This window comes from Leucopleurus acutus (genome assembly GCF_964270905.1).
Source record: "Leucopleurus acutus genome assembly, chromosome: 2".
Lineage (NCBI taxonomy): Eukaryota > Metazoa > Chordata > Mammalia > Artiodactyla > Delphinidae > Leucopleurus > Leucopleurus acutus.
In genome coordinates, this window is record NC_139143.1 from 64227635 (window position 1) to 64371813 (window position 144179).

Below are 144179 nucleotides of genomic sequence, written 5' to 3' on the forward strand. Positions count from 1 at the left end.
AATTGGACATCACAGGTAATATTTCTGAGAAGGAAGCAATGAGCAAACTGACCTGCAGCAAATAGACAACATAAATAACAAGATTTTATTCCTCAAGAGGTCACATTAGGGAAGAGGTGCAAAACAGCTTCCAGTAGGGGTTACTTGATGGGGTTCAGAAAACATTACTCTGAAACATGGTGCCTTGACATCATTGAATATTGGAAGCTAGAAAAAATAGAGACCTGACAGGTGCAGGGAGAATTCTGAATGTCCCCTTCTCCCCTGAAGCAGCCCTTTCTATACCTGCAGGAAAAAAGGATTCTTATTTCCAAAGATGGAGGGATGCTAAGAGGAATCCAGAGGAACATGTCTTGCTAAGTTTCCCAGTTTACTACCTTTAGCTCATATCCCTTTGTTCTATCATGTTTTTCCATGACTTCCCACTCTTCATCAAACCTAGTATAGAAACACTCAGGCTTAACTATTTCTTCAGGTTTTTATTTCCCTACAAAGGCTCCAGAGTCATGTAAAACTTACATTAAATAAATATGTATGACTTTTCTCCTGTTAATCTGTCTTTGTCAGTTTAATTTTCAGGCCCAGCCAAGGAACCTAATACTTTTTCCTCCCCTGCACTTAAGTGGAGACACTCCTGCAGCAGTTCATAAACATGCAATTAAAAATAATTTTTTCCCCTTACTGCAGGGCCATAATGACTCCAGGAAGAGAAAGGAAGTCTGTTCCCTAGTACCTGAACTCCTTACGTGCATTCTCTCACAGCTAGCAGGGACACAGAACATGGTGACAAAGCCTCCTTGAGAGCAGAACCCACAGATACTTTCTACCTTTCCTCTGGGTCAGGGATATATGTATTCCACTAGATTCTGCCCATCCAGAATCCTAGATTAAAAGTGGCAAGGCATCCTAGCTGTTGATCTGGCTAAAGGCTAATGCTGGGGCCCAGGTCATGGCTGCTCTGGGCCTGAATCTTGTATGAGGCACAGAGGTGTAGAAGGGAGACGTAGTTCACTGATGCACAGCTGCACTCACTCAATCCCCTCCAAGCTTTCTCTGTCACATTACAGTGTGCTCATTAAAATATGCAGTTGTCCGGCCACTACCCTGTTTAAAATCCTTCAATGATTCCTTCATTACCTTCAAAGTAAAACCCAAATCTGTTATAGAAGATTGTTCATGATCTCAGCCAATGGTTACTTCCCCACTCCAACCATTCAAAACATTTTGGTTTCCCATGACTATATTTCATTGTTCCCAGTGTCTGGTCAGAGTAGACCATGCCCTGCGTCTCCCAAGCTGAATCAATGAATTCTCTGCCCAGGGACTTTTGGGCTTGAGGGGAGAGAGAGACAGAGAGAGAGAGGAGGAGGAGAGAGAGAGAGAGAGAAGGAGAGAGAGAGAGGGAAAGATCAGTCAGACCATCTCTGGTAGTAAAAGTTGCAAGAGGTCAAACTCAAGTGTTGGCTGGTGACCATGTTTTACCCCAATGTGGAGAAGACCACTCAGCAATGAGAGAAGATGAGATCCATGTGCAGAGAAATGTGAAAGAGACTGAAAGGGAGTCCTGGCAGCATTGAGTACCCAGCTCCAGCTGGGTTTCATTACATTGTTGACCTGGCTAACTCCTTATCCTTAAGAGTTGTGTGTGAGACATTTCACAAAAATAAGGACATGAGTTTCTGGTCTCTAGTGAGGGTGCCATAAAAAACGTGCCATGTGGAGCACTTTCTTCAGTTAGGTCTGCTTGGAATAGCATTTGCCTGAAGGACTGAAGACATCCAGTTATTTCTAGATTGCCCTTGACTCAAAAACATGCCTGAAGAAAATTTTTTAACATTTTTTTTTTATTTCTTGAGACATTTATTTACTTTGTAAAAAAAACATTTTGAGGCTAGTTCTTCTCAGCGACTAAGACAAGATCCTGAGCTTTATGAAAATACCTGGTATTTGAAAAAGGTAACATGTTGGAGCATTCAATGGAAAAAAACTTCCCCCTAGGTACAAGTCCAGGCTAGCGATGTTTGGAATGCAAGAAAGAATCTAAGGAATTAAATTAGAACTCATTATTATCTGCAGAGCATGTCTTTTAGGCTTTGGGATTGAGCAAGTTTGTGCTGTTTGAAGTTGAGATGTGGAAACATGCACCCAAGAAATTTCCCTTTTGCTGTTAGCACAAGTCAATACCTGGGAAGCTGGTCGAGAAGAGGTGCAGTGAGGTGTGCCCTGTGATGACTCCTTCCTTTTCATTCACAAGAACCTGGCTCTGCTCTCCCCACCTCAGGGCAGGAGGTGACTGAAGAGTCTGTACAAGGCTAGCAAAGTCAGGCAGAAAGTCCATGATGTCGCTCCACACACTGCAGCTGAGAAGGGAACCACTAGTTCAGTAAAACCAAACCTGAGAGAGAAGTGGGCAAAGGGAGAGGAGAGGAGCGGGGCGCTGGATCAGTGTAATAGGATGTTCATAGCTGGGTCTTCAAACTGGAGTCCCCCCTGAACCTACAGGTACACCAGAGATTAAGGAGAACATGCTGGGTTGTCCTTTCTGGACTTTCTCTATTAAAAAGAAAAAAAAAAAATCCTTCTCAGACTTTACATAACAAGGAACCCAAAAAAAGGGAAGGGGGTAGGTTTGGTACTTGCAAAGCCTCCTTTAATTAGGCACAAGTCAGTGTTCCACTGGCATATTTTGCACGATTTCAAGAAGAATCATTATTCCAAGTCCTCAGGGTGGTAGAATTACCTTGGCACCAAACCCCAGGGGTCTACTCCAAGCCCCTGCATCTCTCCAGGAGCAGGAACCCAGCCTGGATCTCCTGGTATTAGGGAGGCAGGACCTTATGGGACCACTAAAGAATCCGGCAGTTGGGGGAATAAAGGCGGGTCAACACAGGTTTGAGGGTGGGACAGGGCTCTGATGCGTGAAAGGAGGAGTCTGGATACGTTTCTGAGCCCAAGCCTCCCGCCTTTGCCTGGCTAACCCAGCAAGTAGCTGCAGCTCCTCAGGAGTGTGCCAAGTGAAAGAAGCAGATATTTGGTTTCACTTTTTAAAGTAATCACAACTTCGAGAAACTGGCAGAGGTAAGATCCCTCCAGGGCTTCTGCTTTGATGATGCAATTGGGGCTGGGAGGGAGCAGCTGTGATGCAAATAGCTTGGGCCAGCCCAGGAGGAATCTCTGGTGGGTGGAACAGTCTTTTGGTTAGGAAAAAAAGTGGCATCCTTGCCCAGTGGGAGGAAGAGGCAGCTCAGACTTGCTTTCTTGAATCTACCCACTGAATGGAGACACAGCTGCAAGGGATGAAATCCACGTTCCTGATCAGTCTGCTCCTCTGATTTTAAGGAGTAGATCCCCCCCCCCCCCCGCCTCTATGGAAGGGTCTTTTAACCACCTTTAGCAAAGGATAAAATAACTTGTTCTTCTCAGGACAGAAAATTGATCCTCCAGATCTGTGCCAGCACCTTTATTTCACACAGCTGATTTGTGACCCACCTGGAAAATCAGGAAGCTGCAGCTCACAGGAGGCTCACCGTTAAAGAAAGTAGAAGGCAGCCCAGGCTAAACAAATGCCAGCCCTTAAACTGCTTGTGCAGGAATTGAAGAACAGACTTCCTCAGGGGGTTATTCTGTCCTTCTGTGTCAAAACAGAACTGCTGACTTCAGCGAAAAAGACACATGCTTTGCAAGATCATTTCCAGTACTGATGACAGAGTTACGTTGCTCCGCAGGGCCTCATACTTTCGTTTACTTAATTTATAAATCACACCCTGCCTTCTTCTCCCTCAAAAAAAAAAAAAAAAAAAAACTGTGGTAGCATATTACAAAAGCAAAATGAGCATCATGTGATCACAATAGAAACAAGGTAAGACAGGTAGAGGGACATGTTTGGTTAGAAAATATGCCAAAAGGAAAATCAATATTATTTCCGTGAATTGTGCATTCAAGTTGCCAAAAGAAAGCAGTCAAAGGAATAGCCAAGTAGCAAAAGAAAGAAGGAAGGAAGGTGTATGATCAAGCCACTCAAGATGGCTGTTCTCTTGCTCTCTGCACCAACCCCCCCGGGACCAGTGCCTGCTTCACCTATACCCTACTTAGAATGGCTGACCTTCATTACGTACTTGCCCCAGACCCCAGCTAGTGATTGTTCTAATCAAAGGGGTGGGGCATGCCCCTCTGCTAGTTTCCCTGGTAACTGAAGAGCCAACCGGATTTCAATTCCCACTATAATTGGCAATCTTCCCTTCCTCCTAGGAGGGAAGCCTGCCGCCATGTCCTGCTGGCCGCTGTGGGAAGTCGCTCCAGGACCTTGCTTCAAACGTGTAAGCTCCCCCATCCATGAAACCGTTGATGTCTCTGTTGCTGACTCTGGGCTTTCTTCCGTCTTCAAGTTGGGCAAGTGCAGGCTTTGTAGGCATGCCGACTGCAGCCCAACAGGAGGAAAGAGGGAAGGGAGGAACCAACATTTACTGGATACCTCGCTCTTCTATCCTTGTGCTGGGCACTTATCTTATTTCCTCCAGTTCTTAGCACAGCCCTAGGAGAGATACTGTTTCCTCTATTTTACAAGCGAGGACAGAGAGATTAAATACATCAGTTCAGGATTGCAGGACTAGTAGATGGGATTAGGATACAGCTTTTTTTTTTTTTTTTCCTGTGGTACGCGGGCCTCTCACTGCTGTGGCCTCCCCCGCCGCGGAGCACAGGCTCCGGACGCGCAGGCCCAGCGGCCATGACCCACGGGCCCAGCCGCTCTGCGGCACGAGGGATCCACCCGGACCGGGGCAGGAACCCACGTCCCCCGCATCGGCAGGCGGACTCTCAACCACTGCGCCACCAGGGAAGCCCCGGATACAGCTTTTTTTTCCATGCTCAGTGAGGATCCGGGAAGACAGTGAGGCCCAGTGCTTAAAGAGTATGTTCTAAAGAACCAGCCACCTGGGTTCAAGTCCTGGCACCATCAAGTACTACCTGTGTGCCTTCCGACACATTCTTTAACCTCTTCCTGCCCCGTCTCTGAAATGGGGATAAAGAGGATTGCATGAGAAAATCTATAAAGCAAGTACTAGTATTTGGAATATAGTTAATGCTCGAAAACGGGTAGGAGTGGGTGGGGTACTGCGTTTTGTTTTGTTTTTATTTATTTAAAAATTTTTTTATTATATTTTTTTAGTTCCTGGATTTCTGCCTTAGTTTATTCAGACTCCTCTAACAGAAAACTATAGACTGGGTGGCTTATAAACATCAGAAATTTATTTCTTACACTTTTGGAGGCTGGGAAGTTCAAGATTGAGGCACTGGCAGATTCCATGTTTGGTGTGGACTTCTGGTTCACAGACAGCTGTTTTCTCACTGTGTCTTCGCATGGTAGAAGGGGTGAGGGAGCTCTTTGGGGGTCTCTTTTATTAGGGCACTAATTCCATTCATGAGGGCTTCACTCTCATGACCTAATCACCTCCCAAAGTCCTCACCTCCTAATACCATCACATTGAAGCTTAGGATTTCAACATGTGAATTTTAAGGGGACACAAATCAGTCTATAGCAATATCTCTTTAAAAATAAGTTTGAAACAGTGTCTGACTTACATTCCTCTACCGTAATTATCCCTACATTTATGACTGCATACTCTAACACCTCTTACTCATAAGGATTATTGATAATACTTTCTATAGAGAGAATAGAAAGATAATTCAATCTTTTATGGCTGATCAAAAAAAAATTTTTTTTTGGTTTCTGTTTTGCCTAGATACTTTTTTTAATATGGATGTTACTTTTTAGAGCAGTTTTAGGTTCACGGCATGCTTGAAAGGAGATTTCTATATATTCCTATATTCTCTCTACCCCCACCTATGCGTAGCCTCCCCCATTATTAACAACGCCCTCTAGAGTGATACATTTGTTATAATTGATGAATTTGCATTGAGACATCATAATCACCCCCATTCTCTTGACAGTATCTTTCACAGAGCAGAAAATTTTAATTTTAATGAAGTCCAGTTTATCAATTCATTCCTGGATCATGCCTTTGGTGTGGTATCTAAAAAGTTATCACCAAACCTGAGGTCATTTCTGCTGTGTTTTCTCCTATGTTATCTTCTAGGAGTTTTATAGTTTTTCCTTTTGCATTTAGATCTGTGGTCCATTTTGAGTTAACTTTTGTGAAGGGTGTAATGTATGTGTTTAGATTCTTTGGTTTTTTGGCATGTGATGTCGAGATGTTCCAGCACCATTTGCTGAAAAGACTATCTTTGCTCCATTGTACTGCCTTTGCCTTTGTCAGAAATCAGTTGACTATATTATGTGGGTCTATTTCTGCGTTCTCTATTATGTTCCATTGATCTATTTATCTATTCTTTTACCAATACAAAATTAGTTTTTTACTAATAGAAGCTGGGAAATTTTCTTTCATCTTCACCACTTGCTATTAAATGCCACAGCTATAACTTCTTGCCCTAAGATAAAGCCTAAGAGAACTCCAGGCCTGAGATCTCGAAGGACGTCTCCTCAATAGCTGACAGCTGCTGCCTCAGCAGGTGGTCTGAATTGGTCAAGTTTTTCAGCTCCCAGTTTCCCGTCTCCGCTGGATGAATTTTCAGGGTATGAGAAGACCGTGAAGCCTGAATCATAGTGGCTCACAAAACAACATCTCATTCAGATTCTTCTCCTTGGGGTCAATGATAGAGTTCAGATGCCTGACAAGGGCCATAAGGGGCAGGTTGTTCCTGGGGCCAGGTGCATGTGTAGTAGTACTGGCAGCCCATGGGCCACATGCTAGCCTTTCCTTGGCTGCCCCCTTCCCTGGTAAGGAGCTGGCAGGTCCAAGTGGATATGCCTACATGGAGCCTGTGGACTATACCATATTTACCTGCTTCCAGGCTTACTTGCTTGGGCTTTTCCCTGGGCCAGTCGTCTAGTGAGTGAACCACGCTTGTGTTGTGCCCTTCTTTAGGCCTCCGAGTTATCAGGGCAGCAGTTTACATCAAGGATGGAAAGGGTAGGGAGTGGGGAGTGCTGTGGACATACCTTGGATGTGTAAGTTAAGGTGTGAGATCCCTCAGTGTGTAGGAAGGAGCCAAGGGCTGGAAGAGCAAGGGTAGGGGTGCAGCAATCTTCCACACCAAGTTTGAAGAGGCCAAGAATTCTGAATTTGTACCTGGCCTTCCAGATCATTATGAAGGCATATTTGTCAGAGTAATAGGACAGGACATATTTTATTTAACAGTTTGATACTTGATTTTAACTTTCACATAGCTAGGTATATGGTATGAGGAAGACCATTTGTACTCTTTCCCATGGCTCCACAAATTTTGGGGGTGGACCTGTTGGTGAGTGATAGACATGGGACCACAATTCAGTATTCTGGGTTCCTGTGTTAAAGTCCTTTCAACTCTTTTAATGAGCTTGGCTCGTCCTTACTAAAAACAACTGGTTTGTTGTTTCCTAGATTTCCTCTGGTTTTATCCTGCTGGTCAAGTGTAAAATCTGATGGTGAATCAGAGAAAGTATAGTTACCCTAAATTAAGTTAAAATGCAGCTTGCTTTGGGCACCCACTCTCCCCTGACTCTTCTCTTCCCAGGCACATTACCTTGTGCTGTGGCCCATGAGCTCACCCTCTTTCTCCCTCTTTCTGTAAAATTCATCCAAGGGATGACCCAAGCCTAGGCCCAAGGGCTAGCCACAGAATTGCTATTTGTAGGGATAGAGACAGAGCTTGGACAGGCAGGCTGGGGTACTCACATGTGTTCATGGCTCATCACATTACAGAACAGATCCAGAGGTGGAAAGGGGAAGCAGACTGTGGGCTGGGGGTCCAGGGACCAGCTCTGTCATGCTAACCACGTTCAAGAACAGAACTCTGAGCAGAATGTGAAAATTTGGAATTTGAACTTGGTTTTCCAAACTATTATAATCCATGTAAGATGATATAAAATATTTAATTTAACAGCCTCTTACTTTGACTTAAAACTTTCAAATATGTAGAATGTGGTACATAAGTCTTGATTTATTTTTTCACACCTGGACTAGAAACTGTTAGGAGTAGACATCTGCTTAGAAGGATTTTCTCCCTGTAGGCTATGCTTCTCTTCTTTCTGGATAAAGGCCTGGTGATTTCCATCCTAAAGTCTACTGTCAGAGGTGGATAGAGACTTTCAAACCTGACCACTGGCTGACCTTTACTTTCTTGCTGGTTTAAGCTAAAGGGGTCTTAAATAGATTTTCAAATTGGACCTCAGCTTGTATCTGACCTTCCATGTTTTCTTAGGTCCTTCCTGAAGTTTTCCCCTATCCTGGGTGTGTTGAGAATTAGCAGAGGATAAAGTCCTCTGTACTCCACCCTCTCTTTTTTCCACTCCAACCTCAAAAACACATGCACAGAGCCACACAATATTCTTGTAAAAACTGGGGCTCCTTGTTCTCATCACTGAGGTTTTCTGGAGCTTCCTTCCTTCTCTTACTGCTCTAGGGCATTTTCCACTCAAAACCATTGACTTAAAAGAAAAAAAAAAAAAACACCCTTGATAAAAAAGAAAAGGGAAGGGTTCTTGTCAGAACATGGGAAACAAAATTCTGAAAATAACTCAGATTCTCCTACAGACATGATGCAAGTGTTATTAAGTTGAGGAACTGTTGACACCAATGACATGATTGCTGATCCTTTGCTCTTTTTCTCATTCTTTCCCATCAGTATTTCCTGAAATCTGGGTTCTGGGCAGTGACCCTTGAATGCAACCTTGTAAACAAGCACCCACAATGCTTACAGGAAAATCTTAGAGCTATGGCCCCCTTTAAACTTTTATTTAAATATATTTTAAATACAAAATTTAAATATACTAAATATGTAAGTGTATATTTAAATATATTAATAAATATAAATATATATATATATATATTTTTTTTTTTTTTGCGGTACGCGGGCCTCTCACTGTTGTGGCCTCTCCCGTTGCGGAGCACAGGCTCTGGACGCGCAGGCTCAGCGGCCATGGCTCACTGGCCTAGCCGCTCTGCAGCATGTGGGATCTTCCCGGACTGGGACACAAACCCGTGTCCCCTGCATCGGCAGGTGGACTCTCAACCACTGCGCCACCAGGGGAGCCCTAAATATATTTTTATAATATAAAATAATATAATTAAAATTATATTTTTATAGAGATAGATACCAACTGGGGGCTTATTTACTATAAATACCTCTTTAAATTTTCCTGGTATGGGGCTTCCCTGGTGGCGCAGTGGTTAAGAATCCGCCTGCCAATGCAGGGGATATGGGTTTGAGCCCTGGTCTGGGAAGATCCCACGTGCCACGGAGCAACTAAGCCCATGCACCACAACTACTGAGCCTGCACTCTAGAGCCCTTGAGCCACAACTACTGAGCCCACGTGCCACAACTACTGAAGCCCGCATGCCTAGAGCCTGTGCTCCGTAACAAGAGAAGTCACCACAATGAGAAGCCCTCTCACCACAACAAAGAGTAGCTCCCACTCGCTGCAGTTAGAGAAAGCCTGCGCGCCGCCAAAAATAATAAATAAATAAAATAAAAAGAAATTTCCTGGTATGGTGAAAGGGATTTAATGAGATAGAGATGGGATAAATGCAATCAGGAGAAAAATAAAAATTTAGGAACTAACCAGATGATAAAATTGGACACAACTCAATAGGTTTTAGGAGGCCAAAGACATTAAGATAATTCATTGGTCCATTCATTTATTCAACTAATATTTCTATTTTTGGTGCATTCATTTATTCAACTAATATTTCTATTTTCCTTCTTCTACTCTAACAAAAAGGATTAAAGCAGCTAAATTGTATTTATTGTGACTGGCAAGGACTGTGTACACTATTCTGGAAAATATAAGATTGTGACACAGCTGTTCAGAAGTTCAAAGCTGTTAGGAAAGGAAAACATGTATCTGAGAAAGTGAAAACAATATAAGACTTTATCAGAGATACTGGCCCTGAGTTTTATCTCATTTCCATTCCATATGTTATGTTATGACCAGAGTTAGCTTTCTAAAATGAAAATCTCATTGCATAAATCTGCCTAAAACCATTTGTGGGTTCTCGTTATTTATTGGAGAAAGTTGAAGTGCCTTAGCATTGTGTACAAAGTGTCCATGACCTTGTTCCTGGCTACCTTTCTGGACTCATCTCCAGTCACCACCTCTCCTCCCTGTGTGTAGAATGGGAGCTTCCAGAGAGCCATGACTATATCTTACTTATCTTTGACCTCCCAGTGTCATAGTGGAGGCTTCATGAGCACTTTATTTTTAATTAACAGAGCCTTTTCTATCCATGAATCTTTTCTCTAAACTACTTTATGGTGGAATTTAACACATACAGAAAACTTCATAAAACAAATGAACACAAGTGTAATTACCACTTCACTCAAAAACTAGAACATTGCTGGCTCACCAGAAGTCGTCTTCATGCCCTTTCCTAATCACATCCCCTTTTCTCTCCCCAAAGATAACCACTCACCCCACCTATTCTCCTGTTCTCAGCTCAAGCCCACAATCCCCACAGCCCACCTCACTTCTGGGATATTCTCCTGAGCTCATACAGACCTCTGATAACTTCCTTTGTCTCTGATCTTTAAAGCACCTATTTTCTTTAGCATTCATTTGGCACCTAGTCACCTATAGCATCTCTTTATAAAGTTACATTTATGGTATTCTTCTTGTATTGTTTATATTATTTTGCCTTCACTGTAGGTATCTTTATCTGTTCAAATACTTTTTGATGTCCACATTCTATATTGCTATTGTCTATGTTTTACGTTTATAGTTAAATATTCATTAAGTATCTATAATGAGATCTTATTGACAGACATATCAAAGCGTGTAAGAGACAGATTTACTCAACGCGATAAAGAGAAAGAGCCAAGTATAGTCTACACAGAGACACACAGAGAGAGAAAGAGAGAGCAAGATATTGTTCTGATGTAGTGCACATAAGTATTCAAGAGTTTCACACACTGAAAATCATAATTTCTCTCTCCCCTATTATTCATTTCCTCAAACCAGAGCAAGTGTTAGGAAATCCAGATACGCTTCAGATATAATCTTCAAACAGATTAAGGTTTTGAGTAAAGAAGACATTTAGGATCAAGCAGTACCTGTCCTCTTTAGCATTTTACTTGAGAGGAAACATTGCCAGAACATGGGCCACACTATTGGTTGAACTCCTGACGTGGATACTCCAGGAAGGATTCCACATTGTCAGGGAAACTGGAAGAGATGACACTGAAAATCCTTTCCTACCTTATGATGGCATAGATGAATGAAAGCCATTGCCAATCTAAATATAATGATTAAGTCTGTAGTTTTACTTAGAAATTAAGTTGGTGCTGAAAGCTCAGATCTAAGACATGGGATTGTGATTCAGCTAGCTCCCAGATTCCACCCACTAAATATGGTTAACACTTTTAGTCAACCTATATCCATCATTTCAACTCTTGGGTGGAATAATAAATGTTAAACATGTGAACGTGAATTATCTTTCCTTGCTTTTCACATACTGTCAGTGACCACCCCTCCGTGTCACCTATACTTTTCTTGCAGAATTTTACTCATTCTTTGAGATTCAAATAAAACATATCATCCCATATGAAATCTACCTTGATTTCTCATGAAAGTTAGGGCTTTGTCTATTCTGCTTAACAACACTTTTTTTCCTTAAAATACTCAACACATTGTATTTCAGTGTATTTATCTGCCCCACAGAATTATAAGCTCCTCAACTTTAAGGGCTGGGTTTTATTTAGTACTAGACCTGTGGTAGGTGCTCAATAATTTGAGTGAACAAAAAGTACAGAGTAGTAAAATTTGAGACACAGAATCAAAAGTAATAAATACCCAGTGCCAGAATTAATATCTTCTGTTTTCCAGTTACTAGATTAGGTACTGAGAAAAGGCAAATAAAACAGAACAGGCATCCGGAAGCTCACAGTCCAGTAGGGAAAGAAGAGAAGTAAGTGAACACATGAAATATTGTAGGAGGGAGGAAGATGGAGGTGGGTAGGGTGCAGTGGGAGCCCAGAGAACTGGTGTTTGACTCAAGAGGGGGAGTAGGAGACAGATGTGCAAGCTGATTTACTAAGGACAGGCAGCCCGTCGTATGGAGAAGGGGAAGAGGTAGGGGGCGTTCAAGGCAGGGGAACTTGAAGCATTGGAGTCCTCTTATGACCTTACATGGAGATTCCTAGCAGTGAGAACAAGCACAGAAATTTGCTTCTGTCTGGTTGACCATAGCCCTAGCACTTCTGTGGGGTGTACCAGAGAGGAAAAGAGAAAGGAGAGGAGAGCATACTTCTTCTGTCTGACTGGGAAAAAGTAAAAAGATGCAATTGGATCACATGTGAACTTGTACTATACTTAGATGTACAAAGAAAATTAGCTTCTTTATTTTCTAGTAAATGGCTGATCTTCTTTACAGTCTCCTCACATCCCCTTGGGAGGGGAAGGCAGAGAGTTTCAACTTCCTATTTCTTGCATCACAGGCTATACTAGTTTGAACAGTGTATTTTCAGTGACTCAGTCTCTTTTGGATAAATGCTTTTCAGATTTCCTCTCCCCATCTCTACTCCTGCCTCCATCCCTTGCTTTTTTTCCAAGGACAACCTCATGGCAACACAGAAGACAAATGATTGGAACTCATGTAGCATTCTCTAGAATCTTATTGGTCTCTTCTGGGTCCTGCCATGAGGCAGCCACTCAGCCTTTCAGGTACAGCTGGTTTTATTTGATGTTTTGGAGGATATGCAAGCATCTGTGACTAGAACTCACAGTCTAGGGCATTTATATGGTATTTTAAATGTGGCAACCACTTCATTCAGACCCTGGGTCTTAGCCAGTAAGCTGCTCCAATCAGCACCTCAACATCTGGTCACATTTTTGAGTACCATGTATGGGCCTTGGGAAAGAAGGAGAGATACTTTAAGACAGTCTTTCTGGGCACCCTCCTTCAGGATCTTCAGGCATGTGCATCTGGATCTTTCCATTGGGTCCCTTTCCTTGGGGTTCATCCTGAGTGGGGGAAATGAAGAAATGAAAGATCTTTCCATAGTACTTAGTCAACTCTCTTTTCTTTCCCATAATCCACCAGGATAGAAGGGGCAATTGATCTACTTCTCCTTCCTGGCATAGACTTCTCTTACATAATATTCTCCTGTTTCCTTCTTAATAGAAGAGAAGTACTTCCATATTGTGGGAGAAACTATAATTTGAAAAGAAACTCTAAACTCTGAGTTGGCCAGGTCTGACCCTTGATGGAGTACAAATGGACATTGATTTAACACCCACACATATTATTCTAATTACACAGGCACAGCCAGTATAAAAAAGTAACACTTAAAGTAAGTGTTGTGGAATGGCAGAGCGAGATGGTGAAACTCCTTTCTCACAAAAACAGAAAATACAGGCAAAACAACTAAAATCATTTCACGACTTCAGAAATTAACCAAAACCACAGAACAAATTGAAAATTGTCTATGCAAGAGAAACTAAACTTCTGTAAGGTAGCAGTATCTATGTCATTTTAACATGGGCTATTCCCATCCCCCTTTCATCTCCAGCCAGGTAGTGGGGTAGTCATGACAAGCCAGCAGTCTTGCAGCCAATGGAGAGGGATGACCAATTCTGGAACTTGATTAAAATACCCAACTGTATAGTACCATTGATATTTTGTCTGTATTTGCAGCTACCTGGAAAATTTTCATACCCAGGGTGTTGGGGCTATTTGTTTTGACTCAGAGCTAGCTCAACAACAACTAAAAGCTCTATCCCCAGGATATTACCTGAAATAATAGTAATCTGCTGGCAACATCATAGCGGTTGGTCTAAGGCTGTGATTTCAGTTGAGGCAAAAAAGAGTATGACCAAAAAATTTAAAGGAAGTCCTGGAGCTAGGTAACTAGAACTAAGGAACTTCAGAAAGCCCTGACATATTTCTGAGGATCTAGAAGGCAGTGTGTGTGTGTGCAGGACTTGACCTGAAAAGGAGAAGGCTTCAGCCATTCCAGTCCACATTTAGCTGACATTGACATTGCACAAGCAAGAAGTGAAAGCTAAGACTGCTTCATAAATTGCCTGAAATTTGAAGGCATGCCTTCGCACACAGATCCCTTTGGCAAAGGGTGAAAGACATGTAGACAAAGCATTTAAGGAAATCTTCCTATAGATCATTGGCTGGCCACAAGAATGACCCCTAGGAACTCAGATTAAAAATAAAAACAAGAACTTTAAAAAAAGCCTAGGAGAGAACTCATTGGCCACATATTTCAGAATACCGACAACAATAAGAAACTTTGGAGAGGAGGGTGATCTGATACCATAGTTGTTATATTATTCAATATACTATCTAAAGTATCCAAGTTCAAAAGAATTATGACACATGCAGAGGAAAATAAAAATATGACACATACGTGGATAAAAACAAAGGGAGCCAAAGAAAATGTCCCTGAGGGGGAACTGATAGTGAACTTAGTAGCCAAAGAATTTAAACCAACTATTATAAATATGTTGAAATAACAAAAGAATTAAAGGAAAGCATGACAATGATATCTTACCAATTAGACAATATAAATAAAAAGAAAAATAATCAAAATAAACCTCAGACCTTCTGGAGTTGAGAAGTACAATCACAAAAATAAGAAAAGTTTAGTAGAGGTGTTAAAAACAAATCTGAGCTTGCAGAAGAAAGAATGTCAACTTGAAGATAGGTGAATTGAAATTATCCAGTCCTAGGAATAGGAAAAAAAAAAAAAGAATGAAGACAAATGAACAGCACCTTAGAGACCTGTGCATACAATCAAGCATATGAACATACGCAAAATGAATGTCTCAGGAGGAGAGAAGAGATAAGGGGGCAGAAAGAATATTTGAAGAAATAATGGCCCCAAACTTCCAAAATTTGATGAAAAGCATTATTCTACACATCCTAGAAGCTCAGTGAACTGTAAGATAAACTCTAAATGATCTACACAAAGACTCACCATAATGAAACTTTAGAAAGCCAAAGACAAGAAGACAATATTGAAAGCAGCAAGAGAGGTGACTCATCACATACAAAGGATCCTCATTAGAAACCATAGAGGTCAGAAGATGAGATGAGATGACATAGTCAAAATACTGAAAGAAATGGACTGTCAACCAAGAATTCTATATCCAGCAAAACTATCCTTCAAAAATGAAGGAGAAATTAAGATATTCCCAGGTAAACAAACTCTGAGACAATTTGTCACTAGCAGAGTTATTTAATAAGAAGTACTAAAGGAAGCCCTTCAGGCTGAAATAAAAGGACACTAGATGGTAACTCAAACCCATACAAAGAAATAAAGAGCACTGGAAAAGGTAAATACATAGCTAAATATAAAAGACAATATAAACATATTTTTGTTTCTAACTGTTTTATTCTTTTGTATGATTTAAAGGCAAATACAGGGACTTCCCTGGTGATACAGTGGTTAAGAATCTGCCTGCCAATGCAGGGGACATGGGTTTGAGCCATGGTCTGGGAAGATCCCACATGCTTCAGAGCAACTAAGCCTGTGTGCCACCACTACTGAGCCTGAGCTCTAGAGTCTGTGAGCCACAACTACTGAGCCTTTGCCACAACTGCTGAAGCCTGTGCACCTAGAGCCTGTGCTCTGCAACAAGAGAAGCCACTGCAATGAGAAGCCCATGCACCGCAAAGAAGAGTAGCCCCCACTCGCTGCAACTAGAGAAAGCCCACGTGCAGCAATGAAGACCCGATGCAGGCAAAAATAAATAAATAAATTTAAAAGACCAGGAATAAATTTAACAAAGGAAGTACAAGAAGTACAAGACTTGTACACAGAACACTACAAAACACTGTCAAAAAAAACGATTTAAGTAAATGGAAGGACATCCTATGTTCATGCATTGGCAGAGTTAGTAGTGTTATAATGGCAATACTCTTTGTATTGATCCACAGATTCATTACAATTCCTGTAAAAATTCCAGATTCCCCTTTGCAGAAATTGGCAAGCTGATACTAACATTTTATGGAAATAAAAGGGATATATTGCCAAAAGAACCTTGGAAGAAAAGAACAAAATTGGAAAACTCATACTTCCCTATTTCAAAACTTACTACAAAGTTACAGTAATCAAGATAGTGTAGTACTGGAATAAGAATAGAAATATAGGTCAATAGAATATAAGTGAGAGTCCAGATATTAACTCTTATATTTATGGTCAGTTGATTTTTAATAAGGGTGCCAAAATAATTCAATGGGAAAATATAATCTTATCAATAAATGGTACTGGGATATCTGAATATTCACATGGAAAAGTATTAAGTTTGACCCCTACCTCACATTGTATACAAAAATGAACTCAGAATGGATCATAGACTTAAATATGAGCTAAAACTATAAAGCTTACAGAAGAAAACTTAGGAGTAATTCTGTGACCTTGGGTTAGACAACAGTTTCTTAGATATGACACCAAAAGTACAAGTGACAAAAGAACAAAGAGGATAAATGGGATTTCATTAAAATTAAAACATTTACTTCAAAGGACACTATCAAGAGAATGAAGACAACCCACAGACTGAAAGAAAATATTTGTAAATTATATCTCTGCTAAAGGATTTGTATCCAGAAAAAAAAAAATATATATATATATATATATATTTTTTTTTTTTTGCTGTACGTGGGCCTCTCACTGTTGTGGCCTCTCCCGTTGTGGAGCACAGGCTCCGGACGCACAGGCTCAGCGGCCATGGCTCACGGGCTCAGCCGCTCCACGGCACGTGGGATCTTCCCGGACCGGGGCCCAAACCCGTGCCCCCTGCATCAGCAGGGGTGACTCTCAACCACTGCACCACCAGGGAAGCCCCAGAATATATTTTTAATAAACCTTACAACTCAATAATAAAAAGACAAGCCAATTAAAAAAGAGCACAGAATTTGGATAGACATTTCTTCAATAAAAATATACTAATAGCCAACAAGAATATGAAAAGATGCTTGACATTATTAGTCATTAGGTAAATGTCAATCAAAGCTGTAATCACTTCATACCCACTAGGATGGTGAAATAAAAAAACAAACAATAACAAGTATTAACAAGGATATGGAGAAATTAGAACCCTCATATATTGCTTACAGGAATGTAAAATGTTGCACCCACTTTGGAAAACAATTTGGTAGTTCCTCACATTATTAATCAGAGTTACAATACAAGCCAGCAGTTTTATTCTTAGGTATATATCCAAGAGAAATGAAGACATATGTCCTCACAAAAATGCGTTCATGAATGCTCATAATAGCCAAAAAGTGGAAACAACTCAAATGTTCATCAGCTGATGAATGGATAAACAAAGGTGGTATATCCATACAGTGTAATACATTCAGCCAGAAAAAGAAATGAAGTATTGATACATGTTATAAAGTAGATGAACCTTGAATAAACACTAAGTGAAAGAGGTAATCACAAAAGACCAGATATTGTATGATACCGTTTATGTGATGTCAACCTATAAAAAACAAGAATCCAGTTCAAGAGGTTAAATGTTGATTTGGGATCAAAGAACTGCAGTTTGGGGTATACAGATTTAGGTAGAAATCCAAATAGTATCCTGATTACAGGAGAGGGAGGGGCTCAGGGTTTTAAAGGGGAAAAGAGAGGAAGATAAGTTGTTTTTAAAAAGGGTTAATTGGTGCAAGATGAGGTAATTGATCAAGTGAAGTCTTCATTGGTAAAAGATGAGGTAAAGCTAGATATGTACTTTATTAATTGGTCAGGTAAAGTGGGCATGAGGTAAAAGTTCACTTTTATCAGTCCTTTCAAGGATATTCTTGTTCTTGCTCATTTCTTGGCACATTGGTGGTTTGACCTAGTTCAGAGTTTCAGAAAATAGGATGTACAAGGCAGGTGTTCTGGAGTGTCTACTCTGGTGTGGTAGGATGAAAATGTTGTAAAACGAGATTTGGGAGGTGGTTGCAAAATTCTGTGAATATACTAAAAACCGCAGCGCTGCATACTTTAAATGAGTGAATTTTATGGTGTGTGACTTACATATCAATAAAGTTATTTTTTAAAAAAGAGAGATATAGGGGTGCCACAAAAAATGTTACAGGTTTTGTGGGGGGAGGCATGAAATCTCAAGCTCATCATCTCAGAGAGCATGGCTCTGTTAACCAGGTGTTTCGGGAAAGTCACTAATAGACTAGGTGAGTTCCCTTGCTAATATCTATTTAGAAGCCTAGATTTATTCAGATTTTATATTTCCAAGCACTAATTTTAAACTTAAACTAAATCTTATGGCCTACAGGTGACATTTCATATGTCAAAGTACTTTTACACTTGTCATTTTATTTGGCCAGAAAGACAAATATTATTAATGGTTAAGAAATTTTTAATTTCTTCTCCATAAAAATATTTTATAAGAATTATAACAAAGAGGCACAAATAATTGATTTAAGAGGCCTTTCAATAGCATTTTTCTAAATGTGTGCAGAGGAACACCAGCTTTGCTAAGTGTTTTGGGGAAAAAAAGACATCAACAGCCAAAAATGTTTGGACATCTATGTACAACATTCTTTTCTTGGAAATTGAATGGGCATGAGGTAATTAAAGGCTCTGAAAAGTTATTCACACTCACTCAACAAATATTCATTCAATGCCTCCTAAGTGTCAGGCACTGTTCTTGGCACTGGGGACACAACAGAGAACAAAGACACAATTCTTCATCTGATGGGGTTTGCATTTTAATGTTGTACAGAAAAAAATCTATTTTAATTTAGTATTTTTAATTAAGTTTTTCTCAACTTATTTGATCACAGAATAATTTTTTTCAAGAAATATCCATTAACATTCTGTGGAATACATTTTGTTAAATAGGGGTCTGCATTTATATATACCAACCTTCTAATAGAAATGCTATAAGACAGTCAGGGGGGAAAAGCAGCATATGCAAGCATCCTGAATTGTACACAAACTGTGGTTTTAGTCCTTGGTGTTATCAAAAGGTAATGGGAATTAAACCTTTATCCTTAAGGAGTATGACAGGATGGCCTGATTAAAAGTGAGGATGGGAAAGAAAACAAAAGAGATGAGCAATTAAAATATTTGTAAACATATTTTAGGTGACCCAGTTTCCAGATCTTTTCAATTATGAACAAGTTGAGAAAACCAAATGCAATTAATTAGGGTACTATAGAGGAGGAGGGACATGTGTATGAAATTAAGATATCATCTGAGAAATCTGAGTGTAAGGAATTGTAAATTTCCTACTGGGAAACTACTGGGAAATTTAACTACTGGGAAATTATAAAGGAATTACAAATCCCCTCTTAAGAAATGTATTCAAGTGACAGTAAACTACTAGAAATTCAAGTACAACAGTAGGTTGGACTGGATAAAACTAAGGCTAGAGCAAATTTTGGAGATAAAAAAATTATCCTCAAAGGCAATATTAAAAGTCATAACTTTACTATTAATTCCTATTAAAAAATCTTCTTTACACTTACATTCTTTTCTCTAATAAATTTCAGTTTTGCATAAGTGGAATCAATAAGTATGTAGCCTTTTGTGTCTTTATTTCAATGAGCATAATATTTTCAAGGTTCATCCATATTTTAGCACATATTGGAATTTCATCCCTTTTTAAGGCTGAATAATATTCCATTGTGCATATATACCTATCCATGCATCTGCTGATGGACATTTGAGTTGTTTCCGTTTTCTGGCCATTGTGAATAATGCTGCCATGAAAACTGGTGTACAAGTATCTGTTTGAATACCTGCTTTCAATTCTTTGGGGTATATATCTAGAAGTAGAATTGTTGGATAATCTGGTAATTCTGTGGTTAACTTTTTGAGGAACTGCCAAACTGTTTTCCACAGCAGCTGCACCATTTTACATTCTCAAGGAACAAGGGTTCCAACTCCTCCACATCCTTGCTGTATGATCAGGCCATCCAAGATGGCTATTCTCTTGCTCTCTGTACATCCCCTGCTCAACCAGTGCCTACTTCATTTACATGCTGCTCACCTGACTAACCTTCCTACATACTTGCCCCAGACCCCAGCTAATGATTGGTTTAACTTTAGGTACCAGGATAGCTTATCAAAGAGGTTGTGAGGGGCATGCCCCTCTGCTGGTTTCTCTGGTAACCAGTGAACCAATCTGATGTCAATTCACCCTATAACTGGTAACCTCCCCCTGCCCCTGAGAGCAAAGACTGCTGCCATGTTCTGTCCCTGCCACCTGCCACACACAGTGGGGTGTTGCTCCAGGACCTTGCTTCAGACATGTAAGCTCCATCTATCCATTAAACCATTAATGTCTCTTTTGCTAACTCTGAGCTCTTTCTTCGGTCACAAGGATGGGCAAGTACAGGGCTTGTAGGGCTGTGGGATGCATCCAAACACTTGCCAATACTTTTTATTCTCCTCCCCCTTTGTTGGATAATAGGTATCCTAATGGGTGTGTAGTGGTACCTCATTGTTTTGATTTACATTTCCCTAATGGCTAGTGATGTTGAATGTCTTTTCATGTGCGTATTGGCCATTTGTATATCCTCTTTGGAGAAATGTCCATTTAAGTCCTTTGCCCATTTTTGGATTGGGTGGTTTGTTTTTTGCTGTTAGACCATAGGAATTCTTTATATATTCTGAATATTGATCCTTTATTAGATATATACTCTGCAGATATTTTCTCCTATGCCATGGGTTACCTTTTCACTTAATTGACAGCATCCTTTGAAACAGAACAGTTTATAATTTTGATGAAGACCAGTTTATCTTTTTTTTTTTTCTTTCTTGTCTGGGCTTTTGGTGTCATATCCAAGAAATCACTGCTAAATTCAGTGTCAAGAAGATTTTCCCCTATGTTTTTTTCTAAGGGTTTTATTTCTTATGTTTAGGTGTTTGATTCATTTGAGTTAATTTTTGTACATGTTATAAGGTAAGAATCCAACTTCCTTGTTTTGCATGTGGATATCTAACTTGCCTAGCACCATTCATTGAAAATGCTGTCCTTTTCCCATTGAATGGTCTTGGCAACCTTGTTAAAATTCAAAAGACTGTGCAAAGGTTTATTTTTGGACTCTCTATTTTGTTCCATTTGTCTACATTTCTGTCCTTATGCTAGTACCATACAATTTTGATGATTATTCTTTTGCAGTACGTTTTGAAATCAGGGAATATGTGTTCTTCAACTTTGTTCTTTATTTTCAAAATTGTTTTGGTTATTCTGAGTCCCTTGAGATTCCATATTAATTTTAAGATGGGTTTTTCTCTTCCTGAAAAAGCACCATTGGGATTTTGATAGGGATTGCATTGAATCTGTAGGTCATTTTGAGTAGTATTGTCATTAAGAAAGTAGTATTGTCATTAAGAAAATTAAGTCTTCTAATTCATAAACATGGGATGTCTTTCCATTTGTGTATTCTTTAACTTCTTTCAGTAATGTTTTATAGTATTTAATGTACAAATCTTTTGCCTCCTTAGTTAAATTCATTTGTAGATTTTTTAAAAAATTTTGATGCTATTGTAAATGGAACTGTTAATTTCCTTTTTGGGTTATTCATTATTAGTGTATAAAATTATAACTGATTTTTGTGTGTCGAATTTGAATCCTGGAGCTTTCCTGAATTTATTTATTAGCTCTAACAGTTATGTGTGTGTGTGTGTGTGTCTTTAGAATTTTCTATATGTAAGATAGTCTCATCTTTGAACAGAGATAATTTAACTTCTTCCTTTCAAATTTGGATGCCTTTTATTTTTTTTTCCTTGCCTCATTGTCTCATTGCCTTTAATCACTATCAAATACCTCCTTCATCCAAAGCCTTCTAAGGGTATTCTGGATTATATTTCTCTATCTCCTTTTTCTTCTTCACAGGCCTTTCCTTTGTTGCCTCAGATATAGCTGCTCAAAAATCTTTAACTTCAAAATTCTAAAATGCTTTAACAAAACAAAAAGGAGCTGCCTTATCTTTTCAGGAGGTGTTAAGACCACCTTCTGTGGGTCCAGATTGAAATCAGTCATTTCTATTCTGGAATGAGTCTCAGAGTAAATTTCCCTTATTCAAATATTCCCTCTTATCTCAGAGTGCCAAATGTGATGGCTTGAGTCCTATATTTGAAATCAGTCCTATATTTGAAATTTGAAATCAGAATCTGGGTTTATGTCCCCATTCCTTCTCTTACTAGTTTTGGGTGAAGTGGAGAAGTCTCTTACTCTGAATGTTGGCAGCTGTAAAAGTTAGGTGCTAATAATATCTGCTTTACCTTATAATATTTGGAGAATCAAATAGAATATGTATCTAAATCTAATAGAATATGTAGCTCATTCTGTAAGCTCTTAAAGTGCCATCCAAATATATATTATTATTGTAAGTAAAACTGTAAAGTACTATATCTAAGTAAAACATTATCATTTGTTCCTTTATTTATTCTACAAAATTTACCAAACTTCTGTTATGTTCTATGAGGGAGAAGAAGGAAGTTTCTCGAAAGGAAATCAGACAAGTCTCTTTCTCTGGAGGGCTCATACTTTAATAAGAGAGAGAATGTGCATAGACAATTCCAGTTCAGCATGACAAATGGTATAGTAATGGTGTGAACAACGGGTACATTAGAATAACTGGTTCTTTTGGGAGGTGTTTGGGAAAGCTTCACAGGTTGTGTTTTGAGATGAGTCTGGGAAAATATTGGTGGGCTCACCATGGACAAAGGAGAGGACCCCTAGAGTTCTATAGAGAACACAGCTATCTTAAAAATGAAGTGATAGTTGTTCCTTTGCTTGAGATTAGAGCTCCTGACACTCCAAGAAAGGAAGCACGGAGGAAGCAGCAGGGAAAGCAAACTTTCAACAGACTCACTTTCAACCCCAAAAGCCTCTTTGATGGTAACCCTTCAAATTTCTTTTTTAGCCTCTATGTGAGTTTAAGTTTCTCTCAAACAGTTTGTCATTTAATAAGATAAAGGTACACCTGTAGGGTGAAGCAACACCTTTACTGTCATGAAAAAAAAAAAAAACAGTAACAATGATGATAAAACGTAATCAGAAGGTCACAGGGTGGAGAAAAAACCATTTTCACAAATTCAGGCCATAACTCCATTTGAATGGTTTTGAACTTGCTCCTGAACCCCAGGTCTTGGAACTATCATCTAACAACATTGCACTGACCTGTAGCACTTCCCCTGCCCAAAGAAAAGCATTCTCAACTGACAAACTATCTGAGTAGTTAACTAATTCCACAGGGGTTAGAATGCAGGGATCCCAGCAGCTAGATCAGGGTTTCTTTGAAAAAAATTTCCCTATTACTAGGGACCTATTACATTGTGGAGCACTCCAAGAAAAACAAAGCCAAGAAGTTTTAATCACCGACTTTCTTTAAGCAGAGAGTCCCTGATCGACAGTAGACTTCAAAAAGATGGGACACCTAATATTTTGTTGTATCTCCAGTACCTAGCACATAAAAGGGTGACAATAAATATGTGTTGTGGTCAACCGAATGGTGCAGAGGATCCTCCTTCACCAAAAAACATCAAACTAGAAGTGAAATTCTGGGTCTGAATTGTTAATAGAAAAACTTCAGCTCTTGCCTCTTTCTCACACCCTTCAGAGAAAAATTTATGGCCTGGAAAGGAAAGATGGGAGCAAGTAGGGTTGCCCCTTGGCCTCTCTTCTAGTTCCACAGCATTTTTGTTTCTTCTCCCAGACTGCGGTACACCCACATACTCTCCTGCTTGTATAGTGACTAAAATTTCTTTCCGATGGTCTCTTTTCTGGTCTCAGCTTTTGGTCAGTGTTCCACAGCTACCACCTGAAGAGTTAATAAAAAGCAGGGGAGGGTGCGTTTCTTAAGTCTTGACCAGTCTCCATTCTTTTTCCGCAATAGGCTTTTCCTTCATCATATTCCAAGAAACACAGTCTCTGCAAAGTATTGCATGAAAGGATTCCAAGTTATAATCAAAGATAGGTCACAGTCACAGTCATATGACACAGCTAGTTTGGCTCTATCATGAGGAATCTTGTTTTCTTTCCTTCCCTGACTTTCCTGCTGGGTCAACAAGCAGCCTCTCCCCTCAGCCCTTCCACTCTCAATTAACACATTGTTCTTTCCATGCTTCCCCACAGTGTAGGAAACCCAATTCTGAAATGCCCTCCTATTTAGGCACAGCACTGCCTTGGAGTCATATTCTTGCCTGGTCCATCTGTTAGTCACATTTCTTTTCAGAGATTCTCAGTTACATTAGCATATTTGAAATATTTAAGACCCTACATTTCCATTTTTTTAAATACATCTTTATGGAGTATAATTGCTTTACAATGTTGTGTTAGTTTCTGCTGTATAACAAAGTGAATCAGCTATACATATACATATATCCACATATCCCCTCCCTCTTGAGCCTCCCTCCACCCTCCCTATCCCACCCCTCTAGGTCTTCACAAAGCACCGAGCTGATTCCCTGTGCTATGCAGCAGCTTCCCACTAGCTACCTGTTTTACATTTGGTAGTGTATATATGTCAGTGCTACTCTCTCACTACGTCCCAGCTTCCCTTCCCCACACCCATGTCCTCAAGTCCATTCTCAACGTCTGCATCTTTATTCCTGCCCTACCACTAGGTTCATCAGTACCATTTTTCTAGATTCCATATATATGAGTTAACATACAGTATTTGTTTTTTTTCTTTCTGACTTACTTCACTCTGTATGACAGACTCTAGGTCCATCCACCTCACTACAAATAACTCAATTTCATTCCTTTTTATGGCTGAGTAATATTCCATTGTATATATGTGCCACATCTTCTTTATCCATTCATCTGTCGATGGACATTTAAGTTGTTTCCATGTCCTGACTATTGTAAACAGTGCTGCAGTGAATGGTACATGTATCTTTGTGGATTATGGTTTTCTCAGGGTATACGCCCAGTAGTGGGATTGCTGGGTCATATGGTAGTTCTATTTTTGGTTTTTAAAGGAATCTCCATACATTCTCCATAGTGGCTGTAACAATTTACATTCCCACCAGCAGTGCAAGAGTGTTCCCTTTTCTCCACACCGTCTCCAGCATTTATTGTTTGTAGATTTTTTTGATGATGCCCATTCTAACTGGTGTGAGGTGATACCTCACTGTGGATTTGATTTGCATTTCTCTAATGATTAGTGATGTTGAGCATCTTTTCATGTGTTTGTTGGCCATCTGTATGTCTTCGGAGAAATGTCTATTTAGGTTTTCCACCCATTTTTTTTAAACACATTTTTTTAAATTGACAGACTTTATTTTTTAGAGAAGTTTTAGGTTTACCGGAAAATTGAGCAGAAAATACACAGAAGTCATGTGCATTTTAAAAATCTTCCGTTGTTCTCAACAGCAATGCTGGTCTACTGCAAGATACTCTATCATATCAACAAGTGGATGTACATTGTAAGCAATACTTCTTGAAGGGATCAATATATTAAAGAAGAAACATTAACTTAATGTATACATACAGATTCTCCATGTTGCAAATAATATACTTATATATTTAAATATATATTATACAAAGAGCTCATAAGTTGATAACTGGAATAATACCTCAATAACTAGCTAAAGTTTATAAAAGTTTTAATGAGAAGCTAGATTTAATAGAGTAACATTTAATTTTAAACTGGTTAATTTATCAAAATGAAAATGAAAAAAAGTAGGTTTTGTCCATTAAATAAGTTATGATAACTGGTACACATGACTTCGTAGGAATTGGACCCTGACCCTTAATGCTGTTAGCTGGATTTTGCTTTAAACTGGAAAATGCTGCAATCAAATCCTGGTGCTACCACTGGCCTGACTATAAGAATACCACCATCTGAAATCCCTGCTGCTCTGCTTCAGTCCACTAGCTTAGACTTAGATAATGTCGGCAGAACAAATGAAGTGAGTCTGCCATACCCTCTTCAACTATGATTTGGTTTGCTCAGTACTCTCCTTAGTGCCCACCCTGTAATGAAATGAATTCCCATGTGCTCTCCCTCCCCATTTCTGACTTTCTTCCCTCTATACCAAGGTCCTATTATTCCTATGAGTAAAGTACATATGGGTTATAACAATATCCAACATTTATGAGGAAATATTCCACCCATTTTTTGATTGGGTTGTTTGTTTTTTTGATATTGAGTTGCATGAGCTGTTTGTATATTTTGGAGATTAATCCCTTGTCAGTTGATTCATTTGCAAATATTTTCTCCCATTCTGAGTGTGGTCTTTTTGTCTTGTTTATGGTTTCCTTTGCTGTGCAAAAATTTTTAAGTTTCATTAGGTCCCATTTGTTTATTTTTGTTTTTATTTCCATTTTTTTAGGAGGTAGATCAAAAAGGATCTTGCTGTGATTTATGTCATAGAGTGTTCTGCCTTGTTTTCCTCTAAGAGTTTTGTAGAGTCTGGCCTTACATTTAGGTCTTTAATTCATTTTGAGTTTCTTTTTGTGTATGGTGTTAGGAAGAGTTCTAATTTCATTCTTTTACATGTAGCTGTCCAGTTCTCCCAGCACCACTTATTGAAGAGGCTGTCTTTTCTCCATTGTATATTCTTGCCTCCTTTATCAAAGATAAGGTGACCATATGTGCATGGGTTTATCTCTGGGCTTTCTATCCTGTTCCATTGATCTATATTTCTGTTTTTGTGCCAGTGCCATACTATCTTGATTACTGTAGTTTTGTAGTATAGTCTGAAGTCAGGGAGCGTGATTCTTCCAGCTCCGTTTTTCTTTCTCAAGATTGCTTTGGCTATACGGGGTCTTTTGTGTTTCCATACAAATTGTAAAATTTTGTGTTCTAGTTCTGAGGAAAATGCCATTAGTAATTTGATAGGGATTGCATTGAATCTGTAGATTGCTTTGGGTAGTATAGTTATTTTCACAATGTTGATTCTTCTAATCCAAGAACATGGTATATCTCTCCATCTGTTTGTGTCATCTTTGATTTGCTTCATCAGTGTCTTATAGTTTTCTGCATACGGGTCTTTTCCCTCCTTAGGTAGGTTTATTCCTAGGTATTTTATTTTTTTTGTTGCAGTGATAAATGGGCGTGTTTCCTTAATTTCTCTTTCAGATTTTTCATCATTAGTGTATAGGAATGCAAGAGATTTCTGTGCATTAATTTTGTGCACTGCTACTTTGCCAAATTCATTGATTAGCTCTAGTAGTTTTCTGGTGGCATCTGTAGGATTTTTTATGTATAGTATCATGTCATGTGCAAACAGTGATGGTTTTACTTCTTCTTTTCTGATTTGGATTCCTTTAATTTCTTTTTCTTCTCTGATTGATGTGAGAGAAGAGAAGTCCACACACCACAACTAGAGAGAAACCCGCATGCTGCAACAAAGACCCAACATAGCCCCCCCCCCAAGTAACTAGATAAATAAAATAAATATTAAAAAGAATTTGCAGCAGAGTTTTACTAAAAGTTTGGGAATTAATGAAAGGAGTCTGTATATAACAGCTTAGTGCAGGTATCAACTTAACCGAATGTTAGATGTGGTCTCAAAAGTCCATCAGTTGATTTTTGAAGGCCCAGGGAATGCTTAGCTCCAATTTGCAGCCAGATGCTCTACTCTCTTGCTTTTTCAAAATATTTTGTGTAGAGTGGCAGTCTCTAAACCCTAAAATCCTGTTGGGTTTCCTATGAAGTGCAATTTGGCTCTCTGTGTTAGCTCTCTCCTCAAAGAGACCTAACAATTTGGGGTGGTAGATGGGTGGACAGAGAGCATGCTTCACAGCCAAGAGATTTCAAAACATTTTCTTTGAGAAAAGCTACCTCACCTATTATGAATTGTACCACTGCCCTAGTATATTAAGGTTGCTGCAGTCAATTCTTGTTTTATATAGATGGTGCTTCTTTCCATATAGTTCCAGAGGAAGAATACAAAGTGCAGTTGGAACACATAGGATGGGCATCTAACCTAGATTATAGGGGTCTTGGAGGAGATGACCAGCAGAGGTAATAACTCTATACTGACATCTTGAGGATAAGTAAGAATGAGCCAGGTGAAGGGGATGGAAAGAATGTTAAAAGTGTTAAAAATGTTAAAAGTGTTCCAAGCCAAACGGCCTAACCCAAAGCCCAGGGGTGAAAGAATACCCATAAAAAAAAAAATCCAAAGTTAGTTTTGTGTTATTAGAAATTAAAGATTGTTAAAGAAAGTGGTAAGAGATGAGGAAAAGTAAGCAAAGTCTTGGCAGTCAGACTAAGAAATCAGAATTTATCTGAAGGCAGTGAAGATACATAAAAAGTTTTATGGTAGGACTATCATAATTGAAGTTTCTTCCCTCCCTCTCTCTCTCTCCCTTCCTCCCTCCTTCTCTTCCTCCTTCCCTCTTTTCTCTCCTTTTCTTCCTTCCCCCCTCTCTCTTTCTTTTATCTTTATGGGAGATCTTGGTGGCTGCAGTGTAGAGAATAAATTGCCAGAAAGAAAGACTGGAGGTTACTGCTGTAGTAATTTGAGTAATGACTGTGGGGCCAAAGAAAAGTGGGATGGATTCAAGAGTTATTCAGGATGTGAATGGAGAGGTGGGAGGCAGTGAGGAAGAAAGAGGCGTAAAGAATTGGCTACTAAATGGATTGGGTGTGGAGTGATTAATTCACTAGGGTAAAGAATCCAAAAGGAAGGAAATAGTTGAATGGACATCTAATGAATTCAATCTTGGACATACTGATTAATAAGATTTCCAAATGCAGATGACCAGCAGGAAGTTGGATATGTGTATTTGGAGCTCCAGTGATATCTGTCTTGAGACACAGAGTTGGGATTCATCATCAAGTAGGTGGTAATTGATGCCCCTGGAGATAAGATAACCTACTTAGAGTGGCCACAAGAGAAGAGAAAAGGACCATAGACCAAATGTCAATGAATGCCAATATTTTAGGGTTGGGCTAGGAAAGAGGAGCACACCATAAATACTAAAGAAGATGAAACAGAGAGATGGGAAGTAGGACAGAGAAGCCAGAGTAAGAGTGTTTAAAGAAGGAGAAAGTAGTCAGTCATGTCAAAGCTCAGAGACATGTCTGGAAATGGTGCTCTTGTGAGTTGTTTCCCCAATTTGATTACAAACTTCTTATGCCATTGTTGAGTGTGAAATTTATGCTCAAGAAATACTTCTTGACTGACAGCACACATCCCTTTCCCCCTCCCCAAATATGTCAAGTCTCTGCTTTTCTTGTCTTTTTCTGTTGAAGTATAGTTGACTTACAATATTTTATTAGTTTCAGCTGTTCAATAGTTATTTGATTTCTTATAGAATATACTTCATACAAAGTTATTATAAAATATTGACTATATTCCCTGTGCTGTACATTACATCTTGGTAACTTATTTATTTTATACTTCTTAATCCCATTCACCTATTTTGCTCTTCCCCCCACCCTTTCCCCTCTGGTGACCACTAGTTTGTTCTCTGTATCTGTTAGTCTGTTTTTGTTTTGTTATATTTGTTCATTTAGTTTTTAGATTCCACATATAAGTGAAAGCATACAGTATTTGTCTTTCTCTGCCTGACTTATTTCACTAAGCATAATACCCTTCAGCTCCACCCATGTTGTTGCAAATGGCAAAATTTCATTCTTTTTTTATGGTTGATCAATATTGTGTATGTATACATCTTCTTTATCCATTGACTGTCAGTGGATACTTAGGTGTTCCCATATCTTGGCTACTGTAAATAATTTTGCTGTGAACATGGGAGTGTGTATATCTTTTTGAATTAGTATTTTCAGAGTACTAAATCAAGAAAATTTTCTTAAATCAAGAAAATAATCCCTTTCACAATCAAATCAAAAAGAATAAAATACTTAGAAATAAATTTAATTGAGGGGGTGAAAGACCTGTACTCTGAAGATTATGACATTGATGAAGGAAATTGAAGACCGTACAAATAAATGGAAAGATATCCCACATTCATGGATTGGAAGAATTAATATTGTTGAAATGTCCATAGAACTAAAGCAATCTACAGAGGTAATGCAATCCCTTTCAAAATACCCATGATGTTTTTCACAGAACTAAAGCAAATAATCTTAAAATTTGTATGGAAGCACAGACGACCCCAAATAGCCAAAGCAATGTTGAGAAAAAAGAACAAAGCTGAAGGTATTGTAATCCCTTTCTTCAAACTATACTACAAAGCTACAGTAATCAAAACAGTATGTTAGTGACACAAAAACAGACACATAGATCAATGGAACAGGATAGAATGCCCAGAAATAAACCCATACACTTATGGTCAGTTAATCTACAACAAAGGAGGCAAGAATATACAATGAGGAAAAGATAGTCTCTTCAATAAGTGGTGCTGGGAAAACTGAACAGCTACATGCAAAAGAATGAGATTAGAACACTTTCTCACACCATAGACAAAAATAAACTCCAAATGAATTAAAGACCTAAATTTAAGACTGAAAGCCATAAAACTCCTAGAAGAAAACACAGGAGGAACATTCTTTGTCATAAATCATAGCAATATTTTTTGGGGATCTGTTTTCCAAAGGCAAAGAAAACAAAAGCAAAAATAAACAAATGGGATCCAGTGAAACTTAAAAGCTTTTGCACAGTGAAGGAAACCATCAGCAAAACAAAAAGACAACTTACTGAATGGGAGAAGATATTTGTAAATGATTTGTCTGATTAGAAGTTAATATCCACAACATATAAAGAACTCATATAACTCAATATCAAAAAACCCAAACAATCTGATAAAAATATGGGCAGAGGACCTGAATAGGCTTTTCCAAAGAAGATATACAGATAGCCAACAATCACATGAAAAGATGCTCAACCTCACTAGTCTTGAGGGGAATGCAAATGAAAACCATGAGATATCACCTCACACCTGTCAGAATGACTATCGTCAAAAAGATAAGAAATAACAAGTATTGGTGAGGATGTGGAGAAAAGCAAACCCTCATGCACTTCTGGTAGGAAGGTAAATTGGTGCAGCCACTATGGAAAACAGTATGGGAGTGCCTCAAAAAATTAAAAATAGAACTACCATATGGTCCAGTAATTTCACTCTTGGGTATTTATCCAAAGAAAATGAAAACACTAATTTGAACCAGTTCATGCTTTCCTGATAGTACCTTATTTTCCTTTGTGAAGAAAAACTGGTGACTCTCAATGAAAACTTTGGAAAATCTAAGGCTGAGTCCTTTGTATAGATAAATATGGCAGCAATTAATTTCTTGGTATGCCATCTCATCACATGGGAAATAATATGTGCTTTATTTAGAAGAGTGACTTTTCTCCTCACTTTCTCTTTTACTGCCTTCTATGGTGCCTGGTTGAACCTCTTATTCTCTAAGGCAATTAAACACTTAAATAATTCATTCCTTGTTAATAAATATAGGAAATGGGTCACTGGTATGTGATGTAAGGAGTAGATACTTTAGGGTGTATACTGCAAAGAGTGTCTGGTGTCACATAATTTGCTAGAGCTGGTACTAAGGATTAATGAATGCTTAATTTTTGTGGCCCACAGAGCAGTTTCCACGTGCACTCAGTAGTACTGTGAATCAGCTGACTTCAACAAGTCTTGTCGCAGTTCTGGAAATTGGGTATCCCATCAACCACTCAGAAAGGAAAAATATTTCTTATAGTTAAAAACAGGAATAAAAAAAGCTTTCACTTCCTTCAATTAGTGTGAAACGTATTTGCTCAGGCTTGTGAGTGCTTGGAAATTGTCTACTTCTTTTTTTTTTTTTTTCCCATTTAAGCTAGTTTTGATTCAGGAAAACATTTAAAAGCCAACAAGAAAGTCTGTGGCTTTGGCAGTCATACTTAAGCTTCCCAACAAGAGGAAATAAATCCTAGCTGGCTGGGTTTTCTAAAGGGTGATAGCTGTGATACAATATTAAATTAGCTCAAAGTCTAGCTTGAAAAAGATATAGTCCATTTGCTTTCAAGATGTTCTGAGAAATCCAATCTTGTACAAAAGTTAGAGATGGTCACTAGACTACATTACAATATATTTGTTTGCTTACCTCATTGTCCTTCAGATGTAAGAAGATGAATAAAATACAATTCTCCCCTTTTTATATTTCTCGCTCCCCACTGAGTCATATCTATATACAAAATGACCTAATACAGTTTGTCAGCAGAGAGTAGGCCTTCTAATTTTCTGGATTTTATCAAAGTGTAGGTTCTTTCATTCTTTTCCTGAGAACTAACTCACCTGGATCCCATTATCAACTTCAACAGAATGACTTTCATCTGACATTTTATACATTATTTTTCTGCCTTTATAAAGAGCCATTTTGTACATTTGGACAGCATTTTAAAGTCATTTGGACAGCATTTTAAAGTTTTATGTAAAACCATAGTAGAAGATATCATCAGGTATTATCTACATGTGACTCATAGAGATACATAGGTCCAGGAAATACTTCTTTTCTTTTTTGTGTTTTACATATGATTTGGTGTATTAAATACAAGAAAATAAAAACTTCATCACTTACCACATTAAAAAAATATATTTATTCATTTATTTAATTTTTGGCTGCATTGGGTCTTCGCTGCTGCATGCAGGTTTTCTCTAGTTGCTGAGAGCGGGGACTACTCTTCGTTGCGGTGCGTAGGCCTCTCACTGTGGTAACCTCTCACTGCAGAGCATGGGCTCCAGGCATGTGGACTTCAATAGTTGCGGCTCACAGGCTCTAGAGTGCAGGCTCGGTAGTTGTGGCTCACGGGCTTAGTTGTTCCATGGCTTGTGGGATCTTCCCGGACCAGGGCTGGAACCCATGTCCTCTGCATTGGCAGGCGGATTCTCAACCACTGCACCACCAGGGAAGCCCCATCACTTACCACATTTGATTCCCTTTTGCAATAGCTGTCAGAATTTAGAGCCAAACATATTTCTCAATATCGTAAGCTAATTGGTCCTCCATCTGATAACACACATCATTTTCTGTTTGGTGTCTTAATGACTCCTGTACTGGAAATAGGATGGCCTGTCCACAGTCATACCGGGGTTCAAATTTCAGCTCTGCTTCTTGCTACTTATATGAAGCCACATTTGACTTCTATGTGCCTCAGTTTCCTTATGTGTAAAATAGATAAACGTATCCTTGTTTCATCAAGTTATTTGTGAGAATTAAATAAAAATCTGTGTTTTAGCCTTCAAGATTAGTTTATTTCTTTAAGATGGACTACCTTGAATTTTTATTCTTAAATACTTTGCTAACTTTAAACCTGTTCATGGTGGGGTGCTGACTCGAAAGAGCAAGAGCATCTTTGTAGCTAGAGCTTAAAGGCCCTTCATACAGAGGAAGAAGAAAGACTGTGGTAAGCCAGAAAGTTGTTTACAGTTTTCTGAATAATTTGAAAATTAAGCTTTCTTTGTACTTATTTGTAGCAGAACATGGTTTTAGAACCTGTTCAACATACAGTTTCAAGAAGCCACTACCAACTGATTGGAGTTAGAATGAGAGAACTAAATTCACTTGGCATACCTATGCTGTCACTTAAAAACCTTGGCATGTCTTTATGAATTTTTCTTCTAGAATAAGACAGTAATTCATGTGTCTTCTTCGATACTTTCTCATCTGATTTACACTATAATTATAGAAGTAATTTTCTTTTTTTGATTCATTATTTTTTAAATTGTTATTTACATGCAGAGACATTTTCATGAGATAAATATTAGCAGCAGAAACTGAAGATGTTATGAATTTTCAGGATTTGGGACCACTCAGTTCAATGTATTTGTTTTAATACAATCAAAAAATGTGTGAGGATAGCAGTAATTAAATTTCAATACATTCTTCCATTATACTAGGTTTTTTAAAATTATTTTTTTAAATTTTTATACAGCAGGTTCTTATTAGTCATCAAATTTATACATATCTGTGTATACATGGCAATCCCAATCTCCCAATTCATCCCACCACCACCCCCGACCCCTGGCCACTTTCCCCCCTTGGTGAGCATACGTTTGTTCTCTACATCTGTGTCTCTATTTCTGCCCTGAAAACCAGTTCATCTGTACCATTTTTCTAGGCTCCACATACATGCATTAATATACAATATTTGTTTTTCTCTTTCTGACTTACTTCGCTCTGGATGACAGTCTCCAGATCCATCCACATCTTTACAAATGAACCAATTTTGTATCTCTTTATGGCTGAGTAATATTCCATTGTATATATGTACCACATCTTCTTTATCCATTCGTCTGTCGATGGGCATTTAGGTTGCTTCCATGACCTGGCTATTGTAAATAGTGCTGCAATGAACATTCGGGTGCATGTGTCTTTTTGAATTATGGTTTTCTCTGGGTATATGCCCAGTAGTGGGATTGCTGGATTATATGGTAATTCTACTTTTAGTTTTTTAAGGAACCTCCATACTGTTCTCCATAGTGGCTATATCAATTGACATTCCCACCAAGAGTGCAAGAGGGTTCCCTTTTGTCCACAGCCTCTCCAGCGTTTGTTGTTTGTAGATTTTCTGATGATGCCCATTCTGACTGGTGTGAGGTGATACCTCATTGTAGTTTTGATTTGCATTTCTCTAATAATTAGTGATGTTGAGCAGCTTTTCAAGTGCTTCTTGGCCATCTGTATGTCTTCTTTGGAGAAATGGCTATGTAGGTCTTCTGCCCATTTTTGGATTGGGTTGTTTGTTTTTTTAATATTCAGCTGTATGAGCTGTTTATATATTTTGGAGATTAATCCTTTGTCCATGGATTCGTTTGCAAATATTTTCTTCCATTCTGAGGGTTGTCTTTTCGTCTTGTTTATGGTTTCCTTTGCTGTGCAAAAGCTTTGAAGTTTCATTAGGTCCCATTTGTTTATTTTTGATTTTATTTCCATTACTCTAGGAGGTGGATCAAGAAAGATCTTGCTGTGATTTATGTCAAAGAGTGTTCTTCCTATGTTTTCCTCTAAGAGTTTTATAGTGTCCAGTCTTACATTTAGGTCTCTAATGCGTTTTGAGTTTATTTTTATATATGGTTTTGGGGAGTGTTCTAATTTCATTCTTTTACATGTAGCTGTACAGTTTTCCCAGCACCAATTATTGAAGAGACTGTCTTTTCTCCATTATATATCCTTGCCTCCTTTGTCATAGATTAGTTGATCAAGGGTGCGTGAGTTTATCTCTGGGCTTTCTATCTTGTTCCATTGATCTATGTTTCTGTTTTGTGCCAGTACCATACTTTCTTGATTATTGTAGCTTTATAGTGTAGTCTGAAGTCAAGGAGTCTGTTTCCTCCAGCTCCGTTTTTTCCCCTCAAGACTGCTTTGGCTACTCAGGGTCTTTTGTGTCTCCATACAAATTTTAAGCTTTTTTGTTCTAGTTCCATAAAAAATGCCATTGGTAATTTGATCGGGATTGCACTGAATCTGTAGATTGATTTGGGTAATATAGTCATTTTCACAATATTGATTCTTCCAATCAAAGAAAATGGTATATCTCTCCATCTGCTCATATCATCTTTAGTTTCTTTCATCAGTGTCTTATAGTTTTCTGCATACAGGTCTTTTGTCTCCCTAGGTAGGTTTATTCCTAGGTATTTTATTGTTTTGCAATGGTAAATGGGCATGTTTCCTTAATTTCTCTTTCAGATTTTTCATCATTAGTGTATAGGAATGTAAGAGATTTCTGTGCATTAATTTTGTATCCTGCTACTTTACCAAATTCATTGATTAGCTCTAGTATTTTTCTGGTAGCATCTTTAGGATTCTCTATGTATAGTATCATGTCATCTGCAAACAGTGACAGTTTTACTTCTTCTTTTCCAATTTGTATTCCTTTTATGTCTTTTTCTTCTCTGATTGCCATGGCTAGGACTTCCAAAACTATGTTGAATAATAGTGGCCAGAGTGGACAACCTTGTCTTGTTCCTGATTTTAGTGGAAATGCTTTCAGTTTTTCACCATTGAGAATGATGTTTGCTGTGGGTTTGTCGTATATGGCCTTTATTATGTTGAGGTAGGTTCCCTCTATGCCCAGTTTCTGGAGAGTTTTTATCAGGAATGCGTGTTGACTTCTGTGAAAAGCTTTTTCTGCATCTATTGAGATGACCATATGGTTTTTATTCTTCAATTTGTCAATATGGTGTATCACATTGATTGATTTGCGTATATTGAAGAATCCTTGCATTCCTGGGGTAAATCCGAATTGGTCATGGTGTATGAGGCTTTTAATATGTTGTTAGATTCTGTTTGCTAGTATATTGTTGAGGATTTTTGCATCTATATTCATCAGTGATATTGGTCTATAGTTTTCTTTTTTTGTAGTATCTTTGTCTGGTTTTGGTATCAGGGTGATGGTAGCCTCATAGAATGAGTTTGGGAGTGTTCTTTCCTCTGCAATTTTTTGGAAGAGTTTGAGAAGGATGGGTGTTAATTCTTCTCTAAATGTTTGATAGAATTCACCTGTGAAGCCATCTGGTCCTGGACTTCTGTTTGTTGGAAGATTTTTAATCACAGTTTCAATTACATTGCTTGTGATTGGTCTGCTCATATTTTCTATTTCTTCCTGGTTCAGTCTTGGAAAGTTATACCTTTCTAAGAATTTGTCCATTTCTTCCAGGTTGTCCATTTTATTGGCATAGAATTGCTTGTAGTAGTCTCTTAGGATGCTTTGTATTTCTGCGGTGTCTGTTGTAACTTCTCCTTTTTCATTTCTAATTTTATTGATTTGAGTCCTCTCCCTCTTTTTCTTGATGAGTCTGGCTAATGGTTTATCAATTTTGTTTATCTTGTCAAAGAACCAGCTTTTAGTTTTATTGATCTTTGCTAGTGTTTTCTTTGTTTCTATTTCATTTATTTCTGCTCTGATCTTTATGATTTCTTTCCTTCTGCTAACTTTGGGTTTTGTTTATTCTTCTATCTCTAGTTTCTTTAGGTGTAAGGTTAGATTGTTTATTTGAGATTTTTCTTGTTTCTTGAGGTAGGCTTGTATAGCTATAAACTTTACTCTTAGAACTGCTTTTGCTGCATCCCACAGGTTATGGATCATCGTGTTTTCATTGTCATTTGTCTCTAGGTATTTTTTGATTTCCTCTCTGATTTCTTCAGTGATCTCTTGGTTATTTAGTAACGTATTGTTTAGCCTCCATGTGTTTGTGTTTTTTACGTTTTTTTCCGTGTAATTCATTTCTAATCTCATAGCATTGTGGTCAGAAAAGATGCTTGATACGTTTTCAATTTTCTTAAATTTACTGAGGCTTGATTTGTGACCCAAGATGTGATCTATTCTGGAGAATGTTCTGTGCGCACTTGAGAAGAAAGTGTAATCTGTTTTTGGATGGAATGTTATATAAATATCAATTAAGTCCGTCTTGTTTAATGTCTCATTTAAAGCTTGTGTTTCCTTATTTATTTTCATTTTGGATGACCTGTCCATTGGTGTAAGTGAGGTGTTAAAGTACCCCACTATTATTGTGTTACTGTCGATTTCCTCTTTTATGGCTGTTAGCATTTGCCTTATGTGTTAAGGTGCTACTATGTTGGGTGTGTATATATTTATAATTGTTATATCTTCTTCTTGGATTGATCCCCTGATCATTATGTAGTGTCCTTCTTTGTCTCCTGTAATAGTATTTGTTTTAAAGTCTATTTTGTCTGATATGAGAATTGCTACTCCAGCTTTCTTTTGATTTCCATTTGCATGGAATATCTTTTTCCATCCCCTCACTTTCAGTGTGAATGTGTCCCTAGTTCTGAAGTGGGTCTCTTGTAGACAGCGTATATATGGGTCTTGTTTTTGTCTCTGTTCAGCACACCTGTGTCTTTTGGTTGGAGCATTGAATCTATTCACGTTTAGGGTAATCATCAATATGTAGTTTCCTGTTACCATTTTCTTAATTATTTTGGGTTTGTTTTTGTAGGTCCTTTTCTTGTGTTTCCCACTTAGAGAAGTTCCTTTAGCATTTGCTGTAGAACTGGTTTGGTGGTGCTGAATTCTCAGCTTTTGCTTGTTTGTAAAGCTTTTGATTTCTCCGTCAAATCTGAATGAGATCCTTGCTGGGTAGAGTAATCTTGGTTGTAGGTTCTTCCGTTTCATCACTTTAAGTATATCATGCCACTTCCTTCTGGCTTGTAGAGTTTCTGCTAAGAAATCAGCTGTTAACCTTATGGGAGTTCCCTTGTATGTTATTTGTCTTTTTTCCCTTGCTGCTTTTAATAATTTTTCTTTGTGTTTAATTTTTGCCAATTTGATTACTATGTATCTCAGCATGTTTCTCCTTGGGTTTATCCTGTATGTGACTTTCTGCACTTCCTGGACTTGGGTGTTAACTCTGCACTTCCTGGACTTGGGTGTTAACTCCCACGTTAGGGAAGTTTTCAACTATAATCTCTTCAAATATTTTCTCTGGTCCTTTCTCTCTCTCGCCTCCTGTTGGGACCCCTATAATGTGAATGTTGTTATGTTTAATGTTGTCTCAGAAGTCTCTTAGGCTGTTTTCATTTCTCTTCATTCTTTTTTCTTTATTCTGTTCCGCAGCAGTGAATTGCACCATTCTGTCTTCCAGGTCACTTATCCATTCTTCTGCCTCAGTTATTCTGCTATTGATTCCTTCTCGTGTAGTTTTCATTTCAGTTATTGTGTTGTTCATCTCTGTTTGTTTGTTCTTTAATTCTTCTAGGTGTTTGTTAAACATTTCTTGCATCTTCTCAATCTTTGCCTCCATTCTTTTTCTGAGGTCCTGGATCATCTTCACTATCATTATTCTGAATTCTTTTTCTGGAAGGTTTCCTATCTCCACTTCATTTAGTTGTTTTTCTGGGGTTTTATCTTGTTCCTTCATCTGCTACATAGCCCTCTGCCTTTTCATCTTGTGTATCTTTCTGTGAATGTGGTTTTTGTTCCACAGGCTGCAGGATTGTGGTTCTTCTTGCTTCTGCTGTCTGCCCTCTTGTGGATGAGGCTATCTAAGAGGCTTATGCAAGTTTCCTGGTGGGATAGACTGGTGGTGGGTAGAGCTAACTGTTGCTCTGGTGGGCAGAGCTCAGTAAAACTTTAATCTCCTTGACTGCTGTTGGGTGGGGTTGGGTTCCCTCCCTGTTGGTTGTTTGGCCTGAGGCAACCCAACACTGGAGCCTACCTGGGCTCTTTGGTAGGGCAAGTGGTGGACTCTGGGAGGGCTCTTGCCAAGGAGTACTTCCCAGAACTTCTACTGCCAGTGTCCTTGTCCCCACGGTGAGCCACAGCCACCCGCTGCCTCTGCAGGAGACCCTCCAACACTATCAGGTAGGTCTGGTTCAGTCTCCCCTGGGGTCACTGCTCCTTCCCCTGGGTCCCGATGTGCACACTACTTTGTATGTGCCCTCCAAGAGTGGAGTCTCTGTTTCCCCCATTTCTGTTGAAGTCCTGCAGTCAAATCCCAGTAGCCTTCAAAGTCTGTTTCTCTAGGAATTCCTCCTCCCGTTGCCAGACCCCCAGGTTGGGAAGCCTGACATGGGGCTCAGATCCTTCACTCCAGTGGGTGGACTTCTGTGGTATAAGTGTTCTCCAGTCTGTGAGTCACCCACCCAGCAGTTATCGGATTTGATTTTACTGTGATTGCGCCCCTCCTACCATCTCGTTGTGGCTTCTCCTTTGTCTATGGATGTGAGGTATCTTTTTTGGTGAGTTCCAGGGCCTTCCTGTCAATGATTGTCCAGCAGCTAGTTGTGGTTCTGGTGTTCCCCCGAGAGGGAGAGCACGTCCTTCTACTCTGCCATCTTGGTTCCAATCCCCAGAAGTAATTTTCAAAATGGCAAAATCAAGATTATCTCTGACCACGGAACAAATTTTTAAAAGAAGATATAAGAAACTCAAGGCAAGAAGGACAATTAACCCTATGTTATAATCTCAGTGTTGTTATCAATCTCTTGAGTAGCAAGTGCAAGTATAATTTAGTTCACCCATGGATTATTTTTTGAAACAAAAAATAGAGGTAGTTTAGTGTAGAGTCTCAAAGCACAGACTCTAAATTCAGACTATTGGCATTTGGATCCTGCTTTGCAACTAACAGTCTGACTTTGGGAAAACTACTTAATTTCTTTGTTTCAGTTTTCTCAACTGTAAAATGAGAACTTAAATTCTCTATACCTTAGTTTCTTCATCTGTAAGATGTGAACAGTAGTGATACCTAAGAATCAAACGATTTAATGATTTAATACTTGCAGAGCACTTAGAAAAGTGTCTAGCATGCAATAAGTTCCTTATAAACATTTGTTAACTAACTAAATATAAACGAGTGAACAATGAAGGAAGCATGGGTGGTATGTCATCAGGTTGTTATGAAAGAGGGGCACAGTCTGGAGACAGGCAGGTTAAAGTTTGACTCTACCACTCTGTGACTGTGGAGGCTTGGACCAGTCAGTTTTTCCATCTGAAGAATAAACTTAATAGGCTGTTCACAGAATTATTGTGAGGGTTTGAGCTAACCTGTGAGAATAACCTAGCTCAGTACGTAGGATATGTGAGGAGAGCATATTAGAAAAGTAACTATTTATCATTTCCCTTAAAGAATGAAAAGGTAGAATAGAGATTACTTGCACAGCAGGAAGGATGGATCAGCCAACAGGAAGATTTTTTTGGCAATAAATCTTATAAAAGGCTGGAGCAATTCACAAGGAGAATGTGTGGGCTCTCCCTTTAAGGCAAACCTTAATTCCATGATAATTAGGCATCTAAGTCAGTTTCATTTAGTAGGTATAGACTCTAGAGACATATTCCAGACATTTTTTCCTCTCCTCCCTCTCCCCCTCCTCTTCTTTCCTCTCCTTATTCACTTCTCTTTCTTTCTTCCACACTGATTGAGTGCCTATCATGTGCCAAACATTATCCTAGGTAACAGTGACACATATATGACTAGAATCCATTTCCTCTCCTTCAGAGGGTCACTATCTAATACTTGTGTTTTATAAAGGGAGAAACTTCACTGGTGCTAAACAGGAACTGCAGATACTAAGTCAGCTAGGCCTGTTATAGTGACATAGCTCTGTATTTCTACAAATCACTTTTCTTCTCTTGGCTCTTCCAATCAATGAATTAAGAACTCTAAATACCTATTGTGTGTTAGGTGTTATAATGAGCTCTGGGGATATATAGCTCATTAACACAGAATCCTGCTCTCCAGGCACTCACAGTGTCATAGGAGAGATGGACATACATACAGAGAATTGCCAGGCCTCACTGATGTGTTGGGATAGAGATAAGAGCAGAGAGTTGGTGTTTGGAGTAGAAAGTGTCAGTATATTCCTAGGAACAACAGGGAAGACTTCAAGGTGAGAATTTTTTTTTAATCTGGGCTTGAAGGAGGGAGAAGGGAGAAGGTTTCCAACAAAGAGAAGAATGTGAAGGCCTGAGTGTGCATAGCTTTGAGGGAAACAGAGATACTCAACCACCAGTAGGCCCAAGGAGACTTGTAGACTAGTAGTATAGGATACAGGGTAAGGATCCAACTTCCTTATTTTGAATGTGAATGTCCAGTTTTCCCAACACCATTTGTTGAAGAGACTATCATTTCTCAATTGTGCAGCCTTAGCACCCTTATTAAAAATCATTTGATTACATATACTAGGGTTTATTTCTGGGTTCTCTAGTCTATTTCATTGGTCTATATGTCTGTTTTTATGCCAGTACAACACAGTTTTGATTACCATAGCTGTGTCATAAATTTTGAAATAGGAAGTGCCTGACCTCCAACTTTATTCTTTTTTGAGATTGTTCTGGCTATTCTGGGTCCCTTGAAATTGCAAATCAATTTAAGATAGATTGTTCTATTTCTGCAAAAAACATCATTTGGATTTTGATTGAAATTGTATTGAATCTATAGATATCTTTCAGTAGTTTTCACATCTGAACAATATTAAGTCTTCCAATTCATGAATATTGGGTGTCTTTCCATTCATTGGTGTCTTCTTTAATTTCTCTAAGCAATATTTTGTAGTTTTAAGTGTACAAGTCTTTCATCTCCTTGGTTAAGTTTATTCTAAGTATTTTATTCTTTTAGACACTATTATAAATGGAATTGTTTTCCAATTTCCCTTTTGAAATGCAAATGATTTTTGTGTATTGATTTTTTTGTCCTGCAATTTTGCTTTATTCTCTATCAGAACTATTTGTTAAAATTTGTTTATTCTACAAGTTTGTGAGTCTCTGTGTGTGTAATCGTCACAATTTTCTGTAAGATAAGATCATGTTGTCTGAGAACAGGTAGTTTTTACCGCTTTCTTTTCAATTTGAATCCTTTATTATTTTTCTTCTAATTGCTCTGGATAGGACTTTCAGTATTTTATTGAATAGAAAGTGAGCAACCTTGCTTTTTTCCCGATCTTAGAGAAAAAGTTTTCATTCTTTCACCATTGAGTAAGATATTAGCCAGAGCTTTTCATATATGGCTTTTATTTTGTTGTTTCCTTCTGTTTCTAGTTTGTTGAGTGTTTTTTATCATGAAAGTGTGTTGAATTTTGTCAAATGCTTTTTCTGTATCAGTTGAGATGGTCATGTGCTTTTTTCCCCTTCATTCTGTATTACATTGATTACTTTTCATATGTTGAATCACCCTTGCATTCCAGGAAGAAACCACTTGATCATGGTATATAAACCTTTTAATGTACTATTGAATTCTGTTTGCTAGTGTTTTGTTGAGGACTTTTGCATTGATACTCATCAGGAATATTTATCTGTAGTTTTCTTGTATTGACTTTGCCTGGCTTTGATAGCAAGGCCATTTTTCCCTCTTTAAATGCATTTGGAAATGTTTCCTCTCCTTCAGTTTTTTGGAAGAGTTTGAGGAGTATGGTGTTCATTACTTAAATGTTTGATAGAATTCACCAGTGAAGTCATTTGTTCCTTAGTTTTTCTTTTGAAGAGGGTTTTGATTATTGATTCAATCTCTTTACTAGTTATAAGTCTTTTTATAGTTTCTATTTTCTCATGACAATTTTAGTAGACTGTGTGTTTCTAGATTTTTGTCCATTTCACCTAAGTTATTCAATTTATTTGAGTACAATTATTGATAGTACTCTCTCATAATCCCTTATATTTTAATAAAATTGGTGGAAATGTTCAGGCTTTCATTTCTAATTTTAGTTGAGTCTTTCTTTTTTCTTAGTCAACTGAGGTACAGCTTTGTCAATTTTGTTAATTTTGAAAAATGAACCAACTCTTGGTTTCATTTATTTTTCTCTATTGCTTTTTTATTCTTTATCTTGTTTATCTTTGCTCTAATCTCTATTATTTCCTTCCTGCTACTAACTTTGGGTTTAGTTTATTCTCTTTGTGTTTCCTTAAGGTATAAATTTAGGTAGTTGATTTGGAAATCTTTTTTTTTTTTGCTTTTTAAATTTTATCATTTACAGCCATAAATTTTTCCTTTAGGACCGCTTTTTCTTGATCACATAAGTTTTGGCAGGTTGTGTTTTCATTTTATTTTTTCTCAAGATTTTTCTAATTTCCCTTGGGATTTCTTCTTTGACTCATTGGTTATTTGACTGTACTGTTTAATTTCCACAGGTTTGTGGATTTTCTAATTTTTATTCTGCTACTGATTTCCAGTTTCATTCCATTGTGATTGAAAAAACACCTGGCATGACTTTAATCTTTTAAAATTTATTAAGACTTATTTTGTGGCCTGATATATGATCTGTCCCATGTGTACTTGAGAAAACATGTTTTATGTTTTTTTATGAGTAGAGTTGTTCTTTATATATAGTCTGCTAGGTCCAATTGGTTTATTAGCATTGTTCAAATCCTCTGTTTCCTTATTATCTGATTTTTCTACCCATTACTGAAAGTGGGGTATTAAAGTCCTCTACTCTTATTGTTGAGCTGTCTAATCTCTCCCTTTAATTTTGTCAATGTTTACTTTATATATTTAGGAGCTCTGATATTTGGTGCATATATGTGTATAATTGTTATATCTTCTTGGTGAATTGGCCCTTCTATCATTAAATGATACCCTTCTTTACCTCTTGTAACAGTTTCTAATTTAAAGTCTATTTTGTCTGATATTAGTGTAGCCACCTCTACTATTTGCATTGAATATATGTTACTGTTTGGTTACTATTTGCATGGAATATATGCTTCCATTCTTTCACTTTCAACTTATGTGTACTTAGATTTCGTTTGAGTCTCTTGTATACAGTATATAGTTGAATCTTATTTTTATATCCATACTGCCAATCTAAGTCTTTTGATTGGGGATTTTAAGCCATTAAAATTAAAATAATTACTGATAGGGAAGAACTTACTATTGCCATTTTGTTATTGTTTTCTGTATGTCATATAGCTTTTTGTTCCTCATTTCCTCCCTTACTGCTTTCTTTTGTGTTTAGTTGATTTTTTGTAATGACATGTTTTTGTTCCCTTCTCATTTCCTTTTGTGTACATTTTATATATATTTCCTTTGTGGTTATCATAGAGGTTGCATAGAATATCCTAAAGTTATAATGATATATTTTAAACTGATAACTACTTAATATCATCACATATAAAAATGCTACCCTTTTAGAACTCCACTCCTCTCCACTTTATATTGTTAATGTCATAAATTACATTTATATATTGTTATTAACATAGATTTAGAATTTTTTAATGCTTTATATTTTAAATTTTATAAAGGAATTAAAAGGGGAGTTAAGCAAAATTACAACAGCACAGTTATTTACTTTTATGGGACAACTTTGTTGTTTTCATATGGCTTCAAGTTACTATCTAGCACCCTTTTGTTTCAACTTGAAGGACTCTTTAGTATTTCATGTAGGGAATGTGTAGTGGTAATGAACTCTCTATGCTTTCACTTATCTAGGAATGACTTACTTTATTCCTCATTTTATTTTTTTAAATTTTTATTGGAGTATAGTTGATTTTTACCATGTTGTGTTAGTTTCAGGTGTACAGCAAAGTGAATCAGTTGTACATATACATATATCTGCTCCTTTTAAGATTCTTTTCACATATAGGCCATTACAGAATATTGAGTAGAGTTCCCTATGCTATATAGTAGGTCCTTATTAGCCATCTGTTTTATATATAGTAGTCTATATACCTCATTTTAAAGAACAGCTTTGCTGGATGTAGAATTCTCTGTTAACAGTTTCTTTCATTACTTTAAATATATCATCCAACTGCCTTCTGGCATACAAGGTTTCTGCTGAGAAACCTATGGATAATCTTATCAAAGATTCATTGTAGATGATGAGTCGTTTTTCTCGCAATATCCCATATTCTTTGTGTCTTTTACTTTTGATAGTTTGATTATAATATGTCTTCGTTTTTTAGTTCATTCTACTGGGAATTTCTTGAGCATCTTTTATTTGTGTATTGATGCCTTCCTTGAATTTGGAAAGTTATGAACCATTATTTCTTCAAATAAACTCTAAGCCCCTTTCTTGCTTCTTTTCTTGGACTTTCATAATGCATATATTCATCTACTTGAAGGTATCTCATAAGTAGCTTAGTTTCTGTTTTCTTTTCTTCATTCTTTTTTCTCTTTTTCTCCAAAGACTAAATACCTTTAAATGATCTGTTCATTGATTCATTCTTCTGCCTGTTTGAGTCCATTGTTGAACCCCTATATTGAATTTTTTGATTCAGTGATTGTATTATTCAGCTTCAGAAATTCTGTTTGGTTCTTTTTTTTTTTTTTTTTTTTTTACAATTCCTATCTTTTTGTTGATATTCTAATTTTGTTCATTTATCATTTTCTGATTTTCTTAGTTCTTGGTGTTTTCCATTAGCTCTTTGAGAATATTTAAAACAGTTATTTTAAAGTCTTTGTCAAGTGATTCTGAAGCCAGTATTTCTGTAGTGTTATTTTCTAGAGACTTATTCCTCTGAATAGGTTTCCTTATTTGTTTGTATACTGTGATCTTTTGTTGAGAATTAAGCATTTGAAACAATAGTCACCTCTCCCTATCTTTGGGGACTAGCTTTGGAAGTGGAAGACCTTATGCAGTGGAAGACCTTCACCAATCAGCCTAGCATGAAGACATAAGGTATTCTCAGATGGTGCATTCATCTTTCCTGAGTGTGTGCATGGGCTTTTCCCCCTGTATATATGGGTGGTTTTAAAAATATATATATACCATTTTTTAGTGCACTTTTAGCACTTGTTATCATTGGTAGATATGTTGCTTGGTTTGGTTGCTCTCTTCTTTCTTTCTTTTTCTTTTTAATAATTTTTTTATTTTAATACATTTTATTTTATTCTTTCCTTCTTACTTTCCTTTTTTCTCCCTTTTCTTCTGAGCTGTGTGGCTGATAGTGTCATTGTGCTCCAGCTAGGTGTCAGGTATGTGCCTCTGAGGTGGGAGAGCAGAGTTCAGGACATTAGTCCACCAGAGACCTCCTGGCGCCATGTAATATAAACCAGCGAAAGTTCTCCCCCAGATCTCCATCTCAACACTAAGACCCAGCTCCACTCAGCAACCAGCAAACTACAGTGCTAGACATGCTATGCCAAACAACTAGCAAGAGAGGAACCCCACCCATTAGCAGAGAGGCTGTCTAAAATCATAATAAGGTCACAGGCACCCCAAAACACACCACCAGACCTGTCCTGCCCACCAGAAAGACAAGATCCAGCCTCATCCCAGAACCCAGGCACCAGTCTCCTCCACCAGGAAGCCTACACAACCCACGGAAGCAACCTTAGCCACTGGGGGCAGACACCAAAAACAATGGGAACTATGAAACTGCAGCCTGCAAAAAGGAGACCCCAAACACAGTAAGTTAAGCAAAATGAGAAGACAGAGAAACACACAGCAGATAAGGAGCAAGGTGAAACCCACCAGACCAAAAAAATGCAGAGGAATAGGCAGTCTACCTGAAAAAGAATTCAGACTAATGATAGTAAACATAATCCAAAATCTAGGAAATAGAAGAGAGAAAATACAAGAAACATTTAGGACCTAGAACTAAAGAGCAAACAAAGATGAACAACACAATAAATGAAATAAAAAATTGCCTAGAAGGAATCAATAGCAGAATAACTGAGGCAGAACAGATAAATGACCTGGAAAATAAAATAGTGGAAATAGCTCCTGCAGAGAAGAATAAAGAAAAAAGAATAAAAAGAATAGAGGACAGTCTCAGAGACCTCTGGGACAACATTAAACACACAGACATTTGAATTATAGGGGTCCCAGAAGAAGAAGACAAAAAGAAAGAGACTGAGAAAATATTTGAGAGATTATAGTTGAAAACTTCCCTAATATGGGAAAGGAAATAGTCAAGTCCAGGAAGTGCAGAGAGTCCCATACAGGATAAATCCAAGGAGAAACACACCAAGACACATTTTATCAAACTATAAAAAATGAAATACAATGAAAAAATATTAAAAGCAACAAGGGAAAAACAACAAATAACATACAAGGGAATCCCTATAAGGTTAACAGCTGATCTTTCAGCAGAAACTCTGTAAGCCAGAAGGGAGTGCCAGGATATGTTTAAAGTGATGAAAGGGGAAAAACCTACAACCAAGATTACATAGCAAGGATCTCATTAAGATTCGATGGAGAAATTAAAGCCTTTACAGACAAGGAAAAGCTAAGAGAATTCAGCACCAGCAAACCAGCTTTACAACAAATGCTAAAGGAGCTTCTCTAGGCAGGAACACAAGAGAAGGAAAAGACCTACAATAACAAAGCCAAAACAATTAAGAAAATGGTAACAAGAACATACATATCAATAACGACCTTAAATGTAAATGGATTAAATGCTCCAACCAAAAGACATAGACTGGCTGAATGGATACATAAACAAGACCCATATATTTGCTGTCTACAAGAGACCCACTTCAGACTTAGGGAAACATACAGACTGAAAGTGAGGGGATGGAAAAAGATATTCCATGCAAATGGAAATCAAAAGAAAGCTGGAGTAGCAATTCTCATGTCAGACAATATAGACTTTAAAATAAAGACAATTACAACAGACAAAGAAGGACACTACATAATGATGAAGGGATCAATCCAAGAAGAAGATATAACAATTGTAAATATTTATGCACCCAACATAGGAGCACCTCAATACATAAGGCAAATGCTAACAACCATAAAAGGGGAAATTGACAGTAACAGAATCATAGTAGGGGATGTTAACACCCCACTTTCACCAATGGGCAGATCATCCAAAATGAAAATAAATAAGGAAACACAAGCTTTAAATGATACATTAAACAAGATGAACTTAATTGATATTTATAGGACATTCCATCCAAAAACAACAGAATACATTTCTTCTCAAGGGCTCATGGAACATTCTCCAAGATAGATCATATCTTGGATCACAAATCAAGCCTTGGTAAATTGAAGAAAATTGAAATTGTATCAAGTATCTTTTCTGACCACAATGCCATAAGACTTGATATCAGTTTCAGGGGAAAATCTGTAAATATTTTTATTCCGGGAATGCAAGGATTTTTCAATATACACAAATCAATCAATGTGTAAATCATATTAATAAAAACCATATGATAATCTCAATAGATGCAGAAAAAGCTTTCAACGAAATTCAACACTCATTTATGATAAAAACGCTCCAGAAAGCAGACATACAGGGAACTTACCTCAACATAATAAAGGCCATATATGACACACTCTCAGCCAAAATCATTCTCAATGTGAAAAACTGAAACCATTTCCTCTAAGATCAGGAACAAGACAAGGCTGTCCACTCTCACCACTATCATTCAGTATAGCTTTGCAAGTTTTAGCCACAGCAATCAGAGAAGAAATATAAAGAATCCAAATCAGAAAAGAAGATGTAAAGCTGTCACTGTTAGCAGATGACATGATACTATACATAGAGAATCCTAAAGATGCTACCAGAAACTACTAGAGCTAATCAATGAATTTGGTAAACACAGGATACAAAATTAATGCACAGAAATCTCTTGCATTCCTATACATTAATTAAGAAAAATCTGAAAGAGCAATTAAGGAAACACTCCCATTTACCACTGCAACAAAAAGAATAAAATATCTAGGAATAAACCTACCTAAGGAGGCAAAAGACCCGTATGCAGAAAACTATGACACTGATGAAACAAATCAAAGATGACACAAACAGATGGAGAGATATACCATGTTCTTGGATTGGAAGAATCAACATTGTGAAAATGACTATACTACCCAAAGCAATCTATGGATTCAATGCAGTCTCTATCAAACTACCAAAAAATTTTCACAATTTGTATGGAAACACAAAGGGCCCCGTATAGCCAAAGCAATTTTGAGAAAGAAAAACGGAGCTGGAGGAATCAGGCTCCCAGTCTTCAGACTATACCACAGAGCTACAGTAATCAAGACAGTATGGTACTGGCACAAAAACAGAAATATAGATCAATGGAACAGGATAGAAAGCCCAGAGATAAACCCATGCACATATGGTCACCTTATCTTTGATAAAGGAGGCAAGAATATACAATGGAGAAAAGACAGTGTCTTCAATAAGTGGTGCTGGGAAAACTGGACAGCTACATGTAAAAGAATGAAATTAGAACACTCCCTAACACCCTACACAAAAATAAACTCAAAATGGATTAAAGACCTAAATGTAAGTCCATACACTCTAAAACTCTTTGAGGAAAACAGAGGCAGAACACTCTATGACATAAATCACAGCACGATCCTTTTTGACCCATCTCCTAGAGAAATGGAAATAAAAAAAATAAACAACTGGAACCTAATGAAACTTCAAAGCTTTTGCACAGCAAATGAAACCATAATCTACACAAAAAGGCCACCCTCAGAATGGGAGAAAATATTTGCAAATGAAGTAACTGACAAAGGATTTATGTCCAAAATTTACAAGGAGCACATGCAGCTCAATATACAAAAAACAAACAGCCCAATCCAAAAATGGGCAGAAGACCTAAATAGAAATATCTCCAAAGAAGACATACAGATGGCCAACAAACACATGAAAGGATGCTCGACATCACTAATCATTAGAGAAATGTAAATCAAATCTACAATGAGGTATCACTTCACACCAGTCAGAATGGCCATCATCAAAAAATCTACAAACAATAAATGCTGGAGAGGGTGTGGAGAAGAGGGAACCCTCTTGCACTGTTGGTGGGAATGTAAATTGATACAGCCACTATGAAGAACAGTATGTAGGTTCCTTAAAAAACTAAAAATAGAACTGCCATATGACCCAGCAATCCCACTACTGGGCATGTACCCTGAGAAAACCATAATTCAAAAAGAATCATGTACCACAATGTTCATTGCAGCTCTATTTACAATAGCCAGGACATGGAACCAACCTAAGTGTCCATCGACAGATGAATGGATAAAGAAGATGTGGCACATATATACAATGGAATATTACTCAACCATAAAAAGAAATGAAATTGAGTTTTTTGTAGTGAGGTGGATGGACCTAGAGTCTGTCTACAGTGTGAAGTACGTCAGAAAGAGAAAAACAAATACCATATGCTAACACATACATATGGAATCTAAAAAAAAAAATGGTTCTGAAGAACCTAGGGGCAGGACAGGAATAAAGACTCAGATGTAGAGAATGGACTTGAGGACACGGGGAGGGGGAAGGGTAATCTGGGACGAAGTGAGACAGTGGCATGGACTAATATATACTACCAAATGCAAAATAGATAGCTAGTGGGAAGCAGTTGCATAGCAAGGGTGATCAGCTCGGTGCTTTGTGACCACCTAGAGGGGTGGGATAGGGAGTGTGGGAGGGAGGGAGACGCAAGAGCAAGGAGATATAGGGATATATGTATAGCAGATTCACTTTGTTATAAAGCAGAAACTAACAGCATTGTAAAGCAATTATACTCCAATAAAGATGTTAAAAAAAAATCTACTCTGTATTTACTTTTTTAACAAGGATGTGGTTTTGTGGCAGGGTTCAGATTAAAACATGGTTTGATATACATCAGAAGACAGATGTACAGGGTAATCACTCAGTGTCTACAGGGTGTCTAGTAAGATCCTGATTATTATAAATCACTGGCAGGGTGTACAGTTTGGATAAGACCAATATGGTTCTTGCTGCTTATACAACAGGGTTTAGGCAACATGACGAGCACAAACACTGCTCTGCTTCCTTTCCTTGGCAATCAGCATCTCATAGGAGAGAGAGGCTGGAGCATTACAGCCAGCCATAAGACCACCAGGTCTTAGCTGTACAATAAAAATGTTGTTATTGGTGTCACGATATTTAGGGGAAAAAATGATTAACCAAAATGTGAAGCAAACATTTCAGCATAGATTTAGCCCTGTTGATAGGTGACTGATTAGTGGGATGAATATGGTACTTATAAATTCAAGGCTTAGGAGCTGAATTTGTGCTAGTACCAGTAGCATGGGTGCTACTCTGTGATGATCTAATGTTAGTAAAGCCATCCATTAATCCATCCAATGCTCATTAAGCATTATCTATGAATCTGGCCTTAGGTAGGCTTTGGATGTAAAGAGATTAAAAAATCACCTCTAGAGTCCTACACCCTAATGGAGAAGATGTATAAGTAAGCAGATGATTGTACTGTGGGATGGTAGATGCTAAAATATGGATAAATATGGTGAGGTTTGGGAACAAATGGAAGAGGCACTTAACTAAGATGAAAAAGTCAAGGGATGATTTCTCTAGGAAGTAGTGCTTGGTTGAATTTCAGAGGATGCTAAGAGTTGGCTAGCACAAGATTAAGAAGGGGAAAAACTGAAGGGTGATTTTTGTCTAATACTGGCCTCTCTGTTATTGGTACTTCTAGTAAGCAGATTCCTGCCATAAGCTAATACAGTTAATAGCCTATTTTGGAGTAAGAGCTTCCCCTGAGCAGGAAACCAGAAGATACTAAGAACCCTTTCTCAAATACAAAGAAGAAAAACTGTAACCTGTAATGACTAGACCCTTTCAGTGGCAGAACAGTACTGAGCCTTCTCACATAACCCTTAGGCAGTTTGTCTCTCAGCTGAAGAAACTTGTAGTGTATCAAAAGGAACACTAGTTAGAGCTTAGACATCTATTCTAAACAAGCCCTCACCTCACACTTGAATAACCATTATGTCCAGTTTGGAGCACAGGTAATAATATTGAGGATATAGACTATAATTCCTAATAACTCTTTTAGTGGGTAGGGTCATCTGAACACTTCCTGTTGAATTTTTTTTACACTGTTTAGCACCAAAGAGAGGAAGAAACATCCATGTGAAAGCACTTGATTATATACTACTTTCTATATTCCTCAATATTTAAAAAATTATTTAAAAATAATTTCCAACAATAAGCTATATCCATTCAATATGGATGCAATGCAGCCATTAAATATTATTTTGTAGATTATTTAAAGACAATGCCAGTTATACTAAGTATAAAAAGCAAGTTATGTAACTGCATGAAAAGTATGACTCTAAATTTGTATATATAAAAAATGCATCCATCCTTTCCCCTGCAATGCCTTACCTCTTTGTGACTGGTACAGGAATTACTATAGAGATAGCTCATAGCCAAGAATACACAAGTGGATGTTATGTTCTAACGTGAAACTTCTAAGTACGAAAACTGCCTTTTGCAGATTTCACAAAGAGGTGCCTTCCACCCAATGTTATAGCAACATCCCTTTTCCTATATAGACAAAATAGCTAGAGTTGGGGAAAGGGGTCATTTGCAGTAAGGACAAATATTAGAAGATCACCTGTGTGGACAAGTCTTTTAGAGGAATGACCTAGTGTGTCAGGGCATGGCTTCTCTTCATGCCCCACACCTGTCTCTTATCTCCGCAGAATAAGGCACATATGACATTGATCTAACATGAGCCTAGGCCATGTCATGGAGGGAGTAACAGGCAGGGAGTGGCTATTTACCCAAAAGACTCTTGCGGAGAAAGATGAACCTGCATTGGGAGACCCCTGGAAATAACCTATTGGGAGTGAAGGAAGGATGCAGCAGTGCTCTCCAAAGGACTCCCTGACATCAGAAGGCAACAAAGGGCCAGCTGGTCCTATGATAGGTTGAAGGACCACGCACAGATGTCCACCCGCTAATCAGCAGAGCCTGTGAATACATTTCCTTATATGGCCAAAGGGACTCTGCAGATGTAATGAAGGTTATGCACCTTAAAATAAGGAGGTTATCCTGGATTATCCAGGTGAGCCCAGTGTAATCACAAAGGTCCTCAAAAACATAGAACTTTTGATGTTTGGAGTTAGAAAAGGGGGAGTCAGAGAAATTTGAAGTACGAGAAGGATTTGACCCACCAGTGCTGGCTTGAAGATGGAGGGGAACTGAATTCTGCCAACTGCCTGAATGAGCCTAGAGAAGATTCTCCCCCAGAGCCTTCGGATAAGAAGGCTGAAGTGTTATTTCAGCCTTGTGAGATCCTAAGCAGAGTACCCAGTTGAGTACCTCAGACTTCTGACCTACAGAACTATGAGATAATAAATGGTTGCTGTTTTGAACTACTATATTTGTGATAATTAATAGTGGCAGCAATAGGAAACTAATACATATCCCAACCACTAATGGGTAACCCAAAGGGATCATGGCCCAACAAAGTAATACCAAATCTCCACTAATGGCCTCTGCTGGCCTGAGCGGTCTCCCCTCCTCCGCTCCAACTCCGCATGTGTTCTCTCTGCCTTCATGCTGAACTGGTGGGCCAAGGCACAGGGAATGTGAGATGGAGAGAAAGCAGGTAACATCCATACCACCTCTTTCCCAACTGCCACAGCTTACATGTATAGGTATGTGGGGTAGGGAGTGGTGGGTAAGTGGGTGAGATTGCAAAAAGGGCAAACTTTGGCATTAGTTATTGGAAAAATAAATCCTTCTTTGTGTGTAAATTGATAAGTTTGGACTATTGATCTTATTTGTTTTGTAGATACAGAAAAAAGGGTAGGAAAGTAATAAAATCTACATGTTAACAGTGGTTATACTAGGTTATGTGTGATTTTAACTATTGTATTTTTCTGGATTTTTGAAAATTTCTACTGTTATATAAAGTATATTTATCAAGGGAATTCAGTTATTGTTTCTTTTAAAGGTTTGTACATTTTTGTAAAGTCTATATCTTATGCCATTTAAAAAAAACTTCCAAAGTACCTACTGAAACACTTTCTTTGAAAATTTGAGGGAAGTTAGCATTCAGTATTTTGTATCAGTAAACCTGTTATATATTAATACTTAACGATCAGTAGGGTGATATTATTACAATATTTACTTTCTTTTTTTCCCTTAGCTTTATTGAGATATATTTGACATATAGCATTGTGTAAGTTTACGGTGTACAACATGTTGATTTGATACACATATATTGCAAAATTATTATTATCTTAGCATTAACACCTGAATCACATCACCTAATTACTATTTTGAGTGTGTGTGTGTGTGTGTGTGTGTTGAGAACATTTAAGATCTCCTCTCTGAGCAACTTTCATGAATATAGTGTAGTATTATTAACTATATTTGGTATGCTGTACATGAGACCCCCAGAACTTTTATACCTTATAACTGGAAGTTTGTACTTTTTGACCAATATCTTCCCTTTTCCTTTGCCATCCAGCCTCTGGTAACCACTATTCTAGTCCCTTTGAGTTCAGCTTTTTTTTAAGATTCCATACACAAGTAATATTTTGTGGCATTTGTCTTTTTCTGACTTAATTCACTTAGCATAATACCCTCAAGCTTCATCCATCTTGTCACAAAAGGTATGATATCCTTCTTCATGGCTGAATAATATGCCATTGTATATATATATAGTGATTCTTTATTCATTCTTTTCTTGATGGATATTTAAGTTGTTTTCATATTTTAGCTGCTGTGAATATTGCTGCGAGGCACATGGGATTGCAGATATATTTTTGAGATTCTGTTTTCATTTCTTTTGATTTATACCCACAAGTAGGAATGCTGGATCATATGATATTTCTATTTTAAATTTTTTCAGGAAACTCCATATTGTTTTTCATAGTGGTTGCACCAATTTACATTCCTACAAACAGTGCAAAAAGATTCTCTTTTCTCACCATCCTTCTCAACACTTGTTATCTCTTACCTTTTTGATGATAGCCATTCTAACAGGTGTAAGGTGATATCTCATTGTGGTTTTGATTTGCATTTTCTTGATGATTAATGATGTTGAGAATGAAGTTTATACACCTGTTGGACACTTGTATGTCTTCTTTGGGAAAATGTCTATTCAGTTCCTCTGTCCATTTTAAAATCAGATTTAGTTTTGCTGTTAAGTGAGTTCTTTATATATATTGGATATTAACCCCTTATCAGATATATGATTTAAATATTTTCTCCTATTCTGTAGGTTTTATTTTCATTTTATGATTTCCTTTGCTGTGCAAAAACTTTTAAATTTGATGTAGTCTCACTTGTTTATTTTTGCTTTTGTTGCATGTGCTATTGGTGTCAAATCCAAAAAATCATTGCTGAGACTGATGTCATGCAGGTTATGCCCTATGTTTTCCTCTAAGATTTTTATGGTTTCAGGTCTTAACATTCAGTTCTTTAATCCACTTTCAGTTGATTTTTGTGTATGGCATAATATAGGGATCCAGTTTCATTCTTTTGCATGTGGCTGCCTAGTTTTACCAACACCATTTAATGAAGAGACTATCCGTTTTCCAGTGTATATTTGTGGCTCCTTAGTTATAAATTAATTGATCATATATGCATGAGTTTTTTTCTGGGTTCTCTGTTCTGTTCCATTGATCTATGGTCTGTTTTTATGCCAATACCGTACTGTTTTGATTACTATAACTTTAAAATATAGTTTGAAGTCAGGAAGTGTAATGCCTCCAGCTTTGTTCTTTTTCAAGTTTGCTTTGGCTATTTGGGGTCTTTCATTCTATACAAATTTTAGAATTAAAAAAATTCTGTGAAAAATGCCATTGGAATTTTGATAGAGATTATTAAATCTGTAAATTGCTTTGGGTAGGATGGACATTTTAACAATATTAATACTTCTAATCCATGAGCATGTAATATTTTTTTCATTGGTTTGTGTTTCCTTCAATTTCTTTCATTAATGTCTTATAGATTTCAGTATACAAAAGTTTCATGTTGCTTAAATTTATTCCTAGGTATTTTATTCTTTTTGATGCAATTATAAATGGCATTGTTTTCTTAATTTGTCTTTCTGATAGTTTGTTGCTAGTGTATAGAAATGCAACCAATTTTTGTATATTAATTTTTTATCCTGCAGCTTTTCTGAATTCATATGTTCGTTCTAACAGTTTTTTTGATGGAGTCTTTAGGGTTTTCTATGTATAACATATGTCATCTGCAAATAGAGACAATTTTACTTCTTCCAATTTGGATGTGTTTTATTTCCTTTTTTTGCTTAATTGCTCTGGCTAGGACTACTAGAACAATATTAATAAAAGTAGTGAGAGTGGGCAGACTTTTCTTATTCGTGATCTTAGAGGAAAAAAATTTCAACTTTTCACTGTTGAGTATAATGTTAGCTGTGGACTGCTCATATATGACCTTTATTGTGTTGAGGTACATTTTCTCTATACTCAGTTTGTTGAGAGGTTTTTTGGTTTTTTTTTTTTTAACATGAAAGGATGTTGAATTTTGTCGAATGCTTGTACTTTTATCTATTGAGATGATCATTGATTTTTATCCCTTATTTTGTTAATGTGGTGTATCACAGTTGTAGCACATTGATTAATTTGCAGATGCTGAACATTCCTTGCATCCCTGGAATAAATCCCACTTGATCATGGTGTGTGATCCTTTAACGTACTGTTCAATTTGGTTTGCTAATATTTTTGGAGGATTTTTGCATCTATGTTCATCATGGATATTGGCCTGTAATATTCTTTTCTTATAGGATTATTGTCTGGTTTTTGTATCAGGGTAATGCTGGCTTTGTAAAATACATTTGGAAGTGTTCTCCTCTCTTCCATTTTTTGAAGGAACTTGAGAATGATTGGTATTAATTCTTTTTTAAAATGTTTGGTAGAATGCAACAGTGAAGTCATCTAGTCCTGAACTTTCCTTTGGGAGCTTTTTGAATCAATAATCTCCTTACTAGTAATTGATCTGTTTAGAATTTCTGTTCCTTCCTGATTCAGTCTTGGTAGGTTGTATAATTCTAGAAATTTGTTCATTTCTTCTAGGTTGTCCAATTTGTTGGTGTATAATTCTTCCTAGTTGTCTCTTATGACTATTTGTATTTGTGTAATATCACTTGTAATGTCTCCTTTTTCATTTATAATTTTATTTATTTGAGTCCTTTCTTTTTTTCGTGATTAGTCCAGCTAAAGGTTTTCTATTTTGTTTATATTTTTCTATCTCTGTTTCATTTATTTTCACTCTGATCTTTGTTATTTCTTCCTCCTGCCTAATTTGGGCTTAATTTGTTCTTCTCTTTCTGTTTCTTGAGGTGTACAATTAGGTTGTTAATTGAGATCTTTGTTTTTTTCTTGATGTATGTGTTTATCACTATAAATTTACCTCTTAGAAATGCTTTTGCATCATCCCATGATATTGGTATGTTGTATGTCCATTTTCATTTATCTCAAGCTATTTTTTTATTTCTGTTTTGATCTCTTGTTTGGCCCACTGATCTTTTTTCAGGAGCATGTTGTTTAATCTTCACGTATTCGTAAATTTTCCAGTTTTGTTCTTGTAATTGATTTCTAGTTTCTTACCATTGCTGTTGGAAAAGATACTTGATATGATGTCAGTCTTCTTAAATTTATTGGGACTTTTTTTGTGGCCTACCATATGATCTATCCTTGAGAATGTTTCATGTGCGCTTGAGAAGAATGTATATTCTGCTGCTGCTGGATGAAATGCTCTATAAATGTCAAGTCTTTCTGGTCTAAAATGTAGTTTAAGTCCATTTTTTAAAACTGATTTTCTGTCTGGATGATCTATCCATTGCTGAAAGTGGGTTATTAGAGTCCCCTATTATTATTCTGTCACTGTCTACTTCTTCTTTCAGGTCTGTTAGTATTTGCTTTATTTATCTAGGTGCTCCTATAAATATTTACAAATCTTTATCTCTTCTTGATGAATTGAGCCCTTTATTGTTATATAATAACGTCTTTTTGTCTCTTATTGCAGTCTTTGGCTTAAAGTTTATTTTGTCTGATGTAAGTATAGCTAGCCCTGCTTTCTTTTGGCTTCCATTTGCATGGACTATCTTTTTCCATCCTTTTATTTTCAGCCTGTATCCTTAAAGCTGAGATGAGTCTCTTGTAGGCACCATATAGGTAGATCTTGTTTTTTAATCCATTTAGTCAGTTTATGTGTGTTTTTTTTAAATCCATTTATTTATTTATTTATGGCGGCATTGGGTCTTTGTTGCTGCATGTGGGCTTTCTCTAGTTGCAGCGAGCGTGGGATACTCCTCATTGTAGAACGTGGGCTTCGCACTGCAGTGGCTTCCCTTGTTGTGGAGCATGAGCTCTAGGCACGTGGGCTTCAGTAGTTGTGGCACACGGGCTCTAGAGTGCAGGCTCAGTAGTTGTGGCACACGGGCTTAGTTGCTCCATGGCATGTGGGATCTTCCCAGACAAGGGCTCGAACCCGTGTCCCCTGCATTGGCAGGTGGATTCTTAACCACTGCACCACCAGGAAAGTTCACAGTTTATGTGTTTTGACTGGAGAATTTAGTCCATTTGCATGTAAAGTAATTGTTTTTAGATATGGATTTGCTCTTCCTATTTTGTTAATTTTTTTCTGGTTGCTATATTCCTTTCTTGCTCTCTTCCTTTGTGGTTTGATGACTTTCTTAAGTGATATGCCTAGATTTCTTTCCTTTTCTCTTTTGTGTATCTACTGTAGGTTTTTACTTAGTGGTAACAATAGGGCTTCCAAAAACAGATAATTTTATAACAGTCTTTTTAAGGATGACAACAACTTTGAACATATACAAAAATTCTACATTTATATATTGCCCAGAACATTTTATGTTTTTCATGTCCCAATTTACAACTATTACATTGTGTATTCCTTAACAAATTATTATAATTATTTTTACTACTTTTGTCAACTTTCATACTAGAGTTGTAAGTGACATACCCACTATTTTTACAACATCAGAAGACTTTGAATTTAACCATATATTTACATTTACCAATCAGTTTATACTTTAATATGTTCCTGTTATGAATCTATGTTATGTTTGTTTTAGGTTAAAGAACTCTTTCTCTTTCTATTTCTTGTAAGACCAATCTAGTGATGATGAACTCTTTCAGCTGTACTTGTCTAGAAAACTCTTTATCTCTCCTTCAATTCTGAAGGGTTGTTTTGCTAGGTATAGTATTCTTGGTTGGCTTTTTTTTTTTTTTTTTTTTGCAGTACACGAGCCTCTCACTGTTGTGGCCTCTCCTGTTGCGGAGCACAGGCTCTGGAGGCGCAGGCTTAGTGGCCATGGCTCAAGGGCCCAGCTGCTCCGCAGCATGTGGGATCTTCTCGGACCGTGGCACAAACCCATGTCCCCTGCATTGGCAGGTGGACCCTCAACCACTGCGCCACCAGGGAAGCACTTGGTTGCCTTTTTTTCTTTCTTTCTTTCAGTACTTTGAATGCATCATGCTACTCCATTCCGGCCTGCAAAGTTTCTGCTGAAAAATCTTGTGATAGTCTTTTGGAGGTTCCTTTGTATGTGATAAGTTGTTTCACTCTTTTTTTTTTAAATATTTTTTTATTAAATTCTTATTAATAGTATTTTTTATTGAGTATAGTTGTTTTACAATATTGTGTTAGTTTATAGTGTACAGCTAAGTGAATCAGCTATAAATATACATATATCCCCTCTCTTTTGGATTTCCTTCTCATTTAGGTCACCACTGAGCACTGAGCAGAGTTTGCTGCACTATACAGTAGGTTCTCATTAGTTATCTATTTTATACATAGTATAAATAGTGTATATATGTCAATCCCGATCTCTAAAAATAGAACTACCATATGACCCAGCAATCCCACTGCTGGGCATATACCCAGAGAAAACCATAATTCAAAAAGACACATGCACCCCAATGTTTGTTGCAGCACTATTTACAATAGCCAGGACATGGAAGCAACCTAAATGTCCATCAACAGAGGAATGGATAAAGAAGATGTGGTACATATATACAACAGAATATTACTAAGCCATAAAATGAAGGAAATTGGGTCATTTGTAGAGACATGGATGGACCTAGAGACTGTCGTACACAGTGCAGTAAATCAGAAAGAGAAAAACAAATATCATATATCAATGCATATATGTGGAATCTGAAGAAATTGGTATAGACGCTCTTATTTACAAAGCAGAAATAGAGACACAGACGTAGAGAACAAACATATGGATACCAAGGGGAAAAGGAGGGGTGGGATGAATTGGGAGATTATGATTGACAAGTTGTTGTGTTTTTTTTGTTTTTGTTTATTTATTTTACATCTTAATTGGAGTATAATTGCTTTACAATGGTGTGTTAGTTCCTGCTTTATAAAAGAGTGAATGAGTTATACATATACATATGTTCCCATATCTCTTCCACTGGCATCTCGCTCCCTCCCACCCTCCCTATACCACCCCTCCAGGCGGTCACAAAGCACCGAGCTGATCTCCCTGTGCTATGCAGCTGCTTCCCACTAGCTATCTATTTTACGTTTGGTAGTGTATATATGTCCATGCCACTCTCTCACTTTGTCACAGCTTACCCTTCCCCCTCCCCATATCCTCAAGTCCATTCTCTAGTAGGTCTGTCTCTTTATTCCTGTCTTACCCATAGCTTCTTCATGACATTATTTTTTCTTAAATTGCATATATATGTGTTAGCATACGATATTTGTCTTTCTCTTTCTGACATACTTCACTCTGTATGACAGACTTTAGGTCTATCCACCTCATTACAACTAGCTCAATTTCGTTTCTTTTTATGGCTGAGTAATATTTCATTGCATATATGTGCCACATCTTCTTTATCCATTCATCCGATGATGCACTTAGGTTGTTTCATTCTCTGGGCTATTGTAAATAGAGCTGCAATGAACATTGTGGTACATGACTCTTTTTGAATTATGGTTTTCTCAGGGTATATGTCCAGTAGTGGGATTGCTGGGTCATATGGTAGTTCTATTTGTAGTATTTTAAGGGACCTCCATACTGTTCTCCATAGTGGCTGTACCAATTCACATTCCCACCAGCAGTGCAAGAGTGTGCCCTTTTCTCCACACCCTCTCCAGCATTTATTGTTTCTAGATTTTTTGATGATGGCCATTCTGACTGGTGTGAGATGATATCTCATTGTAGTTTTGATTTGCATTTCTCTAATGATTAATGATGTTGAGCATTCTTTCATGTGTTTGTTGGCAGTCTGTATACCTTCTTTGGAGAAATGGCTATTTAGGTCTTCTGCCCATTTTTGGATTGGGTTGTTTGTTTTTTTGTTATTGAGCTGCATGAGCTGCTTATAAATTTTGGAGATTAATCCTTTGTCAGTTGCTTCATTTGCAAATATTTTCTCCCATTCTGAGGGTTGTCTTTTGGTCTTGTTTATGGTTTCTTTTGCTGTGCAAAAGCTTTGAAGTTTCATTAGGTCCCATTTGTCTATTTTTAATTCCATTTCTCTAGGAGGTGGGTCAAAAAGGATCTTGCTGTGATTTATGTCATACAGTGTTCTGCCTATGTTTTCCTCTAAGAGTTTAATAGTTTCTGGCCTTACATTTAGGTCTTTAATCCATTTTGAGCTTATTTTTGTGTATGGTGTTAGGGCGTGATCTAATCTCATACTTTTACATGTACCTGTCCAGTTTTCCCAGCACCACTTATTGAAGAGGCTGTCCTTTCTCCACTGTACATTCCTGCCTCCTTTATCAAAGATAAGGTGACCATATGTGCGTGGGTTTATCTCTGGGCTTTCTATCCTGTTCCATTGATCTGTCTTTCTGTTTTTGTGCCAGTACCATACTGTCTTGATTACTGTAGCTTTGTAGTATAGTCTGAAGTCAGGGAGCCTGATTCCTCCAGCTCCATTTTTCGTTCTCAAGATTGCTTTGGCTATTCGGGGTCTTTTGTGTTTCCATACAAATTGTGACATTTTTTGTTCTAGTTCTGTGAAAAATGCCATTGGTAGTTTGATAGGGATTGCATTGAATCTGTAGATTGCTTTGGATAGTAGAGTCATTTTCACAATGTTGATTCTTCCAATCCAAGAACATGGTATATCTCTCCATGTATTTGTATCATCTTTAATTTCTTTCATCAGTGTCTTATAATTTTCTGCATACAGGTCTTTTGTCTCCCTAGGTAGGTTTATTCCTAGATATTTTATTCTTTTTGTTGCAATGGTAAATGGGAGTATTTTCTTGATTTCACTTTCAGATTTTTCATCATTAGTGTATAGGAAGCCAGAGATTTCTGTGCATTAATTTTGTATCCTGCTACTTTACCAAATTCATTGATTAGCTCTAGGAGTTTTCTGGTAGCATCTTTAGGGTTCTGTATGTATAGTATCATGTCATCTGCAAAAGTGACAGCTTTACATCTTCTTTTCCGATTTGGATTCCTTTTATTTCCTTTTCTTCTCTGATTGCTGTGGCTAAAACTTCCAAAACTATGTTGAATAAGAGTGGTGAGAGTGGGCAACCTTGTCTTGTTTCTGATCTTAGTGGAAACGCTTTCAGTTTTTCACCATTGAGAACGATGTTGGCTGTGGGTTTGTCATATATGGCCTTTATTATGTTGAGGTAATTTCCTTCTGTGCCTACTTTCTGCAGGGTTTTTATCATAAATCAGTGTTGAATTTTGTCGAAAGCTTTCTCTGCATCTATTGAGATGATCATATGGTTTTTCTCCTTCAATTTGTTAATATGGTGTATCACGTTGATTGATTTGCGTATACTGAAGAATCCTTGCACTCCTGGCATAAACCCCACTTGATCATGGTGTATGACCCTTTTAATGTGCTCTTGGATTCTGTTTGCTAGTATTTTGTTGAGGATTTTTGCATCTATGTTCGTCAGTGATATTGGCCTGTAGTTTTCTTTCTTTGTGACATCCTTGTCTGGTTTTGGTATCAAGGTGATGGTGGTCTCATAGAATGAGTTTGGGAGTGTTCCTCCCTCTGCTATATTTTGGAAGAGTTTGAGAAGGATAGGTGTTAGCTCTTCTCGAAATGTTTGATAGAATTTGCCTGTGAAGCCATCTGGTCCTGGGCTTTTGTTTGTTGGAAGATTTTTAATCAGAGTTTCAATTTCAGTGCTTGTGATTGGTCTGTTCATATTTTCTATTTCTTCCTGATTCAGTCTTGGCAGGTTGTGCATTTCTAAGAATTTGTCCATTTCTTCCAGGTTGTCCATTTTATTGGCATAGAGTTGCTTGTAGTAATCTCTCATGATCTTTTGTGTTTCTGCAGTGTCAGTTGTTACTTCTCCTTTTTCATTTCTAATTCTATTGATTTGAGTCCTCTCCCTTTTTTTCTTGATGAGTCTGGCTAATGGTTTATCAATTTTGTTTATCTTGTCAAAGAACCAGCTTTTAGTTTTACTTATCTTTGCTATCGTTTCTTTCATTTCTTTTTATTTATTTCTGATCTGATTTTTATGATTTCTTTCCTTCTGCTTTTTTTGTCCTTCTGGGTTTTGTCCTTCTGGGTTTTTTTGTTCTTCTTTCTCTAATTGCTTTACGTGCAAGTTTACGTTGTTTATTTGAGATGTTTCCTGTTTCTTAACATAGGATTGTATTGCTATAAACTTCCCTCTTAGAACTGCTTTTGCTGCATCCCATAGGTTTTGGGTCATCGTGTCTCCATTGTCATTTGTTTCTAGGTATTTTTTTATTTCCTCTTTGATTTTTTCAGTGATCACTTCATTATTAAGTAGTGTATTGTTTAGCCTCCATGTGTTTCTATTTTTTAGAGATCTCTTCCTGTAATTTATATCTAGTCTCATAGCGTTGTGGTCAGAAATGATACTTGATACGACTTCAATTTTCTTAAATTTACCAAGGCTTGATTTGTGACCCAAGATATGATCTATCCTGGAGAATGTTCCATGAGCACTTGAGAAAAATGTGTATTCTGTTGTTTTTGGATGGAATGTCCTATAAATATCATTTAAGTCCATGTTGTTTAATGTATCATTTAAAGCTTGTGCTTCCTTATTTATTTTCATTTTGGATGATCTTTCCATTGGTGAAGGTGGGGTGTTAAAGTCCCCTACTATGAATGTGTTACTGTCGATTTCCCCTTTGATGGCTGTTAGTATTTGCCTTATGTATTGAGGTGCTCCTATGTTGGGTGCATAAATATTTACAATTGTTATATCTTCTTCTTGGATCGATCCCTTGATCATTATGTAGTGTCCTTCTTTGTCTCTTCTAATAGTCTTTATTTTAAAGTCTATTTTGTCTGATATGAGAATTGCTACTCCAGCTTTCTTTTGATTTCCACTTGCATGGAATATCTTTTTCCATCCCCTTACTTTCAGTCTGTATGTGTCTCTAGGTCTGAAGTGGGTCTCTTGTAGACAGCATATATATGGGTCTTGTTTTTGTATCCATTCAGCCAATCTGTGTCTTTTGGTGGGACCATTTAGTCCATTTACATTTAAGGTAATTATCGATATGTATGTTCCTATGACCATTTTCTTAATTGTTTTGTGTTCGTTATTGTAGGTCTTTTCCTTCTTTTGTGTTTCTTGCCTAGAGAAGTTCCTTTAGCATTTGTTGTAAAGCTGGTTTCATGGTGCTGAAGTCTGTCAGCTTTTGCTTGTCTGTAAAGGTTTTAATTTCTCCATCAAATCTGAATGAGATCCTTGCTGGGTAGAGTAATCTTGGTTGCAGGTTTTTCCCCTTCATCACTTTAAATATGTCCTGCCAGTCCCTTCTGGCTTACAGAGTTTCTGCTGAAAGATCAGCTGTTAACCTTATGGGGATTCCCTTGTGTGTTATTTGTTATTTTTCCCTTCCTACTTTTCATATGTTTTCTTTGTATTTAATTTTTGACAGTTTGATTAATATGTGTCTTGGCGTATTTCTCCTTGGATTTATCCTGTATGGGACTCTCTGTGCTTCCTGGACTTGATTAACTATTTCCTTTCCCATATTAGGGAAGTTTTCAACTATAATCTTTTCAAATATTTTCTCAGTCCCTTTCTTTTTCTCTTCTTCTGGAACCCCTATAATTCGAATGTTGGTGTGTTTAATGTTGTCCCAGAGGTCTCTGAGACTGTCCTCAGTTCTTTTCATTCTTTTTTTTTAGTCTGCTCTGCAGTAGTTATTTCCACTATTTTATCCTCCAGGTCCCTTATCTGTTCTTCTGCCTCTTTTATTCTGCTATTGATTCCATCTAGAGTACTTTTAATTTCATTTATTGTGTTGTTCATCGTTGTTTCATCTGTAGTTCTTCTAGGTCCTTGTTAAATGTTTCTTGCATTTTCTGTATTCTATTTCCAAGATTTTGGATCATCTTTACTATCATTATTCTGAATTCTTTTTCAGGTAGACTGCCTATTTCCTCTTCATTTGTTAGGTCTGGTGGGTTTTTATCTTGCTCCTTCATCTGCTGTGTGTTTTTCTGTCTTCTCATTTTGCTTATCTAACTGTGTTTGGGGTCTCCTTTTTGCAGGCTGCAGGTTCGTAGTTCCCGTTGTTTTTGGTGTCTGTCCCCAATGGCTAAGGTTGGTTCAGTGGGTTGTGTAGGCTTCCTGGTAGAGGGGACTAGTGCCTGTGTTCTGGTGGATGAGTCTGGATCTCATCTTTCCGGTGGGCAGGTCCACGTCTGCTGGTGTGTTTTGGGGTGTCTGTGGACTTATTATGATTTTAGGTAGCCTCTCTGCTAATGGGTGGGGTTGTGTTCCTGTCTTGCTAGTTGTTTGGCATAGGGTGTCCAGCACTGTAGCTTGCTGGTCATTGAGTGAAGCTGGGTGCTGGTGTTGAGATGGAGATCTCTGGGAGATTTTTGCCATTTGATATTATGTGGAGCTGGGAGGTCTCTTGTGGACCAGTGTCCTGAAGTTGGCTCTCCCCCCTCAGAGGCACAGCACTGACTCCTGGCTGGAGCACCAAGAGCCTTTCCTCCACATGGCTCAGAATAAAAGGGAGAAAAAGTAGAAAGAAAGAAGATAAAGTAAAATAAAATAAAGGAAGATAAAATATAAAGTTATTAAACTAAAAAATAATTATTAAGAAAAAAAATTTAAAAAAAGAAAAACGGACAGATAGAACCCTAGGACAAATGGTGGAAGCAAAGCTATACAGACAGAATCTCACACAGAAGCATACACATACACACTCACAAAAAGGAAAAGGGGAAAAAGTCATAAATCTTGCTCTCAAAGTCTATCTCCTCAATTTGGGATGATTCATTGTCTATTCATGTATTCCACAGATGCAGGGTACATCAAATTGATTGTGGAGATTTAATCCGCTGCTCCTGAGGCTGCTGGGAGAGATTTCCCTTTCTCTTCTTTGTTCTCACAGCTCCCAGGGGCTCAGCTTTGGATTTGGCCCCGCCTCTGCGTGTAGGTCGCCGGAGGGCGTCTGTTCTTCGCTCAGACAGGACGGGGTTAAAGGAGCCACTGATTCGGGAGCTCTGGCTCACTCAGGCGGTGGGGGGGGGGGGGCACGGAGTGTGGGGCAGGCCTGCGGCGGCAGAGGCCAGCGTGACATTGCACCAGCCTGTGGCACGCCGTGCATTCTCCTGGGGGAGTTGTCCCTGGATGACGGGACCCTGGCAGGCTGCACAGGCTCCCGGGAGGGGAGGTGTGGATAGTGATCTGTGCTCGCACACAGGCTTCTTGGTGGCGGCAGCAGCAGCCTTAGCGTCTCATGCCCGTCTCTGGGGTCCACGCTTTTAGCTGCCGCTCACGCCCGTCTCTGGAGCTCCTTTAAGCAGCGCTCTTAATCCCCTCTCCTCACGCACCAGGAAACAAAGAGGGAAGAAAAAGTCTCTTGCCTCTTCGGCAGCTCCAGACTTTTTCCTTGACTCCTTCCCGACTATCTGTGGTGCACTAACCCCCTGCAAGCTGTGTTCACGCCGCCAACCCCAGTCCTCTCCCTGCGCTCTGACCGAAGCCCGAGCCTCAGCTCCCAGCCCCGCCCACCCCGGCGGGTGAGCAGACAAGCCTCTTGGGCTGGTGAGTGCTGGCCGGCACCGATCCTCTGTGCTGGAATCTCTTTGCTTTGCACTCCGCACCCCTGTGGCTGCGCTCTCCTCTGTGGCTCCAAAGCTTCCCCCTCCGCCACCCGCAAAGGGACTTCCTAGTGTGTGGAAACCTTTCCTCCCTCACGGCTCCCTCCCTTTGGTGCAGATCCCGTCCCTATTCTTTTGTCTCTGTTTATTCTTTTTTCTTTTGCCCTACCCAGGTACGTGGGGAGTTCCTTGCCTTTTGGGAGGTCTGAGGTCTTCTGCCAGCGTTCAGTAGCTGTTGTGGAGTTGTTCCACGTGTAGATATATTTCTGGTGTATTTGTGGGGAGGAAGGTGATCTCCGCGTCTTACTCTCCCGCCATCTTCCCCTTCTCCCAGAATCCATACTCAACAAGTTGTTTTTTTTCTTGAACTTTGTCTTTTCTTTCCTTGTCTTTAACTTTTGGTGATTTAATTATAATGTGCTTAGTGTGGGTCTGTTTGAATTCATCGTATTTGGAAGTCTCTCGGCCTTCGGCATCTGTATGTTTGTTTCTTTCCCCAGATCAGGGAAGTTTTTAGCTGTTATTCCTTTGAATAAGCTTTCTGTCCTTCCTTCCCTCATCTCCTTCTGGGGCCCCTATACTGTGTATATTGGTCTGTGTGATGTTATATCATTAATCCCTTAAGCTATCTTCATTCTTTTTCATTTTGCTTCTCTGATTGGATGAATTCCACTGTGTCATCTTCATTTCACTAATCCTTTCTTCTACCTGAACTAGTCTACCCCTGTATAGAATTTTTCAGTTCAGTTATTTCATTCTTCAACTGTGTGATTTCTCTTTGATACTTTTTAATATTTTCTCTCTCTTTACGGCAATTTTCACTTTATTCATGGATTGTTCTCCTGGCTTTGGTTAGCTTCTTTATGACTGCTATTTTTGAACTCTCTATCATGTAAATCATGTCTCTATTTCATTAAGATGTGTTTCTGGATTTTATCTTGTTATTTTTTTGTAACATATTCCTCTGTTTCTTAATTTTCCTTGATTCTCTGTGTTGATTTCTGCACATTAGATAAAACAGCCACCTCTCCCAGTCTTGACAGAGTGGTCTCATGTACGATGAACCTTGTCAGTCAGCCCAGCCTGAGCTCTTGCTTATCTCTCAAACTTTTCTGATTGTCCAAGGCATGTTCTTTGTCTTTGGGCCTCCCTGTAATTGAGGGTGTGCTAAGACCTGTCAGTGTCCCAAAAGGAGGATTGCATCAGCACCTAGATTCAGGTTGATTGAAAGCTGGACCTTCAGGCAGCTTCTCGGAAAGTATGTAGTTAGGCCCCTTCCAGGGATTAAACTGGGAGATGGGAACTTTTGCCTCCTCCTTCTGCATTTGGCCCCGGTATATAGAATCGGGGGTGGTATATAGAATCGGGGGTGGTATATAGAATCAGGGGTGGTATATAGAATCGGGGATGGGTGGGGCTCCTATACCCACTAAGCACTGCTTTCTTTGATACGGTCCTGTGGGACTTGGGAATGCAAGATCCATTGACTATGAGAGTCAGTGACCCAGAGGCTTATTTCTTGGGTGGCAGCTGCCAAAGCTGGGGCACCAGACATGTGTACAAGCTTCTTCCAGGGTGATATTAGTGGCTTAGTGTGAGCAAGAGGGAGAGGGCAGGGTATGTCAATAGGTTTCCCTGGCCTCCAGGGAAAATCTGTCAGTCCTTAGATGTGTGTTAATTAGAAGTTTGATCCTCAGGCAGCAGCTTTTAAAGTATTCAAATAGACCCTTTTCAGGGGAAGCCTGGGAGATGGGCATTTTTTTTTTTTTTTTGCCTGCTCACTCTGTGCTGAGCCCTGTGAGCAGAACTGTTTCTTTGTTTGCTACAGTCCTATGGGAATTTCACAGGCAAGCCCCATTGGCTATCAGAGCCAGGTGATCTAGGGGCTTGTCTCTTATGTAGCAGCAGCTAAAACTAAAGATGTGTGTACAACCTCCTTTCTGGGAGATATTAACAATTTGGAGCAAGCTAGAGAGACAAGGTGGGGAAGTCCTCCGATGCTTCCCTAGTCTCTGGGGAGAATGGCATTTAGCCCCTAGATGTGTGCTAAAAGAGAGGCCTGGTCCTCAGGCAGCAGCTTTTAATGTATGTAAATAGGTCTTTTTCAAGGAAAGACTAGAAGTTGGGCATTTTTTTGTCTGTTCCTGATAAACCCAGATGGGATAGCCACTAGAGTCCTCTAGAACCTGTTAAAAACTATTTTCTTTGTTTGCTGTAGTCTTGTGGGTCTCATGGGTGCAAGCCCCACTGGCTTTCAGAGCTAGGCGCTTTGGGGGCCCACTCCTCAGGTGGGAGTCTTAAAAGTTGGGGTGCTAGATAGGGAGTCCAAATCCTTCGCTCCTCATGGAGAAACTGGGAGTTGGGGATTCCCTCCCAATGGTATGGTGCTATACTGGGGATGGGGTTTATGGTGAGACTGTGTCTCAGCCTTTCCTACCAGTTTCAATGTGGGTTTTTTTCTCATTCATCCAATATGTAGGAGTTGCTTAGCTAGTTTTCGAATTTCTTTAAGAGGGAATTGTTTCATGGTAGTTGTGTATTTTGTGTGTCTGTGGGAAGAGGAGAGTTCAGGAGCCTCCTATATCAACATCTTGGACCAGAAATAGCACTTCAATATTTTCTAACTAGGTATTTAAGTACTTTGAGAAATAGTAGTAGTTCATCAAGAGTCTTAAGTAGGCTCTCTCTGTGTCCACAGTTCCCTCAATGGAAAATTGAGGGAGTTAAAGTAATCCTTTCCAGCTTTTACATTCTAGGATTACAAGATGACAAAAGAACATCCCAATGATACCATCTGTACACTCACAGTTTGTTACCAAACTCAGGTCTGGTGCTTGCTGCTCAAAAATCAATACTTACGAGACAAGTGCTGGTAGGAATGGAGAGGTTGTTTTAATCAGAAGGCCAGCAATCTGAGGAGAACGTGGACTCATGTCCTAGGACCAACTCTGAAGATTCTGTTTGGCCATGAAAGTTTTTAAAGGGAAAAAGGGGAAGTAATCTCAGTTAATCATTGAGATAGAGGGTCAGATTCATCACCATCTCCCACTGGGTGCAGGCCTGTTGACTCCTTGTGATCTTTCTATAGATGCTATCTTGTTCACACAGTTTGTTCATGAGATTACTGAACGGGAAGCTGGAGAAAAGATCTCGTCATCTGTTAATTACTTATTCTTCACTTCTGTTTCTTTGATCTAACGAAAGAACCAACAGGTTAGACAAGGCTTTGTGTGATCAAAAGATCTGAAAGATGTGCTTAGGTCAGAGGTTAGTTAAAATATAGCTTTGCTAAAGTGACAAGACAAAAGGGATCTCCTGCAGAGAGCTCTTTCCTGCAAAGAGCTCTTTCCTGCAAAAAGCTGCTTACAAATCCCCACTGTCAGACATCATTCCATTTCTATGGAATTATGGGCAAAGGTCTGTCTTCTGTAACTTCTTCATGCTGACATAGGGCTTTGTATTCTTAGAGTGGAAGAAGTAAACATGTGTTTGTAGCATCTCTTTGTTGACAGTTTTAGTTGCCTGTTTACATATATGGGCAAAGCAAGCTACAATTATTTTGATGCCCACAAAGATATAGATTATTATGAGCAATAGTGTTAATCCCATTCTCTTGAGGCCAGTTCTTGGAATTGGGCTAGCCATAGATTCAGTACTGCTCAAGATGGAGCAGTTTATGTCATGGTTACAGTCTGGTTAACGTGCAGTTAGCTTTTTCCTCTGGTGGCAGTTATAGTATCTGTAAAACAACTCAGGAATGTGCATCAGGCACTGAAAGAGTCTGTGACTCTGAGTCCAAGCTCACTCTGCTCGCCTCACCACAGGCCAATAAATTGGCAGACGAGGTGTTGAGGCAAGGAATACGACTTTATTCGGAAAGCCGGCAGACCAAGAAGATGGCGGATTAGGGTCCCCAAAAAAACATCTTATTGGGGTCAGTTTTTTATAGAATCAGAGAAGGAAGTAAAGTAAAAAAGGCACAATAGAGAGGGAGAGCTGGGGAAGAAGAGTAAAAAGGGCCATCAGTCTTGCAAAACATCTCCTGGAATGGCCATCCTCAGGGAAGGGATGTGTTAATTTCTTCTTTCTTGCAGTTACCCACAGGTGGGTAGGGTTCCCCAGAGGGAAGGCCATTATGTATGATTATAATAACAAAAGCAACGAAAAGCGAAGGTTAAAGTCAAAGAAACAGATGAAACATGGAGTCGAAATTGGCTCCTTCATGTTACAACTCTGTTGTCCTAATCATTAACTGCTTGAGCCTGCTCATTTGTGACTCAGGGAGGCCTGGGAGATTTCAACTTTTCTACAAACAAAAGGCAGGGGACATAGAGGGGAGGGGCGGGGGGGGGTGCGGGTGTGCACAGGGTTCTGCTTGGTTTCAACTTTAGATTCAGAAGCGTCCAAATATTCTGCCATTTTCTTTGTGTGTGAAATAAGCAACTAAATAAATACTTAAGAAATCTGGCTACTTTACTATGTGATTGGAAATGAATAGAACTATAATATGTGTGTGCATTTATTTAAAATTTTATCCTTCATATTAATTTAAGGATGAGAGTAATAATGGGAAAATTTAGGTGCTTTCCTAAAGCTCTTTCTCCTACCTCAAAACACTGCAGAGCAATATAAGCTGGGAAGTTCTTGCCTCCCCATGTCCACGAGCTTCAAGCCACTATATGAGACTGAGGTAGACAAAGGCAGGATGGACTTGGAAAAGCCAGGAACCATTTCTCCCTTCCTTAGCTCATTCATTTCAAAAGTCCATACCATTAAGTTTTCTTGTCCCTCCATTCACTTGCAAACCGCATACTTTATGTGTTCATATAAATACAAATTGATGGTGAATTTGCATATTTCCTACTCTGAACCTAAAAAGGTCTTACAACTTGGTTGACTTCATATCAGCATGGTCAAGTCTTTATTATGGGCTGATCAACTCCTACTTAAAAGACAGAAGGTGCTCAAACAAGGTTAGCTGTTGTTGATGCTGTGATTGCTGTCAACATTGTTACTATCAGAAGAATCTTCACACCAGTCTTTATGTTTTCAGCATATTCATGAATGACTAATGATTGTTGAAATCATCTGTCATCTTTACCACAGTTACTGTCCTATCTTCCCTTTAAGCCTTCTAGGACCTCTATTTTCTTCTATGTTTAAACTACCACAACTAACCCGTCCATTGGGTTCCCACAATTCTACTTGGCTCTAAATTTCTCTTTTAATTAATACTCTCTCTGACTCTGTATTTGCCCACAAATTTTACTATTACTCTCTTCCTTAAACTAATATGGATAAAATTTAAAGTAAATGCTATATATACAGTATTAAAGTATAAAGGGTTTCTTTTTCTCTTTTTTGCTAAGAAAAATTGCTTAAGGAAATTTTTTGGCTGGAAATAGTTTTGGAACTGGAAATAGCAAGTACTGTCTTTATCCTAATTTAAAATTTGATTTCAACTCTGGCTCTGTCTGGAAACCTGAGTCATTTTGAGATTAAGAAGGAATAAAAGGAAGAATTTGAAATGACAAAGACAAAGCAAAGAATTATGCCTGTTTGAAAAAGATAGTACTATCTAGTAAGAGCTTTTTCTTCAAAAGATATATTAGTAGATACCATATTCAGAAATGGAGTACATAAGGATCCTTAACATTGTAAATTGTTTCTCATTTTAAAATTCTTTGCCTACTAAAGCCATGTTCAGGTACTTATTAATGCATCAAGACAGAATGGAAAAAATAGGTTTAGAGTTAGACAGATTTGGATTTGAATTTTAGTAGTTTTGTGACTTTTGTTCTTAAACACCTCTTAACCTCAATTTTCTCATCTGTAAAATGGGACTAAATAAGGGCTACTTTCTAATGTTGTGAAGATTAAATAAACCTAATAATGCATGTGAAACTTTAAACACAGTGACTAGAAGAGAATAGGCTTTTAATATATATTTTTCTTGTTTTTACTCTTTATAATTTTCTATCTTCTTTTTTTTATGGTTTACATTTGAAATCAACACTCAGTGGTGTTGCCATCAGAGCAGCTGGTACATGACAAAATCTAGGAATTCACGAGATGAGGGACCAGGAGAGGATGTAAGAGGCCGTGTATGTGTTGGGTGGAGAATATCCTTACTTTCAGCCAAAGAGATTTCCCTTAGGCTTGCTGGGTGATGAAGGACCCGAAATAGGTTAGGCCTTATCTTTCCATAATAGTCACAGCTTCCTCTTCAGGGTTGTTTATTCTTTATTTAGCTAATGGAAGTTGCTTGCTACCTTCAGCTGGCACCATTTCATCAAGCAGCATTCCACAGTGTTGTCTGTGATTCAGCATTTTTTCCATTGGCATACCAGCCTGAGATTTCCTCTTTATAGTGAGACATCCTTTCAGGGCTGGAGTCCTCAAACCAGATAGACAAGTATCTTGGCCTGAACAACTCCAGATGCCTTGGCAATTCGCACTTAGGAAATTGGGAAAGTTACATAAAATCATACAGAAAAAAGAAAAGAGAAATAAGTGAAACTTGTCTTGAAATTGAAACATGTTTTCAATGCAAGTTTAGAAGACTCAAATGTAAGAGAACCAGCAATTACCAGACAATGGATTCCTTAAGATCAGAGGTCCTGTCATACTCCTGATTTCTCCATTGCCAAGTAAAGTGCCTGAAAACACTGTAAGACTAAACACACACACACTATATATATATATATATATATATATATATATATATATATATATACACACACACACATTGTACTATATATAGCATACATAATTTGCTGATAGCATAATATATAAATATATATTATCAATATATATCATATTAGTAAATTTATACAAATTGATTAGCTTAGGGGAGTGGGATATTATGAGGTTTTTTTCACCTGGTAACGTCTTTTTAGACGTATATATCAGCCTAGTCATCGCCTCCTTTATAAAACTTCCCCTTAACCCAAGTGAGGTCAGGTATTTGGTTCTTGTCCTATTACACACGTTTCCTCATATTGCTTTGTATATTTGTCTCTTTCCCTAGTTACCTTTAAAAACCAAACCAAACCAAAAGTGATAAGAAATTTGAAGATATGGACTGGCCCTTTTCTATTAGTACTTAAGTTCTTTACATACTTGGTACATAGAAGGCAGTCAGTAATATTTTCTAAATGAGCAAGGGGGTAACGTTCTTTTGCTATATTTTGGAATCATTTCATGTAGAAAAACTAAAACTTTCTTTACTCATGTAGGTTCTCAGTGCCCAAACCAACCAATCTAGCCATGAGCCAGAGTATCTAAATTGGATGGTGTTAAGACCAGTACTAAAAATGGAAAACCAGAAGAGAGTGTCTCCCAGATTTCTGTATGAACACATGTCACAGTTGGGTGTCGAATACAGTGAATGTGCTGATTGTTCTCCACTGGTGGAGCTCGTGTGTGGTAGTTTGTCAAATGAGGAAAACAAGTTGAGTCATAAAGGGAAAAATACCTCTCCCATCCCCATCTGCCAGGGCTACCCAAGGAAATCCAGGAGATTTGGGAGATGCTTAATCTCAGGAATATTAAGACCCTCTTATTTAATTTGGTTGATAGGTGAAATATAGTTCTCTGGCGATCCATTTGATATTGGGCAAGATATGCTTTAATAGCAAATCCCTGTCATTACGGCTTCTAGGGTGATGTTTGATGGTTTTAATTAGGAAGTGTTATGCCATGTTGCATAACGGAAAATCTATTTTCAGTCCAGATTCCAAGCAGGAAGTAATCCTTCCCAGCAAAATGTGTTTAAGATGCTCCTTCCATGGCCGGGATACTGACACAATACTCGTTAGCCCAGAGAGGACAGCCCCCCACACCTCCCCAAGACAACAAGAAGCCACTCACAGAGAGAACTCCGGCTAGACAGGGACATACAACCCCACACAGCCTTTCTGAAAGATTAGTGGTAAGGCAGGTGCCTGGAACAGGAAGGCTTCCATGGAAATTTGTCAATAGACTTGTTGCTTAAAGACTGTACTAGATTCAGTAAAACATAGACAAACAATGAAGAATTTGAGAAGGGCTCCCAAAAAATGGACATGCAAAAACAGCACAGAACAAGAGAATTTAGGGTATAGAAGAGGATCCCCAAGTCGTGGAAGAAAAACATAATTTTAATTCAAACTGTTTCCTAGACCACCCTGGTTAGAGTTGTTATTAGTTCCTTAGAGAAAATGATCTGGAGAGTTATATGTCTCCATATAACTTTTAGAATTTATTGTACATATAATATGTAAATATGTATATGTATGTAAATATATATTTATATGCATACGTATATATTTATGTATAGAGCTTACACAATTCTCTTTACAGAGGAGGCATTTATTAATCTTAACACAGACTGTTGTTGCCTTCATAAAATTCCAAGTTTAAAACCATATTTATGTATTATGTCTATTTCCTCTTACCTATCATCCATTTATGTATGTATCTTCAGGCCACCTGGGCCTTATTTGTTCCAACAACGAATACTCTGATATCTAGAGTAGGCAAAATCAGCTGTGTAGTGCTCCTGAGTTCTGACACACTGAATATTTTTCACTGAATATGCCATGCCATACACTATCACAAGCATAAAGTCATGGTAAATAGTGTATAAGGGGAACGTGGCAGGGACTGCAGACCTGATTTTGGAGGAATCCAATGTCTATCTAATGCTCTCTCACAGTACAGTGGTTCAGTTATATATACAAATATTTATGTTCTTCTTTTAACATTCTCTTCCATTATGGGTTATTACAAGATATTGAATATAGTTCCTTGTGCTTGGAATGTATTCTTCTGGAGATAAGCATGTCATCTTTTTAAAGATATGTTCAGAAGGTTAAACTAATTAAACAGGATATTCCAGAGCCTAATCTTAGTTAAGGGCAGAAGAAGGAACTGGACTTTATTTGGAACAGTTCCTTATTTAAATAAATATTTACTGAATTGAGCAAGCAGAGGCACTTGCATCTAAAATTTGGAGAGGAATTAGGAGAAGGAACAAATGAGAAACACAGAGGAAATAGTCTGACTTTTCAGTAATCAGTTTTAAATTCTGTGCTGGTGCGTATGCATTTCAGACATGATACAAGGGAAGAGTTGTAGGTAGAATGCATCACTCTTCTGGAGTCATTTTGCTGTTAACCTCTGCATCACAGCATCTAGGAGAGAGCCACAAAACATGGTTGTATTAAAAAATTATTCCCGTGTGACTCAGTGACTTTTCTTCAGAGATACTTTATTGATCAAGATAAAATAGAGCCATGTTAAATCTGACAACTCAGTGAGAAATATTGCTACAATTAGTGTGGTACTAAAAAAAAAAAAAAAAGATGATTGGGTTAAAAGACAGTATCCCTGGGCTCAGGTCCCCACTCCACTGTTACCCAGCCATTAGTGGTGTGATACACCTCTCAACTTCTATTATCCTTAGCATCCTCTTTCAGAAATGAGGATGTTCAATCTCCAGGCTTTTTCCCTAATTTAAAACATCTTTGATTCTCTCTTAGATGAGAAATTTTTTCTTCAAAATACTTTCATTTTACGTCCTTTTATTTAAATGAACTTCAGTTGAGTTATACCCTGTGGCAAATTTTTAAAAAAATCATTCTTTTCTAGAATTTCATAACTGATTCAGTCTTAACATCTCTCAGAAGGGTGGAGAAGAGAGAAACACTTATGGAACACTTCTTATGAGCCAAACCTTCACATCTGTTTCATTCTCGAAAAAGTCTTATGAAGTGGAAATTTTCTCCATTTACAAGGAAGGAAACAAATGAGTCAAGTAACATGCTGCAGGCCACTGAGCAGATAAGGGCTGGGCAACACCAGGCCCCCCCTCTCAGGTCTGTCTGATTTAAAAGTCCATGTTCTTTCTAGAACATGATTCTGGCACTGTGTAAAAAGAAAAGGTAGGCATTCCATTTAACAAATGGAAAGACTGAGGTACAGAGAACCAGGGAACTTCCTCAATTTTGTAGTAAATTGGTATTTTTGGTGCCAGGAAGAAAACTCAAGGTTTTTGGAATAGAATGTAAGCTCAGACTGGAGGACAGGGTGCAAGAATATGTCCTTTTGTATGATAACTTTATTTCTATTTGATGCCAGCATTGAATTTTCAAAGTTTTTAAATGGTGAGACATAAAAGAATTAAGCTTCTCGTATTGACATATAAAGAATTAAGCTTCTCGTATTGACATATTTTAAAAATTAAATTCTAGTAATACACTTGGTGTTTTCTAGAGACCATCTCAGAACAAACACACTTTTTTTTTCACACACACTGTATTTTATTTTTACAAGAGATAAATAAACTGACATTAAGCACTGTAAATGGATGACCACAACAAAAGCAACAATGATTGCAATTACCAAACATGAAACACACTCAGAATGAACACATTTTATACACTAGAAATTGATGGAACTATTTTTTCCAAACCATGCATTCCAGTCTCCCTAGCTCCCTGATCTACTGCCTCACACATATATGATATTTGGAGTATGATAGGGCTTAATCTTGAACTTTATTTTTTCTTACAAACAGTGATTTTCTTATCTGGAATAATTTGTAATACTGCACAGTTCCATAGTTCCTCTTGCTTCAGGAAATAATTTTTTCTCCCCCCTCTTAACTTCTCTTGTTTTGTTTTGTATTTCCTCCTCTGTGTTTGTGTTGGCTTTTAGCCCTCTGTTCCTTTCAGTGCATTTGGCCTGGTGCCAAATGAGAATCAGCACTTAGCCTATGAGTATCATTTTCCAACACACAGAATCAGAAGGAAAACCCCGCCTCTTACACCCACTACTAATTACCATAATACTACAAAACTGACTGTGCTGATCACTTGTGAATGTTTGTTTTCCACAGCTCTCATTCCTGCAAAGAATGAGTTTGAGCCACGTGGAGATTATGCCTTTAGGCCATTCAAGTCCTCAGGGAGCACAGAGACCATCCTGGAAGAAATGGCTACTCTACTCAACAATAGTTATTTTGCTATTACTTTGCTCCTTCAGTACACTAATCTTTACTTTTCTTCCACTCAAGGTAAGGAGACAACAGTACCTAAGGTTGCTATTTATTATACTCCTTTTTTCTTTTATAAGTCTAGTTATTATCATTGTCACTCAGTACTGTTAGAGCTAGTTGGAAGAAAGAGTCACGTGGGTACAGATAATGTAAATATAATTCCAATTTTGTCACGGCAATATGGCTTTTGAGGCTTATCTAAGTGTTTAAGATGAAAGGTAGTAGAAAATACTAAGTGTTAGCTGCAGAACTAAGTTAGATGGGATCAGTTAAATCAGTCAGTTGACAGATGCCTGTGGAGTGTTTTCTGGAACTCTGCTCCTGGTGGAATAAGAAGATGTAAAACACAATGCTTGCCCTCAAGGAATGGGGTGCAAGCTACACTCTTACTGAGGAAAAAGACACAAAAAGATAATAAAAGACAATAAGGTAAGTTACAGATGGTTAGCATATCTTTGAGGAGGGAAATGGCACTGGACTAGGAGTAAGAAGATACAGATTCTATGTCTCTCAATAACTAGCTGTATGCATCTGAAAGGTATCTAATCTTTCTGGTTCTCAGTTTCTTCATCTGAAAAATGGTGGTAGGCAAATGGATTTGTTCATTACAATGTCCCTTCTAGCTATAAAATACAGTGATTAATAACTTAGCTAAGGACAGTATAGAACATAAATGCTTTAGGAGGTCAAGAGGGGGTCAATGACTTTGGGCTAGGTTGATCAGGGAAGGCTTCATGGAGGAAAGAGGAAATACTTTATTTGGGGAGGCCCTGATGCTTATCAGGAATTTCCCACTGAGCTCCAGTCCAAGTTGTGGGTCTAGTGAAGGGAAGGGAGGTAGGTACATGAGGTTCTTAGTAGAAATGTGACTGTTGACTACATAGCATTGACCAAAAAGAAAATAAGAAATGCTTTATTTAATTTAGGATTTAGCCAATTCCTGGGTACATCTAAAGATTCTGAGCGTTGCAAAGAATTAGGTAGTACATGCCCATCTCAGAAAGGGCTGTGATATGAAATCAGTGACTGTAGAAACATTTTTCTAAGGGGGATTGGTCAGTTAAAATTTCAAAGATACGGTTTTACTACTTAAGATATTTGAAAGCACTTGAGAAAAGATACAGGAGGAAGCAGTACATTATAGTTGCTGATGTTAACTTAGGGCAAGTATAGCTTTGGGCAAGTTTTTACACAGTAGCCCATTAATTTGTACACAAGTGAGTACAACAGAGGAATTTGTAATCACATCCCCACTGTCTCAGGAATGTATCAAGCAGAACTCTGAACTTTCTGGAACAGTTACGCTTTGAGCAGAAAAAAAACTTGTCAGGAATTCTGAGTGTTTAGATTTCTGAAGAAGGGGAAGGGTGAGAATAGCAACAGCTTAAATCTGGAAGTGCCTTTTCCTTCTCCAAACATCACATCCTATTAGCCAGATGACTGTGAAGCACACAGGATATGTTCTAGGTGTCATCATTTCCTGTGTGTGACTGGGGAACCAGTGCCTGGGAGAGAAGGAAAGTGCCTTTCTCAAAGGCACACAACTGCTCTTGCAAAGGGAAGGAGGAGGGCTCATACTAGGATACTTCTTGCCAGAACTGAATTTGATCAATCCCCTGTGTTTGAACTCTGATTCCAGATTCTCTCTCCTAGACAATATTGCAGCTTCTTCATGAAAGGTTCTGCCTCTAAAGGAATAGCCCAGAGTTTGTACCAAATTTGGGGACGTTTGAAAGGTTTTCAGGATATTATCCTGACAGGATGCCAGGGAGGCTTAGTTCCCATGGGAAAAGCCAATGCTTGACTGACAGTGGAATGATATTAGCTCCTGTATTCCACTTTTCACTTGCCTGCACTTATTTTTCCCTATTGGCCACAGATTAGTATTTTTGGAAAAGAGGACTGAATGGCTGGTGGGTCATTATGAGGTGGCCACTTCCACCTCCTCATAATGCTCCACGACCTTGGAATTTACATTATTTTAGTCTCCACTCTGGTTTTTATATACAAAATCCCACTTTCCAGCCTCTCTAGGCACTAATCCAAAAAGTGTTAGACAGGAAGGTTGGCTCCTTCGAAATCAATCAACAGAAATTTCCTTGGGAGAATTCTTTTTTTCTTTTTTCCCCCTCTTCATTCAGAAGACATTTCACTGAAAGAATCGGTTATGAGCCCAAGGAGTTGGTCCATCCCTAGATAAAAATAACCTCACAGAAATTGTCTCTAAGAAACCAAATGTCAGGAGAGTCCCCTGCTTCAATGAAATGAAGGCTACTTTCCAAAGGGAAAGTTGTGCTTGTACTTAAAAGAGTAGATTCTATTTCCAAATGATGATCTGATTAGAGTTGGTTTGGAGAAATAATTATTATTTATTACCCCAAGTATGTAAATCTGGGCTTAAATCACAATGGGGTTACAAGAGCAAGTGCTCCTTCTAAGCAAAAATAAATTAACTAAACTAAACAGAAAGTCCCATATGCTTCTTTATAAGTGGATACCCACTCCTTTCAAACGTCACCAAAATTAGAAATACAAACTGCTCCACAGAGCGGCAGGAGTGAGACTTTTGAGTCAGGCTCTGTTTGGATCTTAGCCTGGCCTCTCATCAGCTGCATGACCTTGGGCTAGTTACATAATCCTTCTCCTCATTTCCTCATCTGAAAATGTGTGTGTTGGTTATTTCACAGAGTTGTGGTAAGAATGAATGAGATAGTACAGTGCCCGACCCATGGTAGGCTCTCAGTGGATGGTAGCGATTCATATTTACACCATTATTATTAATGACTTTACAATGAAGATAAAGTTAAAAAAGACTTTTAACAAAATGGGTATTCCTTGCTTATCTATTCCACTTCCTCAACCCAAGACTATGCCTCACTACCAAACAGAGGATTTTTGTGATTAGACAGATTTTCATTTGTGGCAATAATGACAGAATAGCACAGTGGTGGTTTCTGTAGTTCTAAATAGACATGGAAGCAGCCTACAGGATTTCTGCAGTATCCAGGATTTCTGCCTCTGGTAATTAATTTGTCTGTGGCATTAGGCTTCTCCTCACACTCTTTATACATGAGAGCAGACAACATAGATGTTACCTGTGGCACAGATTTTGGAACTCTTTTATAAATTTAGATTGTTATCCAATCCCTTCATGTGTTTAATCATGTCTTTCTAGAAAGATGATAAACTTTTTAAGAGGCGAGGACCACAGATGACATTAGTTTCTCTTGCTTACAGTGCTAGTATAATGTTGGGAATGCAGGTGCTTAAAGTTTTAATTCTTCATTATAATCAGCATCATTATCAAAACACTAATACGTAATAAGCAGGACAAGACAGAATATCTGGGCAAAATCCTTTATAAGAATTACCTCATTTAGGGCTTCCCTGGTGGCGCAGTGGTTGAGAGTCCGCCTGCCCGATGCAGGGGACACGGGTTCATGCCCTCGTCCGGGAAGATCCCACATGCCGAGGAGCGGCTGGGCCCGTGAGCCATGGCCGCTGAGCCTGCGCGTCCAGAGCCTGTGCTCCGCAACAGGAGAGGCCGCAACAGTGAGAGGGCCGCGTACCACCAAAAAAAAAAAAAAAAAAAGAATTACCTCATTTAAACCCATAAACAACCTCAGTAGGCTAGGTGCTGCTATTTCCCCCATTTTATAAGTGAGAGAATTGAAGTTGAGTCCCTATCACATGCCTATTATGGGTTAAACTAAATTGAATTTTAACATCTCTTCTAAGAAATCCCAAAGTAAGGATGAAATAATTGCAAGAGCAAAAGAAATTCTAGGAATCCAGTGATTTATCTCCTAGAACAGTGACTTCCCAACCTTTTTTATTGCACCTCTCTATCAACAAAATGTTCTTGAGTACAATCCCAATATATATGCTAATTTATTGTAAGTTTTATTTATACAAGTTCTAATACTCTGTATATTAAAAGATACACAATAGAAATTTATAAGGATGAACCAAATAATATGCTTAATGTTGTTTATCCACAGTGCAAAACCATTTTGCTTTTACCAAAATGTTATATTTATATAATATGCAAATATATAATATAAAGATTTCTAAAATAATTGAAATATTTTAGTAAAGTAATTTGATAAATGTGTTTATTTTCTTAATCTTAGTTTAACACTTTTTAATATAATAATTTGAAAGTTATAGTCTAGGTTAATTTACCTTATGGTTGCCGTTTTGACTGTCGTAACTGAAAAATTACCTCATGAAGAAATATAGATCAAAATGGAAGAATGCATTTTTGAGTGTGCTTACCGTGTTATGACACTAAATTTTAAATTCATTGTTCAATAGTGCAAAGTTCTTTTTTTTAATTAAAATAATATTGTCCCAAGTTGGGGGCAGGGTGGTGGGATGAATTGGGAGATTAGGATTGACATATATGCACTAATATGTATAAAATAGATAACTAATAAGAACCTGCTATATAAAAAATATAAAATTAAAAAATATACTGTCCCATCACTCCATTCATGATTTTTCTTCCTTCCTTAGACAACTTAAATTCCACGGTCTATAATTAAAATCCTTACCAAGGTGGCCTTTCCTTCGTAGGCTCCTTTGCGGGTTCTTTCTTATTTCCTGACCTCTAAACATTGCAGTGCCCCAGTACTCCTGTCTGTCTTTACCCACTGACTTGATGCTCTTATACAGTCTCATATCTTTAAGCACCACATAGAAGCTGAAGACTCTTATTATCAGAACTCCTTAAATTCCATCCTTACAGATATAACTACCTTCTTGACACTCCTACCTGGATATCTAATAAGCATCACAAACTTGACATGTTTAAAAATGAACTCATGACTCTTTTCCCCCCAATTTACTCCTCTTAAATCTTGCTCATTTCGTGATTAACAGTTTTATCTTTCTAATTACTCGTGCCCCAAATCTTGGTGTCATCTTTGTCTCTTCTCATTTTCTTATCCATAGCCATGTCAGGAACTCCTGTTGGCTCAATTTCCAATCACTCATCACCATCTCCACGGCTAGCACCTTGGTCAGAGGCACCATGCTTTCTTGCATAGATGATTACACTGATCTCTTAGCTTGTCTCACTGCTTTTGCTCTTGTCACCCTTTAATTTATTCCTAGCATAGCAGCCAGAGAAATCCTATAAAAGGATTTCATAACATGATAATCATGTTTAAGCCTGAAAAGTCTCTTAAGCACTTTGCCACAAGGAAACAAATGAACTTTACATGGTACAAAATGTGTGGGTATACCTTACCTTACTACTAAGTATCTTAAAGCCTTTAGTGTTTAAATATCTGTATTTATAAAATCAACCACACTGCTGGATTCGTAGCATGTAAACTGGGGTATGTTGCAATAGTTTGAAACTGAGATCTCCTCAGGGTATTTCAGTCACTGTATATGATGCATGATTGTCTGAATATTAAATAGTGGAGACATTATCAATCTGAAATGTAAATATTTCTATAGCTTAACTTGTTATTTAAAATAGAAATTCTATTATTTTCTCACATGCCAGTGGACCATCTTGTGAAGTCACTGGGATGCAGAGACTATTATTTATAGAAAATTTCTATAGCCCAAGAGGAGGAGAGTCCAAGATCAAATAGTTGCACTGTGGGTAGAAATTAGGTGGATAAAAGGAGTTCTTAACTTTTTCCTAGAAGACCCAAAAGGTAGCCGGGTAATGAAAGGTAAAGGAAGGCGCCAGCCATCTGTAAAGGAAAGCTGAGAGAGCCAAAACAAGGGGGAGGGAGGGATTTCTTTATGTGGCTAGGGAAAAGAAGTCGGCTTCAGGAATCAGAGGCTGTAAATAAATCAATCAAGAAAGTTGTGACGCTGTCATCATCCTGACCTATTCTTCTTCTTCCCCTACAGACTGCCAGTGGGCCCTGTATAGCGAAGTTTGGTGAGTAACATGTCTCATGTACCTCCTTTTTTACTTTCCTTAGTATTTGATGCAAAAGGCAAGCTCCAGAGTTAAGAAAGCATGCATTCTATTTTAGTCATCCTTCAGCTACTATTTATAACTGCTTACCTTGTGCCAAGCAGTTGTCTAGGAGCTGAGGCTTCAGAGGTAAACCAGATGGACAAGCCCATACCCTGATGAAGACTACATTCAAGGTCACATCTCTGGGCAGGAATGCATAGCACTCCCATAGGCCTGGGAATCTGAGATCCAGGAATCTACTTTTAATTCTGTGTTTTAATAAGCACAAGTTTCAGATTTCTACAACCTTTCCCTGTGACAAACTCAAAGTCATTCTCATATTTCACATACTGCTAGCGTCCAGTAGAGTGAGTATAGGGTGCGATTTTTGTTTCTAAGTATATAGATGAGAAATGAGAGTTAGGGGAATGGTCACTTCTCTGCTCGTTTCTCTTCTCCTCTTAGCTCCTGAGTCACTTTCCTTTATAGTGACCTGGTACTTGCTTAGAAGACACACTAAAGTTTACAGTCGTCCTGAGCCTTAGGGCATTTTTTAGAATACATACAAAATTGAAATGAATATATTTTGGGTTGTTTACTGGTTTAAGGTCAAACAAACACCCATTTTCAGCTGACAGAAGAATATTTCTAGAGTTAACTTCAACTCCTGTTTTCCTATACAGTGCAAACAGCCAGGCTTCCTTGCTTTGTGGAAATTAGGGAGTCTCTTTTTACTTATCTCTGCCTTTGTGATTTGTTTTTGTTTTTCTAGTGAATGGAGTGAAACTCCTCATGCTATGTTGAAATTTTCTTTTGATGTGGTAAAAGTTGAGAACCTCAAGTGATGCTAAGATTGTCCCCCATCACAGAATTAAATACGAGAACCAGTGACACTTCTTCCTGGTGACTTGCCTATGGTCAATTACATGGTCAAGCAGGAAGAAATTTACTGGGCTCTGGGCTCATTGGAGATACAGGGAGACTTTGCTTCTTCCTTTAATGATCTTTCCTTCATTCTCCTTCAGAATCTACCCTCAGAGCCTTATATCTGACATTTATATACAAATAAGAATTTGTCAATATGTTATCTCTTCCAGGGTACTTTTTTTTTTTTATCAAGGTTTCTAATTATGTGACAAAGGCTTTGCCTCCATAACAAAAATTATGGAGAATTAGAGAACAGGCCAGATAAGTGTTTGGGGAGGTAAAAGCACATCCTGGGATTCTGAAATCACACCTCTGTGTAAAACAATTAACATTAGGAAAATATGTAAATCCCATATATTCCTATGAAAATAAACAAGTCTTGACCCTTTCCCCATCCCCTTTGACAGCCATAAACCAGGGATACTTATATTTAGACAGTCAAATAATTTCCATTTATAAACTCATTAATTTACCAGTAGCTACTTTGGGAGGGTTTGGATAAAGATATCCCAAGTGTATCTTGAATGATGTATACCCATAAAGTGCCATAATTTAGACACAGTGCACCTAATTCAGGAACACGGTTGTATCATTCAATCAAGATATATGTATTGAGCACATACTGGGTACTACCAGGAATTCTTTTTGGTGCTGAAGATACAGCAATGGACAAAATAGAGAAGTACTTGTTCTCAAAGACATTATATTCAAGTGGGTATAAGATAGACAATAAGCAAATGAACAATGTATAATAGGCTAGATGGTGACACCTTCTATGAAGAAAACTAAAACAAGGTAAAGGGAGAGAGTGACAGGAGAGCGCTATATTTTATACAGATTGATGAGAAAAATCTCATTGATAAAGTGATACATAGTAAATAGTATTTACACAGAGAAAGGCAAATATGCATCCTGCACTGCCAACTTTGGTCATCACCATCCTGGAGGGTGATTCCTCTCTTCCTTCCTCCTTTCTTCCCTTTCACAAATATCGATCGACAAGAGATGAAGTGCCACCCTAAAACTTAACCCGTGTCCCTATTCTAAATGTATTTCCTTAGAACTCCCCAAGCAAGAGATGCACTTAGGAGCTGCAGTTTCTCTAAAACAAGGAGTAGATAGATACTTAAAATACTAAAATTGTGGTTGGAGGGAACTAGTATAGACCGGGTAAAGAAACATCCTGTAAGTAGGAAAGAACTATAATCAGGAAGAAGATGAAATAATTAAATAACTATGCTTTCCTTTTTTTTTTTTTTTTTTTTTTTTTTTGCTTTCTCTCCCCCACCTTTCTTGTAAATGTCTTATAGGACCATTACCTTCAAAATGGCAAATGCCCTCTCCTGAGCCTTCTTGTGTGACTAAGACAGCTGACTGGAGCCTGAAAATACTTCAGAATGGTTTGTATTTAATTTACGGCCAGGTGGCTCCCAATACAGCCTACAAGGGGCGAGCTCCTTTTGAGGCGCTGCTACGTAAGAATGAAGACCCCATACAAGCTCTAACGAACAACTCTACAATCCAGAACGTAGGAGGGGCTTATGAATTCCATGCTGGAGATGTAATAGACTTGATATTCAACGCTGAACATCAGGTTCTAAAAAATAACACATACTGGGGGATCTATTTGCTAGCAAATCCCCAGTTCATCTCCTAGAGACTCGATTTGGTCTCCTCTGTCCTCTTCAGCACATGCAGAGATGCCAGTGGGTAGGATGGAGGAGGAAGAGTCTCAATGCCTACAGTTCATCTGGGCATACAGATCAACACAAACAGAACTCCTCTGCATGTGGATTTTCATTTCTCATGCCTGTCTGAATAAGACTCAGAGGGAGGACCAAAGACATTTGGTACCCTTGACGTTAGGTCAGCAAAGGCACTTTACTAGTTCCTGATAAAATGAATACGGGTGGCTAGAGGACAGAATCTTCTCAAAGTGTCTTTGTCTAATCCTTGACTCCCTGGGTGGAAAAAATGAACTCTTATTCCCATGGGAGCCTTATCTGGTATGAAAAAAGATCTAGGGCAGTAGCCTGGCCTTGTTCTCATACTCTTGGGCCGTGGATTTCTTGACTTCATTCTTCCCATATTCCCATCTTCTGAGACCCTCCTAATAAAAAGTAGTCAGACTTGGAGGGTGGCCACAGATAGGCCAGCAATACACCACTTTAGATTTGATGGCATTAGAGGATAGAGAACACTCTTGAGAACTGTTGGGACAGAGGCACAGGTGGCATTGGAATGGAACGCACTTTATTCGGGAACTTTCCTTGATTTTATCATACTCAGGGCGCAGGGTGCTTTATAAAACTAGCTGGTCAAAAGGGTCATTCTGAGCCTTCACATAGGGCTTCAAGAGAACTTGTGTATGTGTCTAAACATTGTCAGTAGTAAAGAAAGAGTAATCATTACTAATCATAAGATTTACCCCAGAAATTGATATTACCATTACTGTATTTTGTCATGTAATGATTTCATATTTTTAGCTAGCTCTGCACAGTTTGCAAAGTGCTTTCATATATCACATGACAATTCTATGAAGTTAATGGAGTAGGTATTTTTGGCACAGTTTTAACAATGAGAATTTGGAGGCAGATGGAACATAGGTAACTTGTTTCAACCCACAGAACTAGTGATTAACAAGGGGCCCTGGGCTTCCCACTGTATCACACTGTTCTAGCTCTAGGGTTGGTATTTCTCCTATCATATTAGACGTCTATAAAGTTTAGATTTGATTTTTCAGGCGGTATATTCCCTTTTAGCCCAAGCACAGTTAGAGGGAAGCTACACCAATTCTTTCCTTTCTCAGCAAACTTTTCCTTTCCTTGCCTGGAGCAGGGAGCACAGTGTGTTCAGGACTGACTTCAACCAAATCCCCTTCCTCACTTTGAAGAGCCTGTCTTGGTCAAATGTGTTAACTTCCAAAAAGAATGAATAGCACTTAATTCAATGACAGTCTGCTAAAGTTTTGGACTCTGCAAAATTAACTAGCTGCTTATGGGTTCTTGTTGAAAGGTATGTAATGTGATTACGTGATAACCCAAGTTAAAATATTTATGGATATTTGTAAAAGGCTACATTGTTAATTAATAGTATCACCGTATAAAGCTAATTTAAAAATATTTGTATTGTGAGCAAGAAAAACTGCCTGGGAGCAGACTAAGCCTGAGGCCACGGTGCTTCTTAGTAATTTTTTTTTAAAAGATGTCTGCTGAGGGCCAAAGGCTTGGATGCCTGATTCCTCTGGCATATGTATATTTTCTCAGGAGATTAAAGTTATATGACTTATATTTATGGAAACTTGGTGATATTGATTGTTGTTGAGTTATAAGCAGTAGTGTGCTGGAGTGGACCAGTACTAGTTCATAAGAAGTGATTGTTAAATTTTCACAAATTGTACAATCTGGTTGTTAAATACAGTCATCCTTGAAATTGGCCATGGTGGGACTATTTATACCATGGGAACTGGCAAATGCTACAAATCAGGGCTTTTCTTTTTGGAAAACCCATTCACCAGTACACCACTGCTTGTAAAACTCTCCTTCTTAATAACTCCTCTTGGCTTCTGCGTCATTCCTGGGACAATCAAGGCAGACAAGGGAGAAAGTGAAATTGTCATACTCTTAGCAAAAGCCCCACACATCAGTGATTTCTCAGGGTAAGCAGAGGTCTCTGCAGTTGCAACCAGAAAGACAGCTACCAACAGATGACCTTTAAATTTCCCTAGTGTTGTAATTTCAGGTTTCGCTTTCAATGTATACTGTTTCCTTGTTTCTTCAAATAGTTGTTTACATTTTAAACCTATAATAAAGTATGTTGGTAAGTCATCTGTAGCTGATTTATCTGTGGGTTATCAGACTAGAGTTTTTGATCCAGAGAATACGAGGGTGCATCAAAGAAATTCTGGCCCATATGAAACACTGCTTTTTAAATTTATTTTTAGAAGTTTTTAAATTGAGGTATAGTTGATTTACAATGTTATATTAGTTTTAGGTATACAACATAGTGATTCAAAATTTTTATATATTATACTCCATTTAAAGTTATTATAAAATATTGGTTATATTCCCTGTGCTGTACAATATATCCTTGTAGCTTATTTTATACATAGTAGTTTGTACCTTGTAGCTTATTTATTTTATACATAGTAGTTTGTACCTCTTAATCCCCTACCCCTATCTTGCTCCTCCCCCTTCCCTCTCCCCACTGGTAACCAATAGTTTGTTCTCTGTATCTGTGAGTCTGTTTCTGTTTTGTTATACGTTTGCTTTATTTTTTAGATTTTACATGTGAGTGACAACATACAGTATTTGGCTTTCTCTGACATTTCACTAAGCATCATGGTCTATCTACATTGTTTCAAATGGCATTATTTCATCCTTTTTTATGTCAGTAATATTCCATTGTATATCTAAATTACATCTTTATCCACTTATCTGTTGATGGACACTTGAGTCGCTTCCATATCCTGGCTATTGTAAATAATGCTATGAACACTGGGGTGCATGTATGTTTTCAAATAGTGTTTTTGTTTCTTTGGATATATACCCAGGAGAGGGATTGCTGGGTCGTATGGTAGTTCTATTTTTAGTTTTTTTGAGGAACCTCCATACTGTTCTCCATAGTGGCTGCACCAATTTACATTCCCACCAACAGTGTAGGAGGGTTCACTGTTCTGAAAAGTTAGACTTAAGAAAATTGTTAGAAATGAATATAAAACATTTTTTTCAATTTCTTGATAGTCAAGAAAAATTAAAGTAGCATGAAGGAACTAGTTCAATTTTTTTTTTTAAACACACAGTGCTGGGCTCTAAGCAGACTCTGTCTACATATCCACAATGAATGCTCTAGATAGCAAAATGCAGACTCTTCCATTCATTTTATTTTAATCATCTACTGATTTCTATCAGCAGTTAACAGCTTTAAGGAGTTCCACACAATTTGGTTGAGCTGTCGCTCCAAGACACATAGCAGTATTGTGAATCTCATTATATTGCTTGGGAAAGTAGACTACAGGGTTTATGTGACCTGCTCAAAGAACTCAGAAAGCGTTGGGCAATAGAAAAATGAAAATTCATTTTTTAGGGCCCATTAGACTAAACCAACTTTCTCATTGCTTCAATTGCATAATCAGGGTGGGAATCTCTGTTTTCAGCCTTCAGGGTGATTGTTTCCACCCAGCTTTGGTGTTGTCCAGGGGCATCATGTGGGGCAGGGTGGGGGGAGGGTGGAGCAGAGATATTTTTCGCACAGGGCCTCAATACAGAGTCTGAGTTGGACTGAGCTGTACTGGTGAATTTAAGTTTCTTAGAATGGAAGATGTAGAGAGCCTCTTCATCTTCCCTACCTGCTTTCAGGTTGAACCTCTTATCTAATGGGCTAGTCTCTGAGAGGAATCTGGTGGCCAGAGACTAGGGTCTGACAGTGTCTGGACCTTGGTTCTTATTGTCTGTTGAATGAACAAACAAATGAATCACAGATATGAGTGTTGGTGTGAATTTAACGTTATCATGTGTACTCTGCATGACAGAATCCAATGGGCAGCCTTCAGGCTCCTTTTTTTACTGTCTCCCATCCCATCACCTACAGTTCTCAAGTACTGTCCTTCTTCCCCATCAAAACCTGTTCTCCAAACTAATGGTTACCAAGGGTGGCGGGGAGATGTGGGACGAATTGGGAGATGAGGATTGACATATATACACTACTATGTATAAAATAGATAACTAATGAGAACCTATTGTTTAGCACAGGGAACCCTACTCAGTGATCTTTGGTGACCTAAATGGGAAGGAAATCTAAAAAAGAGTAGATATATGTGTACATATAACTGATTCACTTTGCTGTACCACAGAAACCAACACAACACTGTAAAGCAACTATACTCCAATAAAAGTTAAAAAAAAAAAAAAAGCACCCTGTTCTCAGGAACATTGTTAAAGTAATTATGGAAAAGAAAAGAACCTTGTAAATTAACTTGCCAAGGGGTAAATAGTCAATAAACTACCTTGTCTTGCCTTTCTAGAACAGGACAAAATCCTATTTGGTTTAAGCCTTGCTGGGCAGACGCACCAAGAAGCAACTATCTTTACACTACTAAGACAAAACAATTTGTTCAGTGATCAATAGTGGAGTTTTTCAAACTGAGGCCTATGGACTCTATATCAGATTCACCCAGTACGCTTGGGAAAAAAAAAAAGATCCCCAGGCCCCACTCATATTCCAATGAATAAATGTTTCTAGGAGTGAGGCCTAGGAATCAAATTTTTAATGAGCTCTGACCCATAGGTGATTCTTACGTACACTACAGTTTAAGAACCACTGCTTCACGGCATACAACTTTGAATCTCAGCTGAATATTTCTCCAAGTAAAGACAATCAAAGCTTCTAAACAAATAAACAAAATTTAAAAAGCGGAACAAAAAACCAAAGTTAGTGTTGTCCATGAGACTTACCATAATCCATCTCTCATCACCAAAGCAAATGGCCTTCTATCTTCTATTTGAGTCTGAAAAACAGTCATGCTCTTCACTTTTCATAACCTAGTGACAACTTTGCCACTTGAATGCTGGCAATCTATGGCATATGAGCCTTGCCACAATCAATATTACATTATTTACCTGTATGCTGTCAACTCTCAAATTTTTATCTGTAGCCCAAGTTGTTCTCCTTTATTTCAGACTTGTAAATTCACTTGTCTAGTCAATAATTTCACATTGGAGGTACAATGGACATCTTAAATTCAACTTTCCCAAAGTGAATCTTTTAATGTTTCCTCAAACCAGCTTTTCTTGAAGCCCTCCTCATTTCAATCATATTGCATGAGCCAAAAACCTTTGAGCCATAGAGTCATTCTTGACTTCTGTTTTCACCCATTTAAGGAAATCATATTGTCTTTACCTTCAAAGAGAATCTGACCTCTTTTCTGCTATGGCTCTTGTTTGTGGACCAAGATTATTTCAATAGCTTCATAACTAGTTACTCTGCTTCTACTTTTGAAGTCAGACATACTTTTTCAAAATCCCAGTTTTGCTGTTTATCACTTATTTGGGTCTTGGACAAATTACTTGCCCTCTCTGAGACTCAGTTTTTTGTTTGTTTTGTTTACCCAATGTCTGATGCATAGTTGGAGCTTAATATTTGTTGAATCCAGGAATAAAATAAACTAAGTTTAAAATACCAATTAATATATGAAAGGTTTCTGATACATAGTGATACTAAAATGGTGGCTGCCATTGATTTCATTTTTATTAAAGAGTTGGATTTATTCCTAAGTTTTTAAACTGCCACTTCTCAAGTTGACTTGTTAATTTAACATCTATCTTATTCTCTTTCCTCCCCAAGAAAAGGTAAGCCCCAAGATAAAAGCACTTTATTTATTCAATGCTGCATCACCAGCACCTAAAATAGTGCTTGGAATTGAAAGAACGCAACAAATATTGAAATGAATGAACAAAAAAGATGGGATGCTGGTTCTTGGTTAGAATGACCAGCAAGATATGAGATACATATGTTGCAAACAACCTCTCAAAATAGTCTAATGTCCATTCCTCTAGGTTTTTAAAAACTCTAAGTAAAACAATGCATGGAAAATTCTAAGTATTTATGTATATAACAAGTGCTGCATAAAACTGGCTACCACAGTAAGAAAGAGAAGCAAAATGACATGTGACTGACTGGTCATCTCTGCTTGGTCCACAATATGCAAAGAACCTGGTTTATGCGGCTTGTGTAGCTCCCATGCCCCGAGGGATGCTTGGTGCCCAGATGGCAGTCATGGGCGATTACCTCCATGATTACCATGCTAACTGGAGAGCAAGGGCTGTGACTGCTGTGTCCCCAGCTCTATTGCTAGCCTGGCACGTAATCAACGAACACAGATTGCTTGTTGAGTAAGTGCTTGCTGATGTGTCTTGTTATTAAGCAATTAGAGGGTCTGATGCCACCATACCTCCTCAGGTGTGTCCCCTTAGCTTCCTAAGAATCTAGGGGTAGGGGATTAAGAGGTACAAACTATTATCTATAAAATAATCTACAAGGATGTATTGTATAGCACAGGGAACATAGCCAATATTTTATAATAACTATACATGGAGCATAACTTTTAAAAATTGTGAATCACTGTGCTATATACCTATAACTTATTTCATATTGTACATCAACTATACTTCAATAAAAAATTAAAAAAAAAACTGGCTACCACATACCACCATCATCATCATGAAAGTCATTTCATTATCCTTGTTTTCCTAGGAAGCAGTATTCTAGAGCACATTAGCTTGCTTTACTATAGTAAAGCTTTCACCAAATTTTAAGGTAAGCTTGTGCCTTTGGCCTTTATTAAATATATTTATTAGAAACAGCCATGTGTATCTTCTCAAAAAATGGCTCTTAGAACCATGTTTTTTATGTTACGTATCATCCTTTGTGGCAAACACGTTCAGGAAAACTGATCTCTCATGAACTTGAAGCCATATCTCTATGGGAATTTTTTCCCACATATTTCTATTGAGCAATAAAGAGTTCAGTAATATGTGAGATTTTAGAATCCACACATTTTTCCTCTGCAAAGGCATTATAAATCTCTAGAACCTTGATTTGTTATTAACTACTTCACACGAATATTTTTGGAAACATGAACTGTGGTTTCTGGGCACAGACATTGACAGATGCCACCTTAAGTGGTGAGTTGCTTCCTCAACAAGGCTTTTCAGAGTGGTTATTTCAGAGTGGTGAAATTACCATGTCTGAAGTCCAGGATCCAGGTTTTTAGGTCTAGAAACTGAATTTTAACAAAGTCTTAGAGTTTATACATCTCTCAGGGACTGCATAACCAAACTCTTAAGAGAGTAAGATTTAAACTAAGGTAGAAGTTTATTGGTCAGCACGTTCTCTTCCTGAAGGAAGCATTGTATGGTAATTCAAATTATAACCAGAAGGTTATTGGCAGGCATGGAATCCAAGTCAGGGTGGTTAGGTAGGGGATTCAAATGAATAATGGCCTAAGATACAAAATGCCTCTTTTACTTATTGAACAAATATTTCCTGAGGCCAAGTATATCTCAGAAATTATACCAGAGGGGAAACTAAATGAAAAGATATAATGCCTGTCCTCAAGCAGTTTAGAATTTAGCTGAGAAACATGTATGTAAACAAATGATCAGAGGACTGTATATATGATAATTAATGTGAGTAAATTAGTCCATGGAAGAGATGAAGGAGAACCTGAACAAGGACAATGGCATTGGTGATGAGACTGAGAGAAAAATTTATGACATAGACTCACCAGACTGTAGTGATTGTGGTAGGTACCACCAGAGTTTCTGCCAAAGTCATAATGGTTTCCTTATCAGACTTCCTTAACCACAGGGGTGGGTTTCAGCAGCCTCATTTTCACCATGTGAGCCCATTCTCTTAGCCAGTGTTGACTTGTCTGGAATTAACTGCCCTGGCATGATCTCTTGACTGGAGAAGATAAAAATTTGACAGCTATGTGATAGCCCATCTTGCTCCTATAGAGTGGACTGAGCAGCAGAGAGACCCAATCTGGCTGAGACAGAAGAATGAAAGGGGTACGCAGAGCGAAGCAGAAATGAAAAATGGAAAGAAACTCCACTGAACTGCTCTTGACCCATAAGGCCCAGCTATGTTCTTACCCCTGGATTCTGTAAGAATCACTGCAGCTCTATGACAAATTCCCTTTTACTTTTCCCCACTCAGCTACCTTAAGTTTTCTTCTCCTAATTGAAATCAGAGTCTTAACTAGTAAAGCGATCAATTTAAGGTGAGGGATAAAGAAGAAGGAAGGACCTTGCTCGACAAAGTGAGGAAGATGGTGATGCTTTCATGGTAGGGGATATGGAAGGAGGAACTAGAGAAAGTTTGGGATGGATGAGATAATGAGTTCAGTTTTATAAATGTATGATTTGAGATGTCTGTAGAATATCCCAGTGGGCATTACTAGTATATAGCTGGAACTCAGGAAGAGTCACATGAGATGGGATTAATATTTGAAAGTCAACAGCCTTTAGAGTAAAGTCGATGATGTGGATAAAATAACTATAGAGAGGGTTTAGAGAGGGAGCAAACGACTGAGACCCGGTGAGCACCAACAGTTGAAGACAGGCATAGCAAAGGAATCCTATAGAGTAACAGCCAGAGACAAAGGAGGTCAACTGGAAGAGAAGCAGGCCTAAAAGACTGAGAATGAGGGTGTGGTCAGTGATGTTAGAGGCTGCAAGAAGTCAAATACTACGAGGATTGATAATTGCTCATTAGACTCCACTGGTAAGTAGTTGCTGGTGTCATCAGCAAGGTCATTTTCAATGGCGTAATGGGAGAAGAATCCAGATTTCAAGGACTGAAGAACAAATGGGAAGAACAGCGCCAGATGAGGAGTTAATGGAACCTGAAACAATATACTACTTTTTGTAGAAACTTGTTTGTGAAGAAAAAAGAGCTGTGGAATGGTAGAGGGTGGGTAATCTCAGGGCAAAGGGAAAGAAAGAGGCATCTATCTGGTAAGCAGACTACATGTTAATGTTGGTCAGTCAGGGTACCCTCTTCCCAGCAGAAGCAAGCCTTGTGCAATAAAATGAGCTGGGCAAATCCAATGCCCTTTCGTAGGAATTTGATCTAGAACATACAAGGAAAAAGTACCATTTAGCAGTGGAGAAGTTAAATGATGCCATGGAACTGTTGACAGGAAGAATAGAGCTAATGTAAAAGGAAAAGCAGGTGCTGCCATGAACAGGAGGGAGGGAGAGAGGGAGGGAGGGAGAGACCATGGAACTTGTTGGAAAGAAAAAGCTGAAAACAGTCAATGCCCAGAGATGCTTCAGTTTCTGATATAATTTCAGTTCCTGTTCTAGGCCTTGTAAATCATTTTAACAAACCATTTTTTCTCCTTGAGTTAGTGTAAGTGGATCTGTTTCCTTTCAACAAAGTAAGGTCCATCAACTAAGTTGTCTTTTCAAGATGTTTTTAAAAACATCTGTTATTTTCTAGACTGTATCATCACAGGGGAGGCAAATGAGTTCTGTGGTTCAGAGATGGGTTTAGATTTAGATGGACCTGAATTTAAATCCTCACTCTGCTACTTACACTTTGTGTGAGCTTGAGCACTTTGCGTAACTTCTCTGGGTCCAGGTGTTCTCATCTGTAAAGAAATAATAATTATTTCTACTGCATAGTATAATTTAAGGATTAAAATAAAAGAATGCACACACACACAAAACTCACCTCAGTGTCTGGCAATAGAAAGTTAAATAGATGCCAATTATTTTTGTGTTATTACCAGTTTATAATTAGTTTTGTTAGGCAGCCTTTCTCTATCTTAAGTATCTCTTTTAGTTTCAGTGAGTTCCTTCTAGCAACTAAGTACATATTCAGCTTCTTCAGACTTTATATATTTGCATATTGATATGTGAATGCTGCTTGGAATAATGAATATTGAAAAGCTTTAATCTCTGTGGCTTATTCTTGCTAGCTGCCTTGTCTTAGATCTTCTCTAGAAACATAGTTAAATGGAGAATACACTTTATTTAAATTGCAAACATAATAGTGATTTTATCGTATATAAAGATCTAATTATTCATTCACTAATTCATTCATTTATTCCACAAATATATGTCAAGGTTTTTCTAGGTACAAAGTGCAGTTAGGTGCTATAGACAATGTGAAACTTTGTAAGACATTGTGATTTAAGAAGCTATATCTAGTAAGAGAGATAGATGGATTCACAGAATTATAGAGCTAAAAGGTACCTCATACAAAGATAATCAATCCCCAATCTGTCATTTACAAATGGGGAAGCTGAGACACAGTGAGGTTAAGAAGTAATTCAGGAATTCAAATCTGGATTGTCCGAATCCCAGCCCAGTTCTTTTTTCAATTAGATCATCCAATACAATAACGAACGAAGCAAGTGCTATGATAAGCATAGGGCTATAATAAAGGATAACACATTCTAGCCAAATGAGAGAAGGGGGAAGAATTTTAATTCATGTGTGATGAAAGAGTAGGAGGCAGGCCTACAGGCAGAGGGTGAAGTGTGAGCAAAGGCACAGGGTGTGGAAGACAGTGTGTGTGGTCCCCTGCTTGGTGAAGGTGATAGGTGGAGATAAGAGATGGGAGCTGACACTGAACAAAAAGGAAACCACATCCCAAGCAGCTGTAGTGCTATTTCAAGGAATCTCTGCTTTACTATTTAGGGGCTTCTTGTTTTTTTATTTTAGAAATTTATGGCTTGATGGGACCTTTTTCAGAGAAGGTAGCTAAGGTAGTTCAGGTAGCATGGTGAAAGGTGGGTGGGAGGGGCAGAGCAAGACCACCTAAAAGGCTAATGAGATAGCCCCAGTGAGGTGTGATCTATAGTGGCAGAAGCAACAGAGAGGAGAGGAGCTCAGACAGAAAAGCAATAGTAAGAAAACATGGATCTTGAAGAAGAAGACATGGTTATAAGAACAATGATTTTAGTTATGACTGAAACAACCATCTCAGTATTTTAGATACTCCGTTTTAGCAACAAATGGATAGAATTATTTTCACTAAAATAATCAGATGCACTTTGAAATTTTGGTAGTTTAAATAACATAACAAAATGTTTCGTCAAGCCTTCCTGCTAAAACCTGGAATCAGACAAGGATGTCCATTCGCACCACTTCTATTCAGCATAGCATTGGTAGTCCTAGCTAGCAATCAGGCAAGAAAAAGAAATAAAAGTCATCAAGATTGGAAGGGAAGAGGTAAAATGGTGATTATATGCAGATGACATGATACCGTATACAGAAAACCCTAAAGACTCCTCACAAAAACTACTAGTACTGATAAACGAATTCAGCAAGGTAGCAGGATACAAGATTAACATACAGAAATCTGTTGCATTTCTTTACACTAACAATAAAAATATCAGAAAGGGAAAGTAAAAAAACAATTTCTTGTAAAATCACATTTAAAAATATCTAGGAATAATCCTGACCAAGGAGGTGAAAGAATTATATGCTGGGAACTATAAAACATGAAAAAAGGAAACTGAAGATGATTCAAAGTAATGTAAAGATATCCCATGCTCTTGGATTGGAAGAATGATGCCATTCTGACCGGTGTGAGGTTGTACCTCATTGTAGTTTTGATTTGCATTTCTCTAATAATTAGTGATGTTAAGCATCTTTTCATGTGCCGGTTGGCCATCTCTATGTCTTTTTGAAGAAATGTCTATTTAAGTCTTCTGCCCGTTTTTTGATTGGGTTGTTTGGGTTTGTTTGTTATTAAGTTGTATAAGCTGTTTGTGTAGTTTTGAAATTAAGCCCTTGTTGGTCACATAATTTGCAAATGTTTTCTCCCAGTCCGTAGGTTGTCTTTTCATTTTGTTTATGGTTTCCTTTGCTATGAAAAAGCTTATAAGTTTGATTAGGTCCCATTTGTTTACTTTTGCTTTTATTTCTATTGCCTTGGGAGACTGCCCTAAGAAAACATTGGTATGATTTATGTCAGAGAATGTTTTGCCTATGTTCTCTTCTAGGGGTTTTATGGTGTTGTGTCTTTTATTTACGTTTTTAAGCCAGTTTGAGTTTATTTTTGTGTATGGTGTGAGGGAGTGTTGTAATTTCATTGATTTACATGTGGCTGTCCAGTTTTCCCAATACCAATTGAAGAGATTGTCTTTTCTCCATTGTATATTCTTGCCTTCTTTAATGAATATTAATTGACTGTAGGTGTGTGGATTTATTCCTAGGCTGTCTATTCTGTTCCATTGATCCATATGTCTGTTTTTGTGCCAATACCACACTGTTTTGAGTACTGTAGGTTTGTAGTATTGTCTGAAGTCTGGGAGGGTTATGCTTCCAGCTTTGTTCTTTTTCCTCAGGATTACTTTGGCAATTCTTTTACAGTTCCCTAAAATTTATTAATTGCATAAATTTTATGGTTCTGTATAAATTTTAGGAATATTTCTTCTAGTTCTCTGAAAAATGTCATGGGTAATTTGACAGAGATTGCATTAAATCTGTAGATTGCTTTGGGTAGTATGGCCATTTTAACAATATTAATTCTTCCAATCCAAGAGCATGGGATATCTTTACATTTCTTTGAATCATCTTCAGTTTCCTTTTTTCATGTTTTATAGTTCCCAGCATATAATTCTTTCACCTCCTTGGTCAGGATTATTCCTAGATATTTTTTAATGTGATTTTAAAAGAAATTGGTTTTTTACTTTCCCTTTCTGATATTTTTATTGCTAGTGTAAAGAAATGCAACAGATTTCTGTATGTTAATCTTGTATCCTGCTACCTTGCTGAATTCATTTATCAGTACTAGTAGTTTTTGTGAAGAGTCTTTAGGGCTTTCTGTATACAGTATCATGTCATCTGCATATAATCACCATATAGTTCACCAAAATCAACTATATTTCAATAAAAATTTTACAAAAGTATTTCTTCAAAATCATTTAACAAGCCTGACACCTGGCCAGAGCACCAAGACCCTGTGAGCAACACGGCAGAATTTACTGGGTACAGTGAAAGCAGTGCTCAGAGGGAAATGGGCAGTTGTAAACACCTTGGATGAGCTCAACCATAGGCTGGTCACAGCTGAGGAAAGAGTCAATGAGCTTGAATACAGGTCAGAATTTCCCAAACTGTAGAGGACCAGTGGTAACAACTATCCAAAAACCAGCAGACTACTCCCGGACACCAGCAAGCATTTATTTATTCCTTTACCGCGGGGTCACCTGCAGGCATAGCAAAGATCAATAAAACTAAAAGCTGGTTCTTTGACAAGATAAACAAAATTGATAAACCATTAACCAGACTCATCAAGAAAAAAAGGGAGAAGATTCAAATCAACAGAATTAGAAATGAAAAAGGAAAAGTAACAACTGACACTCCAGAAATACAAAGGATCATGAGAGACTACTACAAGCAACTATATGCCAATAAAATGGACAACCTGGAAGAAATGGACAAATTCTTAGAAAAGCACAGCCTCCCGAGACTAAACGAGGAAGAAATAGAAAATATAAACAGATCAATCACAAGCACTGAATTTGAAAGTGTGATTAAAAATCTTCCAACAAAGAAAAGCCCAGGACCAGATGGCTTCACAGGCGAATTCTAGCAAACATTTAGAGAAGAGCTATCACCTATCCTTCTCAAACTCTTCCAAAATATAGCACAGGCAGGAACACTCCCAAACTCATTCTTCAAGGCCACCATCACCCTGATACCAAAACCAGACAAAGGTGTCACAAAAAAAGAAAACTACAGGCCAATATCACTGATGAACATAGAAGCAAAAATCCTCAGCAAAAGACTAGCAAACAGAATCCAACAGCACATTAAAAGGATCATACACCATGATCAAGTGGGGTTTATCCAAGGAATGCAAGGATTCTTCAGTATACGCCAATCAATTGATGTGATAGACCATATTAACAAATTGAAGGATAAAAACCATATGATCATCTCAATAGGTGCAGAAAAAGCTTTCGACAAAATTCAACACCCACTTATAATAAAAACCCTGCAGAAAGTAGGCAGAGAGGGAACTTACCTCAACATAACAAAGGCCATATATGACAAACCCACAGCCAACATCATTCTCAATGGTGAAAAACTGAAACCATTTCCACTAAGATCAGGAACAAGACAAGGTTGTGCACACTCACCACTATTATTAAACATAGTTTTGGAAGTTTTAGCCAGAGCAATCAGAGAAGAAAACGAAATAAAAGGAATCCAAATCAGAAAAGAATACGTAAAACCATCATTGTTTGCAGATGACATGATACTATACACAGAGAATCCTAAAGATGCTACCAGAAAACTATTAGAGCTAAGCAATGAATTTTGTAAAGTAGCAGGATACAAAATTAATGCACAGAAATTTCTTGCATTCCTATACACTAATGATGAAAAATATGAAAGAGAAATTAAGGAAACACTCCCATTTACCACTGCAACAAAAAGAATAAAATACCTAGGAATAAACCTACCTAAGGCAACAAAAGACCTGTATGCAGAAAACTGTAAGACACTGATGAAGGAAATTAAAGATGATACCAACAGATGGAGAGATATACTATGTTCTTGGATTGGAAGAATCAACATTGTGAAAATGACTATACTACCCAAAGCAATCTACAGATTCAATGCAATCCCTATCAAACTACCAATGGCATTTTTCACAGAGCTAGAATAAAAATGTCGCAATTTGTATGGAAACACAAAAGACCCTGAATAGCCAAAGCAATCTTGAGAAAGAAAAATGGAGCTGGAGGAATCAGGCTCCCTGACTTCAGACTATACTACAAAACTACAGTAATCAAGATAGTATGGTACTGGCACAAAAACAGAAATATAGATCAATGGAACAAGATAGGAAGTCCAGAGATAAACCCATGCACATATGGTCACCTTATCTTTCACAAAGGAGGCAAGAATATACGATGGAGAAAAGACAACCTCTTCAATAAGTGGTGCTGGGAAAACTGGACAGCTACATGTAAAAGAATGAAATTAGAACACTCCCTAACACCATACACACACGTAAACTCAAAATGGATTAAATACCTAAATGCAAGGCCAGACACTGTAAAACTCTTACAGGAAAACAGAGGCAGAACACTCTATGACATAAATCATAGCAATATCCCTTTCGATCCACCTCCTAGAGAAATGGAGATAAAAACAAAAATAAACAAATGGGACGTAATGAAACTTAAAAGCTTTTGCACAGCAAAGTTAACCATAAAGAAGATGAAAAGACAGCCCTCAGAATGGGAGAAAATATTTGCAAATGAAGTAACTGACAAAGGATTTCTCTCCAAAATATACAAGTAGCCCATGTAGCTCAATATCATAAAAACAAACAACCCAATCCAAAAATGGGCAGAAGACCTAAATCGACATTTTTCCAAAGAAGATACACAGATTGCCAACAAACACATGAAAGAATGCTCAACATCACTAATCACTAGAGAAATGCAAATCAAAACTACAATGAGGTATCACCTCACACCAGTCAGAATGGTCATCATCAAAAAATCTACAAGCAATAAATTCTGGAGAGGGTGTGGAGAAAAGGGAACCCTCTTGCACTGTTGGTTGGAATGTAAATTGATACAGCCACTATGGAGAACAGTATGTAGGTTCCTTAAAAAACTATAAATAGAACTACCATATGACCCAGCAATCCCACTACTTGGCATATACCCTGAGAAAACCATAATTCAAAAAGAGTCATGTAGTGGTATGGACTTACACATACTACCAATAGTAAAATCGACAGCTAGTGGGAAGCAGCCACATAGCACAGGGAGATCAGCTCAGTGCTTTGTGACCACCTAGAGGCATGGGAATAGGGAGGGTGGGAGGGAGACATAAGAGGGAGGAGATATGGGTATATATGTAGTATAGCTGATCATTTTGTTATAAAGCAGAAACTAAGAAACCATTGTGAAGCCATTTTACTCTAATAAAGTTGTTTAAAAAAAAAAAAAGTCATGTACCACAATGTTCATTGCAGCAATATTTACAATATCCAGGACATGGAAGCAATGTAAGTGTCCATCAACAGACGAATGGATAAAGAAGATGTGGCACATATATACAATGTGCCAATTGAATATTACTCAGCCATAAAAAGAAATGAAATTGAGTTATTTGTAGTGAGGTGAATGGACCTAGAGTCTGTTATACAGAATGAAGTAAGTCAGAAAGAGAAAAACAAATGCCGTATGCTAACAAATATATATGGAATCTAAAAAAAAAAAAAAAAAAAAAAGATTCTGAAGAACCTAGAGGTAGGACAGGAATAAAGATGCAGATGTAGGGACTTCCCTGGTGGCGCAGTGGTTGGGAGTCCGCCTGCCGATGCAGGGGACGCGGGTTCGTGCCCTGGTCCGGGAGGATCCCCTGTGCCGCTGAGCGGCTGGGCCCATCGGCCATGGCCGGTGGGCCTGCGCGTCTGGAACCTGTGCTCCGCGTCGGGAGAGGCCACAGCGGTTAAGAGGCCCGCGTATCGCAAAGAAAAAAAAAGATGCAGATGTAGAGAATGGCCTGAGGACACAGGGAGGGGGAAGGGTAAGCTGGGACGAAGTGAGAGAATGGCTTTGACATATATACACTACGAAATGTAAAATAGGTGGGTAGAGGGAAGCAGCCACCTAGCACAGGGAAATCAGATCGGTGCTTTGTGACCACCTAGAGGGGTGGGATATGGAGGGTAGGAGGTAGACGCAAGAGCGAGGGGATATGGCGATATACGTATAGCTGATTGACTTTGTTGTACAGCAGAAACTAACACAATATTCTAAAGCTATTATGCTCTAATAAAGATGTTAAACCAAAAAAAAAGCAGATATGGGAAAAAAAAGATCCACTCTCTAAGAAACTTTCAAATGTGCAATACAATATTATTAACTATAGTCACCATGCTTTATATTACTACTTCCTTAATCTGCAATGAGTTCATGACATCTTTAAGTCCTCCCTCTTTACCCAACCTTTCCCCTCTGCCTTCAAAGATATTTAAAAATTTCTACCTTGAAAAAACTTCCTTTGACCCTGCTACCAAGGCTAGCAATAGAGGAACTGAACTTTTTCAAACCATAGTCTACATGTACTTTGCCTCTATTTCCTTGTATTTCAATCATACATGGAGCTTGTGTTACACCTCTAACATCAAACTGAAAGTTAACGTCATCCATGATGTCTCAAATGACCTACTGTCAGTTCTCTTATTCTTTAGCTCCTTTATAGGATTAGTGTGATTGACTATATTCCTAAAACTCTCCCTGGCCTTTGACCTTCAAAATATCTTACTATCCTAGATTTTCCATGCTGCCCTCGTTTTTGTCTTGTCATTTCTCTTAAAATAAATTACAAGGTCCGATATGAGATTGGTTCTTTGTCTAACTCCCTAGCCTCATCTCTTTTCCACCTTGCATTTTATACTCATCATGCCAAATCTTTTTGGTTTTTTTTTTTGGTTTCTTGATAAGTTCTATTTGTCTTTGCTCGACTCTGTTCCTTGGGACATGATGTTCTATCCCACAGGAGTACTCAACCCACTTCCCCTTCATCTAGCTAACTCCTTACTCATCCCTTATACATCAGCTAAAACGTAAGTTCCTTAAGGAGGCCTTCTCCAAACTTTCAAGTAGGGCTCTCTGCTCTTTAATCTCAAAGATCCATGTCACAACATTTATATTATTTTATTGTTATTATCTCAACTGTCAGTCACTTCCATTAAGCTATAGGATTTGTAAAGATTTGGTCTATTGCTATATACTCCCAGTGCTTGGCACATGTGATTATTCACTAGTAGCTGTTGAATGAATAGATGAATAAACGGATGAGTGGATATTCTCCATCATCTCTACTGATTCCTCTTCTTCTTTTTCTCCTCTCATGTATAAAAATTGAGATAGTTATGTCTCCTATAACTATTTCACAATATTGTGAGGATTAAATGAGGTAAGGTATATAAAATAACATTTATAAATTACAAAGAGATATGCTAGGATGTCACTTGCTATTATTACTGTTCCCTTATTAACAAGGCAGTCTATCATCTGTGGTGAAGAATGCCTTCAGAAATATTTATATTAGGACAGATGTTGTTTAAGGGTACAAACCTGCAACAAGTAGTGAATAAGCCTTAGATGTCTAATGCACAGTATAGTGAATATAGACAATATTGTATTATAATCATCAAACTCACTAAGAGACTAGAACTTAATTATTCCAATCACCAAAAAGAAAGGATAAATATGTAACATGATAGAGGTGTTAACTGTTGCTACAATGCTAATCATATTACAGTATATAAATGTATCAAATTGCAATGTTATATGTAAAGTATATTTCAATAAAAAATATTTGTATTGGAATTCTCAGGGAGTTCTGAGATTGGACAAATTTGTGTTATTTTGATTAGCCAAAGATTCAAGAAGATTTGATTGACAGTTATGAAATCACTGACATCCTTGTGGAGGGTTCTCAGGATAATTTAAGATTTGCACTCTGCATTCTTAATTCCGGTCATAGAAAAATTTTAACAAAATAATTCCTACCTAAAGTTATCCTACCCTGAAAGTAAATCCCTATTAAACAATGTCATTCCTTGTACAATAGGATCATCTTTCTGAATTTTGTTTTTGATTCCAGAAAGTCATCCAAGTTCTTTATTAATTAGTTTATCATGGAAACACAGGGAGACGGTTTTGAGAAGTTACCAAATAGGAAAGGGTTTTTATTTCCTTGCATTCACCTACTGTTTGGGGGCAACTCTTGTAGTGCTTTTAGATCTTCTCTGACAGTAGAGTAGCAATGAATACTATTTTTCAGAGATTATTATGGGGAAAGCCTAAATCCAAGAAGGAAGTAATTTGCCTAACGTTCTCCAGCCAGTGCAGTCTCAGAATTAGAAACAGATATAAGATAACAATTTCTTGATACTCACTTCAAGAAGTTCATCACGAAGCTGTTTTCATGGGTTACATTGATCACAACGCATTGCAAAATACTATCCAAGTATTGGTATTGAACTTTGATCTGATCACATAACATTTAAGGAACGAATATTCTTTAATAACCTAAATGCAAAAAGAACTTGAAAAAGAATAGATACATGTACATGTAAAAAATAATCAACTATATGAAGCCCTAGAAATTTCCTTGTTATACAGTGGTCTGGTTTGTACTAGTGTTTTACTGAAAAGGAAGCAGCAAAGAAAGAGGAAACAAATGCAAGCCACTGTCATGTTGTCATGGAGTGTGTCTGGGCTCATTTGAACTCGGGCAAGTCAGCAGCCCTGGCCCTCATGCACTGCTTCCTGCATGGCACACAGGATGTTCAGCATCCATCCACATGTGGCCATGGATGAAACAGCCATATTGACTTTCCTGAGGTGGGGTAAGAGTCTCTGTTTCAGGGTGGAGGCTCCAAATTCAGGGTACAGAGAGAATGTGTCCAGAAGTCCAGGTGACCGACATACCCTCTGGAGCTAGACAAGAAGAACAACTAATAATAACTAATATCTACTGAACACTGAGTGTACCAGTAGCTCTTTTATGTACTTATGTGGATCGTCTCATTTAATCTTCCTAACAAATCCATGCCAAATAAAGAAACTGAGATGTGGAAACGATAAGATACTTGCTCAAGTTCACAGAAGAAATAAGTAGCAAAGGCAGGCTGCAAGCTCAGGTAGTTGACTTTGAGGCTGAACGCTCCATCATTCTGCTGTATTAGCTCACTCATCAATGCAGATCATAAGCCTTGGTTAAGGCACGGAATTCTTTCATGATACCATGTTAGTGGGAAGAGAGTTATTGCCTAGACTGAGGGTAACCATTATGATGCCTGGTAATTGAAATAAAAATCACAAATGAAGGTTTCATTTAATCAAGTATTTTGAGTACCACATAACCAACCTCTGGGAGAAACTGAAAAAGAATGAGAACTGGGCTTGGCCTGAAGGAGCTTGCAATCAGAAGGTGCTACAAGTGACATCAAAGAGGCAGAAATATCTTTTGGAAACCTGTCATTGAGAAGCATGGAAATGGAGTTCCCCCATAATTTCTTTTTTTAAATAAATTTTAATAAATCTATTTATTTTACTTATTTTATTTTTGGCTGCATTGGGTCTTTGTTGCTGCGTACGGGTTTTCTCTAGTTGTGGTCAGCAGGGGCTACTCTTGTTGCCATGTCTGGGCTTCTCATGGTGGTAGCTTCTGTTGTTGCGGAGCATGGGCTCTTGGTGCGCGGGCTTCAGTAGTTATGGCATGCAGGCTCAGTAGTTGTGGCTCATGGGCTCAGTAGTTGTGGCTCGTGGGCTCTAGAGTGCAGGTTCAGTAGTTGTGGCACATGGGCTTAGTTGCTCCATGGCATGTGGGATCTTCCCGGACTAGGGCTCAAACCTGTGTCCTCTGCATTGGCAGGTGGATTCTTAACCACTGTGCCACCAGGGAAGCCCATTCCTACATGATTTCTGACTCTGAGGCTTCCCCTTATGGTGTTAACACCAGAGTTTTTGAGGAAGAACATCTGTTTTCTATTTTCTTTTTTTTTTTCTGAAGTTCTAGGACAACTTCTTAGCCTTTTGGGTCTCAATGACACAGTCATTCCATGACACAGAAGATATATTCTAGTGAGGGAAATAAAACCAGATGAGAAACCTCCCCATAACTCCCCTGTGTATAGTTTGTTTTGTCACTTTTTCTTTGGCTGCATTAGGCAAAGTGGTAATAAATTCTACTAGTTCTTTTCTCTTAGGGAATCCAGAAAACATTATGTTTGAGAAATTTTCACTTAAGATAAGGATGTGAAACAGACCTGCAGAATGAGAGACTCCATCTAAAACAATCCACCAATCATTACTTTCAAGTGCTTAGGACAAGTTCAACACAATACAAGGACCAGGTAAAAATCCCAAGAGAATTATTATATAAGCACAATCCCTGATCCTCAAGGACTTTGCAGTGTGGTTAGAGATAGAAAGTACTATATGACACTCTAGAAGACCCAGATAATAAAATGCAAAGTGGGAATTTTTATCTATAGGTGTTTACAGAAAGGAGAGGTGACTGAGAGCTGGGTAACCAGGGAAGGCTCTAAGAAGGAAGTAGAGATGAGGGTGTATGAGTGCACTGTGTGTGTGTGTGTGTGTGTGTGTGTGTGTAGTGGAAGATGCGGATATTAAAGAGGATGACTCAGGGCTCTGCTGTGGTGTGACAGCCAAAGAAGACATCTGTGTTCTCCAACTTTGGGAATTTGTTTTGCCATTGTGACTACACCATTCCACCTCTCTGCTCTTTTCTTGGCAGAATTGCCAGTTGACCTAAATATGCTGCCACTGGATGCTGTATCCTCTTAAACACTAGCTAGCCCCTCAGCTGGTGATAAAAAGACTGAGGTCCAAAGATAAATAAAGAAAAATAAGGCATATTTGAAAGTTGCTAGGAGAGTAGATCTTAAAAATTCTCATCACAAGAAAAAAATTGTAACTATGTATGGTGATGGATGTTAACTAGACTTATTGTGGTGATCATTTTTCAATATATACAGATACCAAATCATTATTTTATATACCTGAAACTAATATAATGTTATATGTCCATTATACCTCAATAAAAATTAATTTAAAAATAGATACCTTTAATATCTGTTGATCATAAAAATGACAAAAGGTGTCTTTTAAATGAGTTAATTATATACTATTTACCATGGCTTCTTTAGATGTATTTGTGATACATCCTTTATTTAGTGTACAGAGAATGTTTAGTGGGCCTCCTATAAGAGGGGCCCTTTATGAGATAAGAGCCAGCACTTTAATTTAGAAAACACAGCAGGAATGAGACTTGGGAAAATTTCAAGAAATCAAAGTCTAGGTTTCTGAAACAAAGGAAGGAAGGAAAGAAAGAAAGAAAGGAAGAAAATGAAGGAGGGGAGGGAGGAAGGAGGATGAAAGGAAGGAAGGAAGGAAGAAAAGGAAGGGAATGGCCCTGTAGGAGAAAGTCGTGCAAGCACCGCAGGATGTTTTCTCAACATTTATGCAGTAGGCCTCTAGAAGAGGCCACCGATCTATCAGCTTTATTCTGGCTACGTTTTAGGGACTTTGGGGAATTTCCCTTTAAGACAATACTGCAGTTTCTTGGCAACTTATTTGTGACACATATTTTCTTAATAAACCCATGTAGTGCCTTGTTCTTTTGCTTCTCTGGCTCCCCATCTGGTTTTAGAGTGCTCATCGTTCTCTCGTCTCTATAGAAAGTGGGTTCGCTTTTTTTTTTTTTTTTTTTGGAGCGCAGGGAGAGGCTTCAGCCTGGTGTACACAAGGACTTCTGGAAAAATTGCTAAATTCTTTATTTAGAGGGAAGGCATGGTTTTCCAGGGATAAGAACAGGGTCTCTCTCTTGAACATGGCACAGTTGTGCAGCTTGATGAATTACAGATCATGAAGAAGCAGTAATGTGATCTTCTGCACCCCTTCATCTCTCTCCTTAGCACACTTCCCTAGAACCTGGGCCCTTCACTCTATCACAAGAGACATATAAAGCCTTTCCTCGGGTAGCATCACCATCTTCTACTTTCCCAATAAATACCTGAAACTCTGTATCCTAAGCGCCACTCTCCTCTCTGGCAGAATTATCCTGTGTGATCATAAGACCTTGCTTATGGCTAGCTGCTACTTTGGAAAAGACCGGATGACTTAATGGGGCCATTCAATCTTTTTCAATTTGAAGGAAGCATTAACCTAAACTTAAAGAGTTTAATGGCATGTGTTGGGCGGAGTAAGCAGGCATGCATGGATTCACTCATTCATGAGCTGCTTTGTCCTAGAAAAAATTTCAGGACAATGTCGAAAAACTCTTTGGGGGTCTTTTCTTCTTTTCCAGTTGTTGAACACTCCATAGGCATCAGCCATTGCTGTTAAGCACTGGGGTGAAAAGATGAATGGGGCTCGTGTGGCACCATGTCTTATCCACAGAGAGATTACAGTCCAGCCAGGGAATATACATATATACCCAACTACTGACTTATATTAGGAATCAGAAGCAGGTGTGAACTTGTATTCTGATTGGTGAGGGAAAAAAGGCCTGTGTGCTTTTTCCTGAGAAGAGGGAACATGGAGAAAGAGAATTCTCTCCCTTACCTCTTTCACCAGGGAAGCATTGGAAGAGAACTAAAATTAAAGCCCAAAGGGGTGAATGCTGGTTTTACTATCTTGAAGCAGAAAAGCAATTGGTGAAAGCTTCCCTAGAAAGCAGCCTCCTTTTGGGGCCCAAGGCCAGTGTGAAAGAGGCTGTGCACTTAACACACAAGGGTGTCTGAGAGTCTGAGCCTTTGTTCCTGGTTTACACCATGCTAGGTTTGCCCACGCCTGCTTTGATGTGAACAGCTCTTCTTGATGATGCATGGTGGTGCTGGTGTGGGGAGGGGGTGAGAGAGAGGAATATGGGAAGATGGGAGCTCCATTTTCCCATACAACGCCCCTAACAACAAGAAGGAAAATGCAGTATCTAGTTCACTCCGGTTCCCCTCTTACTGCTCCGCGAACAGTACCCTCAGTTTTCTCAGTTGTCGCTTTCAAAAGAGGTCCTGAGATTCACAAGTGAACTCCAGTGCATAACGAAGGATGGCTAGAATCCAAGGAGGGCAACTTAACTTCCTAAAACGTTCTGCTCCTGTCATTTGGTCTCACCCCTCCCTTGCTCCCCTGCCCCAGTCCCCCACACCCACTCTGCACACTTTGGCCTTTGTGTTTTTAGCTCCCACTGTTTGGAACACACATCTCTTGTCATCTCTGCCTTCCTTCTCTAAACGTGCTGATCCTCCAAGACTCAGCTGAATTCCTCTTCCTTATGTCCTTCCCAGTCACATAACTATAGTCAACCTTGAACTCCCTTGCTTTGGGACTCCCATCTTAGAGGTCTTCATTATTATTTAGATATCTTTTGGCTTTTTAATCGCTTTGGATATGCTCACTTTGTCTTTCAAACTGCACAGAAAGAAACTAAGTCACAGAATTCTTTTATGTGCACAACAGAAGGTACTTAGTGCTTGTCCTGTCACTGGGCCCTAGAGATAGATGCTTGCTTGACTGACTCTGTGGTGGCCTGTAGCATCAGACAACTAGAATGGGTGGAGTAGTGGAGGCTCAAAACTGAGGGAAGATGCAAAGATAACCAGGATGACGGTCATGATGGGTAGGACTCCAGAGAATGTCCTGCTAGCTATGCGTACATATCACAACTTGCTTATGCATATCCTATTGAAGTTTGTTTCATGAGACTGCTAAGGCAAATAAGTCCCCGCTCAGAGGAATGAGCATAAATGGTCTTCAAAGTTCTCAGCCAGAGACAGGCTGGATATCAAAACATGCTGTCAGCATGTCCCTGCTTAGCCCCTTGGCTGGCCCATTCCGTCCTTTGCCTTTGGCAGCTCTGGGACCTATAATACTTTTCATGAAAGCATGAGGTCAGTATGTTTCATTCACACGGATCTTGGTGAAACTTGCAAAAGAATGGAGCATGTTTTCTATTCTTTCACAGTCTACAACACACTTGTGAACTTACTGGAAGGCTCTGGGTCCACTCAAGACAGGAAATGAGGTTAGTGTTGTTGGTGCATCATAGTGCTATTTCTGAAAATGAAACTTTCTCTGGCTCCAAGGACCAGAAACATGCGGACAGCCACCCAAGAAGCTCACATCTGGAGAAGTAAGAGCTGTTGCCATCATTTGTCTTGGATAATGTGATAAAGCTGAAGGTGTGGGCATGTGGCAAAATATTTCCCTTTAGCAAACAATAAAACCATAAGCAACAAAAGGAGGGAGAAAATGCTATAAATCCGCTCTCATTTTCCTGATCACCCACAAGGAGCACAAAGGTCAAGATACTGAAAGTTACACCCACAAGAGCCTGGCCAGGCTGAGGATTTTTTGAGAATCTGTAGCTTAGTATGGGGCTTTCTATCATAGGACCTGCAAGCAGTTTCATTCAGCTGGACAAGAGAAAATAATCAGGTCCCAGGCAAAAAGTTCCAAGAAAAAGTCCCTTTCCTTTTGATGACAATATTAATAATGATAATGATAAAAACAATAGGAACTAATTGAGCAACTACTATGTGCTAGTAATCTGGTCTTGGTGCTTTACCCATTCTAGTTCATTTAATCTTCATGAAAGGTCCCTAAGGTAGTCACTAGCATTATCTCCATTCTACAGATAAGTAAACTGAGGTACAGAGTGGGCAAAGGACTTGTCTAAGATTCATGGAGTGAATTAAGGAGGTAGACTCCAGTTTACAGATTCTGCTCAAATAAGTGAAATATAAAGATAGTTCTTGAGCTTCTAGAGGATGGAGTTTAAGCCTTCTTTATCCATGGGACCTTGTGCAGTACTTGGGCTAAAGCAGAAGTTTAATAAATATGTATCCTACAGCTGGCTAGATCAATAAGTCATTGGTAGAAAGGTCAGGGGCCTCATCCCTTCATCTGTTCTCACTGCTGTGGTGATATTTGAACCCAGGGTAGTAGGGAGTTCAGGTCCCCTTGACATGAGTTCCCTAGATGGTTTTAAAGGGCAGCGAGGTCATTTCTTTCCTTCTGTATATTCCCTTTGCTAGAAAAGTCCAGAGAGAATGGCAGCTGTGCAATCAGGTCATATTATAGCCAAGTTTTCTGCTGTTGTGAAGGCCTTGGCTTCAGGTGCTTTTTCACATGAGACCCTAAGAAGGTACTCTGATGGCAAAAATTGCCTTTTTATCTGTTATTGTCCTTTTCTTCTCTCCCTTTTTGTCTCTTCTATACTTTTATCTTTTACCTTCTCTCATTTTTACCTCTCATTTTCCTTTCTCTTCACTTTCCATTCATTTTATGTTAGAGCTAGACTTATTTAAAGTGTCCTAAAAATATTGTCATGGATATATTGTCATTGATAATTAGACATGACTAGAAAGATATATACATATATATATATATATATATATATATATATATATACACACATATATCTTTTTAGCCATCATCATCATGTCTAATTCTGTGGTTGTGTGATTTACACACACAAGATCTCTAAGAAGGGTATTAAGATACATAACTATAAGCCCTAATCTAATTCAAGCAAAGTCAGCCCAAGCAAACTTAGATTGAGCCAAAGACAGCAAATCATAATTCTAAACAATCTCTTTGACTTGTAAACTGTTATTATTTGATCAGAATTAAAGCACTTAGCCTGAATGAGAGCCACGAGGTGCCTGAGGTGTCAGTCTAGACAGACACAAATATAGTAACTGGATGATTCTGGAAGACGTGTCTTTTGGGTTTCTGAGATCATCTATGACATATCCCTGTACCCCAGATATTGCCCATATTAGAAGTATAGAGCTCACAATAAAAGACTAGATGTTTTCTGTAAACTCCTGATTGCTATGCCCTCCATATAGTATAACATGCAACAAAATTCTACATGTAACCAGTATTGTATCTGAGAATACTAATTCTCCCTCTTATTTACTCTGCTTACAAAGTTTTGTCTTCCCAGCTCCTATGCTCCCTTGAAACTGCTCAGGCTCCAGTCATAGGAGAACTCCAAATAGTCAGAAAAAGGACACTGTATAGTCTTTACCTAATTGACCTAACCCAAGGTACTTGACATCATTGACTATGGCTTGATATCTGGGATACCACTCTTTCATAATTCCTCTTCCATCTCTCCAACATCTCCTTGCCAGTTCCCATAACAAGCCTACCTCTTAAATGTTGTCATTCTCCAAAGTTTAGTCCTTGGTCGTCTTCTCTTCTTACTCCTTATCGTTTCCCCGAGCAATCTCTTCCACATCAAAAGGGTCTGGTATTATCTGTACAGTGATGACATTCAGATCTGGATCTCCTGCCCAGATCTTACTCAGAAGCATTAGAACTATATAACTGCCACTGGACATCGCCATATAAATGTGCCGCAAAATCTTAAATTTAAAAGCTCCCTGGGGCTTCCCTGGTGGTGCAGTGGTTGAGAATCTGCCTGCTAATGCAGGGGACACGGGTTCAAGCCCTGGTCTGGGAAGATCCCACATGCCGCAGAGCAACTAGGCCCGTGAGCCACAACTACTGAGCCTGTGCGTCTGGAGCCTGTGCTCTGCAACAAGAGAGGCCGCGATAGTGAGAGGCCCGCGCACCGCGATGAAGAGTGGCCCCCGCTTGCCACAACTAGAGAAAGCCCTCGCACAGAAACGAAGACCCAACACAGCAAAAATAAATAAATCAATTAATTAAAAAAAAATTTCCCTGAATGAACTTACTTCCTCCCACCCCCAATATTTATTTCCTCTTTTGGTTAACCAGAAAACCAATCAACCTAAAAATCCAAGCAAGAAAGTCAACAATTATCCCTGAATCCTTCCTCCCCCTCATACCTCTTACCCAGTTGATCACCTCTTAAATCTTCCTCCAAGTTGATTCTTTCCGTTCATGCCCACTAGCATTGCCTTAGTTCAGGCCTTTCTCTTCTCTTATCTAGATTATCATACTAGTTTTATAACTGGGCTCTGTGACAATCCCTTACTCTTACTTGTTCTCTACACTGTTGCCAGCATATGCTTTCTAAAACACACATCTAGTCACTGCTCCAGTCTTTTCAAAGACTCCCTCACTGCCCAGATAATAAAGTCCAATGTCCTTTACATGGTTTCATATTAGGACTTTTTTGGCCAGAAGTGATGGAAACTCAATTTAAAGTGGTTCAAGTAGAATCCAGGTAATGAGAATGTCCAGGAATTGAACAGAAGCTTCAGGCACAGGGCTCAAATGATATCACTAGGGCTTCATCTTTCCATTTCTCTTGAGCTCTCTCACTCTGTCCCAGGATTCTACCTTCCTTGGTGTGTTTGTCTCATGTGGCATACAACTTGCAGGCAGCAGGAGATGGTAGCTGCTTACAACTCCAGGCTTGCATGATACATACAATTCAAGATTCCAAAGGAAGAAGACCCTTTAACCCAATTTTCATACATCAAATCTTAGGGAAAATTCTTATTGGTCTGGCTTGAGTCATGTGCCTTGAATTAATCATCATAACCAAGGAAGATAGAATCGTAGACTGGGTAATTTTGAGTCATTTTCTGTCTCTAGGAGGTTGCCATGAAAGATAGCCCAACCAAGATCACAAAGAGTAGGGAAGTGTGGTTCCCCAAAGAGAATCAGGGTGTTATTATCACTTGAAGGGGAAAGAGATGCTGATCAGACAAAATGACTTAAGTACACTCCCCATGACATACAAATCTCTCCATGATCTTGATCACTGTCAGTCTCTCCCATCACTAATCTTTCTTTCCATCACTGGACTACTTATAGACTCCTGAATGTGCCAGTTCGTTTCAGACCTTTCTGCCTTTGCAAGTGCTATTTTCTCTGCCTGGAATGTCTGGCAGGCTAAGTTTTATTCCTCTCTACAACTCCAGCTGAAATACCTTCTTCTCTGAGAGCCCTTTGCTGACTTCCAGCTCGTAAGGTGATTATTTCCTCTTTTGTGCCACTATTATACATATTACTTACCAACATTATTATGCTTTTTTTCACCCTATGCTGCAATTATTCATTTTTTTGTCTGTCTAGCCCAACAACCTGGGAGAGTACTACTAGATCCCTGAAACATAGAACAGATGCAGAGTAGGTGTTCAATAAATTATTGCATTGTGTTATGTGAATAAATATATGAATGGCTGAGTTTTTCAGTGGTAGAAATAACATATAAAGCGTACTATTTTTCCTGGATATCAGGAACATTCTTTGACTCATCCTTCTGCTCTTTCAACCTCCGTCTCGAAACATGCACACACAGATACATATGTGCAACAATTCCTCCAGAGGGATAAAGAGAACTACCTCCTTAGGACACACAGGGTTATCCTACTAACTGTTCCTTTATGCCCTTTCTACAGCTGGAAAAATAGCACATTGACCTTTGAAATGCTTTTTTCTTTTTGGATAGATGGAGAAGTATGAAACAAGCAGAAGGATAAAGGGTGTCTGAAGGGGAGAAGGGGAGGCCAGATGGAGAGGAAAGGATGAAGGAGAACGACAGAACCCCAAATGACAAATTTTCTGGACATTTCACGTTTGGTTACGGTTGTCCAAGTTTGTTTCCATGATGAGAAAATGGTATATGAAACTATTTGTGCCTACATCACATGACTTTGTGTGTTTACATAAGCAAGTTTAGTTTTGCTTAGTACAGCTAAATTCCTCTCAAAGGAGTGTTGTTCTCAGAAAATGCATCAGTAATATAAGACTTGGATTTGCCAAAGAGAATTTGTGTGATCTTAGATCATCAGTCACCAAACATTCTACATCTATTTAATATCTGGAAAAATGGAAATCATTAATCCTGCTTTGACTTTCATGCCCAAAGGGTTATATGAAGTCCTCAAATGAGATATGTCAGAAAGTATTTTGTAATGTGTTAAATCAATGTGTACAAGAGTGAGTCATTAATATTAGAGAATGTTTAAAATTCCTCCATAGAACGATGTTAACGTAAATGCCATATTTTGAAGTTTATTTTTGTTTTACATTAATTTTCAACAATTGGATTTTAAAGGTACAGTAATAAGATTGTGAGTACATTTATGAGACGTCTCTGCTGAGCTTATAAACTGGATGAGGATTTTTCTTAATTTGGCTGACAGCATACAATCTGTTTTACCTGAGAGAAAAAAAAAAAGAAAGGGATGGAGGAGAAAAAAAAATCTATAGCCAAATTTATTAAGGTGGATGTACTTGTTAGAAGAGCTAAATAGTTTTGATGATCTAAGATCACAATTAGCAGCAGCGTGACCTGGTCGAGAGAGGAGTCAAGGGGGCTGGTTCAAATTCCAAGTGTTTTCTGGAGTACTATGTGACTGTGGGAAAACACTTCTTAGTCTTCTATTTGGAAGTGCTGAGGAAATTGCCAGTAGAGAAAGAAAATTTAAAAATATACCATGTATCCACAAGATCAGATTCAACTGAAAAATATTACACTATTTTTATTATATCAGTGCTTTGCACAGTATCAAGGTTCACTAATTATTTGTTGAGTGTATGTGAATGAGCATTGGAGTCAGAGAGAGGAAACAAGGATAAATTCATTGCTTACTTGACCTTCAATGTGTTGTTAAGTTTAACTTTTCTCTCTGTTTTCCTTCCTATGGAGGAAGGACAATTTTTATACTGAGAATCAATGATAACATGAGATGGAAAAGTAAACACAGATAAAAGTAACACCACCTTCCTATATGTAGGCTTAATATTTTTCTAAGTTCTTTTATGTGCAACCTCTTATTGAAACTTACTGACAAGAGAGTATGGGAATTTTATAGGCACAATGTTTAAGCATACATACTTGGTTGTTTTCCCTCTTGCTAATAAAACTGATCTCTTCTACCCCATCCTCTGGCTCTCTCATGCTCAAGGAACACTATGAGCTGTTTCAAGAAATGATGCCACGTGCCATCCATAGGTCTAGCCACCTGAGACAAGCGTGGGCAACTGGCATGATTAGGTCCCTTGGGGATTACGAAACCTACCCTGACTTATTGCCTCAGCAGGGCTGGCAATGACTCTTTCTCCAGCTTCACCCCTCCCTTTCTTACTTCCGCTGTGGTGTAAATGGTATTATGTGAGGCATAGAAGTACAAAGAGGAAAGGGGTGGAGGCAAACTCAAGTAGAGAAGGTATCAGAAGACCACTTGGTAGACCTGAGCTCAAGCTAAGCACTCCCAAATTCACCTCAATATCCCTGTCAATCAGCATGTAGCCCTCATCTAGCTTCAGATTGCCACATGGGAGAGTGAACCCCAATTCACAAATGCTCATGGGAAAAAAGATTTTACTTCCTTTCACCATGTAAAGGGTACAGATTTGGGTGAGCACACACTTAACATGCTTTACCATGACCTGTTGAGATTTATCTTTAGAACTGTTGAAATCCTAACTATCTTTGGGATTCTTTCCACAACCTCAGTATCACAAAGAGGAACCTGGAAATTCTTGCAAACTGGGTCCTGGATATTACCCAAAGAAGAAATCTGGAAGACAAGCATCTTTGGAAGTAGAGCACAGCACAATCTATCCATCTTCATCATTGATGGCATTTTGCCAGATACAACTGACCAAACTCCTTTTCCTTATTTGCTCACCTTTACTCCTTACCTTCAGCCCATGGAGTGATTAATCTCAAGGGCAACAAAGAAGCAAAAATAATGATCTTATCAAGAGATAGCTTTAGAATCCCTTTCAATGGGTTTGAACAATGGAAGCAAATTCCTCCTTTAGTAAGAGTCCTCTTGGTTTATGCAAAACAATGGCTAAAAACACTAGGCACCCTCCTACCAAGGTAGAAGATACCAAATGAGAACCAATGCTGATTTGAAAAAGACAAATCTTTTCTAGTTGGAAATGTAATAAAGTCTATATCTTTCCAGAGAACACAGACTGCCCCATATTGGAAAGAAACAATGATTTGCCATTTAATTTCTAACTTATATATGTTTTTCCAGATAATAGGGAAGGAGTAATATTGCCCAACTCATTTTATGAGCCTAGTGTAGTCTTGATTCCAAAAGTAGATAAGGATGACTCAACACTTATTTATAATTAAAAGCAAAGTCTTAGAAAACTAGGAATAGCCAGGAAATCCTTAACTTGGTGATAGTTATATACCAAAAACCTAGAACAAACATTGTGGTCAGTGAAAACACCTATACATTCCTTTAAATACTGGAAATAAGACAAGTACACACTGCTACTATTTCACACAGTACTAGACATGCTGCTGAAAGTTACCTGGAAAGAAAAAGAAGTAAATTCAAGGATTGGAAGAAAAAAGATAAAACTCATGACTTGCAAGTGATATGATTATCTACCTAGAAATACCAATGGAGGTTCAGACCAACTCAGAACTATTAAGAATTCAATGTGTTTGCTGGATCCAAGATTACTGCACGATAATAAGAGCACATTCCTTTATCAGTAGTAATCAAATAGAAAATGCTATTTTTAAAAAAGATGTCTCTCTCAATCACAAGAAAAAGTTATCAGAAGTTAACATACCCAAGGTTACACAAGATTTCTAGAAGATGACCTGAACAAAGGGAGAGGCATTTTATTATCTTGGATATGAGGACTTAAATGTTACAAAGAAACCAATTCACTCCACATTTATCTATAAATTCAGTGTAAACCCAATAAAACTTTAATCTGGATCTTTGAAGAAACTAACAAAAAATTCTAACATCTCAGAAAAGAAAACTGCAGAGAGAAAACTTAACCTATCAGTTATTAAGAATACTAAAAAATCATAGTTATAAAAATAGTTTCAAGAACATGGAGCCTAGAGAGACAGACATGTATATACAGCAAAGGAAGTTCTGCAAACCAATGGACAAAGAGCAGATGGTTTAGTGGATGGTGTTAAGAAAACAGACTTGCAACATGTGGAATAATGAAACTGGATTCCTTCTTCAACAGTAAATGCAAATGGTAGATTGCAGATGGATTCAGAACCAAATGTTAAAACAAAATTTATAAAAGTACATACAAGGTAATGCAAAAGAATAACCTTGTGACCTAGAAGTGGGGGCAACTATTCTTAAACAATGCTTCCCCCTAAAATAATTCCACAAATCATTAACAAAATAATTGATGAATTTGATTATATAATAATTAGGTCTTTCTGTTCAATGAAGGACATCATAGATAAAGTTTATAGACGTTACATATTTAGAGAAGATGTTTAAATGTCTAAAACCACAAAAGACTAATATTTAAGATAAGAAACACATGAAAATCAACAAGACAGGAATTTCCAATCAAGAGATGGGCTAAAGACATGATTGGGCCATCTATAGAAGAGGAAAGGCTAACAAACATATGAAAAGCTGTCCAGACTCAGTAGTAATTAGAGAAATGCAAATTAATCAATGAGACATTACATTTGTTAAACTGGCAACAAAAAAAAAAAAAAAAGAGAAAGATGGACATTGCCAAGCGTTGATAGAGTATGGGGACATCTTTTCCAGAGAGTATAGACTGGTGCAGAGATCACTCTAACAGTCCTTGGTCCAAATAAATATCCCTGTACTTAATGACCAAGCAATCATACTTCTGGATATCAACCCAAAGACATTCTCACACAGTTTCACAAGGGAACATTTTCAAGAAAGCTCATCACAGTGTTGTTTTTGGTGGTGGAAATTTGAGGCAATCTTGGTGTCCAATCCTGGGAGAAAGATAGGTTGAAAGTGAAGAATTACCATCATGAAGGACTATGCAGTGAAAGAAATAACAGACTACATATGCCCACAGCTCCATAAACAAATGCTAAAAAAGTTATGGATGAGTTTTTAAAAAGAAAGAAAAGACAGAAACAGGAGTGGAATCTGTAAATAACCCATTTGCATCAATTTAAAATTCATGCAAATAAAATGCATATTTTGTAAGAATAATACATACAAAAAAGTTAATCATTAAATACTTTAGAACACTTTCCTATGATGTGAGGCATAGGGATGGAGAATTGGTGTGGGAAATGGAGGAAAGAATGAAAGAAATTAAGCAAGAGACTAGCATGGACCTATGACAATAATGTGCATTCTGAAGAGTATGATTAACTCAAATATATCTATTTCGGGGTTCCCTGGTGGCGCAGTGGTTGACAGACCGCCTGCCGATGCAGGGGAGACAGGTTCGTGCCCCGGTCTGGGAAGATCCCACATGCCGTGGAGTGGCTAGGCCCGTGAGCCATGACCGCTGAGCCTGCGCGTCCGGAGCCAGTGCTCTGCAACGGGAGAGGCCCGCGTACCGCAAAAAAAAGAAAAAAAATATATATATATACTTCTATACATCTCTATGTTTATCTATCTATCTATCTATCTATCTATCTATCTATCTATCTATCTATCTATCTATCTATCTATCTAGGGACATGGAAATTTCTACCACCAGGTAGGAGCACAGAATGGAATCATAGAATGTCCTTGTTGGAAGGGGCTGGTCAAGACTGAATTTTATATATTCTCCCCCTCTAGGAGGGCCTCGTTCAGACTCTAGCTTCTTAAAGGAGAGTCCATGTCAGTTCCAAAAGTAAAGAAAAAAAAGGAAGAAGGGGAAAAAAATGCAGACAATGGTGTAAAAAAAAATGCAGGTTCCTGGAGTTAGACAACCTCAGGAAAGAAAAAAATAAAAGCAAGTACAAGATTAAATGATATATTTGCCATACCCCCAAAACAACACAACTTCCAGGCAGATCAATTAGCTTGGCCCAAGTAGTCATGCTTTTTGATAATCATTGTGAAGACCAAACATAGCAAGACAGACTAAACTTCAACTGAATTAGTGAAATATTTTGTTGTCAGGCAGAAACGTCCTCAAAGTGCTGTGGTATGTTCCTGGTTCACAGTTCATGCAGAGGAAGTTTGAAAACTCCTAGCAGAATGTAATCTTATGCTTTGTTTAATGTAAATTGTACCAGTTTCCCCCTTTGGGGTACCCAAGTAAAGAAAGGTGATTTTTCAGGAGTTTAAAATCCTGGAGGAGGAAAATTATTGTTCACCTAATGAATTTTACAAGAGAACACCAGCTGCATCTGTTGTAAGTAGACAGACATCCATACTAAGCAGATGGATTGGTTTCTTCAGGGAAATGTTATAAACAGGAAAAAGCACACACCCTTCCCACACAAATTTTTAAAATTTTTCCTTTGGTATTTGTTTAATACCCTGATTAAAATTGTGGGTCACATGAAACTCTATGCCCAAACTGGAGACACTGAGTGTAAAAATATCAGAGACATTAGATGGGAGAGTAGGGCCCATTCACCATAAGGGGGCTAAGATCAGAGATCATCACAAGTGACTCCCCACTGTCAAGTGAAGCAATGAATGCTCCGAAGAAAAATTCTAGGGCTTTCATTCATTCACTCAAAATACATCAAAGAGTAACTCATTCTCTAGGCACTGTTCTCTGAACTGTGAACAAGACTAGCAAAACCCTTTATATTCTAATGGGATCAGACAGATAAGAAATGTGTAAACAAGTAATTAGTAAGATAATTTCACATTATGTTAAACACTGGGAAGAAAAAAAAGATGGAAAGTAGCAATGGGAGAAAGAGAGGAGAAAGAGTGAGGGTGAGAACATGGGAAGTTATATTTTGGGCTCCTCTCACTAGAGTGGTTAGAGGAGGTCCATCTGAGGAGTTAGGCATCTTAGGTGGAACTGAATGGTGAAAGAATGGGATGATGGATAGCGAAGAGTGTTGTAGGGAGAGGGAAATAAATAAATCAGGAAAGAGAATGGCATATATGGGCATAGAAACAAAGCCAGCATGGTTGAAGCACAGTGAGCAAGCTGGGGAGTGATAAAAGGTAATAATCAAAAGGAAGACAGGGGTTAAATTATGCAAAACCTTATTGGCTATGAGAAAGAGATTAGATTTTTTTTTTTTTTTTTTTTTTTTTTTGCGGTATGCGGGTCTCTCACTGCTGTGGCCCTTCCCACCCCGGAGCACAGGCTTCGGACGCACAGGCCCAGTGGCCATGGCCCATGGGCCCAGCCGCTCCACGGCACGCAGATCCTCCTGGACCCAGGCACGAACCCGTGCCCCCTGCATCGGCAGGCGGACTCCCAACCACTGCACCACCAGGGAAGTCCAAGAGTTTAGATTTTTATTACAAGTGCAGAGCATTGTAAGTGGGGAGAGGGGTAACAGGATCTAATTTATACTTTGAAAGATCATTCTGGCTTCTAGGGGAACGGAAAAAGAATAGAAGCAAGAAGACAAATTAGGAGGCTCTTACGGCAGTCCTGGTAAATGATGATGGTGGCTTGGGTCGAGATTCTACCAGGAGCAATAGATACTTGTGATCTGACTCAGGATATCCTTGGAGGACTGGCTGATCAGCTGGAATTGGTGTGTAAGGGAAGGAAGAAAACTAAGGACAAGTTAATTGTGAGATTTAATGTGTTATGCAGTCAAGTGGCGATGTCAACTAGGCAGCTGGATATAAGAGACAGGAGGTCTTTGGTGAGGCAGGAGCTGGAAAAATAATTAGAACTTTAACAGGAATAATTAGGGAGTGGGGGAGCTCTGATGAACTATTTTTTTTGGAAGAATTGAGAGTTGACAAGACATCTTTTCAGCTTTTAGAAAATCTTTCTGAAATATATCTCTGCTGACCTGTCTCAGACCTTCATAATGCAATACTGTATGTATACAATGCACATAACATGTCCAATGAATGCTTACTGGTTAAGTGATTAATTAGTAGTTTATTATACTGATATTCTTTACCTTTCAATGTTGATTGAGACAATGGGCTTACCAGGGCAATTTCTTCATCTATAAAATGAGTATAACAATATGTTCTTGCAGAGTTATCATGACTATCAGGCACATAGTAGGTATTAATGTGTAATAACTATTTTTGAAGATTGCATTCTAGTCAATGTAGATCTAACAGTAAGGCAATCCAAAGAATTGTTTCCCTGAATTGAAAGGACTCCAAATGAAACTGCCTCAGGAAAAGTATTATTTCAGGAAATAATATATAATAGACAAGCATTTCCTTTCAGAATCAAGGAAATGGCTCCTGAGTAACCTGCACTTTATTCAGTTTTTGACTTGTATTGAACACCTGTATTGTTGGCTCCAAGAAGTCCAGTGCTAACATTTTTGGTATGTACTTTTATTAGTCACAGTTTTCCAAAGAAACAGAATAAAATATGTGTGTGTATCTATATCTATACCTATACAGTTCTCTCTTTCTCTCTCTATCTACCTATCTATCTAGAGAGAAATTTATTTTATGGAGTTGGCTCATGTGATTGTGAGGACCCTATGAGTCTCAATTCTATAGGGTAGGCCAGCAAGTTGGAGACCCAGAGAAGGGTTGGTGTTGCAGCTCAAGTCCAAAGGCAGTCTGGAGGCAGAATTCCTTCTTCCTTAGGAGAGGTCAGTCTTTTTTCTCCTAAGGCCTTCAACTGATTAGATGAGGCCCACACATATTATGGGGGCTAATCTGCTTTACTCAAAGTCTACTGACTTACAAGCCTCTTAGATAGCCTCATCCACCGGAGGGCAGACAGCAGAAGCAAGAAGAACCACAATCCTGCAGCCTGTGGAACAAAAACCACATTCACAGAAAGACACACAAGATGAAAAGGCAGAGGGCTATGTACCAGATGAAGGAACAAGATAAAACCCAAGAAAAACAACTAAATGAAGTAGAGATAGGAAACCTTCCAGAAAAAGAATTCAGAATAATGATAGTGAAGATGATACAGGACCTCGGAAAAAGAATGGAGGCAAAGATCGAGAAGATGCAAGAAATGTTTAACAAAGACCTGGAAGAATTAAAGAACAAACAAACAAAGATGAACAATACAATACTGAAGTGAAAACTACACTAGAAGGAATCAATAGCAGAATAACTGAGGCAGAAGAATGGGTAAGTGACCTGGAAGAGAGAATGGTGGAATTCACTGCCGCAGAACAGAATAAAGAAAAAAGAACGAAAAGAAATAAAGACAGCCTAAGAGACCTCTGAGACAACATTAAACATAACAACATTCGCATTATAGGGGTCCCAGAAGGAGAAGAGAGAGAGAAAGGACCCGAGAAAATATTTGAAGAGATTATAGTCGAAAACTTCCCTAACGTGGGAAAGGAAATAGCCACCCAAGTCCAGGAAGTGCAGAGAGTCCCAGGGAGGATAAACCCAAGAAGAAACAAGCAGAGACACATAGTAATCAAACTGACAAAGATTAAAGATGAAGAAAAATTATTGAAAGCAGCAAGGGAAAAATGACAAAAAACATACAAGGGACCTCCTATAAGGTTAACAGCTGATTTCTCAGAAGAAACTCTACAAGCCAGAAGGGAGTGGCACGATATTTTTAAAGTGATGAAAGGGAGGAACCTACAACCAAGATTACTCTAACAGGCAAGGATCTCATTCAGATTCGATGGAGAAATCAAAAGCTTTAAAGACAAGCAAAAGCTAAAAGAATTCAGCACCACCAAACCAGCTCTACAGCAAGTGCTAAAGGAACTTCTCTAAGTGGGAAACACAACAGAAGAAAAGGACCTACAAAAACAAACCCATAACAATTAAGAAAATGGTAATAGGAACATACATATTGATAACTACCTCAAATATGAATGGATTAAATGCTCCAACCAAAAGACACCGGCTCACTGAATGGACACAAAAATAAGACCCATATATATGCTGTCTACAAGAGACCCACTTTAGACCTAGGGACACATACAGACTGAAAGTGAGGGGATGGAAAAAGATATTCCATGCAAATAAGAAATCAAAAGAAAGCTGGAGTAGCAATACTCACATCAGATAAAATAGATTTAAAATAAAGAATGTTACAAGAGACAAGGAAGGACACTACATAATGATCAAGGGATCAATCCAAGAAGATGTAACAATTATAAATATATACGTACCCAACATAGGAGTACAATACATAAGGCAAGTGCTAACAGCAATAAAAGAGGAAATTGACAGTAACACAATAATAGTAGGGAACTTTAACACCTCACTTACACCAGTGGACAGATCGTCCAAACAGAAATTTAATAAGGAAACACAAGCTTTAAATGACTCAATAGACCAGATAGATTTAATTGATACTTATAGGACATTCCATCCAAAACCAGCAGATTACACTTTCTTCTCAAGTGCACACAGAACATGCTCCAGGATAGATCACATCTTGGGTCACAATCAAGCCTCAGTAAATTTAAGAAAATTGAAATCATATCAAGCATCTTTTCTGACCACAATGCTATGCGACTAGAAATCAATTACAGGGGATAAAACATAAAAAACACAAACACATGGAGGCTAACCAATACGTTACTAAATAACCAAGAGCTCACTGAAGAAATCAAAGAGGAAATCAAAAAATATCTAGAGACAAATTACAATGAAAACACAATGATCCAAAACCTATGGGATGCAGCAAAAGCAGTTCTAAGGGGGAAGTTTATAGCAATACAAGCCTACCTCAAGAAACAAGAAAAATCTGAAATAAACAATCTAACCTTACACCTAAAGGAACTAGAGAAAGAAGAATGAACAAAACCCAAAGTTAGTAGAAGGAAAGAAATCATAAAGATTACAGCAGAAATAAATGAAATAGAAACAAAGAAAACACTAGCAAAGATCAATAAAACTAAAAGCTGGTTCTTTGACAAGATAAACAAAATTGATAAACCATTAGCCAGACTCATCAAGAAAAAAAGGGAGAGTACTCAAATCAATAAAATTAGAATGAAGAAGAAGTTACAACAGACACTGCAGAAATACAAAGCATCCTAAGGGACTACTACAAGCAACTCTATGCCAATAAAATGGACAACCTGGAAGAAATGGACAAATTATTAGAAAGGTATAACCTTCCAAGACTGAACCAGGAAGAAATAGAAAATATGAACAGACCAATCACAAGTAATGAAATTGAAACTGTGATTAAAAATCTTCCAACAAACAAAAGTCCAGGACCAGATGGCTTCACAGGTGAATTCAGTCAAACATTTAGAGAAGAGCTAACACCCATCTTTCTCAAACTCTTCCAAAAATTTGCAGAGGAAGGAACACTCCCAAACTCATTCTATGAGGCTACTTTCACCCTGATACCAAAACCAGACAAAGATACTACAAAAAAAGAAAATTTCAGACCATTATCACTGATGAATATAGATGCAAAAATCACCAGCAAAATGCTAACAAACAGAATCCAACAACACATTGATAGGGTCATACACCATGATCAAGTGGGATTTATCCCAACAATGCAAGGATTCTTTAATATATGCAAATCAATCAATGTGATACAACATATTAAAAAATTGAAGGATAAAACCATATGATCATCACTATAGATGCAGAAAAAGCTTTCAACAAAATTCAACACCCATTTATGATAAAAACTCTCCAGAAAGTAGGCATAGAGGGAACCTACCTCAACATAATAAAGGCCATATATGACAAACCCACAGCCAACATCTTTCTCAGTGGTGAAAAACTGAAACCTTTTCCTCTAAGTTCAGGAGCAAGAAGAGGTTGCCCACTCTCACCACTGTTATTCAACATAGTTTTGCAAGTTTTAGGCACAGCAATCAGAGAAGAAAAAGAAATAAAAGGAATCCAATTTGGAAAAGAAGAAGTGACACTGTCACTGTTTGCAGATGACATGATACTATACATAGAGAATCCTAAAGATGCTACCAGAAAAATACTAGAGCTAATCAATGAATTCGGTAGAGTAGCAGGATACAAAATTAATGCACAGAAACCTCTTGCATTCCTATACACTAATGATGAAAAATCTGAAAGAGAAATTAAGGAAACACTCCCATTTACCATTCCAACAAAACGAATAAAATACGTAGGAATAAACCTACCTAGGGAGACAAAAGACCTCTATGCAGAAAACTGTAAGACAGTGATGAAAGAAATTAAAGATGATACAAACAGATGGAGAAATATGCCATGTTCTTGGATTGGAAGAATCAATATTGTGAAAATGACTATACTACCCAAAGCAATCTACAGATTCAGTGCAATCCCTATCAAATTACCAATGGCATTTTTTACAGAACTAGAACAAAAAATCTTAAAATTTGTATGGAGAAACAACAGACCCCGAATAGCCAAAGCAGTCTTGAGGGAAAGAAATGGAGCCTGAGAAAGCAGACTCCCTGAATTCAGACTATACTACAAAGGTACAGTAATCAAGACAATATGGTACTGGCACAAAAACAGAAATATAGATCAATGGAACAGGATAGAAAGCCCAGAGATAAACCCACGCACCTATGGTCAACTAATCTATGACAAAGGAGGCAAGGATATACGATGTAGAAAAGACAGTCTCTTCAATAAGTGGTGCTGGGAAAACTGGACAGCTACATGTAAAAGAATGAAATCAGAACACCCCCTAACACCATACACAAAAATAAACTGCAAATGGATTAGAGACCTAAATATAAGACCAGACACTGAAAACATAAGAAGAACACTCTTTGACATAAATCACAGCAAGATATTTTTTGATTCACCTACTACAGTAATGGAAATAAAAATAAACAAATGGGACCTAATGAAACTTAAAAGCTTTTGCAAAGCAAAGGAAACTACAAACAAGACAAAAAGACAACCCTCAGAATGGGAGAAAATATTTGCAAATGTATCAGTGGACAAAGGATTAATCTCCAAAATATATAAACAGCTCATGCAGCTCAATATTAAAGAAACAAACAACCCAATCCAAAAATGGGCAGAAGACCTAAATAGACATTTCTCCAAAGAAGACATACAGATGTCCAAGAAGCACATGAAAAGCTGCTCAACATCACTAATTATTAGAGAAAGGCAAATCAAAACTACAATGAGGTATCACCTTACACCAGTTAGAATGGGCATCATCAGAAAATCTACAAACAACAAATGCTGGAGAGGGTGTGGAGAAAAGGGACCCCTCTTGCACTGTTGGTGGGAATGTAAATTGATACAGCCACTATGGAGAGTGGTATGGAGGTTCCTTAAAAAACTAAAAATACAATTATAATATGACCCAGCAATCCCGCTACTGGGTATATACCCAGAAAAAACCATAATTCAAAGACACATGCACCCCAATGTTCACTGTAGCACTATTTACAATAGACAGGTCATGGAAGCAACCTAAATTCCCTTCAACAGACAGATGAATGGATAAAGAAGATGTGGTACATATATACAATGGAATATTACTCAGCCATAAAAAGGAACGAAATTGGGTCATTTGTAGCGATGTGGATGGATCTCGACACTGTCATACAGAGTGAAGTAAGTCAGAAAGAGAAAGACAAATATTGTATATTAACACATATATGTGGAACCTAGAAAAATGGTACAGATGAACTGGTTTGCAGGGCAGAAATAGAGACACAGATGTGGAGAACAAACGTATAGACACTAAGGGGAGAAAGTGGCGTGGGTGGTGGTGGTGGTGTGATGAATTGGGAGATTGGGATTGACATGTATACACTAATATGTATAAAATGGATAACTAATAAGAACCTTCTGTATAAAAAAATAAAATTCAAAAAATAATGTCTACTGACTTAAATACTAATCTTAACCTAAAACATAGCTTCACAGGGACATCTAGACTGGTGTTTCACCAACTATCTAGGGACTGTGGCCTAGTCAAGTTGACACATAAAATTAACCATCACTGTGTTCACCCTTGGAGTTTCACAAAGATGGTACTGTTTATTCTATACCCTGTGTGAGAAAGCGTTAGTTATTATAATCTCAAAGTAAGGCAAACTCATTCCACATCAGTTTCTTCAGTTTTTTTCAGTATTTCCTGACAAGGTGAGATTCTACTATATTATGGGGTTGTCTTAATACTCCAAGCTTCCTTTCTACCTACTCCTCCTTCTTCCCTGCTCCCTTTTTATCACATATCCCTGATGAAATACAGATGTAATCACTTTAAAAAGAAACGTGTCTTTAAGGAAGAAAACAGATTATAAGCAGAAAGGAGACCATATTCCATGACTTGTAGCTGAGAAATTACTGAGGGAAATGAGAATTTCAGTTCAGCTCCATTGCATGTCAGTTTACAGTTGTTTTCTCCTCAGTGACTTTGGAAGGAATTGATTCCTTTGAACAAAATGTAGTGCACAATTACTGAACACCTCTTTTCAATTTACTTTCAAAGCAGAATATTTTAAAAAATCGTGGTGAGGTATCTGAGGTTCACAGGACATACTCCAGCCATGTTTACTACCCAAATATTTCCAATTATCCATAAACCCGTTTATTTATTTCCATTAATCTTGTGAGGAATGGAAGGATCCTAAGAAGGATCCTAAGAGATGGTGACAAATATTTAAGGTCAGCAAAAGTTCACCTCTAGTTACCCAGGCAGGAAGTGTGGGCAAACCAGTTTGGTTCAGTTGTGCTGATGGTGGATAGGAGAAAAATCAAATGCAAGAGAGTTTCAATATGCCCTAAGGGTAATACGAATTCTCACACATTTGAGGGAAATTCCATTCAATCAACAGTATTTATTGACTTCCTGCCATGTTCAAGGCACTGGACTAGGTGCAGGTAGTGGTAGGAGGAAAGATTTAGAGATGGGTAAACTATAGCTTCTATTCTCCTCATAATTCTAATCTAAAGGGAAGAATAAAGGCAGCGCATATATATCCATCATATAAGGCAAAGTACAGTCAGTAACTTAAGAATAGAAATATTCATGTAGTGGCTTATTGGCCAAAATGTCTTTTTGTACTTTTAGAGGAAAAGGGTTGGGCAATCAGCTGACATCTACTACCTTTGAAAAATTTGCCCAACGGCCAAGAATCTGAGGAAGAAACTCTGCCTATTTTGGAAACAGTCTCCAGCTTTGACAGCAAAGCCTTCCCCATCACTTTATTCCGTTATTGGTCTTCAGATTTAGGTCTCCAGTGAGGATTTAGGAATACACTTCTGTAGGTGGCATCCAACCAACACAGCACCTGAAACCACAAATACCTTTAGGAGATCCATGCTGTAGATCCCAGAAGCCAAAATGAATATTAAATGCCATGATTATGTGTGCCTTCCACCTAGCTCTTGACTTGTCATGGGCCTGTATCTCTCACCTATTTTCTAGTCCCTTGGTCTTCCCTGGGCCAAAGTCCAGAGATCTTTGCTTTTTTTTGAGAGAAACTACCAAACTCACTGACTTTGGCCTTTCCTTGTGCTAATTTTCAGTTTGAATGTTTGCTTTGGCCACAGAGATTTAGTCCAGTTTACCAACTACTTTTATGATACAACCTAGAGTTTAGTCCAGATTGGTAGCTGGCTCCAGCTACACCCTGGCTACTAACTCAACAGCTGTTAAGTTCCAAGGAAGCTTCCAGTAGAACTGGATAAAATGATATAATGCTATGCTATCAAACCACACTCTTCCTCAGTTTACACTGCAGTATAAACTGATTACAAAGTTAGTTTTTGTGCTTTCCTTTGAGGCAGCTTGACACTTGCCACAACAAACAAAGCCAGATGTTTTTAAGGATTTGATTCCTCTCCAGCCATCTGTGTTCCACTTGTAAACTCAAAGGCATCTGCCTTTAAAACTTGAATTCTGGCGACGCAAGTCATATAAATTCGAGAGTGTGTAGGTCCAAATAGGCCTATGTCTGTAATAATCACTCATTAAATATTTCTTGGGAGAATATATTTTTCTAATGCTTCTTACCATTTTCCCACTATTATTTCATTCACTCAATCACTCAATTATTGATCAAATATTTACTGAGTTCTTACTATGTGACAGGGACTGTTCTAGATATAGGGAATATATCAGGGAACAAAAGAGACAAAAAGTCCTGCCCTCCTGGAGCTTTCACCCCTTATTATGGTAAGGGTGAAGCAATAAATACCTTGGCATATTATATATTATTATAAATGGGCATGATTGATATAAACAAAAATAAAGTAGGAAAGGAGATAAAGAGGTTGGGGTCAGAGGAGGGATAAAGTTGATTAGGGTACCTCTATGCTAAAATGCTGGGAGATTAGGAAGAACTGACAAAATAAGACTGAGAAAGAATAGCAAGTGAGGGAGGAGGAAAACAAGGGATGTGTGGTTTTGGTAGTCAAGAAGATAAGAACTCAGAACTGATTTACCAACATGGAGGCCATTTGTTACTTGACAAGAGCAGTTCCACTGGAGTGATGGAAGGAAAAGCCTGATTGGACTTATTTAAGAAATAATGGGAGAAGCATATGAAAAAGTTCAACATCATCAGTCTGCAAGAAAATGCAAATTAATATCATAATGAGATACCAGTATCTCCCACCAGACTGAATTAAATTAAAAGGATAGTAATATCAGGTGTTGGTGAGAATATGGAGATTTACATTGTTGGTGGCCATGTAAATTGGCAAAGCCACTTTGGAAAATTAACTGGCAGTATCTTTTGAACTAAACGTGATCCTGACACAATTCCACTCCTGGCTATATACCCAATAGAAACGAGTGCTTGTGTGCAGCAAAATATGTATAAGAATGTTCAAAGTAGCTTTAACAATGATAAAAAGTTGGAAGCCATCTAAATATTCATCCAGAGAATGGAAAACTGTGGTATATTCATACAATGTCATATAAGAAATGAAAAAGAATGAACCACTGCCATCCGCAACAATACAGATGAATCTCACAGAAATAATATTGCATGAAAAAAGCTAGACACAAAAGAGGGTATACTGTGTGATTAATATAATATTCAGAAACAGGTAAAAATTAATCTATGGTGATAGAGTAGAAAATAGATATTACCTTTGAGGAGATAGTGACCAGAAAGGGGCGTGAGGGAGCCTCTCTTAAGGACTGGTATAATTCTAATTTTAACCAGAGTCATGCTTAAGAGCTATACACTTAAGATCTGTGCATTTTATTGTATGTAAGTCATACATCAATTAAAAAAAAAAGAGATTAGAAGGAGAATTAAGAAAAGGGAGTAGGGGGCTTCCCTGTTGGCACAGTGGTTAAGAATCTGCCTGCCAGGGGACAGGGGACACGGGTTCAAGCCCTGGTCCGGGAAGATCCCACATGCCGCAGAGCAACTAGGGCCGTGTGCCATAACTACTGAGCCCACGTGCCACAACTACTGAAGCCCGCAAGCCTAGAACCCATGCTCTGCAACAAGAGAAGCCACCGCAATGAGAAGCCTGCGCACCGCAGTGGAGAGTAGCCCCTGCTCACTGCAACTAGAAAAAAGCCTGCGTGCAGCAACGAAGACCCAATGCAGCCGAAAATAAAAATAAATTAAAAAAAAAGAAAAGGGAGTAGGGACAACTTTTTTGTTACTTCCCCAACACCGACATAAAGTCCTAAGCACACAGAATCTTAGAGTGGGAAAGGATTTACAGATCATCCTGTCCAAACTCCTTCCATAGTTGCCTGTGAGGCATACTGCTTTCCTGCAGATTGGTGTCTGGATATGTGCCTTTGGGCATTGATCACTTTTCTACTTGTCTGCACATTATTTTGGTTGACTCATTTGATTATCATAGTATGGCAGCCAAGAGACAAAGTGCAGCAAAATAGATTTAGGGTAAACTTAAGGAATGACTCCCTTAAGAATCAAGGATACTAAAGCATGTGTTCCATGTGGAGATGGGTAACTGTGACCAACTCCTACTTTATATTTAATGAAAAGAACCACCATCTCTGAGTTTAGAAGGCATATTTCAGGTAGACGGAAAGGCACGTGCCAATGCAAATCCCAAATTATTCCAAACTGGGAGTTTCTCCACATTTGAAAAACACACATAAATCTTTTGAGCTTCCATGGGATCGTTTAAATGCTTTTAGGTAAGCTGCTGGAAAGATACCATACACACGAATTGTCAAAGTAATGTCATACACCTATCTGAACCACTCAACTTGTTCAGAGGCTGCATTTCAGCTTGTTCTAGTGAGGAGCCTTTTACCCTTTGTATTGATTTGGAAATAGCTAATGACACAGCATAGACCAAGCCCTCTCTCCCTTGAAGCCCAGCCGACTTCTAGAGCTACATCTTTCCTTGCCAAATAGCACTCCCTGAGCCACGTGAGGCTTCCTGGCGAGGTCCTCAACAGTGCGATGTGGCAAGAGCAGTAGTGACAGGAACTGATGAATTGGGAGAAGGAATTTGCTGGGCTAGAGGGAATCTTCCTTCTGCTTTCTCCCCTGGGCACATCAAAACCATGTAGTAAGGGAAATCTACTCTTCCCTGCAGCAAGTACAAATTCTAAGGGGGTGGAAACTGGCTGTGGAGCAGTTAGCATGGCAGAGGTAAAGCCGTTCATTTTGTGGGAAGAAGTTGGAGCAGGGAGTGGAGAGCAGAGTCAGGGAAATCTGCCCTGCTGACTGCAATCCACGCTGTAGGAAATTACATAATTGAGATTTCATCAGCACCTAGGTTGCTGAAGCCAATGTTGTTCACCTCCTAGGACGTGAGTCATAACTTCACACACAAGACACACACACACCTATCTAGATGATAATATCCTTTGGGGATCATGAATTTCAGGCCCTCCTGATATTAGAAGATGGGATGATAGTAGAAATACTTAAAAGATTAAACAGCCTTCAGAACCAACCAGTGTCACAAGAGATGCACATAAATGGTAATCTAGAGATCAAAATGATGTTCTCACGCAGCATACACTGTAAGTTTTCATTAACTGTGATGACTGAGAAATGAATAGATGTTGGCTAGTAGGCCTTTTAAAATTAAACTCAGATAAACTTTAAAAAAGTTTTAAAATAATATATTTTAATTTTTCAACTACTAAATTAGAAAGTAGATTTAATGATAATTAACAAAGGTTGGTTAAAGTGTGGGGAAATGGAGATTCCCAAGAGAATGTAAATTTGTATACATTTTTCGGTAGATCAGTTTGGCAATATGTACTAAAAGTCTCAAAATATAAATTTCATTTACCAGTAATTGTAATTTTAGGAATTTTTAAGGATATCACTAGTACTGTTTTCAGAGATTGTGCTCTTCACACAATGAGATAATATATCAGCATTAAAAATAATGTTTTAAAGAATACATTTATTGATATGGAAATGTGGAAATTTGTTCAAGGTATACTGATGAGCGGGAAAAAATATATGTAAAAGCATTAGAATACAGTGTGAATAGTATGACCTTATTTTGTAAATAAATGTGTAAACAGTTGCACACACACAGAAAAAAATCAGATAAACTTTTTATAAATAGTATGCACCTCAAAATTATTTCTGTTGATAAGCTCCAAATTTTTTTATGGGTATGACTTAAGGAGTTAGCTAGAAATAAAGCGAAAAGAGAGACAAAGTAATGTATCTTAAGGCTTATTATTAAATGTCTAAGGCACCAGATAAGTGTTTCTCGATCTCATGTATGGATATGAGAATTGCCAGGGATATTCTGATTTATTGGGTCTGGCCCCCCATCTAAACTGGTATAGTTAAAGCTTCCCAGGTGATTTTTTTTTTTTTTTTTTTTTTTTTTTTTTTTGCGGTACGCGGGCCTCTCACTGTTGTGGCCTCTCCCGTTGCGGAGCACAGGCTCCGGATGCGCAGGCTCAGCGGCCATGGCTCACGGACCCAGCCGCTCCGCGGCATGTGGGATCCTCCCGGACCAGGGCACGAACCCGTGTTCCCTGCATCAGCAGGCAGACTCTCAACCACTGCGCCATCAGGGAAGCCCCCAAGTGATTTTAATGTGCAGCCATAGTTGGGATCTAACGCATTAGGTGCAGTGGTTCTCACAGTGTGGTTCCTGGACCAGCATCATCAACATACCCTGAGAACTTGTTAAAAAGGCAATTACTGGTTCCCACCCTAGGCTTACTGAATCAGAAACTCTGGGAGTGGCTGGGCCCAGCAGTTTACGGTTTAACAAGTCCTCCAGGTGATTTTGATGCAGCCTAAAGTATGAGAACAGGGAATCATCAGAAATATGATGCCTCATATTTCTGGGGCATCATTTCAGGGAATCATCAGAAATAGTGCCATCAGTTTCAGGTGATCAACCACAGGAAACCTAACTTAAAGAGGCCTGCTCAGAGCTCTACATGATAGTAGATGGATCTATTCTAGGAGTCAGCGTACATATAAATTTCCAAAATTCAAAAAATTAAGTTGGGAAAGGAAATTTTCTTTGTGCTGATGCACATACATAGGCAGTGATCTTCCAAAGCAGGCTAAACTGACACATGTGAGAAAGCTTTGCTTCCACGGAACACATGGTTACATGTTTCCAATGCCTGGAAGTGCTGCTGCTACTGAAGATCCTTTCCCACGGTAATACACCCTCCACGTTACAACCAAAGGAATATTTTCCACTTGCAACACTGATCATACCACCTCCATTTCCAGACTTAAAAACCTCAAGACTTGCCCTTGCCCAGACGCCAAGATTCCCAACATGAAGGTCCCACACATTCTGATCCCCACCTACTTCCCCATCCTTGTGTCATAGGATGTTCCTTTGTGAGTTCAGAGTTTTGGCTACATTGGCCTTCTTTCTGTCCTATGGACTCCCAACCATCCCTCCGGCCACATTCTTTTCACATAATGTACCCCGTGCTGAGAGCACTCTCTCCTCCTGTCTTTGTCTATTTAATTCCTGCTCATTCTTCAAATCTCAGTCATCACCTCTACAAGGCAACCTTCCCCAACCCCGCTGACCAGGTCACTTCCCTCTTTGATATGTTTGAACAGCACATACTCTCTCCCTCAGAGGACTCCTCTTAAGTGTGACCTTGCATTTAGCTGTGAGACTCCTTGACTCCTATTTCCCCCACCATTTGGTCAACTCCACATGGGCAAGCTCTCTTTCATATCCCTGGCATACAGCTGGCACAGGGCTTGGCATATAGCAAGGGCACAAGAACACTTTTAATGAGTGGATGACTGGATGGATAGATAAATGAATAAATGAATAGTAGTTTGGCTATATTGGAAGTACTTCCTACTGTTTAAGTTGTTGACAGTGGTCATTGACTTGCATCACACCATCCACATCCCTTATTTGAGGTCCATACAATCTTATAGGAAGGGAAAGAAGGACATTCTGAAAGTGTGCCTTTTGTGTATTGCCACAGTTTTGGGTCTTGAGATTGACTTGAGGGAGAAAACTGCACTAGAAGCCAAGTGTTTTTCTTAGCTATGACTCTGTCTCTATCAGCCTGCATGCACTAGTTTTGCCACAGTGAATTGTATGTGACCCATTTACTGCTTGCTGGCATCATATTAGCAGGCTCTGCCCATCAATTTCTCCTATCTGAACTTGTTTTGGCAAGTTTAAACTTTTACATACCAAGAGCCTAAAACATTACTTAAGTCAAAATAGGTATTTAACGTGTGGAGAAAGATTTGTGTGAGAGCAAAGCTTTGACCTATGTAGCTATAAGGACATCAATTGTACTGGCAGTCCAATCCAGTTGAGGGGACAAAGGGAGTTCCCCCCCGAGGTAGTGGTCAGACTAGTCAATAGCAATAGTGGATGCAAAAAGAGAATGAAATTCTATATTTAAAGCATTGAGGGAAAAGAAATTTGGACTAAGAATTTTATATCAAGTTACATTTTCATTCAAAAAATTGTCTTAATAAAAAAGAGGCATACACAGCCTCAGGTTTACCTCATAAAGATATTACCCTGAATATGCTTTTGGAGAAAGTTCTAAATAAGAGAAAATTCTAAATGAGAGAAACCAGGAACTGCTGTAAGAGAGGAGAAAATAAGGTGATCAAATATCTTGGTAAACTTTACTGTTCTCTTTTGGAAAACCTAGAACTGGAGAAAAGCAAAAAAGGAAGTATCTAATCCAGAACTAAAATTTAGACAACATGATAGATGAACATGGAGACAAATCAATACTTTTTAATGCAAGATAAAAGTATTGAAACATGAAGCAACCAATGAAGATATATGAACATGTGTATGAATGTTATAAGAAAAAAATACAGTATACAACATTTAAGATAGCAGGAGAAAACGCAATCTATTCGCTGCGATGCAGGAAAGGAGAATAAAGAAATTAAAGGAAGCTATGAAAATGAATAAAGATGAATACTCTGGGCTGCTCAAGAATAGTGAATTGGGATTTGGCAGCAGCTTGGGGAAGAGGCAGAATTAAAAGACATTTTGTTTTGAAGGACAAACCCTCAGTGACCTCAATGTTATTATTCACCTTTTCCATTCTGATCTGATCATCTGTTCTTACACAGCCATTGTGTAATCAAATGAAGCTATTTGGAAAATAGACATTTTGTTTCCCCTGCCCTGGGTCTCAGGGAATGTCTTGAAAGTCTGGCCAGCTCTTAAATCTCAAATCAGGGAGCTGGCTGTCAGAGACAAATGACGGGCCAGGCTAATAAGCATCACAACAACTGGCGTAAGGTTGCCAAACACAAGGTCTCTCCATGGGGTCTGTTCCCTGTTCTAGGGACTAGATAAATGAGCTGTTTGAAATGTGCAGCAACCGTACTTGTCAACTAGTCACAAAAATTGGGGCCAGAAGAGACAAAAGTCTCTGAGCACTGGAAGTTTATATATTTGACTTTCAGTATACATAGAACCCCAAATATTTGACTTTGATGGTAAATTTGAAATTAGGGAGGATTAGCTTGCATGGGAAGGAATTCACTTCCTAGGTTGGATGAGTTTGTGTGGACATTAATCACTTTCCTCAAATATTCCAATTTCAAAGGGATATATTGAGCTCCCACTTTCCCAAGATAGAATGGTAACAAGGGACACATGTGTTTTCAGAGTGAGAAAATCCTCTGTACTAATTTCCCTCATTGTTTTCCAAATGGAGTACATCTTCCCTGGCTTAATGGAACATTGACTGAGCCTAAAATGCCTCCGTTCTGGAGGAAATGTCCAGTGAGCAGTGAGTCTTGATGCTTTCATGTGGGGAAGGAGGCATTTTAATAAAGCCAGTTCCAGGGTCAGAGGGAGGAACATTTCAGAGTGGAATGCCTTCTAGCATTCAACAGGGAGTTCGCATTCATGATTCTTCATTCCCAAGATAAGGAATCGTGAGTGTACACACTCTCTGCCAGCATGCACAATTAGCCCTTTCCAGGGAAAAAAGAAACAAATGAAAGAATATAGAAAGGGAATTTTAGGGCCAACCATTTAATTCCCATTAAACACAAGTTTTCTTAGGTTCTGGGAGCACAGAGTAAATAGCATTCAAATACATTTCTCTAACTTTTTCAAGGTCATAGTTTTCTCAAGAAAATTACTGACTGTCTTATCCTGCCTCCCTAATTTTTTTAGGACTCCTAGGAATTTCTAAATTTTAGGATGAGTACTCTTTCACAAAGTTGTATTAACAAGTCTTATTAATAGAAAATAGCATATAACATATATATCCAACATACAGTTTGTGTAAAACTGCATGTACACACGAGAGTTCCTTCATAACCTTAGCCTGCAAAACCTATTTATCTTTCCCATAAGTCAGAATTGGAGATGTGTGTATCTTTGTAATTCAGGCCTCATAGTTTTACTTCTTTGAAACTCTATAGAACTTGCTCAACTTAGTCCTCACCACAGAACTGTCATTTCTTCTAAGTGTAAGAAGGATTCCCAGAGGCTTGAACTTTGCTGGCAGAGTGCTGCTTCCTCCACTCAAGGAAGTTCTGCAGTCAATGCTATTCTCAACTTGCCAGGCCTCTAGAGAATGCTCTTTTGCCATGGAAGTTCTTTTCATCAAAAAGACCAATGGCTGGTCCAAACCATGCCCTTCACCTCAACCCAACAGACTAGGGTTGCTTTTAAATTTTCTCTGTACCTCCTGCTATGAAGAATCTTCAAAGGAATCCTGAGAATAAGATCATTCTCTCCAATCTCTCACTTCTTGGCATGACTCTCCTCTTCCCTATCATCTGTATTCACATCTAAATAGCCACAACTATCCAGAGAATTCAGGAGAACTCTCTGAATTTCCTGGGAAATTGAGGAAAGTGTGTATATAACTAGCAGCTTTTGAGCATGTACTCTGTTCAGACACCATTTTTAGTGCTTACATGTAGGAAGACTCACAACAGCCTTAAGAAGCAAGGACTGGATTTATTCAGTTTTACAGATAAGGAAATTAAGGCTTCAAGAAGTTAGATAACTTGTCTGCAGTCATAGTGCTAGTATATTTAGAGCCAGGATTTGAGCGTCCACACTATGTCCGGGAGTTACTTCAGTGTGCACATCTGGCCACTGCCAAGTCAAGTTACAACTTGATCCTTTTGCAAGGTTATAAATGCCTGACTCAGAGTATCTTAAATCATGCCTTTCTAGAAAATGATACAATACTTGATATTACTTTTCCATTCAGTCCCTATCTCTCCCACAAAGAAAGAAAATTTAACAGTAAACAATACATTAAGATCCAAACAAACTTAGAACACAGTCTTACAAATAAGCCCACTTTAAAGATGGAATGAAGGAAGGCCAAACAGAGCAGTAAGGAAAACAGTAGTTTCCTAGCTTCTAGAGTCCCACAGGTCATCACAACACAAAAAAAAGGTGCATACCCTTATTTCACTGCTGCTTTTGAAGAGTTTTACTAAGTGCCAGTCAAGGAACTGTGAGCACTGATACAACCTACATTTTTGCATGTCAATAGCGCTAATAATATCAGTAATAATAATCCAAATTTTACTGGGTTTTGCTGCCATATACTCACAGAGGCCTTCAATCCTGTGAATAAAAGACCTGCTTAAGAAAAGTGTTTGCTTTTTAATTTTCTCTAACAATATAATGTTTTAAAAAGCAAAATTTTGAGAAGTAAAACCTTTGGAGAACAAAGGAAAGCCAAAACTGGAATTTATTCTGGTGAAATGAAGAGTGATTTCCTTCTGGGAGCAAAACACAGTAACTTTCCAGAGACGCATGCATTTAATTTATATCGGTTATGTCTTCATTGATCTGTGTATCTTCACAATCATTTATATGAGGTACACACTTAGGGTGAAATCAACTCTCAGAGGGACTCCCTTTGAAGGGAAGATATCTGCTCTTATTGTCTCTAGAGAGTCAGTAAAGCCAATAATTAAAGGATGATGTGCCCCAAATTCAAAAGGCTCCTGTTTATCCAAGTGGGAATGACTTTAGGATCTTGCTCTTTATCTCGGGAATGCTTAGATTCACACACGTCTGAAAGGAAATTATATAATTCACTTCAATTTCTTTTTTTGTTCTTTTTTCTGTGGTACGCGGGCCTCTCACTGTTGTGGCCTCTCCCGTTGCGGAGCACAGGCTCCGGATGCGCAGGCTCAGCGGCCATGGCTCACGGGCCCAGCCGCTCCGCGGCATGTGGGATCTTCCCGGACCGGGGCACGAACCCGTGTCCCCTGCATTGGCAGGCGGACTCTCAACCACTGCGCCACCAGGGAAGCCCTCAATCTCTTTTTAACAATATCAATTTCTTCAGTCTGCCCTGAGGATTATATAAACTGAAAGCCCACAGTTGGCTGTGTTGATGCTCACAAGCTCTTTGGTGACTAGGCAAGGGAAACTTGCCACCACTGTTGCAATAAAAGGAGAGTCAGAAGATGTAAATCACTAACTCTGAAGAAAGATAGAAACTCCATGGGATTTATCTTGGTTGAGAAGAACCAGATTTACTGAAATAGAGTTTACAAGTATGCATATTTTAATTAATTTAAAAAAGCCTAACAGGTTTTCCTATAAAGAAGCATTTGTATTTAGGGTATCCCCTTGGCAAAGTCATGCTCCAAAGAGCCCAAGGGAAGTGGACCCAAGTGAAATGGTTTGGATGTAGGCTGTAAAAGGGAAAGGTGGAGAAGAGAGAGAGAATTAAAGCTATGAAAATGAATTTAGATGGAGTGGAGTGGAGGATGTGGAGGGAGGAAAAGCTGCTGCTTTGAGGGAAGTCATAGTCAAGGCAGGGAGGTTAGAGCAGATTTATATGTGTTCCCTGTACTCTGATGGTTCATACCCATGTGTTCTCTAAAATCCCAGGAGAGGAACACAGAGACAGCTTCACCCCAGAAAAACTCCAAACCCAGTTCCCTAGCCTCATTATGGCTTTTAGCATTTCCCACTTCAACCAGAAAAGCCTGACTCAATTTGAATTCCACTGAAACAGATTTCTCTTAACCTGCCACCTAGGCATGTACCCTCAAGTATTCAAAACCTTAAAGAATTAAAAAAATTTTTCTCTCTGATGGAGGCAAGTCAACTTTCCTAGCTTCACATTTTAGTTCTACCACATTCCTCAAATTCCATTCTGCTGATTGTTCATAACCAGAACTGTGCCCCTTGGTGTGCTTATTCTAATGCTCAGACGATCTGTGGGCTCAGCCTGTGTTTCCCCCGGCAGAAAATGATGGAATGAATCTCAGAGCTGGAAAAGACCTTGAAAGATATCTGTTTCTTGGTTCAGCCCTGTTACCAGACAAACTAACACCTAGCCCAATCTAAGCAAACGTGTGTTTAAAATGAGGGACAGGAAATGTGTTTAAAATGAGGGACAGAAAATGATGCCAGTTGGACTGTTGCCCCAACTACTTTATTTACTATCAAAGTACATCTGACAGCACTTCTCTCATGCTGCTGCTTCTTCCTGGTCTTGCTCTCCATCGGATCACCAAGGTTATAACTGCCCCACCTGGGGCTTGAAATCACAAGCCACCAAGCCTTGTCCTCACATTCTTTCCTCCCTTCCTCTGAGCCTTGAAGGGTGGGCTCAGGATATCATCCTCCTTACAACTCTTCTAATACCCCTAGAGGACAAGGTCAAAAATCAAGTACTGCTTCCGTGAGGTGGAAAATCCCATTTTCACCAGTTGATTTTTTTGACCTAGTTATGGCTACAAGCAGCTACACATTAAGAGCAGCGTATATCTACAATATTCCATAGTTTTACATTAGCTTTATGAAACTTAGCAGGAAGCATAAACTGATTTCAAATTAAAATCCAGACTCTCAGATCCTCCTCTTTGTATTTCAAATTTCATCATTCATGTTTTTTTCCCCTGCTTGTTTTGTTTTCATATGGAAATGTTTGAAAATAGATACCCTTGTACTTACGGCCTATGACACAATAAATGGACAAAAAAATCTTATTGATGGCCTAAAATGTTTTTAAATAAGGTTCCTCGTACATAAATTCAGGTCAAAATCTCTGAATGCCATGTGAGAAGGATGGAAACTGACATTTTAATTTATAAGATTTTTTTAAACCAGACTAGTGCTTTAATTAAATGTTTTCTTTAAGTTGATTAATCTTGAGTTGGAATTAATTAGCCTGACATTAATCAAAGGAATCTTCCATTAACAGGCCAACTCCTCTTTAAATAAATATGAAACTCTAGTTTTGTAAATTTGTAGCAAGACCTCTGCTTCAGACTTAGCACAGACTAGGAATTCTATTAAAAAGTGTTTGTTGACTGGCTGATTGTTTAAGGAATAAGTTTTGCCCTTCCAATTTCCATGAAAATGACTTGAGAAGTTTCCATAATGTTTTAGTTTCCATTTTTCTTCCTTCTCTTTATCTAACTTATTCTCAGAACTGAATAGAGGTTTATCCACTGGCATTAAAAAAAATCAGCCTCTTTACTAATAAGCTTGATTTTTTTTAATAATAAGTGTAACTTTTCTCTTTCCCACATGATAAACTCATGCTAATGTTTGTAAAAGCCCTTAATTCTGTAGAAAGAGGTAACGATTGAGTCAATATACTACCTTTTACTAAATTAATCATAATCCATTTTATTCAAATTGGACACCTATAAAATGATGACATTTGGCCTCTGAAATAGCTTGACAATGGATCTTGAATGGCGGCTGGGGGAGGGGAGGGGTTCCCACACTTGGAGGGGCCCACTCATGGTGGGAATCAGCAGGGATGGGGAGAGATCTTAGGAGGATTGGGGAATCGGAGAGGAATGCAGCCAGCATCTCCCCCACCCACTAGGGCCCTGACAAGCCTTCTGGGGTCCTGGGCCTGAACCTCCACCCTCCGGGGCCACCTCCAGCTGCCCAGGTCCTGAGCCTAACCTCCGCCACCCCTCCCCCCCACCCCCCCCAAGACCTTTTCTGGCTGCGTGGGCCCTGGGCCTAAGCCCTCCTCCCCCACTAAGGCCTCTTCTGGCCTTTTTGTGTGTGTGTGTAGTTCTTTTTTGCTTTGTTGTTTCATTTTTATTTTTTCTAATATATTTTTTATTTTTCTAATTTTACTTTATTTTTTATTCTTTGTTATTGTTCTCCTTTCTGTTTGTTCCCTTTTTTTTTTTTTTTTTTTTTGCTGTGCTGCATGGCTTGCATGGTCTTGGTTCCCAGGGCAGGGATTGGGCCTGAGTTCCTGTGGTGAGAGTGCCAAGTCCAAGCCACTGGACTAACAGAGAACTTCAGGCCCCAGGGAATATTAATTGGTGTTAGCTCTCCCAGAGGTCCTCAGCTCAGCACAAAGACCTGGCTCCAACAAACTGCCTGAAAACTCCAGTGCTGGATGCCTCAGGCCAAACAACCAGCAAGAGAGGAACATAGCCCAACCCATCAAAAAAAATATGTTACAGATGAAGGAGCAGACCAAGTAAATGAAGAGGAAATAGGCCATCTACCTGAAAAAGAATTCAGAGTAATGATAGTAAAGATGATCCAACACCTTGGAAATAGAATGGAGGCATATATCGAGAATATAAAAGAAATGTTTAACAAGAACCTAGAAAAATTAAAGAACAAACAGTGATGAAAAACACAAAAGTGAAATGAAAAATACACTAGAAGGAATCAATAGTAGAATAACTGAGTCAGAAGAACGAATAAGTGAGCTGGAAGATAGAATGGTGAAAATCACTGCCGAGGAGCAGAATAAAGAAAAAAGGAATGAAAAGAAATGAGGACAGTCTCACAGACCACTGGGACAACGCTAAATGTACCGACATTTGAATTATAGGGGTCCCAGAACAAGAAGAGAGAGAGAAAGGGTTTGAGAAAATATTTGAAGAGATTAGAGATAAAAACTTTCCTAACATGGGAAAGGAAATAGTCACCCAAGTCCAGGAAGTGCAGAGAGTCACATACAGGGTAAACCCAAGGAGAAACATGCCAAAACATAATAAACTAACAAAAAATTAAATTCAAAGAAAAATTATTAAAAACAGC

The 144179-nt window shown here is 38.3% G+C and overlaps 1 protein-coding gene across 1 annotated transcript; it reads left to right on the top strand.

Annotated features, from left to right (window-relative positions):
* Positions 1-4265: 4265 nt before the first annotated feature.
* On the top strand, positions 4266-86613 carry TNFSF18 (TNF superfamily member 18; the record flags this gene model as incomplete). Its single annotated transcript, XM_082834660.1, has 4 exons — positions 4266-4316; positions 77942-78118; positions 83978-84008; positions 86267-86613. 4 exons carry the CDS (start codon positions 4266-4268, stop codon positions 86611-86613), a joined length of 606 nt encoding a protein of 201 aa, XP_082690786.1.
* Between the last annotated feature and the right edge of the window lie 57566 nt (positions 86614-144179).